General features: G+C 39.8%; 1 protein-coding gene across 1 annotated transcript; it reads right to left on the reverse strand.

Moving 5' to 3' along the window:
• Positions 1-4,850: 4,850 nt before the first annotated feature.
• On the reverse strand, positions 4,851-107,073 carry LOC124605170. The gene is made up of 10 exons (XM_047136681.1): positions 106,945-107,073; positions 105,618-105,838; positions 97,954-98,209; positions 78,619-78,843; positions 69,501-69,646; positions 64,496-64,581; positions 42,377-42,430; positions 36,765-36,964; positions 29,704-29,860; positions 4,851-5,626 (listed from the first exon to the last, which is right to left on the reverse strand). Exons 1-10 carry the CDS (start codon positions 107,071-107,073, stop codon positions 4,851-4,853), a joined length of 2,250 nt encoding a protein of 749 aa, XP_046992637.1.
• Between the last annotated feature and the right edge of the window lie 37,106 nt (positions 107,074-144,179).

Raw genomic sequence — 144,179 nt, forward strand, 5'->3', positions numbered from 1 at the left:
GCGGAAAGACTTACCTTAGGGGGAAAAAAGGACAGGTATACACTCGCACACACGCAGATATCCATCCACACATACAGACACAAGCAGACATATTTAAATATGTCTGCTTGTGTCTGTATGTGTGGATGGATATGTGCGTGTGTGCGAGTGTATACCTGTCCTTTTTTCCCCCTAAGGTAAGTCTTTCCGCTCCCGGGATTGGAATGACTCCTTACCCTCTCCCTTAAAACCCACTTCCTTTCGTCTTCCCCTCTCCTTCCCTCTTTCCTGATGAGGCAACAGTTTGTTGCGAAAGATTGAATTTTGTGTGTATGTTTGTGTTTGTTTGTGTGTCTATCGACCTGCCAGCGCTTTTGTTCGGTAAGGACTACATTGTATGATAGAGATGAAAAAGAAACCGTGATTAAATTCTTTCTGTGTTAGATTCCTGAACCTGTTGATCTTTGAGAGAGAGAGAGAGAGAGAGATAGTGAGAGAGAGAGAGAGAGGGGGGGGGGGGGGGGGGGGATGGGATTTAATTGTATCTCCCCATGCAGCCGTAGCATTTTGGCATGTCGTACATTGGTCAGATCATCAGTAGCTTGGAGGACTCGTATGTAGGGCATAAGCAACACACACACACACACACACTTAATAATAGTCAAGAAAATTTGCAACCGCAAAATATTGCCTCGGTACAGGTCATAGAATCTAATATACAACACAGATATTTCAATATGCATATCCAGTTACTGGAATAGTGTTATTCAGAAAGCTGTTGAGAGACAGAAGTTTTTGCTTAAATTCTTATAATTTACACCAGATGATGTACAAAATAAACTCCAAATTACTGTCACAACATAGTGCACAAAGCACACATTCATTTTCTAATTACAACAATCATACCCCAAACTATAAAAATTAAAATATTGAAGACCAGCATCTAAGTTTAGCTGCTACAAAATTATGTCACAGGTAACAATTATTTAATTCACTTCTTAAACATAACAATTTAATTTAAAAAAGACAACAAATAACATTTTTAAGTACAATATTCAAGTTTAGGTGCTGCAAAGATGCATAACAATCATCTATGTTTCAACATTCTTATAAAAAATACAACATAAAAAGGAAGACCTGATTGTAGATCATGGGTGGGCTATGTAAAATAAATGACAAAAAACAGCAGCTGTAAAAGGCAGATTTTTTTCCAACTACAACCAATTCCTCCATTTTACAACAGCATAAATGAATGCAGCTCTTTTTCCCCAAATTTGCTGCTTCAGAGTATTACCGTCATAATGAAGTCTTTTAAGAATTAGAGGCACAAACAGATTAATAAATACAAACAAAAGCAGGTATATTCAATTTGCTCGAGGCTACCAAATGAAAAAAGAAAGGGGGCTAGGGTGGAGAAAACAAGATCACGTAAGAAAGAAATAAACTGCTGATTGTTTGCATCATTCCTAGACTCAAAACCCTAAGCAAAAGAAACAGTGATGATAGCATTGATTTAAAATCATGTCAGAAAAGACGGCAGCTAATTCTAGGTGATCCTCCATAAAGCCATGGTCTCACGTTGTCAAACCCCTGCAGGATTGTTTGAGGGACAATGATTTGACATTGATTGTTAAGTCAAAAAGGCAATGCATCTTTGACTGAAGAAACAATCAAAAATATATTCTTTTAATGGAATATTTACATTGCAGTGTACTGATCTGAGAAACATACTGAAAAGAAACATGACGATGTTGAGAAATTTTCATTTTGTATTTTCTTATATTTGTAACCGCAGTACATGAAAAAAGTGACACTCGACATTTGAGTTAACTGAAAGATGAAAGATTAGGGTTTCATGCCCTGCCGATCCTTGTCCCCAAACGGGGACAGCCCGCAAACAGAATTCTACCAACCAGCTTGGACTGAAAACATAACACACAAGAATCGTGCCCGTGAGTGTAGATGACACTCGGAATATCACGCAACACGGATACCCGAGGATGATGTCTGTCAGAGCAGATTGCAGATGAAGCACGAAGGCAGAGGGAACAAATTACAGACCTGCTCCATCTGACGGTCAGTCTCAAGTAGCACTTTGTAAAAGCAACAACTAATGTCACCGAAATATGCGAGGAAGACAATGATGTCCAACTGTGCAAAGGACAACTCAGGAATTTCAGCAAACTTCTGGAAAAACCTGAAGAATTAAATTGACAGAAACCTGTTCTGGATTGGTAACTTACAAAATAAAACATTTTCAATCTCTGGACTAGTCACACACAAGAAAGATAATAGGCCTTTAAAAAAGAGGATACCATACAGTGTAAAGCTGAAACATGTAAATTAGTCTGGCCAATATGCTCTACACCTGAGCAAAAGTGTCAATGAAGTGGTGCACCTTTTAGGAACTGTTAAAAAAGTGGCATTTTACATCAATGAACACAGCAATGACAACCTGATCCTAGGAGAAAAGAGCTGATACACACTATTTATTTAAGAATGAACACTTCACCTCAACTTTTCACAGCACGGGACCATCAATAATTGAAACAATAGAGCAACACAGAGGACACTACCACACAGCTGGGGGAGGGCACAGAGAGAGAGAGAGAGTTTAATGACCTACTTTCTCACTTTTTACTGGCAACAAGATAAGAGTGCAGGTGGTGTCATATCAAAATTGTAGAGAACATGCACGAGAAAAAGTTTTAACAATAGCAAATTAACGTACTTGCTAGTGCTTATTTTTTTTTTTTTTTTTAAATATCTCTCTCAAACTGATCAGGTATTGGAAAAAGAAAGATAAATATTTTGAATTAAGACTTAAAACAGGATGGAAACGGGTACCATATTGGCCTGAATATAAGATACACCATTTCTACAAAAAATCTCCCATAAAAACTGGGACTTTTATGAATAATAGAAACCTCAACTGTAGTGCTTTTTCTTAAGTTTGAAATGAAACAAAAATATCACTACAGTTTGTAAATCAATTGTTGTGTATGAGGTAGCAATGCAAACATTCTCTTTGTTGCTATCCCATTTAGGTAGTGACTACAGAGGGATCCAGAAAAATGTAGACATTCTCTGATAGTTATTACCTTTGGAACAAAGTGTTATATGGCTGCAATTTTGAGTGGTAGCATAAACCACTGTTTTCCCAACAGATCTTGTCGTGTGGGTTTCCAGCAGATGACAATGCAGCACTGGATGAAGTACAACTATTGTTTGAGCAATGCAAGGCTGTACTGAAACAACAATTTATTGTATTTGGTATAAATTTTAAGCCGACAATGCTGTTTAAAATGTGCACAAGGAAAGGTCCTCTGAACAAGAACATCAACCTCCAGGTTCCAGCACTGCTGTATTGCAACATTTTTCTAGATCATCTCAAAAATCTATGAAGCATTGTGTATGGGGAAGTGGGATAAGCTGATCAAGTGCATGATAAATTCTGAAGACTGCAAAGTGGAAAGTGTACATTCCAAGATTGTTTCACACTATGAATGAGGACAACTCGAATCGAAGGATGGAGCACTACGAGTGGTCTGAAGGCATGCTTCACGAAGATGAATGGTTTGCAGGGAAGGTTATCTGGCCTAATGAGGCACAATTCAACCTGAATGGTAATGTAAACTGTCATAGCTGCGTGTATTGGGCTGCTGAAAATCCTCATGTTCACATGGACAAACATGTTACTTCACTTGGTGTTAATGTGTGGTGTGGTCCGTCATAGTATTGTTTCTCTGACCCATTCTTCTTTGAAGGTACATAACTGGTGAGGTGTATCATATACTGCAAACATTGATTTTATTAGCCATCCAAGTGGTGTTTGGAAACAAAAGATTTTTACCTACAAGACTGTACTCCGCCTCACCACCACAGAGATATCAGATTCTACTTAGATGAAAATATACCTGGACGACAGATAAGTCGAAGAGGAACTGTCAAGTGCCCACCAAGTTCATGGGACCTTACAATTCTCGACTTCTACCAATGGGGGACCTCGACAAACAAAGTTTACCAACAGAACCCAGCTACACTGAATGAGATATGAGAAACCATCAAGACATCCTGTGCAGCTACCACACTGGCAACATTGACAGCTGTACTTCAGTCAACAATTCAGCAACATTGATGTTGCTTGGCTGCTAACAGGTGTCACTTTGAACACACAAAATGATCTTCCTCCCATGCAAGAATTTTGACACTATGCCATTTTGTTCCATCAATATTGACTATCAAAGAGAGTCTACATTTTTCTGGACCCCTCTGTATTCCCATTCTCACAGTTTCACTATTTTAGACAATGGAACAGGCACAGTTTTTCTCTAACTAAAGAATATAATTTATTCTTCACCAATGAAGCACAACATTGAGAGAAAATTTTGGAATTCGGTACAGTTACGTTGCAAATTTCAAACTCACAGTTATTCATCTAACAGATGTGCTTTTTAAATGTATGGTTCAAGAAATGCTGCACATGCAATGCCCGGGATTGTAGCGACGGCACTGTACTTTGGGAGGAGAGTGACAAAAATACTGACAGTGACAAAACAATGAATGTTAGTGAAGTTAAGAGTGTCTTACATGAAAACTGCGACTGAAAGCTTTGTTTTTGTGTGTAATTTATCTATAGTGTACTACAAAAAAACTGGTTAAGGGTAAATCACATTTTGAAAAGCTTTTGTAAATGGGCAATTTGACAAATTATTTTTAATTAAGTTTCTCTCTTTTTCGAAATTAAAGGTGCAACTTATATTCAGGCCAATTCGATGTGTATATAATTTATGATAACTATGAACAGACTTTGAAATTTGCCTACATCACACCAGGTATACTTAACTTATTTCACTGCCCCACACAGACGCTCATGTCCGGTGGAAGTCTCCTCTAGTTCCCCCACTTTTGGCCAGAAGCATTATTTCAGATATCACAATGTCATGACTCACAGCTTTGCACATATCGTACACTGTTAAGGCAGACACCGATACAGCAGCGAGAGCTTCCATCTTTATGCCCGTCTGCCCTCTACACTTTGCCGTGCCAGTTATAATCACACAGTTGAGAGCAGAGTCCAGTTCAATGTCCACAGCCACAGAGGATAAAGAGATGTTATGACACAGAGGGATAAGGCTGGACGTCTGCTTGGACCCCACAATTCCCGCCAGGCGAGCAACGCTAAGTACCTTCAGGCCATTTTCTCGTATTTGTTTCATCAGTTCGGGTCCCACAAAAACCTTTGCTCGTGCTGTAGCAGTCCGTTCTGTCACCAGCTTCGAACCCACGTTGACCATTTTCGCCCTGCCAGACCGGTCAACATGAGTCCGACTTTCGGACTGTGCTCCCAAACTGCAGAAACGGCAAGAGAAGACAGAGGGCTGTGCTCTGTGTGTTTGTTTTGTTAGGAGTCCTGCATTGCACATAATGCTTGGGGCACAGGGAAGCAAAAGAAACTGTTTTCTAGATTCAGTCACTACACTCAAATTACGTGACAACAACTGAGACGTCTGTGTATCCGACACAAACAGGGGCGAAATATTGGTATCTGAGAAGAAGTACTTTTGAAAATCTTGTTTCTGAAGGTTTAACAACTTCCAACTTTGTGCCTTCACGACATCACTACAGCCATCAAGTTCAGGGCCACCTGGAACAAAAATACAAGCTGTAACAAACAACTCTTCATATTCTGAAAATAGGTTAACTACAAAAGAATTTTTAAGCATTCGTGTTGAAACACCCCCGATTAATTCCTTTACTGGATTTTGGGTAATTTACCGAAGCCACCAAACAGTTAATTATTATGATATATGACCGTGTGCTTAATGGATGAAAGGCTATTGGTTGTTCTGCTGTGGTTTCAGGAGTATTTCAACCGAATGCGGCTGTTCTGGGACGGAATAGCTAATGATTGAAAGTTTGTCCGTTGTTAAGAATCACTAAGGTTGTGATGTACAACTGATATATATTTCCTACTAACACACAAATTCTGAGGCAGTTGCTACCTTTGCCTTACACGTCTAATTGTGGTTATCTCTTTTTATTGATTGCTGATTTTCAGTACTTTGTCACACGCAATGCTGATGGTTAACATTCACAACAATCCTCACTGCAATCCATGGTTGTTGCTGGCCGACACGGTTGACGTGAAACACGTAATTCGGCACTTGTCACTTTCTGTTTCTTATCACTTGCGAATCGGCATTAGTGAGAGTCAACCCCACGACGATCAGGGGGACGTGCTCACTCGTCATACTCCAGTGAATTTTACCGTTTACAACTCACTCGACCACCATTCTTGCCCGTCTTTCCTGCTCTACTGCTCACTTGACACTCTACCATACTACTGCGCACTCAGCACTAGTCTCACTGCCTACTGCAGCGCTCGACAATCTACTCCTGTCCGCTATCGACCTGGGTGTCAGATACTAGCATCTTTGTTTGTGGGATCACGGATCCCTTACAGTGTTCAAGACAAGTTCTTTGAACCTTAATGATCTGTTATGATTCTTTTCTTTCCTAAGCTAAGGTCAAAAATCTGTTTTGTCTGCAGAAGTGTGCAATATGAATATTACACAAAGTTGATAGGAACATCTCACATAAATCTCCTCAGTGGCTGTAGATTTCACAATCTTGCAGGAGTGGATATAAGGGGAGGTCGTGGCAATGGTGAAAACTACCACCCACTTCCCAAACAACATATTATACTGGGGTGCACTTAAGAAGGCAGCAGTGTGGTGCATTCTGTGCAGAAAGAGATGGGGAATGCTCTATGGTGCTGTCTGTGTGTTCTCTCTCTCTCTCTTTCTCTTTGTCCCACGACTCACATTTCAGCCACTTCCAACCCTCGTATCTGGCACAGGCCACTGTGTCTGCTTCTGACTCTGCCTAGTAGAATTTATGCGGTCGGAAAGCTATCGCTGTTGCTTTCTAATGTAATACTTGTCATGTTTCCTTTATGCCAGACATTGTGAACATTAATGGCTAAGTAACCTCATCATACCTAAATGCCTTGTATCGTACACGCACCCCAAAATGCACACTACAGACAGATGTGGCAGAATGACACGATGTCTTTATATTTCATACTTCACCAATTTCCAAATGCACACATAACTTTTGGAGAAGGAGGTAGCATGGAAACAGAAGTGTGTCAAAAATGCCAAGTTCTTCCAGCGATGACAAGCTACATTTAATAAAGGACACTTTTCAGTTGCTCGTGCTAGGGTCTGCCCACAAGGACATGCTTTTGGTCTGATTGACAACATTCCAGCCGGGTAAAGCTGCACACCACTGGGTTGAACATACCAGGTGTCAACAACAGATCCGATACAACAACAACAGAAAGAATGACTTCCCGAACACAGTTGGAAATCACTGATAGAAACAGTATTCCCCTCATTCACATGTGTTTGCAGACCTCTGTTCAGTCATAATGTTTATTGAAATAATGATGGTGAGCACACACTCTGACAGAGTTCAACTTCGTTGTTACATGGTTGTTCAGCTTTTTCCTTCTTTCCTCCTCCCTTTTCTTTTCCCAAAATCTTTTCATTCTTTGACTGTGTTCCTGTTTCCTTTGATATGTACATATTTTCTCTGTTTTCTTCCTTCCCTTTACTTCAAGTTTTATGTTCATAATTTTGATTCTGAATTTGTCTCTTTCATTCATCATTTCCATTCTGATTCCTGCTCGTTTTGGCATTCTTCTATCTCTTTAAACCAACTGGTTTTTTTGATTAAGGCATTTACTACATCCTAAATCCCTTTGTGAATCTGTCGCTGTTCATTGTGTGTATGTGTCCACAGAATGTTAGTCGGTGTTTTCTGATTGTGACTGAATCTGCCTCTGTGTTCTTATAATTCTCTGGTTGATCTCTTCATCCATATGCCATCTCTGTGCACTGCTCCAAAAAATTTTCTGAGGATTTTGCATTGTATTCTTTCTGCTTTGTGGTGCCTGGTCCACAGATTGTGGTCATTTCTGATGCGAAGAGTGCTTCTGATACTATAACTGTATTATAGCGCATGTGTTTGCCTTGTACTGAAATGTTTCTTTTATTACAGTGTGTCCATGTCAGTTTGTACACTTTATGAAGTTCTTTTGTTAGTTCTATGTTTTCTTCCTTCTTTGATCCACCTATTTGTATTGTTACTATTATATTGAATAATTTAATATATTTTTGTGTGTTTATTATTGTTATTAAAATTGTAGATGTCTGTCGTATGCTAACAGCGAGGTTGCTAGCGAGTTGCATTTTTGAGGGAAGCTGGGTGAGGGGGGGCGGAAACAATAACAAACTGTCACTCCCCCCCCAAATAACCCAACCCTGGATGCCAATACATTTGCTCTGTATAGGTGTTTGTGTCCAGAAGTATGAGTCAATTTAGCAAAAAAAAGCAAAGGAAAGCTTCATGTTCTGGCCCACATCAAAACCAGATGACCAACCACAGTGTAATCCTCTGCAATGGCATCACTGAAAGCAGTATGGTGGGAGGGGGAGGGGGGGGAGTCAGCACACCCTGTTCTGGTCACTGCCAGCTTTCTTGACCTCAGAGTCACTACGTCTCACTCCAACAGTTCCTCAATGGGCATCACAAGGCTTGGTGCACCTCGTTCCAGTCCTCCCACCAAGGAAAACCTCGGGCAGTACTACGGGTGAGTCGCAGCTGAGCAGCTGCCTTCCCCCTGTACCTGCAGTAGCTGCGAGAGGATATTTGTGTTACACATACGCTAAAACTGGTGTAGATGCCACAGGACACTCTTTGGAGTGTCACCTACAAGCACACGCTGCTCCACACTTGACAGTGCTAGGTGGCCATGAGTTCTGGCTCAAAGTTCCTGCAACTGTGGTTGGAACTTCCCCAGTGTGACTCTCCCATTCTTCAATAGGGTATTTCAGTGTCCGGGGCACGTTCACATTGGACAACACTGTCCAGTACAGGCTGCTGTCTTCCACCCGTGCTCTCTTGCACTGAGCATTGCATCTTGCACAAGTGAGTCATAAGGACTCCCCTCTTCTGTATGTACACTAAAAAAGCAAAATTGTCTTTTAAGACGAAAAAGTAAAATTGTCTCATATCCACATTCTATCCTTAAAAGTATCCTTATGTCTGGGAGACGCAGATCCACCGAGCAGATCCCACCCGACGACCCGTAGCAAGACTGCAGCACAAGAGGCAGGAGTGCCATCTGTTCCCTTTGACGTTTCTGTCTTGCTTTGCCACCTATCAGTAAGTGATGAACCAGCTAAATCTGGACTTTGCTGCCACAAATCAAGAAGCAATGGCTCGGAGACAGCATGAGCTCATTGTCCAACTGACGGGTGGAAGCAACGCAACAGCAACAGCAACACCAACACCAGTCACACCACCAGTGAATATACTAGAGAGGCCCTCAATACCACCGCAGTAGTCCTCGAGCTGGAAGTGACAGCTCCGTGGAACAAAGATGGACCTTCGAAGCTGGTGGGTCCAAAATGCAATCAGCAGCAACATACACGAACAACTGAGCCTACTGACTCACACGGCAAATGCAGCGTGCTTTTACCAACACCAGTTCTGAGCATCGGTAATATGAGGGACCATACAAACAATTCTGCAGCACCTCAACTACACAACACTACCCCAGCCGCTACGCAGAACACTACACCGACTGGCTTCCCACTGGTCATAATACACAATTACACTTGCCCCGGCAAGCTAAAAAAGACATTTGTAGAATGTCACTCCCCACAATATACCAAACACAAAACTCACAAGGGACCATGTATCACTGTATGTATGCAACAAAACAGATTGCACAAATCTCCTGAAAATCGTCAAAGCTGGGGGAATTGAGTATCATAAATATAACACCCAAGGGGGGAAAACTCGAATGTACATCGTGAAAGGAGTTGACACCACAACCCTCAATGACATTCTTCATGGTATAATCACAGCTCTCAGCTGGGACTGTGAGAGCATGAGATGAATTCTTGGATTCGTGACACACAGATTGCAGCCAAACTATTTAGTGGAGTTCGATGACACAGCTTACTCCTGCAACTTTCTGACGCAGATGCTCCTGCTTCACATGGTCGTAGTAGAAATATACACACTTCCGTGTGTCCCCCAACAGTGCCACCACTGCCAGCAGTTTGGCCATGCGGCACCCGATGTGATCTGGCACACGGTGCCGCAAATGCACTGGTAACCGTGTAGCACGACACTTTAAACTTGGTACAACTATCAAATGTACCAAATGTGGAGGGGTCCATGTGCAAACTACAGATGGTGTGCAGCATACAAAGAAGCTCTAAGGTGCAAAAGTGCCAAAGACAGACAAGTGGTAACCAGAACAGCTCCAAGACACTCCCCACCCCCCAACCAGTAAGGTGTGGAATCTCTTTTACTGGCATTGTCAGTGGAAGTGGATGAACTGAGGATGCACAGAGCTCCAAAAACTCACGGCACACTCCCACAACTACAGAACCACAACCCACACCTGCAATGCTAGAAACTGCCCCTGTACTGATGACAACACTGCCGGTCCCAGACAACACCAAGTCAACTCTGTCTAGGCCAGATTGTGACACTTGTGATATCACAGAAGACACACCCAAACTAGGGCAACCACAAACACACGAAATAAAACAGAGGTACCCAAAAAACAAAAGAGGGGACACTATCACACCACAACAAATACACCAACAACAGACCAGACAAACATAGGAACACATTAAAAGGAACAATGTAACTGTAACTCACACTCTTGCCCCCCTCACCACAGCAATAACACAGGTGACCCCAGATGAAATACGAACCATGAATAACACACAAGCCAGCCCATCCAGTACACCAACATAAGGACCACCAGCCACCAACACCACCGCCAGCACCTTGGCTGACATAACAAACATTCTCACCACAATCAGAGGCATAGTGGAGACACTATACCCCACTCACATGGCTTAAGATCCTCTTGAGGCTCTTCATCGTAACACATGCACAAACTCATGACGGCTACACCCAGCCAGTGCATGGCTGCTATACAAACTGCTATCACCACACTGCCCACACACTTCCATAGATAATACACCACAAAACACAAACAACAGAACTTTGACCTAGATGCTATTCTGGAATGCAGATGGGATTGGCAACAAAAGGGCAGAGCTAGCTGCATTTATGGAGGAGAAGGGAATCTGGAATGCTCTCATGAACGAAGCTGAGCTCCAGTCACACAAACAACTACTCTTCTCAAGATATTACATCTACTGTACTGACCACCTGAAGGCACAACTGTGGGTGGAACAGCAATCTTCATATATTGAGACAAAGAATACACAAATATTAAGATCCCTGAACCTGAAAGACTAGAAGCCACAGCTGTTAGGGTCAAGTCAATTGAGTGAACACTACATTGATATCGATATACAATTGATCTGGTAATATCATAACAAGCGATATCAGCACAATACTCAACATAGCATAGTGACTAATAGCCACTGGTGATGTTAATGCTAAACACTCTGCTTGGAACTAACAAAGATCAAACACCAATAGCAAAAAAACTATGCGAACATGCACTGCGCCCAAACTACATTACACTAGTGCCAGCTGAGGTGACACTTAAAACAGGGAACAGAGACTAAATGTGATAGACATTAGATGTGATAGGCATTATAGTCACAATCAACATTGAAATTATACATGATTTGGCCTCATCAAACACCTGTAATACTTTACTCACAAGAAACACAGCAGTATGATGAATCTCACAGGATACTGAGCTACAAGCGTGTGAATTGGGCATTGTTCAAGGAAATACTTGAAAAGTCGTATCCCACAAATTCCCAAAATTACACAAAGCAGGAAACTTGTTGAAGCTGTCAAAGCCCTTACCACCGCAGTTCAGGATGCAATAGCAGGCACCATTACAGTACTTATACCACAAGAATGCTCAATGGCCCTGCTCCCAGAAATACAGGGGCCAATGTCAATGAGAGATCATCTCGGGAGATACTGGATGTACAAACAGCATATTAGCAGGCTCCAGGGGATCATACAGGCTAAATTAAAACTTTTAAAACCACAAACTGGGACAATAGACTCGCAGGGCTGCACACCACATGACCTGGAGTGTGGCAAATAGCTGTCCACTCCACCAAGAAGAAATACTACACACCAAGTTTACAAATACCTTACAGACCAGCATACTCCATGGAGGGGAAGCATGAGCTGATGACCAGAACACTAGCAACATCATTCACACTGAATCTGGCTCCTTCCAATCCAGCACTGCTACTTGAAATGGACCAGGAGGTAACATGGCCTGTAACCCAGCCCAAGTGCAATGTAACAATACATACTGCTACACATGAAATTACACAGGTTATTAAGCACAAAACAACTAGAAAAGCTCCTGGTCCCAATCACTTTCAAAACCATGTCACCCAGGAGTTCACGAATAAAGCTATAGAGCATCTCGCACATATGATGAATACCATTCTACAACATCAACACTTCCCTGTCCTGATGTTCAGGAAGCCAGGGAAATACCACTCCCTACCACAAAATTATGGAGCCATCAGCCTGCTGAGCTCCCTGAATAAGATTGTTGAGAAGATGATTCTCAAACATCTTACTATGCACTGCAACACCAATGACTCGCTGAGACTGGAGCAATTTGGATTCAGCAATCACCACTCCACAACACAACAACTCCTCCGTGTAGTAGAACATATTACACACACCCCCAACACCATAAAGCTACAGGAGCACTGTTCCTGGTCTTCAGTCATTTACGGAACAATCGTCTCATTCGCAAACTCTGCACTGCTAGTCTCTCCGACGAGCTCGTACACCTTACACACTCATATCTCACTCACAGAAGCTACAACACCGACATTCAGGGCAAACAGTCAACACAACACAGTATACAAGTGAGAGTACTCCAAGGCAGCATCCAAGGGCCCCTCTTGTTTAATCTCTACGTCAATGACTTTCCAACTGAACAAAACACAATGGCAACCATCTACGCAGATGACACTACCATCCTAGTGCAAGACTGGAAACCATCAGGCATAATTCGCAACTGCAAACAAAACTGCCTAGCTGGAACGACAGTGTGTTAAAGCAAATGCTGACAAGTGTGAAGCAGTTCTGTTCACTGACAAACCATAACAACTGCACAATCATTAAGTGTTCTGGCATACCCACAAGCACTGGAATGAAAATTAAGATCGCAAGAGCAAAGAAGGCAGTGAACACACCGTCAGCGAATAGCCCACTGGCAAGGACCACACCACAATGGGAGCAGGCCCTAGACAAAGAGAATATAAGTGCCACTCCTGCCAGCCTCGGCCACTCAGTATTTGGACAGGATTAGGACAGTATACGGACAGGCCTAGCGCAGAATGCTACAATAACAGTTACTAGTGATCCACAAGCTGTGTGTGAAACTTGCACGAACATTGTATATAGCAAAGGACTCGGATTTATACTGCATGTCGCCTATTGCTTGCGACACCATTGTAAATTCCAGGTCAAGCATTGTCAAGCTTCTTATTTGTAATAAAAACTATTAATGTTGTTTGCTTGAATTGTTGTATAGCATTTTGAGAATGCAGCATCCTTTAGGCACCCTATATGAGATGAGTGGGTAGGACCCCACATTAAGACTGCAGACAAATAACACTACACACACGCCCAATACGTTTCAGTGTGAAAGTCAAATACTTCAGTGACAGGCCAACTGAGCAAATGCAAGGCTCAAACAGTGTTACTCTAAGCTCAACAGGTAAAGCACACTGAATAGGAGGATATCGAGGTCCGTGTACATGATACTGATTAGACCCATGATGATACATGCAGCTGCAGTCTGGGGTTACGTGGCTCTGACCGCCTGTGCCGCCTACAGGTGATACACAACGAAGTGCACCACAGTCCACACACACTGTCGACCTTCACAGAGAATACTGCCTTGAGACTCACACACAGATATTCAAAAAACTCACCACACTACTGTACAGGAACTTGAGACACTCTGACAATCACTTCATTCTTAACCTGGGAAACTACGACCACAACCACGGGTGAAAACACAACTGCTGAAAAACACTTCTATCTAGGGACAATTAATCACCTGTGGACAGCACAAGCCCACAGACAAAATAAACACTGGTGAATCCCTGCATTACAGCAAAACTAAATGGCATTGCCAGCTGCAAATATCTAGCTGACCAAAGGGCAATACGGGAAAGCAGTATTGCACACTAAACATAAACATATCCAACCAAACCTCTTTATGGCCAATTGACCACTCGTATAATGACCTTGGCATGTTACAAGTACAGATGCTGCAGGTGGCCCAGGAGAAACTCAGGTGCACAGCCCAGGAGTACCCCTCCTCAATAGGACTGACACCCGTAAAGAGTTTAGGGTTAAGAAAACTGTTTTATATTCAGGTGCAACACCCTTTTAACATCTCCCAGCCGAAATTAGGAGCAATCTGGAAATCCCCAAATATTCAAATTTAAAGTAAAAAATGTTTTATTAGCCAGTCCACCAATAATTTACCTGGATATGTGAATTTACCTACCTGTCCCACCTCAGATACACAACGCACAAACACTTTCTAACAGAAAACCATATTTAGCCATGCAACATATTCTCTAGGAGCAGACAGGAATGGTAGATGGTTTACTCCACAGAGGGAAGCTGGCAGCAGCTTTGGAATGCCTTTTGAAGTGGTGATTCCATCATAATAATAGCCTATGTGCAGGTACGGTTGGTTCTCCACGGAACAGAAACTACTGTACTGGTCCCAACGTGGCATTGACAGCATAAAGGACATTGCACAGGAAGGAAGTATATGAATTTATCAGAATAAGTTTAGATGACAGTGTCCTGTGTAGAATTAAATGCCCATTTAGCATGAAGTATTAAATCAAAATAGTGGCAGAGCAGTTTAAGTAGCAGAGCATTGGCTTTTTTCAAGTAGTTGCTTCTCTGTATATTTATAAAAATAAAATGATGTAGAACTGATCCCCTTGAATAATGATTAATGTGAGCAGATTAGTAGTAGATGAAAATGGTTGTTAGTAGTTCAGTGGCACTTCTCACTTACTCGTTTTTCACCCCTGAAGGCTCTCATCGGTGATGGAGCTGTTGGAATATTACATGTGAATGAATGGCTGAACTCGATAATTTTCAAGGTATTCAATATTCTTGTACAGTGCATTCAGAACAAAGTTATATAGAAATGAAGAGGGATGTGTACTTCATAAACTGGCTTGACAACAAGCACACAATGAAGCAGTGTGATGTAGCTTACTCAAGCACCTCAGTTTCGCAGGAGACCCTGAGGCAACAAGTACACGCATCATGTTTGCTCACTGTTTTTTATTGCCTGTGCTCGAGCACAGTATGAAATGTATTAATTTCCTTCTCCAATCTGTGGCTGCTTCCCATCTCTAATTAATTTGTTGTTAACAGGATGTTAATTGTAATATTCCCTTTAATGAACTCATTTTCAGCAAATTGCTAAGCTGGTAATCTTCCTTTTTGTATTGAATAATAATAGTAACTCTGACATTTACATGAAGAGGCATACCAGCAGCAGCAGTTAGCTGTCTTTTAAACTTCATTTGATGCATCCAGAACATTGGAGATATACTGCAACATTAGTAGGACATATTTACTGAGAAAAATCATACACGACACACTTGCCACCACTGAACGCATCCACACCCATTAATGTACAGGCAAAAATCCACAAAACCTAACATTCTAGAAGTGGAACAAAATGAATAATATTTTTCAAATACAGTGCTTGAAAAAGTTTCACACTGCCCCCACAGCTTGCATACTTTGTTTATAACCCATTTGTAGGCACATTTTTTGTAGCAGCCCTGTGAAGTTAATTGTTTTGGTATCATTTTAGAAGTTTCAACTAAATTTAATTTTTGATTATTTTATTTTTGTGATTTAGGAGCAAAAAACTATAGTAGTAAGTATACTTCCCACTGTCTTTAGTAAGCTGTTATGAGTTACTACTACATGTGAAAAAAAGGAATTTTCTGTTTTTATTTGACTATCTATTTTACAATCCTAGAAACTTCATTTAACACTGCTTAAAGAAACGAGCTGAGACAAGTCACAATAGCATATATTGCAGAATGAAACAATGTGTTCTGTTGTAACAAGTGACAACAGCACTGATGTCATGACAAACAGACACCAGTTGTTTAGCATATTATCACAAAAGGTCAACCACATCCAGAGGAGGTACAACATTTTCCCAAGAGCATAGTAAAACAACTAAATTAGTGGTAAGTATGGTCAGTTGGCGGTAAGTATCTTTTCTGCAGTCCAAAAAAGAAATTAATTTTGTGGTAAGTATATTCCCCTTGTATCACGGAAAAATTACTTTGGTAGTAAGCATACTTCCCAGTGGCCTTCAAAACAACATTATTTGGTGGCACGTATATTTGCAACTGCTTCTGAAAGGAACAAGTGACATTTAATGACAATTAAAACCTACATTTCATAACAGACAGAAAGTTCAGCTGGTGCAGCAAACTAACATCAGGTGCCAGGTGCATATAGAGCTCGAATGATGTGTTCTCAGGAATACAGTAAAGAAATACAGTTAATGGGAAGTACACTTCCCACATCCTGTGAAATGGTTAAATCAGGAACTTCTCTCAAAATATATCGAGCGAGGTGGCACAGTGGTGAGCTCACTGGACTCACATTCAGGGCAACTAACAGTTAAAGTCCATGCATTACTCTCCTGTGGCAACCTGTTCATCTCAGAGTAGCCCTTTCAACCTGAGACAATGTAGGTCGAATGAATGACGATACAGCTACAGTAGTTTGGTGCGTGTGGTAAACTTAGCAGTTAAGCTTTACCACGTAGTCATTGCTATGCGTCAGGCTCTCCATCCATATTTATACTAGAGAGCCTTTTTCACGTGCGTCGTCTGGTTTGAATTGATTGCTTATTTTTCTTTGATCTGATAAGTGCCGTTCTCTTTGTTATAGGTGTTTCCGTCACTCTAAGCTCAAAACACATTATCATACTGTGCCATGCATTGTTTGTCGCATTCTGATTATGCGTGTTTACGGCCTGTCGCCGCTCGCGGGATGGCTTGCTTTTGCGCACGCTACTGCCGCTTACAATCAAAAAAAAAAAAAAAGAGAGAGGAATCATCTCATCAGTGAAACAATGGCAAGAGACTGCTATTTGTTGTTACTTACACTGCTGGTTTCTTTGATAATGATCAACAAGAACCATATAATAGACTGCATATGATAGATGTTCCAAACGAAAGTTAAGCGAAAAATTTTCTCCGTTTGAAAATTTTTGCAGACGCCTCTTTAGTGCATTACATTCTGCACAGAAATTAGAGCCATCTTAGGTTTAAAAATCTAGTCAGTTGCCGTGCTTCATTTCTGACTGTATCACTATTCAGCATAGGAATAATACGAATATAAACATGACATGATATATATATTCTTCCGCGTTTGCTGTTGTCTCACTCTAGTTTCATAGTTTATTAGGAAGACAGGATTTAAATGAGATAGCAGGAAACATGTAGGAATACATGGCAAAATGTTTACATTCGAATTATTCTTATGGTGAAGAGAATACTGGATGTGATTCACAATTCATAAAAGTTGCTATTAACAACCATCTCTTGTCACAGGTAGGACAAAAATTCAGAACGTAGACTTGGCCATATTGACAAACATCCCAAACAGTCTTCCAGTCGGATTTTCATAGTACATTGAAAGGCTGCAACATTCGGAGATGAAGAATACGGAATTTGTATTTACTTCGTTGGATAAAGTATGGAAATGCAGTGGTTGAACCTTGGGGCAGAGAAAAAAGCTCGTCTTCCACCCCCACCCCTGTTTTTTTTTAGTTTGTTTACTGACGCATAGGTTTTGGCGCCAGTATTTATCTTTGTGCCTGCAAAGCATGCCTGTGTAGTGCTACATATATTCGATGGCAGAAGTTAGTTGTGGCAGCACCTACCAACATTTTTCAGAACTTCCGCTTACTTTGCACTTGATTCTAAGCCGCAGGCAGTGTTTTGGATTACAAAAACCGGAAAAAAGTGCAGCTTAGATTCGAGTAAACACAATTATGTCTTTTGTGAATCTCGGGAAGCATACTTGCCAACCACTTAGTGGTTTTACAAAGCTTTTGGGAATATATATTACCATCTGTAGATGTACCTGGTATCTTGTGATAGTACACTGTACCAGATGCATAAAAATTGCTACAAAAAACAGTTTTTGTTTATTGTCAGATCACTACTATCGTCACTTGTGTAGTTGGAAAAAAAAATTGCCTCATTTTCACAGAGGAAAATAGCAGCTCACAAAAGGGCTCTAGGAGAAATACACTACCACTACAGTTTTTGTACTAAACCACAAAAATAAAATTACAAAAATAAATAAATAAACAAACTGATCACATGTCCAATATAACATCAAAAAATTTGACGTTGCAAAGGGATTAAAGCATTAATGCTTAAAGACTGCCCAGGCATTGTTACTTTACAGTAAGAATGCTTATCAGCATGGAAAGTTACCACACAATTGGCAAACGCTTCAGCGACATCAAATGAACATTCCACAGCCTTTGCAGTAACAAAATGTTAAAAGTCAGCACTACAGAGATTGCTCAGAGCCAACAACAACTGATGACTGCTACCTTCAAATTATAGCTGCCAGGTAATACCTCGGGAACTTACTGTAACTGCACTGTGACTTTTTTTGCAGATAATGGGGAGAGCTGTGTTGACTCACACGGTACACAACCATCTCGACACATTCAGTGGGGTCTCTAGGTGTCCATTATGTACTACAGTACAAACCCCCGAGGAATGTAGTGCACAAAGAATTGTGGTGTACATGGAAACCGGTGGATGGCAAGCGACAATCTTTTTAAGGAGCACTAGTGAGAAAATTTAGAGAAATGGCTGTTGACGCTGACTGCAGAACAATCTACTGCAACTAATAGGCATATAGACAAGTCATTTTGCCCTCACTCTGTTTGTGGTGCAACAGGAAAGGAAATTACTAGTGGTGATACAGGGTGTCCTCCAGCGGAACTTGGATCAGTGGTATTGTATTCCTTTCACAATAAGTGAAGCATTTCTTTGATACCTGATGATCCTTGTAGAAGGGTGTGGAAATGGCCAGGTACCAATGCATGTCTCAAGTGTGAAGACCCACAGATTCAGCACATAGTTGAGTCAGTCTGGTTTTGGTCTGGTGTCACCTATGGATATCAAATGCCTCTAACAACTAGTAAGTATAATTTGAGAGCTGTGCAGTATCAGAACTGAATCCTCCAACCTACTGTCTAGCCAACATAATGTCAAAATTTCAGCAATGGGTCTCTCGACTAATAGTGCACTATGGCATAGGTCCTGTTCTTAGCATGCATTTATTGTAATTTCCTGCTTAATACAAAGTCCTAAGCAATTGGAAAAAAGCACGGTAATTCCTGTATATAAGAAGAGTAAAAAAATGGACCCACAACATTACAATCCAATATCCTTAACAGTGGTTTGCTGCAGAATTCTTGAATGTATTTTCACTTTGATTTCCACGAGACAGAAAAGCTTCTGTTCACAAATCAGCACAGATTTAGAAATCATCGTTCGTGTGAAACTCGACTTGCTCCTTTCTCACAAGATATCCTGCAAATCAGCGATGAAGGGAACAGGCAGATTCCACATTGCTGTTTCCAGAAAGTGTTTGCCACAGTGCGCCACTGCAGACTGTTGATGAAGGTCTGAAATTACAGATTAGGTTTCAAGATATGTGAATGGCTCGAGATGACTTCTTGTGTAGTAGAAGCCAGAATGTCGTCCTTGATGGTGAGTGTTCATCAGAGGCAGGGGTATTGGGGTTATTCTCAGGAGTGCCCCGGGGAAGTATGATAGGATCACTTTCATTCTCTATACAGGGTGTTACAAAAAGGTACAGCCAAACTTTCAGGAAACATTCCTCACACACAAATAAAGAAAATACGTTATGTGGACATGTGTCCGGAAATGCTTAATTTCCATGTTAGAGCTCATTTTAGTTTCGTCAGTATGTACTGTACTTCCTCGATTCACCGCCAGTTGGCCCAATTGAAGGAAGGTAATGTTGACTTCGGTGCTTGTGTTGACATGCGACTCATTGCTCTACAGTAACAGCATCAAGCACATCAATACGTAGCATCAACAGGTTAGTGTTTGTCAGGAACGTGGTTTTGCAGTCAGTGCAATGTTTACAAATGCAGAGTTGGCAGATGCCCATTTGATGTATGGATTAGCACTGGGCAATAGCCATGGCGCGGTACGTTTGTATCGAGACAAATTTCCAGAACGAAGGTGTCCCGACAGGAAGACGTTCGAAGAAATTGATCGGCATCTTATGGAGCACGGAACATTCCAGCCTATGACTAAGCGACTGGGAAGACCTAGAACGACGAGGACACCTGAATGGACGAGGCAATTCTTCGTGCAGTTGACGATAACCCTAATGTCAGTGTCAGAGAAGTTACTGCTGTACAAGATAACATTGACCACGTCACTGTATGGAGAGTGCTACGGGAGAACCAGTTGTTTCCATACCATGTACAGCGTGTGCAGGCACTATCAGCAGCTGATTGGCCTCCACGGGTACACTTGTGCGAATGGTTCTCCAACATTGTGTCAATCCTCATTTCAGTGCAAATGTTCTCTTTATGGATGAGGTTTCATTCCAACGTGATCAAATTGTAAATTTTCACAGTCAACTTGAGTGGGCTGACGAGAATCTGCACGCAATTGTGCAATCACGTCATCGACACATATTTTCTGTGAACGTTTGGGCAGGCATTGTTGGTGATGTCTTGATTGGGCCCCATGTTCTTCCACCTACACTCTATGGAGCATGTTATCATGATTTCATACCTGTGCTGCTAGAACATGTGCCTTTACAAGTACAACACAACATGTGGTTCATGCACGATGGAGCTCCTGCACATTTCAGTCGAAGTGTTCGTACGCTTCTCAACAACAGATTCAGTGACCGATGGATTGGTAGAGGCCGACCAATAGCATGGCCTCCACACACTCCCAACCTCAACCCTGTTGACTTTCATTTATGGGGGCATTTGAATACTCTTGTCTACGCAACCCCGGTACCAAATGTAGAGACTCTTCATGCTCATATTGTGGACGGCTGTGATACAATACGCCATTCTCCAGGGCTGCATCAGCGCATCAGGGATTCCATGCGACGGAGGGTGGATGCATGTATCCTCACTAATGGAAGACATTTTGAACATTTCCTGTAACAAAGTGTTTGAAGTCATGCTGGTACATTCTGTTGCTGTGTGTTTCCATTCCATGATTAATGTGATTTGAAGAAAAGTAATAAAATAAGCTCTAACATGGAAAGTAAGCGTTTTCGGACACATGACCATATAACATATTTTCTTTCTTTGTGTGTGAGGAATGTTTCCTGAAAGTTTGGCTGTACCTTTTTGTAATATCCTGTTTAGACTGGTGGTCCAAAACATTATGACCTGCTTAATAGCTTGTTTGTCCATCTTTGGGACAAAATACATCACTGATTCTGCATATCAGGGATCAGACAGCTTGTTGTTAGGTTTGAGGAGGTATGAAACATTAGATGTCTACACACAGGTCTTGTAATTCACGTAAATAACATATCACTGATTTGCATACGTGGTAATGATGCTTGATAGCGATCCAGATGGGTTCTTTAGGTTTACATCAGGCAAATTTGGCCACCAAGACATCAACATGACGTCACTATAATGCTTTTCAAACCTCTGTAGCATGATTCTGGCTCTGAGACACAGACATTTACACTGCTGAAAGATTACATCGCTGTCGGGGAAGACATCAAGCATGAAGGGACATAGGTGATTCACAGCTGTCAGCATGTCTTCGATTACTACATGCAAGTGCAGGAGAATGTCTCCCAAGCATAATGCTGCTCCCACCAGCCAGCATCCGTGGTGTGCTGCACATTTGGAGCTGCCATTCACCTCAATGATGGTTTTTGTGGAGACACCTACCAACCTAGTGTAGCAAAAATGGGATTCACCCAAAGAGCCAACATTTCCATTGATTGATGGTTTAATCCGAATGGTCCTGTGCCCACTGCAATCACAACTGATGATGTTGTTGGGTAGACATGTGAACATGTAGGAGTGGTCTGCTGCGGAGCTCCGTGTTCCAGAATTTACAATGAACAGTGTGCTATGGAACACTTGTGCGTGCACCAGCATTGTGCTACAAATCACCATCTATCCACATTGCAGCCAGACATGCCTCCAAACCCCAAGTACTGTGAAGAGTCATGGATGTCTAACCATTTAGCACCTAGTGATAGATAGCTCATGAACATTTGACCAGCACTGCCGCTTTTGAGATGTGTGTCACAGGCTCAGCATAATAATAATCTGCCATTTATCAAAATCACTTATCTCAACTGATTTCCCCATTTGCAGCCCATATCTTCCCTAAAGTGAGCCCCCATCTGCGTCTGCTCTATTTACATATTTTTGTTACTGCATCACATGCCCCCAATGCCACAAGGCAGCATCCAACTCGCAGTGGGCAGTGGTCATAATGTTTTGGCTAATAAGTGTACATTAAGGATCTGACAGCCAACGTGGCCAGCACTATGAGGCTGTTTGCTGATGACGCTATTGTGTATGAGCAAATGTCGCCATTGAGTGACTATAGGAGGATATAAGATGACTTGGACAAAATTTGTGATTGGTGAGATGAATGGAAGCTTACTGTAAATATAAAAAAATGTATGTTAATGCAGATGAGAAGGAAAAAAAAATCCCATGATGTTAGAATACAGCATCAGTAGTATGCTGCTTGACAGTCATGTCAATTAAATACCTAGGCATAATGTTCCAAAGCAGTAAAACATGAAACAAGCAAAATTGGTTGTAGGGAAGGCAAATGGACAAATTGGTTTATTGCAAGAATTTTAGGAAAGTGTAGCTTATCTCTAAAGGACACAACACTAGTGTGACCCATTCTTTAGCATTGCTTGAGTGTTTGGAATCTGCACGACATTGGATTAAAGGAAGACATTGAAACAATTCAGAGATTTGTCACCAGTAAGTTTGACCAGCACATAAGTATTATAGAGATGCTTCATGAACTCAAATAGCAACCCCTGGAGGGAAGATGATATTCTTTTCACAAAACACTATTAAACTATTTAGGTACCTCGTACTTGAAGCTGACTTTAGGTCGATCCTACAGCGACCAATTTACAATTCATGTAAAGGCCACAAAGACAAGAGAAATTAGGGCTTGTACAGAGGTATATAGACTATCATTTTTCCTAGCACTATTTGTCAGTGGAACAGGGCAAGAAATTACTAAGGTGGCTTGTGGGGTACGTACGTAATTTTAATCAGCATGATAGATACATTTTTGTACATGTTTACTTTCAAGGAACTTTGTTGTGCTGTTCTTTTTTAATAAAAACAAATACAAAGCTCGTGTGGGGTATGTACCTAATTTTAATCAGCATGATGGGTACATTTTTGTACATGTTTACTTTCAAGGAACTTTGTTGTGCTGTTCTTTTTTAATAAAAACAAATACGAAGCTCGTGCTTATTCACTCCATTCCTGGCTGATGAAAGTATCTATTGTAATTATCATCTTTCTCATGTTCCCAGTACCTCGGAAACTCTCTGTCAATTGCATTTCTTTTTATTTGGCATTTATGGCGTGGACATCTTGGAATTCACGAGCATCTATTCTGTTATCAGAAACATTACATTCTCTTCAGACCATTCTGCTGCTCAAAGATCTTGAGTTGAAGACAAAAGTTCACTGATGAAACACCAAAATTTAGCTCTTTCTCTCCTGCTCTCACCAATGCAGAGATGATGGAGACTTCGTTTGACAGTTCATCGAAGGACTGATAATGGGCAGAACATGAGTGAACACCTGTGAATGCTAACCAAATGCAACAGAATGGTGTCTGCTTGTGCTCAGCTACTGTTCAGAGCCACAGAGAATTCTTGTTCATTTGTGTCCGCTCCAGTGAAAAATGAGTTTCAGACCTGCAGTCCAGTCTTTTAAGTTTAGCAGGCAGATGGATCAGTCATGTTTTGCGCCAGTATGGTATACAGATGTCTGACACATATCATTTCTAATGAGGCTATTTGAGGGCTGTGCAATTTGATGACAGGATCCTCGAAACTACTGACCTGTCATATAGTCGACATTTGGATGATCATTGGTTGTGTTTCAAGATGACAATGCACAAGTACACCATGGGATATGAATGATGGAGGAAATCAAAGTCAAAATGAGGGCAGCTCAGTCTGTATTATTGTAAAATATTAGGAGAGAGAGAGTCACGGACATGATATGCGAGTTGAGATGGTAATCACAAAAAGAAATACTTTTTTGCTGTGGCAAGATCTTTTCACAAAATTCCAGTCTCCAACTTCATCCTCCAAATGCAAAAACATTTTAATTTTCATAGCACTCACCTTCATAGGGAAAAATGATCGTTATAATAAAACACAACAAATCAGAGATCACACAAAGCAATTTAAGTGTTACTTTTCCCCACACATTGTTCAAGAGTGGAACGGTAGAGAAACAGTATGAAAGTGGTTTGATAAATCCTCTGTCAGGCACTGATTTGTGAAATGCAGAGTAGTCATATGGATGCAGACATTTCATATCCCATAAGCACGGTGGTTGTGGAGGTCTAGTGGGTAGCGCACTAGACTCCAATCACGAGGTCCTGGGCTCGATTCCCCACAAAACATAAAAGAGGGGATTTTTCCTTGTTCCAGTGACTGCAGGATCGCCCCAGGTGACACCAACCTGCTATCAGATGACTCCTGGGGATGTTTCCCAGGGGTAAAAGGAAGCTGGGGTGATAGGCCATAACCCTCTCCCTCCTAGTGCCACGGTGAACAAAGGCTGCAACCTACCTGCTGTCAGGACAACAGCCCAGTCACTGCCTGCCATCATAGACCTTACTTTAACTTTTATGTTGTATGCGTCTGAACAATTACTTTAACACAGAACAAATACAGAAATGAACAAGACCAGAATAATTAACATATTCTGTTGGATTTTCTGTTGCGGCTATATCATAAATTAAACAACAACAGAAAGACATCTTCAATCAATTTTCTAAAATTCATGACATAAAAGTATTGTATAAATCAATAAAACTCTACTGTACTCTATCGAAATTGTAATACTCCTGGGTAGATGCCAACGTTAGCATGCAGCTAGAGCCAGTGTTGACATGATTTTTAGGCTGTTGTCCACATCCAACTAGATGAATAGCAGACTGGTATGCACACCCCACATCAGTTACATGATCCTCAAACATTTTGAAAACATTCTCACACTTTCACACACGATAATATTAGATACATACAGATACAGGGTACATACCTTTCACCCTGGTGTGGGTTGGAAGGTTGGGGGGGAGGGGGGAGGTGGCATGGAAAGGGTATCTGGCCACAATTTACCACTAATACTGCCAAATCCACATTAACATGCTGAGACTGTGATAGCAGGGGATAAAGACTAAGAAAAAGAAAAAGTAAAATGTATCAAAGTTGTGAGGTAAAAGTTTGTGCCCACTGCCAGAAGAAAATTCACTCCAGATTTAATGTTGCAACAGTGCATATGGAGTACATGAAATGATCACATTTACAGATCAATACTGCAAATGCTTCTCAGCTAGCATGTATCGACCCATGCCAAAACACACACATTAGTATGTGGTGTAGCCCTCACTGGTGACAATGCAGGCACTGACTATAGCGTTCAGTCGATAGTACAGATGGCAAAAACTGTCCTGAGATAAATTATGTCACACATGCTCAATCTGTTCAGATAGTTATGTAAGAGTTGTTGGTTGACAAGTTGCACGAGTCACTTCTCATCCCATGTTCCCACATGTGCTCGGTTGGAGACAAACTCGTAGAACATGGTGGCCCGGGAAGTCACTGTTCATCTTTCTGAGAACACTGAGTTTTGTGGGCAGTGTGTGGGTCAACACTGTACTGTTGGAACAGTACATTACCTTCCAGTTGCAAGAATGCAAAAATAACGGGTGTAACATCATTCTGTATGTACCAAGTGCAGAAACACCACAGACGAATGAGAGTTGTAGTTTATCGCCTGGGGTGGGGCCACTGTATCTTGGACTAATGCACTCTACAAGAGAGTGCTCACCAGATTTATGTCATTTGCTGATACGACCATCACTTGTCTGCGAGCGGAATCTGCTTTCATCACTTACGACCATGGCGTGCCATGCCATCCTCAAAGAGATCCTCTGATGGCACCACTCGAACCATGCATGTCAGTGCTGAGGCACGATTGGAAGACGGGATAGATGTGTGCACGTCCGTAACGCAACTGGCAATAACTGCTTCACAACAGTTTGTGTTGACACATCTGGGCCTCACAAGACCTTTTATCTGTGCTGTGGTAGCCGTACGATCTGCAACTGCTGCCCTTTCAGTACAACAATCCTAGTGAGCATCTGTGCTGTGTGGATGTCCAGAACCTCGACTACGTGTGTGAGAATGTTCACGTGACTACTGATACTAGCAATGTTGCATAACTGACGCAGCACATCCAACTTGTGTGGCAATTCCCCCGAAAGGACCATCCTGCCACTCGGAAGCCCACAATTTTACCCCTTTTTAAACTCACTCGTTGGCTATAAGAATCACGAGTGTGCCTTCCTGGCATGGTTGCCTGCTTGCTTCACATGTCTGCATCACACTGGCTGTGAGCATTTCCTAATAAAGGGTAGACACATATAGCACTCTGATAGCTATGCCATTACACTATCTGTTGGCGGATGACACTGAAACCATTGCCAGTACATCTACTATTCCCAGGTGACATGTGTTGTCATCAGAACAAAATTGACATTGAGTTTCCAGGTGTACAATATAAGCTGTATCAGCAGAAACATGTGACTAAAAAGATGCTAGCCTTACATTATTCTTGCACATTATCATTATCTTTGATGTTAATATGACAAGAAACATGAAAAATGCAATATTGAAAGTGAAGTTCATGGGAGAGATCTATGAACCGTTCAAAGTAAAGACAGGAGTGAGGCATGAGGATGGCCATCACCCACTCTATTTAACTCAGTTTTGGAGAAAATAATCAGGACATGGGACAAAAGAGACAGATGGGTGAAGACTGAACTGTCGCCCTCCAAGTGCCGTGCCAAACAAAGACTGCACTCTACGTGTAGTCAGATCATGTCACACACCACACCATGACTTTCGAAATATATATGCACATGTAGATAAAATGTCTGGCCTTTGCTGATGATATAGCCATCATAACAAATAACAGAAAAGAAGACAAAAAAGCTCTACAAACTCTTTATCAAATCTCAATCAAAACGGGACTACAAATCTTACATGAAAAAAACTTGTACATTGACACAATGTAAAGAGACAGACATCCACTGGTAACAAAGTATGGGAAGATATCACATGAAGAAAGTTTCCAGTGCCTGGAAGAGATTACACAGAAAATAAGACTGAACTCAACATCCAATGAAAAAAGAATCACAAAACTACATAAGGTATTCAGACTTATATGGAACAATTATAACAAAAGAAGTTTTTCCATCAATGCCAAATTAAGACACTGTAGTACAGTAGTTACCACAGGCCTTGTACACCTCAGAACAACAGCCATGAAGGGAAGAACAAAAATCAAAGAGATGGAAAAACAGAAGGAAAGATCTACAGGCCAGTTCAGAGAGAGGGGATCTGGATAAACATATTGACAAAAGAACTGTACAAATACAAACAGAGGATTAAAACAGCACCAGGTAAAGAAGGACAAGGTTCTAGAGACACATACAAATTATGCACAAAAACAGACTTACCAAGAATATTTTTTATATAGTTATGACTAATAAAGTGAAAACCAACTGGGTATAGGAAACCATGGAGGACCTCAAGAAACAAAACATCTCCACAGAAGACATCACAGACAGGAAAAAATACAGAGTAAAAAACTGGAAAACAGAAATTTCAGCAGATATTGAAAGAGAAGAAAATGGGGAAGAACGGTACAGAAGAGAGGAAGAGGAATCACAATGAATATATGAGAAGTTTTTGAAAGACAAATGAAATAGACAGAAAAAAAGCCTTGAAAATTGATGGTGCTCTCCTTAAGGGGGTATTAATTAACAATAATTCAATATAATAATAATAATAATAATAATAACAATAACAATAATAAGAAGAACTAAAAGAAAAATATAGACAAAGACTAACAGAAATACTGAAAACAGAATTGACAGCAAGAAACAAGACAAAAGCTATAAATACTTATGCCATACCAATATTGACCTACTCATTTGGAGTAGTGAAATGGAGTAACACAGACCTAGAAGCACTCAATACACTTACACGATCACAATGCCACAAATATAGAATACATCACATACATTCAGCAACAGAAAGATTCACATTAAGCAGAAAGAAAGCAGGAAGGGGATTTATCGACAGAAAAAAACTACATTATGGACAGGTAGACAATTTAAGAAAATTCTTTCTAGAATGAGCAGAAACTAGCAAAATACACAAAGCAATCACTCATATAAATACATCGGCTACACCACTGCAACTTCATAACCACTTCTACAACCCTTTAGATCACATAACATCAACAGATACGAAGAAAGTAAATTGGAAAAAGAAAACACTTCATGGCAAGCACCCGTATCATCTAACACAGCCACACATCGATCAAGACGCATCCAACACATGGCTAAGAAAAGGCAATATATACAGTGAGACAGAAGGATTCATGATTGCAATACAGGATCAAACAATAAACACCAGGTATTACAGCAAGATATTATTAAAGATCCCAATACCACAACGGATAAATGCAGACTTTGTAAACAACAAATAGAAACAGTAGATCACATCACAAGCAGATGTACAATACTAGCAAATACAGAATACCCCAGAAGACATGACAATGTCGTAAAAATAATACATCAACAGCTTGCCTTACAACATAAACTTTTAAAACAACATGTTCCTACATACAAGTATACACCACAAAATGTACTGGAGAATGATGAATACAAATTATACTGGAACAGAACCATTATAACAGATAAAACAACGCCACATAACAAACCTGACATCATACTCACCAATAAAAAGAAGAAATTAACACAACTAATCGAAATATCCATACCCAATACAACAAATATACAAAAGAAAATAGGAGAAAAAATTGAAAAATACATCCAACTGGCTGAGGAAGTCAAAGACATGTGGCATCAGGATAAAGTTGACATTATACCAATTATACTATCAACTACAGGAGTCATACCACACAATATCCACCAGTACATCAATGCAATACAGCTACATCCAAACATATATATACAACTACAGAAATCAGTAATTATTGATACATGTTCAATTACCCGAAAGTTCCTAAATGCAATATAACACATACCATACAGTTGAAAGAAAGTGACGCTTTATCAAGGTCCACGTCACTTTCCATTTTTAACCAGACTTAACGTCTGAGGAAGTAAAGAATAACAATAATAATAATGACACTGTCTCTGTCTCAAGAAATTGATCTTCGAAGATCAGCTGAAGTTATCTCCCATGTCTTACTCTGCCTCTGTCCATGTGAATAACAGTAAAATTTAGGCTTATTTGGGAAAACAGCATCAAAGAAATTGTTTATTACAAATGGAACAACAGTATTATAGATTGCACATGACAAAGATTTACTGTCACAAATTGATGTTATCACCACTCTTGATAAATCCTGTTAATACAGTACAATAAAAATAACAACACCCGATAAATCTCTGTACACACGCCACACTACCACAAGCAAAAACTACATGGAGTGGAAACAGGGAGATACTACGATGCAAAATTGTTTCCATCTTATGACCTTTTTGTTGTTGCTGTGGTAGTCTGAAGATTGGATTGCTGCAGCTCTCAATACTAATCTATCCTGTGCAAGCCTCATCACCTCCACCTCTACATATCTATTACAACACCCACCCGTTTAAACCTGCTAGTTGTCGTGAAGTCTTGATCTATTTCTACAGTTTTTATACCCCTTCCCTTCCAACACACACACACACACACACACACACACACACACACACACACACACACACACTAGCCACCAAGGAAGAGCCTACAGCTTTGATTCAACCCCCTCCCCCCCCCCCCCCCCCCCCCCCAGTCGTACCCTCATACCTCCCTAACTATGCTTTGTTCGATACTCCATCTTCCACAATCGCAACGAATTCCTCCATCCTCCATGAGATATATACATCCTAAGCACCAATCCTGTAAAACTGTTGTCAACCTTTCTGCCACAACTCTTAGCCCTGCAGACGTCTTGGTACTTTCTAAAGGCCTCACCTTTAGCCCAAAACCTAAATTCAAGTGTGCTGGACTTGTAAAGGACCTTCTTTCCTTACCTAATCTCTGCAGCTGAAATTTCTTCAATGTGCGTTATGGAGGTATGAGGGTATGACTGGATGAGGCGGGGGGGGGGGGGGGTTGAATCAAAGCTGTAGGCTCTTCCTTGGTGGCTAGTGTGTGTGTGTTGGAAGGGAAGGGGTATAAAAACTGTTGAAATAGATCAAGACTATGCTCCAGACTGAATGCGGAAAGGCATAATCAGTCTTAAATGATGATGATGATGCATCCCACTAATAACAGCCAACAAAAACCTCACATAGAACCTTGCTTAAAACAGTTCCGGCCTCCCTCCCACCCTGAACCTCCCATTCCAGCCAGTCATCTCTTGATTATCTTTCAGGAATTCATCACTTCTAACCCGGCCTTACTTTCCTTTCCTAAATCCTCCCTAGTGAGACCAACATCACTCCTATCTAACACACAGCTACCCATATCCTTAAAATCAATCCGTGCCTTATCATCTTTCCTACAGATAAAAGCTTCATCACAGTGTTCATGAATCATAGTGACTATGTGGCTGAGAGTCTTCACCAACTTTCTAACACCTCTGCATACAAACCTTACAACCATGATCACATCCGTGAATTCCAACAAGACTCCAGCAGCTCTCCAAGACCTTAAGTCCATCCCATAACCTGACTCCTGGATCTATCTCCCTCCTCACACCACTCCTTCCTTTTTACCTATTCGCCAACCCAACTACACAGGTCTCTCCACTTGCCCAACTGTGGCTGGGTACAATCCTCCCACTGAAGATCACATGCAAACCATTGTCTGTAACCTCCCATCCTACAGTGAAGACAATGCTTACTTCCTTCACCGCCTTTCTGCAGTTCCTGTTTTGCTACCACATGACTCCTTGCTGGTTACTATGGATGCAACATCATTTTACAACATCCCCCATGCCCATGGCCTCACTTTCCAAACATCCTCCTGATACCAAACCCACCACCTCTTTCCAAATCCCCTTCCCCAAACACATCCTGACTCACAATTATTTCACTTTCGAAGACCAAGTCACAGGGTGAAATGCCTAAAGCTCGCACCACAAGTATGAAGTGCTATTGATTTGCGGATTTGACTGAATGGATTGGTAGACAGGGACTCATTACTGTTACCCAATCAACAGATTGTAAAAATCCTTTCTTGTGCAGATGTACACTTTTTAAATGAAACTGTGCTTACTGACATTAACAAACTAAAAATATGGTAAATCAGAATGTCAGTGGGGTTTGTTGCAGGATTCTAGTACAGGTTGTCAATGAGATACAGTATTTTTAAAAGTTTCCACACCAATACTAGTTTGTGCCACTCAATCTGGGTAGTTGCTAGGTATGATGTTGTTTGCTTACAGTGTGTTTGTGTGTGTGTGGGGGTAGTTGCTAGGTATGATGTTGTTTGCTTACAGTGTGTTTGTGTGTGTGGGTAGTTGCTAGGCAACCTCTTCAACCAGTTATGTGGAAGTCATAGCCTAACTCTTAGTAACATAACAGATGAAACAAGTAGTTGATCCACATGTTACCTCTTGCACAATCGCATGTGGAAATCGCATTAATCGGGCAAGTGTCCTATGCATTCTCCATTGATATAGGTGTATCCCTTTCTATAAAGAGCTGCATGGAATTGATCAAGAGAATTGTGTTAACTTCCATACATGGGCATTAAGACAGGATACTCCAGATGTATCATGTATCTTGTTTAGCGGTGAAGGAAATTTTAACAATCGTGGCCTCGTAAAGTGCTGAAATAAGCACAATTGGTCTGTTAACAATTGTCTTTGGCTGTGGCAGGTGGAATCTCAGCATCCTTGGAGTGTAAACGTGTGGTGTGAGGCAGTGAACCATCAGCTCATAGGCCCGTTTTTCTTAGAAAGAACACTGAATGCGCACAAGTATCACAGCCTCCTAACAAATCATCTTCCACGGATGCTAGAAGAGATTCCTCTGCAGACTAGGAGCAACTTGTGGTACCAATATGATGGCTGTACAACCCACAGTGCACGAAGTACAACATGGCTTCACAAACTGTTTACAAATCATTAGATTGGATGCAGAGGACCTGTATCTCGGTTGATCCATTCGCCAAATTTCATGCCTGGAGACTTTTTTTCTATGGGGAAAGCTGAAAGACTGTCTACAAGGTCATACCAACTACATCTGATGATATGCAATGATGTATTACTGCAGCCTGTCAGATTGTCCCTGCTGAAATACTGGTATGTGTGCAGTAGTCTTTCCATACCAGAATGGGAGCATATACTGGTGCTGCCAGTGGTCATTTTGAACACAGCCTGTGATGGTCAATTGTCTCATTACTGGTCACAATCCACATAACTAGTGTGTGGACTTGGACTGTTCTTTGGTTTGTGCTACCGCAGCTAATGTACAAGTGTTGGTGTGGGAACTTTACAGCTAATGTACAAGTGTTGGCGTGGGACCTTTTCAAAATATGATATCTCATGAATGGCTCACACTAGACTCCTGCAACAAACACCGCTGATAGACTAATTTACCCTACTTTTAGTTAATACCGATAGGCATAGTTTCATTTAAAAAAGTTTATGTTTGCACAAAAAATGCACTTTCTAATATCACTACAACCTGTTGGTTGGTTACTAGCATAAGCCCCCAACTACCAATCCATTCTGTGAAAACCACACATCAATAGCACTTTCCATTTCTGCAATGTTTGTGGTGCAGGTTTTAAGTGATTATCCCTGTATAAACAAATCTGTAGTACTGCCATGGGTACTCGCATGGTGCCATCCTATACCAGCTTTTATATTGGCCGTCAGGAGAAGTCCTTCCTATCCTGTCAACACCTAAAACCCATTGTCTGATTCAGAGTAATTGAGACATTTTCATGATCTGGACTCATGGTATAGACTGCTTCTTCCATAATTTAAAAACCTACTCCCAAATCATCTTAACCTGATTATTCTCAACTCAATGCGCCATATCACTAGACATCGATATCCATAAATACATGTCAAGTGGACCAACCACCAACAGTACCTCCCTCCACTTTGACAGCCGTCACCCATTCCATGTCAAAAAGGCTCTTCCATGCAGCCTTGTCACACGTGGACTCACTATCCCCAGTGGAAAGCAGGAGTTGTCTAAATATGGCAATAGCACTACCAGAGCCACAGTATCCTATCCGTCTCATTCATAAATAGATCTCCCGTGCCATCTCCTCATTTCACACCTGTAACCCTGCTAACCAGACAATGGTCAGCACTCATCTAATCACCCAGGCCTTGAAAAGCTCAACCACATCCTTCACTGGGGCTTTGGCTATCTCAGATGGGGTATACTGTACTCAAGATACTACCCTATTCCTGCAAAGTAATGTTCCACTGCCCACACAATCTAGAGAACATCCTTGTCCGCCCCTAATCCTGTGAGTGACCCAGGTGCAAGACCTGTCCCACAGATCCACCCACCACCTCCTACAGCAGTCCAGTCGCAGGAATCTCCCACCATATAAAAGGCACGATCATGTGCAAAAGCAACCTGTTAAAAATCAGCTATGCTGCAATTACCATACAATTTTCCATGTAGGGATGACAAGTAACCAACTGTTCACTCGCAGTAATGTCCAGCACCAAACTGTGGCAAACCACAGACTTGACATTGCAGTTGCCAAGAGGCTGTACACCACTTCAACAACTGCTTCACTAGACATACCATTTGGATATTCCCTTCCAGTGCAAGTTTCTCTGACCTACGCAGGTGGAAATTGTCTCTCCAGCACATCTAGTGCCATCCACCTGACCTAAACCTCTGCTAATTTGTTTCCCACTGTATCACTTCACCTTTTCCCTTCTCTCTTCTGTACCCACCAATCTTTTCCCATTCAGACAATGTACTGTCTTCTCCAATCACTCTGCCCCCCCCTCCCCCCCACCCCCCCCCAACCCCCCCACCCCACCCCGTGCAGCTACTGCGGGTGTGTACATTTGGGTTTTTGTGTGGTTTCCAAACTAAACCATGTGCATTTTAGATATGTTAGATCCATATACTTTACCTGAAACTAATTCTCTGAGGTACTGAGACTACTGCTTCCTGGCTCTATTTTCAGCTAACACAGAAGTATTGTCTACAAACAAAAGTGTATGGGACAGGATATTTACCAGTGAATCATTCACACGGGACACCAAAAAGACTGTTGTGTGGCATGTAGACAACCCCCGAGATGGTCCACCAAGGCAGTGTGACTGCAGGAGCATACAGCAAAAACTCTACACAAAAGATGGTCCAGTACTTCTCAGAGCTTACAGTCAAAAATTATCAGGCAAGGTGTCCATATTATGCAAATTAACGTAGGATTAACAAGTGACAAATGCAGTTACCAAAGCAAATTAGATGATGAGCATGCCGTCAGTATTATAGCTCTATAGGAAATGCATTTAGGTGATAATTCAGAAGCTACATGCAAGATTACGCAATATAAAGCAATATCAATACTCCTCTCAATTGTTAGGTGCTACCACAATAAATGAAAAAAGAAACAGCTCTTGGATTATGCTGGCTTAAGCTGTCAGAAAATTAGTGATGTAGAAGTAATTAGAATAAAACTCAAAGGCCTGGTTATTACATCAGTCCACAAATCACCTAACGGAAAGTGTCTGACACTAGTCTTACACACAGCAACTAGACAGCACGTATATGTTTAAGATTTTAATTCCAAAACACAACCCGGAGATACATGAATAGAGACAACACACAAGAAATTATCTAAGTTTGATGCCAAGGAATTTAAAACGTTTTGGGCAGGCAGATGGAAACTGATACAAAACCTTACCCATCCATCTTTTCCACTGATGAGAACAAATTACCACTGAATCACTCAATAGTAGTACTGAAACATTTTTCAAGGAGTGTACATTGGCTCACAAAAGTTATCATTGGTGCTGAAATATCAGTTACAAAATACATTGATAAACCCACATGGAAATTTGAAAAAGCTAACTCGATACAATACACCCAGGAAGTGGCGTCGAGTATGCAAGCAGTAGTAAATCGTGCCATAGAAAATCGTATTACATTTAGTTTAAAGTGCATAATCTGCCAAAACAGTATTCATAGCGGTATTTGTTTGTGCTCTTTTTCACATATATGGATCCATCTATCGTGTATGAACAACAGAAAAGTGATAAATCCGAATTGTGTATGTGGCTTTGTTAAGTGCAGTGGTCGAAAAAGTGCAGTAAAGATGTATAATGCTGGTACTGAAGAACTCATCTCTGATGTGCTGAAAGAAGAACTCGCAATAGCTAAAAAATATATGAATGACATCGAATCGTTAATTAATTCTTTGAATGTCGATTTTAATCCTTTTGTGAAAAATGTACAAAGTGAAAACTACAACACTCTCAAAGAAACCGTTACTGAAATTCAAAGTGCTCCAATATCTGCTATAGTTACGAAAAACTCGTTTGCGCCCATTGCACAAGAGAAACACCGACAAATGAAATTATTGAGAGAAGACGAGACAAAACCAAAAGTTTATATCTTTGCAGACAGCCATGGACGAGATTTAGCCACTATTCTTACGAATATGCAATCTAAATTTTCCGTTACTGCCACAGTAAAACCCGGGGCTCCTTTCCAGCAAATAATTAAAGATTTAAGCCCTCAACCAAACGATGTTTGTGTAATTATTGCTGGAGCTAACGATGTTTATAAAAATGAGTCGAAAAATGCAATCACAGCATTGCGAAATGCACTGGAAAGAATCTCGCCAAGAAAAACAATCATCGTTAGCATCCCATATAGACATGACCTAATAAACAGTTCATGTGTAAATAATGAAATCAAATTCACAAACAGAATGTTTCAAAAGGTATGCAAAGCATTCAAGGACGTGAAGTTTTTGGACAGTAATTCCGAAGAGAGAAACCATTTTACTCGGCATGGAATGCACAGGAACTGGCTAGGAAAACGTGTACTCGCTAAAGCATTATTAGCAGAAACATTCAAACTATTTGAAAACACCACTCCTCCAATCATTCTAAAAGCACCTGTGCCCATTGAAACTGTACCATTGGAAGAAATACATACAGTGTCGTCAAAATACTCCTTCAAACCTAATGGAACAGCTGAAGGGAAGACTTCATATGCAGCAGCACCTGTATGTGAATCAACACAAACAGGTCTTTTATACAAAAGCAAGACAGCACCAGCAGTTACAACTCAAGTGGGAAACGTTAGTCCACCGCCAACTTGTGAAGCAGCAGCATTTAAGGAGGAAGAACAGTCATCAATAGCAGAAACAGCAACACCAACCCCCACAGGATCAAGTGTACAAGCCGACAGTGTAGAAACCTCACCAACAGGAGATCCACCCTCTATGGCAAAAAGGAGCACAGTAGTGACTGCAGCTGCTCCACATAGGATGTGCCTGAGATCAAGAAAGTCCTCAGCTGCAAATGGGGATTTTTTATGGTACTGGGGCAGAAGGGGGAAGGTTCCAATCAGAATGTAAGTAATGTAGTTAATAACAACAAATGTGGGTGTTACCAGCACAACAGCTCCCTCTTCCCTGCAGAAAACTGTTCCTGTAATACTGGTATGTCAAAAGTAATAAAACTCAGTCCTAGCAATGGTAACACCACAACTAATCATGTAATTAAAAATGAGCTCAAAATTTTTCACCAAAATATTCAAAGCCTGCTCTGTAAGTTAGACCAATTTATTGTAAATATTGATGAACCAACAGGCGCAAATTGTGCTCATATTCTCTGTCTGACAGAACACCATATCACTTTTGGCATTGAAATGCTCAATATACCAAATTATGGTTTAGCTACCTCATTTTGTAGAAAGCATAAGTGCAAAGGTGGGGCAGTTATTTATGTGAAAAACAGCCTGTCCTTTGATACAATAGATGTAGAGAAAAATTGTGTAGAGAAAGACTTTGAGGCATGTGTCACAGAAATAGTAGAAGGTAACAAGAAACTGGTAATCGTAGCAGTATACAGGGCTCCATCTCGTAATTTTAAAGTATTCATGAAACAATTAGATTCTGTGCTATTGTATCTCACAAGAAAAAATAGGGACATTATAGTGACTGGAGATTTTAATATAGATTTCCTAGGAAGCTCATCTTCTAAGACAGAGTTTGCAAACTTAATGCATACCCACAACCTTGTCTCCACTGTCAGTTTTCCCACAAGAACTACTGCCACTTCCAGCACTCTAATAGACAATATCTTTGTAGATATGAGTAAAACTAATCACATCAAAGTTGAAAAAGTCATAAATGGACTCTCTGATCATGATGGGCAAATACTCACAATTGACAACGTTAATACAAATCAGAACAAAGCTAGTGCACAGTGGAAAACCATTAGAAACATGAATGAGGAAAATATCCAAAAATTCAAATTATGCATTCGGGAGACTGACTGGAGGTATGTTTATCTTGCAAATGATGTTAATACAAAATATAATTTATTTACTGATGAATTATCAGATATATTTGAAAATGTCTTTCCAAAAAAGGTCTGTAGACTACAGAACAGGCAATTAAGCAAAAAACCATGGCTCACCAAGGGCATAAAAATATCATGCCAGAGAAAAAGGGAACTGTATATAATATCTAGACAATCCAATAATCCCCTGCAGATGAAATATTATAGGACATACTGCAAAATCTTAACTAAAGTCATTAAAAAATCTAAAAGTATGTGCATGCAATCTAAAATTAACTGTTCAAACAATAAAATCAGAACAATTTGGAATGTAATAAAGAGGGAAACAGGTACTTCACCATCTGACAATGAAAAATCTGCTGTCCTAAAAATTAACGATTTGGAAATAACTGATAGTAAACAGATAGCAGACACATTTAACAACCACTTTCTAAGTTTCACCTCTCAAATAGGTTCAGTGGTGACCTAAGAGAAGCTTTAGATATTCTGAAACTTAACCTCCCACAATGTTTTAATGATATAAATGTAACACCCATAACTGTTAATGAAATAAAAAAAATAATTCACTCATTGAAAAGTAAAGGATCTTCAGGTATAGATAACATCTCTAATAAACTGTTGAAAGCCTGCAGTAATGATGTAAGTGTAGTACTTGCTCACATTTGCAACATGTCTCTTTATGAGGGAGTTGTTCCAGAGAGAATGAAATATGCCACTGTGAGACCTCTTTTCAAGTCTGGCGATGCTACAGATGTAAAAAATTATCGTCCTGTCTCTCTCTTAACAACATTCTCAAAGGTTCTTGAAAAGGCAGTGTATAACAGGATTGTGGCACATCTTGATAAACTTAATATTATTAACCACAGACAGTTTGGTTTTCAAAAAGGGGTTTCCACAGAGTGTGCCATATATTCACTCACAAATGATGTCTTGGAGTCTATTAATAGTAAGAAGTCACCAGTTAGTGTCTTCTGTGATATTTCCAAGGCCTTTGATTGTGTAAACCACAAGATACTCTTGGAGAAGGTCTATCATTACGGAATCAAAGGGCCTATAGGTAACTGGCTAAAATCATATCTTCAAGACAGGAAACAAAAGGTGGTTCTACATGGCTGCAACAAAGGATCTCCTAATCTAGTGGATTCTGAATGGGGCAAAATTCAGCATGGAGTTCCCCAGGGATCTGTCCTTGGACCCTTGCTGTTTTTAATATATGTTAATGATTTACCCCTGTCCATTAGTAAAAATTGTGAATTCACAATGTTTGCTGATGATACAAGCATTGTCGTTGATGGTCAGTCTACTGCTGATATGGAGACTGATGTTAATGATATACTCAGAGAAGTTACAGCTTGGTTTTCAATTAATTCTCTTTCAGTTAATATTAAAAAAAACTATTTTTATACAGTTCCACATAAAAATAAAACTCTAGAAAGTATAGTAATTGCTCATGACAACCAGGAACTAGAACAGGTGCAATCCACTAAATTCCTGAGGGTTCACATTGACAGTAGGCTCAACTGGGAACAGCATGTGTCCCTTACTCTAAAAAGGCTTTCATCAGCAACTTTTGCTCTAAGAATAATTACTCATTTTGGGGACATCAACATTTTAAAATCGTCTTACTTTGGGTACTTTCACTCATTAATGAGTTACGGAATAATATTCTGGGGTAATTCACCAGCCTCAAAAAAAATCTTAAATGCTCAGAAGAGAGCAGTCAGAATCATGTGTGGGGTTCCTCCACGAACCTCATGTAGAAAACTTTTTATACAGTTAGGTATTCTGACCACAACATGTCAGTACATATACTCTCTGATGAATGTAGTTAATAAAGACTATGCTCAGTATGAAACAAATTGTTCATACTATAACTACAATACTAGAGGTAAAGATGATCTACATGTTGAACTAAAAAATTTAACACTTGTACAGAATGGAGTAAAGTATGCGGCTATAAAGACTTTTAATGCATTGCCTAATTATATTAAATGTACAATAGAAAATGAAACGCTGTTCAAAGGTATGTTAAAAAAATACCTGCTCGACCATCCACTGTACTCGTTAGATGAATTCTTTTCCAGAAGTAATGCCCTCCCTTAATAATAGATGTATTTAGTCTCTTAGTTATTAGATGGATGATACAATATTATGTTAATGTTATAGTGTTAATGTTATAGTTATAATGTTATGTTGAGAATTGCTATACTAGTTTAATGACAGCTTGTAATATCTATATCATTGAATTATATTACTATTCTGTAGCATTAATTGTATTTGTACAATTGTATTGACATGTTCCACATCCAGGCGAATCACTCGCATGTACGGATCTATGGAATACGCATATCAAATAAAAAATAAAAACAACCCGCACTGGACACCTCAAAAGGCAGAACATTGGGAATTATTGTAGATGTAGCTAAATGGAATATCTGAAGGGAGGTAACAAAATAATGTGTACTAGGATGGGACAAACCTGCCCAAGTCCTCTACAAAGGATACCAAGGGTCTAAATAATGTTTTGATAACATTTTGTATTTAAAAATATTTGTGTGTATAAATTGTTCATGTTGATGTAAATTTGACAATTTAAGAAATGGTCATGCTTAGGAACAATGTAAGAAATAGGTGTTATGTAAAAGCCAGTGTGCTTTTGTTTGAAACTAAAATAGCTGTGGGGAGTGGAAAAGGTGCGAAAGGCGAATTGGCGTGCTACCTTGAGCAAGTGTGGGAAGTAAGTCACACAGTCTGTAGGCAGCAGTGATTGAGGTAACTCCTTTGTGGAGCAGAAGCTTTGCCTGCAAATTTTCATAAAAATGCCTTGGTTGAAGACTGCAAACAGCTTACAGCATAGCTGCGAGTTGTTGAGCTACTGTATGTAAAACTGAATGAAGCCAAGAAGAGAAATTGAGCCCATACAGCAAGAAACTTGCAGGCCATAGTGTGGGTAGTGTAGCCGTCATAACTGTTCGCCAAACCCAAGCCTATAGCCACCAGATAAGATTTTTTTCTATTTTTACCTTTGTACAGCATGAACCATTAATTTAAACTGTGATTTAATAATCATTCTTGAAATTTACGGAAACTGGCTCACCCTGTCATTTCATCCTAATCATACATCTGTATAGGGTTCCTTCCTGGTGTTTGATTGATCCGAGTGTCCTGTTTTACAGACTTATGAAGTGCCAAGTTAATATAAAGAGGAACCATTTAAATTGCTTTAGTGTAAATAATAAAAATGTTTTCTTAACTATTGCAAAGTGTTATAGTTTGCTTACATAAAATTCAATCAGAGTGAAGTGCCAAGTTAATATAAAGAGGCACCATTTAAATTGCTTTAGTGTAAATAATAAAAATGTTTTCTTAACTATTGCAAAGTGTTATAGTTTGCTTACATAAAATTCAATCAGAGTGAAGCCAAGTTACTAGAACCTGTTAGATGGCTATACAGAATTAGTTCAAAGAATAATAGCTTTTGAAAGTAAATTCCACCAAGAAAGAGGTTTTCTTTAAGTGAAATGTTCAGTTAAAAAGTGTGTGCTTTAGTGTCTAAGTATTTAAGTTTCTTGATTATGGAAAGTGCTTTTCTAAAGGTTGTTCCCCCCATCCCCGGCTAATTTTTTTTACCTTCCTTGAAGTTATCTACTGGGCTTTTTCTTTTTTTAAATCATAATGTATAAAGATGTAGCCCAAAATTGTTTAAGTGGGGTAATTTATTCGAAGAGCCAAACTAAACAGTAGCAAGAAAGTAGGCAAAATTCACATTTCTGCTTCTCCAATACTTCACTATTTCATTGCCAGGATAGGTTGGTGACCACTAAGTACATGTTTTAAACCACTAAATGAACTTGGAAATGAGTTGTTCTAGCTTCAGTATATTATTATTCATACTGTGTTTCTATCTAGCCACTGGGTAAGATCTTAGGAAAAGAAGTGAATAGTCCAATTTACTTATCCATTAGACGCAACACACGGTAAATCCTGTAAGAAGGATAACTCTATTGATTATCTTTTCCTATAAACAGGACTATCCGTCCACAGTGTATTTTATTTGGAAACTAAACTAAATTTTAGTAAGAGGGTTATACGTGGCAACATAGAGACAGGGTTTCTGTTATTTACATAAAAGCATACTAATATCATAATGGTAGTGTTACAAGGTCCTATTAATGTGTGGTCATTACATTTGTTAAATGTCTCACCACATTCCTATTGAAACTATTTACTCTTCTTGTAAATAACACCTATGACAAATTTATACAAATGTCCACTAAGACTTTGCTCGTCAACTTTCATTTAGGTAACAGCGATCTTTTAGATGTATTTAAATCAGTACTGTTAAGAAATACTGACTAGCTTTATTTTCAAGAATCTCAAGTTTAAGTTATACATACTGTTATCCTCCAATAAGAATCATTGGCCGATTCTTCATCTTTGACGGGTTCAGCATGCCTGCAATGCAAAACATTACCTTTTGTATTAACACATGAAATCCAATTTTTAAATTTAATAAATGCTTATACAAACATAAAGTTTCTTCAAAAAATGTATTTCTGACAACTTCCTGTCACAGATAATTTTCACTGAATGTTTCAACCCAGTTATATTGCTGATGAGAAGCAAATGTTGATCTTTTCCCTCTCTTCCTTCACCATCTCCTGTTTTGTTCACCTTGACATATTTCTACCAAAAAGACTACCCCAATGGATCCACTGCTTATATTTAACACACAGTAAATTCAGTGCAAATATTTCCTTAACACAGGATGTGCATTGACGAGCTTGAATTAATCAGAAAAATATAAACAGCTACTAACCATTCCACAGCTCTTACAAAATACTTGCATTAAGTAATCATCAAAGCTACTTTTTGTACAGCAAGAGGACTAACAGTCAAAATGGTGCTATATGCTACAGGCAGTGCAATACAATTTATTTTACTCATTGCTACAGCAATAAATGTACTTATAAAAATATTCAGACTTAGACTATAATCAAATACAAGAGAGAGAAAATATTCTAACTAAAGAGATATAGCAGCCATAGGCAGAAACAAATAAAAAAACTGATACTAATCTTAGCTTTGAAGACCAAAAGTTTCTTCATCTGGAAAATGTAAAAAGAGAAATGAGACTGTTCAAGAATTAAGGATGAAAATTCAGGATCTTGAGTCAAGGAAGATGGATGGTTAAATGAATGAAAAAACTAGACTGGACATGATGAAATTGAGTTCAAAAGAGCAGCAGATGATGTAATTTTAAATGCTGAGAAATAAGATCTCTTCAAGAGGAGCCACCAAAAGGTCAAATAAGTGAAAAACAAGCTGAAAATACCGGTAAATGGGCTAAAATGGCGGCAAATAGATAAACGAAACAGAAAGATAGTGCTGAAGAACAGGCAACCAAACAACAACAACAACAACAACAATAACAATAACAGCACATTGTAGCAATATATAATAGCAGTCCCACAACATCTGGAGGACGATTTTCCACTAACAGAACAATAAATTCATGAAGCCATCAAATCATTCCAAAACTTCAAAGCAACAAATGAAGACTCCACTACAGCAAAATTATTGAAATAGTCAGAACACACAAATGATCTACAACTGCTGTTTGAGAACATTTGGAAAGCTGAAGAGATTATTGAAAGCATTAATCCACAGCTATGAAAAAAAGGGGACACACAAAATGTCAACAATTGCAGAGATGCCTGACTTCTGCCAGTGGTATACAAAATATTATCAAAAATTCTCTGGACAGAGTTGTAGAAACTTTAGACAAATAACTGGGAGAATCTCAAGGAGCTCTAGAAAGGGAAGACCCTGCACAGAACAGATGTTTATTAGAAAATTGATAATTCTCCACAGACTGTTAATCACCAAACCATTAATAGTATCACATATTGGTTTCAAGAAAACATTTGATTTGGTAGGCAGAGAAATTATGGGTAAAAATCATCAAAGAATTTTGTGTTAAAGCAAACATAATCCTCAAAACACTAGCAAATAGGGTGACTGAAGCTAAATTTATGGGAGAAGTATCTCAACCATTTGAAATAAAAACTGGTGTTAGACAAGGGGACAGTTTATCACCTTTACTGTAACACTACATTCTAGAAAAAATAGAAAGTTATTGGAATTTGGAGAAAAAAAATCACAAAATTGAACCAATAGTTTTAGGACGAAAAACAAATGGAATTAAGGTAAACTGCCTGGCTTCTGCAGATGATTCTGATATACTTTCAAAAAATCTGACAGACAGTTATTAAAAGAAATCTTTTGGAAGAAATAGCAAAGAGAGCTGGTCCCAAAATTTCAGCCGAAAAAACAACATTGATGACAATTTCAAACAATGCATCAACATTCTTAGAAAAACAAAAATGTAAAATAGCATTAGTAAGTAAATTTAAATATATTGGACAAACTGTACAACAAAATGGACTAGAAGAATTAACAGTAGATGCAAGAGTCAGCAAACTGGAGAGAGCAAATCGTTTGACAAAGGATATTTACAACAAGAAATGTACAACTAAAAAAAACAAATTTAAACACTATCCCACAGTGGTATGACCAGGATGTTTACATGGATGAGGATGCCTAATGATGAACTATAAGCTGGACAGAACACAGGTTCCACAAAGGAGCATTATTAGAAAATAATGGTTGCAATACAAGCTACAGATGGCTGGAAAATGAGAAGTAATGAGGAGATCTACAAAAATTTTGAGAAAATATCAGAAGTAATGGCTAAAAGAAGATTAATCTTTTTTTAGAGACCTCTACTGAATGAGTAGTTCTGGAAGAAGGAATCAATGATAGCATGGATTACAGAAATAAGAAAGAAACAACATCAAACAATCAGAAATAATAGAAAGAAACCTTTTTACAGATAACATACTGAATGTAAAAGGATCATCACCTCTCCAAGATCAAAATTAATTTCATCCCTCTCAATAAGACTGTGAAAACCGGAAATAAATTTCATAAATATGATACTGCGAAGCTCAAAATCAATCAAAACGTAATGGAACAATGCCACCAGTAACTGACAGTTGAATCCCATAAATGGGCAGACATTGCCTCCATGATCCAACAAGCAGCTAATACTACAATCCTGACAGCTAAAAAGAGGAATCATACATGGTGGAATGAGGTTTGTGGTGAGGTGGTGGCCCAAACAGCAAGTGCATGGAAGTAGTGGAACTCTACCAGGAGACCTGATGATTTTGATGTATTCCATGAAGTTCAAAAATATGCAGCCAGAACTCTACTGCATGAGAAACAGCAGTTAGAACAGATCGATCAGCGTTTCCAGATAAACAATGTCAGAGACTTCTATCAGACGTTCAAATCGAATTTGAAAGGATACCAAGCCCCTAGTTTTTGTTTTAGAGACGAAAATGGAAAGCTCAGTGTTGTGTACATAGTTCCGCGTATTCAGCGCGTACACAAATTTCCCACTAGAGTGCGCCCCGCTAAGCACAACAGCGCAGGCGCAGCACTCGTCCATCTCCCCACTACGAGATGGCGCTGCCATAGAGACGGACCAAATTCTGCTTCCGCCGATCCGCGTATTAATATGTAACTCAGCCAATGAGATTGCTGCTAACATAGAACACTTTCTCCTCGCGCATCACACTCACGCAGTGATACACGAACGTGCGAGGTATTATAACGGGTGTAAAGACCTTCGATCAGTCAGTCTGCATTTGTCTGCACCAGTCTGCATTAGTCTGTACCAGTCTGCATTAGTCTGTACCAGTCTGTACGAGTTCTACAATTTTCTGTGCCAGTCCATAGTCAAGATCCAGTCTGCGCCTAATAAGATTACCATATTCCTGTACATAGCCATGAAGATAAATGTATAGACACTTTTGTCAAGTATCCGAGATATATGTAAGAATAAGATTAACGTACCAATACCAAAGGAACTTCAGATTGTCAATTGTAAATAGCATCCAGAACCAAGTTAAATAATTTTTATATTTGTTATTATTTTAATAAATGTGTGTGAAAATTAATCAAGTTCTATTTAAAGTTGGTCACCATCAATCTGCTACTCTAAGTGTGCAAGTGGCATTTCTATCGTCTGACCTAATGGCAGAAGATAAACATGCCATGATAAGACCACGAGACATATTGCTGACACTCGCTTACTTCGTTAGAGCAACAAGTCAAATAATCTGATGGTGTGTGTACTGAAGGTCTTACAGTACGCACACCACACTCGGCCTGACCAACAAAGAGAACTGCAAGATAATGTCTCGTTACTTTGAAAACCTACTTAATTGTGATGAACCGAAAGAAAGATTCCCTGTATGTGCCCCAATCCACAAACTACCCCTCATCTCCATCTAGTAAAGAGGAGACCAAAGAGATCATCAACAACTTTAAGAATAATAAGGCAGCTGGAGAGGATTCAATAGTGGTGGAACTACTGAAGCTGGCAAATAATGAAACTCTAGATATACTAGTCCAACTTTTTGAGGAGATCTGGAGAGCTGGGATGATACCAACTGAATGGCAGTCAGCTTTAATCCATTGTATACACAAAAAAGGTGATAAATAGAATGTCAATAACTATAAGGGTACCTCATTAGTATCTGTTCCATATAAGATTCTCTCCAAAGTGATACAGAATAGAATAGAAGATCATTGTAACCAACTGATTGGGGACTATCAAGCTGGTTTCCGAAAGGGCGATTCTTGCACAGAACAGATCTTTAACTTGAAGAACATGATCAGGTACAAAAAAAATTGGAAAAATAACTATGTGGTCATATTTGTTGATTTTCAGAAAGTATATGACTCCATCGACTGACAGGCAGTAATGAATATTTTGGAAAAGTTTGGGGTGGATAATACATCAAGAAAGCTGATCAAACAAACTCTTACTAACACAGTGTCAAAAATTAAATTTATGGGTGAGGTATCTGAACCTTTTCAATTGTGCCTTGGAAAAGGTCATTCAAGAGTGGAGAAAGTTATTAGCCCAAGGAGAAACAAATGAAGAGTGGTTCAGACTTGGTCCTAAGAACAAAGGGGTGTGCATTGGCTGCTTAGATTTTGCGGCTGACCTAGCCATTTTTGCTAACAACATAGAGTCAGCAGTCAACAAGATAAATAGGCTGTCAGAAATTGCTGAAAAAAGTTAGACTCCAGATCTCTATTCAAAAGACAAAACATATGACAAACATCTGTGATGGACCTGAATGGATGATAACCAACCTGGGAAAAAATTGGATGAGTTAAGAATTTCAGGTATCTCGGTGAAGTCATCCACCTGGAGAATGGATTAAAAGAAGAAGCAATTGTCGGGATGAGGAAGTTAGACCAAGCATACCAACTGACAAAGAATACTTATAACAAAAAGTCTATGAGTATATGGGCCAAGTTCCAACATTATAATACAGTTGTAAAATCTTTGAACACGAATAGACAAGGTAAGCTGAGCGGCTGGAAAAGCGTGAGTGTAGGATATTAAGGAAAATCCTAAGGTAATAGATGGGTCGATGGACAATGGCGAATGAGAGCAAATGAGGACTCGTGCAGCAAGACAGAACCTATCACAGCATCCATTACGAAGAAATGATTGTTATTTTATGGTATCTCATGAAAATGGACGGTGATCGACTAACAAAAAGAATATGGAGTTTTATCCCATCTAAGAAAACGAGGCCGAGATGGTTCAAAGAATGTGAAAAAGATCTTAAGCAGATTGGTATCTCAGAGAGAAATTCCTGAAAGGAACAAATTTAGAAGATTGGTGACCAACTACCAAGGTTTTAACATGGCATCAACATCCGAAAGACAGTGAGGACCATTATCTGAAGAGCATAAAAAGGCACTTCTTGCAGGGGCTCAGAAGATACTGGCAGGAAGTCAAAGCTGGAGCAAGAACAAGACCTGGACACTAGAGTGAAGTCGGTTGTTACCACGCAGTCCGTAGAGACTCACCTCAATAAAAAAAATAAGTAAATAAAAATAAAAGGCTTTCAATGCAGAAGAAATAGGGGATTGAGAACAACACGAATAGAATAAAGGGGGAAAAACATGTGGAGGAGATGGACGAGTACTGGAAAAACAGGAGACGACAAGGGAAGAAGAAGAAGTGAAGTTATTACATGATGAGAGATGGTGATTGGATTTGATTTGATTCAGTTTTCATTACATACACCGAAAAAATGAGATGATTCTCGAGAGTGTGGAACATGTCAGAATGTATAACACAAAACATTTTAATATAATGAATACTACCCTGATCATTTGTCATGAGATTGTCAAAATAGGTGAATACAATACAATAAACTGGAAAAGCTAATATTTACAGAATTAATATGCTGTCAGAATGAAACATTGTTATGCACTATTAATAAATTTATCATACACAAAATACCTAATTTTGACTGTTGCAACCAAGTGCTGTCAAAACTTATATCTAACATATTTTTACTTAAGCTGGCCTAACAGTCTCTGTTAGGATATTCATCTATAGAGTAGAAGGCATTGCCTATCAAAAAGTCATTCAAACTCTGTTTAAACTGTGCTTTATCTGAAACCAAGTTTTTAATGGTTGCTGGTAATTTATTGAAAATGTGTGTTCCTGAATATTGGACCCCCTTTTGGACCAACATAAGTGATTTTAGGTCTTTATGTAGATTTTTCTTATTCCTAGTATTGATAATATGTATTGAGCTACTTGTTGGAAATATAGATATATAACTTGCAACAAATTTCATTAAGGAGTAAGTATACTGAGAAGCAATGGTTGGAATTCAAAGTTCCTCGAATAGGTTCTACACGATGTTCTTCAAAGACTGGTCCCAGATACTCCATTGCACCATTCACCGAACCTGATAACCCCGAGCCGTCAGTAACAAAAATTAAGTCTTGCTTAAGAGATTTACAACACTACATGCACTTGTTACCAAAGTCTCATTTACTTTTAGAGCTATCTGTTCCACTTCCTTTTTGGCCCCACTTCTCTCTGTCTTCACTATATCTGAAACAGTTCTTATTTTGTTGCCCGATACAATTATCATTTTCTCTTAATAAAGCTACTTCGATTTCTGGATTACTTGATTCAATATTTTGCAGTATTCTTTGTAATGCATTACTATTCTAATATCAGAAACGTTCCTAGATAGTAGATACAGTCTCCTTTTTGCCCCACATGATATCTTTATTCCTTGTATAGTCCATGGTTTATCTTTTGACTTCTGTGTGATCTGAGTTACCTTTAGGGGAAAACAATTTTCAAAAGAGGAGGTAACTTTATTAATAAATGCTTTGCATTTTCCATTTGAGTCAGGTAAACATCTCTCCAGTTCATGTCTTTGAGCAATTTCCTGAATTCCTCAATTTCTGGCTTATTTATTATCCTCCTGTACTCAGATTTAATATTTTTTTTATTCTGACAAGTTTCAACATTTAACACAAGATGCTGCACGTCGTGATCAGATAGTCCATTTACTATTGGTTTTGTGATATGACGTCTTTCCCCTAGATTTGTTCATAAAGATATTATCAATAGCAGTCTCAGAGCATTTACATATCCTAGCTGCAAAGTTCACAATAGGAACTAAATTGAATGATAATGTTAAAAACACCAGCAACCTTCTTTTGTTTTTTACACAAGCTATTCCTTTCGCTTTGTGAAATGAAGCACTGCCTAGTTACAAAACACAGGACTACTATGACAAGGTGAAATGTTCTCAGAGTGCTACATGTATGATAGTAAATGTAATCAGCACTATAGTTGTTTTCTGAGTAGTTATGCTGTGTGTGTTTCATTCAATCAGATGAAATGGAATAAAATCATCAATTTATTTATTTGGGCTCTTTATCACCAAGATACATTCAATGTTGGTTGAGGTTTATCTCTTGAATTCACTCCAGTGTAGATTGTCAAAATTTTATCAGTTGTCAATGTACTTGTAACACAGTTTCCGAATTTACTGCCATCCAGGAAAGTATCGCACTCAAATTATTCTCAGAGACTGAGAGATGGCTGAAACCGAGAGCAGAAAGCTCTGACATATTTAGTGATTAATGGAATATATATCAGAAAGGCAGGTTAGACACTGTAGGAGAGGGAGTGTCCATTGTCTCTATTGAGGTCAAAGCTGATTGTGACAGTGAAGTTATCTGGTTGCGTATAACAAGTCTAGGTGAAATCACGTTAATTAATGGATAATCAGCCACCCAGTTCTGCTATGACAGTTTTGGAGCCATTCACAGAAAGTCTACAGACAGTAGCACGTAAATACCTAGATCATGCAATACTAGTTGGAGGTGAATTTAGCCTACTGAGTATAGATGGTAGCCTATGGCTTCATTGCAGGGGGTGCAGTCAATCTTGTGAAGCACTTTTGAATGTGGTTTTCAAAAATTGTCTTGAGCACCTAGTTTGCCATGCCACATGCAATGGAAATATCTTAGACCTTGTAGTTACAAACAGGCCAGATATCATCAATGACTTCAGCATAGAGATGGGGATTAATAATCATGATAACATCATAACAACTAAGGTTACAAAAATTAATAAATCAGTCAAGAAGGCTAGGAAAATGTTCATGCCAGAAAGAGCAGATAAGCAGATGTTAGCATCTCACTTAGACAGAACTGACGTCACTTAGTTCCATTAAGATGGACGTAGAGAGATTATGGTCAAAGCTTAAACAGATCGTGAATTGCACTCTCAACAAGTTTGTACCTAGTAAACGAATTAAGGATGCAAAAGAGCCACTGCGGTTTAACAATGAAATTTGGAAAATACTGAGGAAGGAAAAGCTATTGCACTCTTGGTTCAAAAGAGAATGCCAAATGGCAACAAGGAAAGGTTACTACCACTGTCATACCTCAGCAAAAGATCTGGCTGAGAAGCAGGGGAATTTATTGTCCTATGTAAAATCACTAAGTGAGTCAAAGAATTCCATCAAGTCACTTGACCAGTCTGGTGTGGCAGTAGGAGATAAATGTTTTAAATTTTGCATTTAAGAAATCATTCATGCAAGAGAATCATATAAACATACCGTCATTTGACAATAGCACAAAGACACCTAACAACAATCACCACAAGAGGCCAGCACTAGCACAAGTTGTTCACATGATATTCGTTGGACTGTTGCCTGTAAACCCGTCCCATGTCAGTGCTCTTGGAAGAGAGCTGTGGCAGTGACATGGCTCTGCTGTTGTTCCTGTGCAGTGATCTGCAAAGACGCGACGGTACGGGACGGGGGGTCGGGTCGAGATTCAAGCAGTGATTAAGTACTTCATAAAGAAAGGTATGAAAGTGAAGGACATTCATGCCGATTTCCAGAAAACACCAGGGGACTCTGCTCCTTTGTCTTCAACTGTTGCCAAGTGGATAAATGAATTTCAATTTGGTCAGGAGAGCTTAGATGATGATCGTCCATGAATAGGTCAGCCAAAACGTGTCACTACTCTAGAAATCATTGCAAAAGTCCGCATAATGATCAAGGAGGATCACCAATTTAGAGTGCATGAAATTGCTCACGCTTGCCAGATGTCATCTGAAAGGTATTCACAAGATGGGTGCCGCGACTCTTGACGCTGTGTCAAAAACGCATGAGAATGGACATATCACAACAATGTTTGGCCTGTTTTAGGAGAAACAAACAAGATCTTTTGTGCTGGTTTGTGACCACGAGGAAACTTTGGTTTACTACTATACCCCAGAGACAAAGCAACAATCAAGGCAGTGGAAACATGCTGAATCTCCGCCGCCAAACTCCTTCAGCGGGGAAGGACATGGCGTCAGTGTTCTGGGATGCGCCACCAAATTCCTTCAGCGGGGAAGGGCATGGCATCAGTGTTCTGGGATGAGAAGTGGATTCTGTTTGTACATTATCTCCCCACTGGGCAAACAATTACTGGAGAATACTATGCTAACCTTCTGGACAAATTGCAACAAATGATATGCGAAAAAGGCCAGGTTTAATAAGGAAGAAAGTCGTCTAGCATCAAGCAAATGCACGCTCGCATGCATGTACCATCGCCATGGTAAAATTACACAAACTAAGGTATGAATTGTTGCCACACGTGCCTCTTCCCTAAACTTAAAATTTTTCTTTGTGGATGAAGATTCACTTAAACGAAGAATTGATAGCCTGAGTTGACAACTATTTTATAGGCCTGGAGGAAAATCATTGTCGAGATGGGATCGAAGTATTGGAACACTGTTGGACCAAGTGAATTAATCTACAAGCAGGGTACATTGAAAAACAAAAAAGTTTCAGTGACATAAGTACATTTTTTCTATTCTGTTTCAAGAACTTTTCAAACCACCCTCGTAAGCATCCCCGACGCCTGAAATAATTAAAAACAAATAAGTCGCCAGTTGCAGATGGAATCTCAATTTGGTTTTACAAAGAGTGCTATATGGCACTGGACCCTTACTTAGCTTGTATTTATTGTGAATCTCTCACCCAGCAGAAAGACCTAGCAACTGGGGAAAAAAATACAGAGGCGTCTCCTGTATATACGAAGGGCGAAAGAACAGACCCGCGAAATTACAGACCAATACCCGTAACATCAGTTTGCTGCAGAATTCTTGAACATATTCTGGGTTTGAATCTAATCAGTTTCATAGAGACCAATAAGTTTATGTCCACAAATCAGTACAAAGCATCGCTCATGGCCAACTCAGCATGCCCTTTTGTCATACGACGTCTGTTCAAAAAATTCCAAAACTTTGTCCACAAAATTTTCTATGCTTATCTTTTAATTACTATGGATTGTCTCCTTCGAAATACTCTCCTCCACAATTGATACACTGCTCCCCATATCATTTCCACTTCCAGGAGCAGTCTTGACACACCTCTTGCTGGGTCGCATAAAGTGCCGTCTGCGAATTTTCTTTTATCTCATCTACCATTGCAGAACTTCATCCTTTTCAACTTTGGAAATAAAAAGAAGTCTGCAGGGGTCATACTATTCTCGCAAGGAACATCTCATTCTCATTTGTGAGATCCAAAAGTTTTTTTGGTCTTGACTCATGAGCCGTGGAATGAACTTGGCGGCAACACAATGCATTCCAAGATGCTGTGTCATTTCATAACATGATCCAATTGAAATGTTACATTCTTCTACAATCTCTCAGACAGTGTATCTTCGACTGCCACACACAATTTCTTTGACGTTCCTGACACAAGCGTCATCAGGGGACATCTAAGAGCGTCCTGAACAAGGATTATTTTTGACTTTTGTAAAGCCATTTTAAAACGTGTGAATAATACATAACACCAAGTATGGCTTAAGCACTCATCGCTATAGGCTCCCTGCATCATTTGGTGTGTCTGTGTAAAGGTTTTCTTGAGTTTCACGCAAAATTTAATGCAGATGCATTGCTCCTCTAACTTTGCCATCACAAAATTCACAAACCCAGATTCCATATTTCTTGATTTCCGAGAAGCATTTGACATAGTGCCTCACTGCAGACTTTTAACAAAGGTACAAGCACATGGAATAGGTTCCCAGACATGTGAGTGGCTCAAAGACTTCTGAAGTAATAGAACCCACTACATTATCCCGACGGTGAGTGTCCATCAGTGACTAGGGTATCATTAGGATCATTCCAGGGATGTGTGATAGGAGCGCTATTACTCATATTTTCTATGTGCATAACTGATCTGATGGACAAAGTGGACAGTAATCTGTGGTTGTTTGCTGATGATGTTGTGGTGTATGGAAGGTGTCATCGTTGAGTGATTTAGGAGGATAAAAGATGACTTGGGCAAAGTTCCCAGTTGGTGTGATAAATGACAGCTAACCCTAAATGTAGAAAAATATAAGTTACTGCAGATGAGTTGGAAAAACTAATCCATAATGCCAGAATCCAGCATTAGTAGTGTCATGAATGAAGTCACATTGTTTCAATATCTGGACATAACGTTGCAATGTGATATGAAATGGAACAAACTTGTGAGGGTCATGGTAGGGAGGGCGAATAATCATCTTTCGTTTGTTGGGTGGATTTTACTACAGTGTGGCTCAGCTGTGATGGACATCACATATAGGATACTAGTGTCTGGGATCCACAAGGGGTCAAATTAAAGCAGACATTGGGGTAATTCAGAGGCAGGATACTAGATTTGTTAACAGTAGGTCGAAACAACAACATACAAGTATTATGGAGATGTTTCTGGAACTCAAATGGGAATCCCTGGAGGGATTTTGAGGAACACTGTGCTGACTGCAGAACAATTCTGATTGCACCAACATACATTATGCGTGAGGACCACGAAGATAAGAGACGACAAATTAGGACTCATAGAGAGGCATATAGACATTCACTTTTTCCTCAATCGATTGGCAGATGGAACGGAAAAGGAACTGACTACAGTTGAAATAAAATTACTTGATAGTTGGCACTTCAAACGCCAATAAGAGTAGTCAGCGTCACACTTGAACTGTCTGCTGTTGCCAAACTCCACCAAAATTGGCCAGTCACTTCCAATTCCTGGTTCAGCATTCTTTCTTGATGTATTTGTATCCCGAATTACGAGCCCGACACTTTTATTATGTATTTCATGACACGCGATACCTACACCAAAAACAACACACATTAACAATGCTAATGAAAGACACACATTTCATTCATAGCACTAACCAAACACTACCGAATAACTCAGCACAAGGTGTAATTCAGTATCATACATATAGTTATCATATTCACAGAGATCATCTTACATTAGATAAGCTTTTCACTACATTGTGTGAAACTGAAATTTTTAAGGTTGCAGTTCATAGTTGCAACTGGGTCACTACATTCACATATATAAATACTTCATGCAGTGCTGTGGCATAGCACAATGGTTGGCAGATTAATCTAATGTGTAGCATGTCGTAGGTTTGAATCTCATCAATGTAGCAAAATTTTTATTTCTAAATCTAACCAAAAGAGTGTGATTATTATTTTCATTCAATTAATTGGTTTAAATGTATTTTTTTATTTTTAATACTTTGCTGCATCATTTTTCATCATTGTTTTGACTGTTCTATTTGGTCTTATTTTTCTTCCTGTCACTATTTCTTCATTTGGAATCTGCCTCAGTCATCTATAATCCACGAACAAGTGCCCACATGGACTGTTCACTGGTTTCTAACATGGCAGCATGTGCAGCTAGAGTAAGGATACTTACAGGTAACAAATGAAACGGAGAAATTTTAATTTGCTTTCAGCCCTGAAATTGAGTTTTTGTTGTCTTGAGTTTACCCTTAAGCGTTAGCTTTAATCGCCATGAACAAAGCGATCATGATATTAGTACTGCTGCAGACTGTTGACCACAATTTTCTCGGCTGGGTTAGGACACAAGTTTACAGTCAGGGATACAAAATGGGTCGTCTTCCCCAGTTCAGTCACTGGTCACTTTAAATCAATAGTCGACAGAGTATCCAACATTTCTGACATACCTTGCACCAGCCACTAGAAAAATTGCTCTGTGTTAAACGTTTAACATAATTTGTGAAGTGAGCCGCTTGTTTGTTGTCACCTGTAACCAAACGGTAGCTGGTAGCCAATGTGGCAACATTGTTGCGGCAAGTGATTGATGTCAACTATCAAGTAATTTTATTCAGACTATTGTAGTGAGACAGGGTACCTTCTGCCATGCACCATATGGTGGCTAGTGGAGTATGTATGTAGATGTGGAATCAGTCTTTCCTTCTCATCCCATCTGGAAAGTCTCCCCTGATCTGCAGTTCTGGGTAACTTTCTCAAAATCTACAATTTTTCCTAGACCTATACTTCACACCTCTTCCTTCCACTTCAACCCTTCTGCCTGAAGAATGAGCTACTGGCTCTGAAAGCTTGCCTAATTATAATCTTCTTTTATGTGTGTGTTCTGCCGCCACTTAGCAAGTAGATTGTTTATCTATCCAATTCAATTATCATGTAACCAAAAGCTGCATTTAACACACCAAGTCTCTTTTACCAATCACTTTTAATATGTCCTACAGAATGTACTGTCTAACCTGTCCTTTTTTGAGATTACTGTTTTGTTGTACTTTTCTACAGGCATCATCTTACTTATTAGGAGTCAGTTCCTTCATGTTGTTGTTGTTGTGGTCTTCAGTCCTGAGACTGGTTTGATGCAGCTCTCCATGCTACTCTATCCTGTGCAAGCTTCTTCATCTCCCAGTACCTACTGCAACCTACATCCTTCTGAATCTGCTTAGTGTATTCATCTCTTGGTCTCCCTCTACGATTTTTACCCTCCACGCTGCCCTCCAATGCTAAATTTGTGATCCCTTGATGCCTCAAAACATGTCCTACCAACCGATCTCTTCTTCTAGTCAAGTTGTAGAGCTGCATGTACTCGGGAAAAATTACGGCTGTAGTTTCCCCTTGCTTTCAGCCGTTCGCAGTACCAGCACAGCAAGGCCGTTTTGGTTAATGTTACAAGGCCAGATCAGTCAATCATCCAGACTGTTGCCCCTGCAACTACTGAAAAGGCTGCTGCCCCTCTTCAGGAACCACATGTTTGTCTGGCCTCTCAACAGATACCCCTCCGTTGTGGTTGCACCTACGGTACGGCCATCTGTCTCGCTGAGGCACGCAAGCCTCCCCACCAATGGCAAGGTCCATGGTTCATGGGGGGAGTTCCTTCATAGTCAACAGTTAAGGAATGGGTGGCTGAATTCATATGTAGCATATGTCTCTGTAAGATGACTCATGAACAACTTCCTAGAATTACAATCAAATATGAAAATGCTGAGAAAGAACACAGTGTGTTATTGCAAGATCAGTAATTAAAAAGATGTGCAAAACATTTGATGCCGTGGCCATACCAGAAAGTGAGTGGCATGTCTGTTGAAGCCTGACTACAACCTAATGTGAAAAACAATTTGGGACAATCTGACACACAACTGATTCTATGCACCAATCTGTTCCCGTGGATGAAATGAAACAGCAGTTGCACAAAAATAGCCAAGGTGACTTAATCGGAGAGAAAGAGTGGTCATTGTTTTCTAGGATGCAAAAGGGATTTCTATTTTAGATTAGCTTGCAAGACTGAAACAATACCTCACAAATACAATGCAAGTATTCTGACTCAAGTGGATGAAAAAATATGGAGCCAAGACCCAGGGGGAAAAAAAAAGTTTATTGTCAGTGAAATGCATACGGTCACAAAGGCACTTTCACAATAGGAAAACTGGGAGTTTCAAGTGTGAAGTCTTCAAATATCTATTCCATTCTCCAATTTTTTCACATTCTGACTTTAGCTTCTTCTTCTTTTCTTTTTGTATGAATGATTCACTTAAGACTACATGCGTCACAGCTCAAAACCGTTTTGTGAGTCAACAACTGGATATGTTTTCACTGGTCTGTCTCTTGTAACTCCGTTGGACATGGAGGTAGCAAATGAGGATGTAGGATGTCCATGACATACTGCTGTGCTGTCAGAGTGACCTGAAGTCATATCCGATGCTGCCCCACACGCCCTCTCCCTATGTCATTGTCATACTCACTGACAACTGTCATCGCGGGTCTTGCAGAATGTCTCACTGCTGGTCACATGACAGGTGCAGGTGTGAAAGGGTTACAATGTGCTCGGCGTACATTACAGCAATTCTCCCATGGGCTCGTCAGACACGGTAAACCGGAAGCTTGCTGACAAGCACACCACCCTTACGTTCCCAAGCAGTCCAACATGGGGCCACTACCACATCTGAATGACTCACAAATCTGCATATTGCATAATTCAATCAGCCTGGCAAATGGAGACACCCAATTAGGCCCCTTCAAATTTTGTTGCGTGCTGATAATGCTGACTCACAGAAGTACAGGGCATCTGTGTCCTTCACAGGGATCACTCAACATCTTACACTCTTCACATCTCTTATAGCTCCTACCATTCTTGGTAACAATCCGAGACACAAACAAAGCTAATGCAATCTGGTGGCCTTTGTATCCATTTCAGAGAGTTGCGACTCTCATAATTTACCACTGGTATGCACACTCGTGAAACTACGTTGCTTCAGGGAGCTTCCCTTTTTTTTCTTCAAGCTGTTTAGTTCTTTGAATCCATTTTTCTTGTAGCTCAGAATAATTATTTTATTGTGTAGCAAACTTACAGACTAGCATTCTGGTCTGAGCTGTCGGAGTTGGCGGTCATGTGTGTGTGAGGTGTGCTTGCTTGTGTGAATGAATGGTGTGTATTTCTATTTCTTTTTCTGATGAAGGTTGTGGCCAAAAGCTTATGTGTAAGTGTCTTAACTGTGCCTGTCTGCATTTTAACGTGCCATCTTTATGGTAATTAGCACTCTATCTTTTCCTACGCTGCTGATATTCCAACCTGGAGTTTCCATTGTTTGAACTTACGGTCTACTGTTTTATGTTGCAGTGCACTTCTACAAGTGTAATACACAAATGTTGCCTTAGGAAAGAGTCACAATAACATCCATGTCTGCCTTTTGCTATTTTTTACGAAATAGCACATCACACTCGAAATTTAACTTAGCCAATGAAATAAGTTTGAAGATTTATTGTGTGTAAGAGACACGAGGGCCCACTGTGTGGGAAATGTGGGAAGTTCTGTGCAGAGATGGAGTTATCCACAGACGCAGTAAGTCTTGGGAGCTATACGGGTGTTTAAACATCGACACCTGCTGGGATGAGGGGCCACTTACTCTGAGGTGGCGCTGTGCCAGCAACGAGCTCGACCCATTGATTAGCACCACAGATGACAATGAGCAACCAGCTGCTTCTCTGTGCAGAGATATAAAATTTATCGATTTTGGACATCGGGTGACAATCTGTCACATGGAGAACAATGTTTACTCTGGCAATTTTAACACTAATCTAGTGTTCTGCAACATATTAATGTGAAATGTTGTCTATGATGTTGAAGCGTGTAAGTTAAACTGATATCTGAGAATTTGTTGTTTTTGTGGCATTATCTGGAAAATGGCCTCTCTTGCAGCTCCAAGCATAAATGTCAAGTGAAGAAGAATAATTAGCACAGCACACTGGAACCGAGTAGGGATCCGGTTTACTGCTCGGCCACTAAATTACCATATCGTGAGTACACCAGAAGAGACGCTGTACACACTTGCATATACTACATACACAAGTACAAGCATCGATCAAGCTACTGCGAAACTGCACTCTGTGTGACTCATCACTACATCAGAATACTGTAAATGTGGTGATTCCAATTTCTTAAGGTCTCTTCCTGTTTGTTTTCATCAGTAGGATCTTATTTTTCAAGTATGTGGGAATCCAATGAGCTGCCTGTTTGGATACATTCTTTCTGTATGTCCCACAAGTTGGATTCCTTGGAGACACATTGTAACAAGAGCTTTTAGGAATTTGCCTGGAGATTTCACACTGGGTTCTGTGTGATGTATCCCATCCTTTATTCTTGGACCTAAGATTTTTACTACAATTTTACATTCTTCTAATTCAGTTTGCTGTTTTCATGTCTTGTGTTGGACAAAGAGTCTCTCTCATGCATAAAGAAATTCTAATTTGATCACTGTTGTACAATGTTAGATTTTAGAGTTCCAGGAAAAATACTTTTAGTTAACTGAGAGACAGTTTGTACTTTCTGAAGTCTGGATTCTATGGCCTTCTTTTCATTATGATGTTCAGTGGTCTTTTTCACCAAATTATTTAAACTATTTAACACCGAATACTATGTCATTGCCTATATATAAGTTCACCCAGTGCCATTTTGGTATCAGCCAAGAATTTTTTCTCCAGGTGAAATTAGTAGTCCAATTTTCCTAGCTTGCTCCCTTAATATTTCAAATTGCTTTAGCATATCAGTGATGTCTTTGTCAATTAGTATTATGTCATCGGTATAGGTTACACAATATAATTCTATCTTTAAGTTTACGTTCTAGTCAGTGTAATAGTGCACCTGCTCTTCTCCATTATCTTACAATTTTCTTAGGGGCATAGTTGAATAGCAATGTGATATGCCATCCCATTTTCATATTCTTATGTCTGTCTTAAATTACACTGCTTGAAAAAAAGTGAGACACTCAGAAGGTGGGGAGAAAACAAATTGAAACATAGCTAATTTAGAGGGTATGTGATGTTATTTCAGTGATAACAAAACAGAGTCAAATTTACACAGAACTTATCAGTTTGAGCCCACTTATCAATACAGCAATGCACCCTGTCTGGCCTGGACAGTGCGGGAGGATGTCGTAAAGCTGCTGCATACCCTCCTGAGAAAGGTGATCCACAACTGTTGTAACTGGACATTGCAATCATGGATACAGGCAGTGGGATGGAGTTGACGTCCATGTTGGTCCCATAATGTTATATCGGGGACAGATATGGGGATTTTGCTGGCCACAGGAGTATATCAACATCACACAGACAATTTAAAGAGACACATACTACATGTGGACAAGCACCGGCCTGTTGAAAAATAGCACCACAATACTATTAAACACTGCTGTACCATCAGAGTTCCCACGGCCATTACAAGCCGTGACCTGAAGTCATACCCAATGGCTCCCCACACCATGGGACTCCTTTGTGACCCACCCCCCCCCCCAAAATGTGGAAGAATGGGACCTCTCCCCATCTCCACGGGTCACTGTCAAACTTCTCCACGATAGTCATTTGGAGCAGTGCAGGACTGGGACTCATCAGTGAACATAATGTGACGCCATTCATTAGCAGTCCGTACTTCTTGATCATGGCACCACTTCACATGCAGTCATTTGCTTGGGTGTTAATGGCAGCCTATGCGCAGGACGGCAATTCCATAGTCTGGCTGCTCCTAGCTGTATGACACAGCACGTTGCAAGGAGACTATTACAGTGAACTCCTGTTTATCCGAAATGATCAGGACGGTGGTCAGTTCCGATAACGAAAATTCCAGATAAATCAAAGACCCCCTGTTTTCACATGTGAACACTCCAAATTGCGTCAATATTGCGAAATACGATCGTAAAACGTGCGTAGGGTATGTAAAACAGTACTGATGTGGTTGCAAATAACCCTACACTTTTTTACTGAAAAAATTGTGTTGACATGTTAAAAAGGCACCAAACTATGATTGAAAACTCAAAGTTTTTAAATGCTATATAACAAAGCTCGATTATTTTGCATTCTTACAGAAAAAATCTCCCTTATTTGGCAGCAGGAAAAAACAGGAGTTTTAATTTTATTACCTACTCTTTTGAATAAAAAATAAACTACTGAACAAAATTATGAAACAAATCTAGAGATTACTCAAAGGAACGAAAAGTCTGTCCAGAGGAACTTTCAAGAAAAGTAAAAAAAAAAAAAAAAAAAAAAAAAAAAAAAAAAAAAAAAAAAAAAAAAACTTTTTAAGTTATGGACATAGAAGTTCTAGGATGCTTCATTAGAGTTTATTTTTTGGTAACGAAGTCACGAATGCCTTTTTTTCTTTTTTTTTTTTGCTTGAGAAACTATTGCTGCAACAATACATCTCCAACGTTGAAATCAAACTATTTCAGGATAAATCGTCTCCTCCTGTTGGCTGATGTACTCCAGGGCAGTTTGGATCACTTCGTAACAGAATGTGTGAGGAATATTTTTCTCTGATTCATCATCAGAAACATAGTCTTCTAACGCTTTATGATCGGTCACAATTTGGACGATTTCATCCTCAGTCACATGAAAAAATGCCATTTTCCATCCACTCTTCAATGTCTTCGAAGTGTGTGTCTTTACAACCAGCTTCTCCAGTAAATTCACCAAAATTATGTCAGCTTGAGTTTCGGTTTGTCTCCTCCTTCCCACCACTTAGGTTGCCTTACGATCTAAGAGTTTTTTCCAAGACCTAACAAGAGGAACTGGAGGAATTAGATTCCAAGCTTCAGAAATCAATGAATGACACTTAAAACATCAATTTTTTTAAGAGCTTCCACAAAATCATCTGCAGCATCAATCACACCTATTAAGTATTCCAGCATCTTGTGTCTGTAATGTTTTTCCATCGCCTCAAGAATACCTTGGTCCATCGGTTGACATAGAGATGTGACATTTTGTGGAAGAAATACAACTTTGATATCCCCATCTTGCAGATCACCTGGGTGAGAAGGAGCATTGTCCACAAGAAGTAGCGCTTTTCAAGGAAGTCCTTTTCCTTCCATGTAATTTACTACAGCTGAAACAAACTCTGCCTGGAACCACTCTCTGAAGATGGCACGGCACTGTTCATACATGCCTTAAGACTGATTCGTGTACCTCAGTGGGAAAGCTGGTTGGTTGGTGTCTAAATGCTCTTGGTGTTTTGGATTTGCCAATTAAAGTAAGACACAGTTTATGATTGCCAGTGGCATTACTGCAAGCGAGGACAGTAAATCTTTCTTTGATTTTTTTGTATCTGGAAGCCATTTCTTCTTCTTTAGAGGCAAGGGTTTTCGTTGGCAGCATTTTGTAATTCAACCGAGTTTCATCACATTTGTAAAGTTGATTGTCAGTATAACCTCCTTTGTCAATGATTGTGTGCAGTTTCTTCTTAAAATCAGCATAGCAGCTTCATCCCCAGATAATGATTTGGCACTGATGGCAATTTCATGGATGCCATGCTGCTTCTTGAAATGATCCTGCCAGCCATTACTTCCGAGGAATTCTTGCTTCTTTCCTTCTATCAGCTCATTAGCTCATTTTGACAAATTAGAGGACCTGAAACTGACACACCTTTGGCTCTTATTTATTCGTGCCACAAAAATAATGCCTCTTCTAACTGAGGATGTGCACCTTTTCTCATTGTTTTTCAAGATTTCACTGCGCTGCCCAATGCTTGGCTGGAACAAAAATTTTTCAATTCCTGATCGATTTGTCTTCCGATCAGTAATTGTACTCCTACTCTGCAGCAACTTTTGTGGGTGGCTCACCAGCATCAATTCTCTGCAAAGTGTGATGCTCTTTTTCCAACAAGATCACATTCATTTTATGTTACGTGCCCGTAGTCACGTTCAGTGTTCTTTTTACAGACACTCGACTGAGTCCTTTATGGTTTTTGGCCCCTTTTATCTCTGGACACTTTAAGGCACATAGTGGGAGCACAAAACCTCAAATCAGAAACACACAAATGCACAACTTGACAACACTCGAGATGCACTAGACAAACTTTTGATTTTTGAAACCAGGCTGTGGCAGCCATCAAATGAAAGCATTCGATACATCTATGCCATTTCCTCTGTTCTACCCAAGCCCACGTGGCAACACAACAGGGTGTTGTACGTTCACTGTTAAACACTCAGCTTTGATGTACCGACAACAAGTGGAAAGAGTTAGGCGGCGCACTCTAATTGTCAGTTTCGACAGGCCTACGTTGCGCTCCATAGAACAATACTGTATGTACTGTACTTCCAAGGAGTTCCAATAGATGGCAGTGGCATGAAACCATGCAATACGAATAAGAAACGCACTAGAGCTTCAACCAACACACGCACGAATTGACGATACTTGGACTTTTGACACGCACCAGTGCACTGATTAGCAGTAGATTGCCAAAAAACACCAGCAAATGCTTGGCTCCAGGTGCACGGAAATTGAAACTTGTCAAGTGTCAATCTAGCTAGCCAAAAGTGTAGCTGCACGAGAGTTTACTGTACTTGTTCTCAGATGGCAGTCACAGACGTGAACAGGTTACAATGTACTCAGTACACTACACAGTGATGCTCCCTTGTAGTGGTCTGATGTAGTCAACTGGAACATTGATGATGAGTAAGCCCTTACTTTCCAACATCAGGCCACTGTCAGATCCAAATACTCCAAAAATACAGATGTTGCAAGGTTTAACCAGGGGACCAAATGGACATCCACAATGAGGTTTCTTTCAAACTCTCATCAGATAATGCTGTCTCACACCAATATGCAGCACCTTCATATCCTCCAGAGTGATGATTCAACATCTGACGCTATTCACATCCCTTATATACCACACGATGCTTGCTAAACAGCAATAAAAAAAAAAGAACACTAATGAATAATGAAGGAAAAGACAGACTGTTACTTACCATAAAGAAGATACCTTAGGCTGCAGATGGGAAGAATTAAAAGACACTTACATAAAGCTTTCAGCCACAGCCTTCATCAGTAAGTAGTAATCTGTCTTTTCCAACATTGTTGATATTCCTACTGGAGTTTCCATTGTTTCAAGGACACTGATGCTTTTCTGTGAGTGTTTGCTTTATGATGTTTTCTGCATTTTAGCTTTTTTTTAAAAAAGAAAAAAAAAGAAAGAAAGAAAGAAAAAAAAAAGATTTGTTGCTGGAAAACTTCTGAAGTCCAATAAAGGAGTTACAACAGCCATATATGGTTATCTGGTGGACCTTGCAGAACCAAATTCTAGGGCTGAAATATACTGTTGACCAATGGGCATTAATCAGAATGAATACTAAATAAAAAATTAAATCCAAGTTTACACAAAAAACACAGGTTCTATCACTGTTGCTTTTCATTCTATTTTGCTCTTATGTTTGCTATGACTTGTTAAGCAGAAATTTTCTTTCTATCTACAGAGTTACATTTGCTGTAATGTATCTTACCTCCATGTTGTTTCTTCTTTCTTCTCACTGCTGCCCCAATCATGGCAAGCAAGTCATCCTCACTGCATTTGCTTCGTATTGCATCTCTGAAACAACAGTTAAAACACCCGTTAAACAGTACCAGGCAATTACCACACAGTGAAATGTTGGTACACTAAAAAGGAAGAAAAACTTTGCAGAAATCTTCAACAGTAATCTTGTAGTCTGCAGTAGGCAACAGCAGGATAACAAACCCACTGGACAAGAATGGGAAAGTCATGATAGAAGTTACTTTTATTTTTATAAATAAACATGTGTCTTACACAAATGCTCAAGAGTATACATAGGATCTCGGGCTGAAGAGGTGGAGCAGAAACTGACATTAGTTTTGTTGAAGAGGGAGTACTGGAACACAGCACAATTTCTTGCAAAATGAAGCCAAATTTATTGATAAACTCTTAATTAATTGCCAAGCTCACTAATGTGACCATTTTATAACAGGTACTTACTGCTTGGAGTATATGTGACTTTTCAGGCTTGCCTAATAGATCTGTTGCAAAAACACTTTGGGTTCCCCACCAGATAACATTATGCAAGTCCCTCCCTCAATATTTCAGTGACACAACGTTTTGGCATCTTCAGGTGGTGGTGATTTCCACCATCACTGCTGCAAGATGCAACTGGCAATTTCCACGTGACAGCTTTGAAATTTATCATGTGGATGACTATGACCATCATATTTAGAATTCAGAGGATTTCATAGAATACCTGAAGATGCTTAAACTAGAACTTTCAGATCTTTTAGTTAGCTCAAATGTTATATCATTACTTACAAAAGTGCCCCTGCAGCCCTCATTAGAGGTTATTAGCAGCAAGTTTGAGAAAGAAATTGTGATGCTGTTTAAACATGTGCATACCTCATCCTATTTCTTATGTAACACCAACTACTTTAATCAAGTGGACAGTGTTCCCATGGGAGATCCTCTATTTCCCTTAGTAAATATCCAACATTCCTCCTTCTGGCAGAATGCTGAAGAGACATTTGTGGTGTGGCCCACATAATACAGACACTACCTATGTCCCTGCAGCATTTGCATTCGCTCCATCTGAATATTCAGTTCACTGTGGAAGTACAAAAAGATAGCAGCTTACCATTCCTGGATGTCACGGTTAGAAGAAAAGCTGACATAGCACTGGGGCTTAGTCTCTACTGCAAACTGATACACGCAGAGTTATATTTGAGGTCCAAAAGTTGCCGTCACCCTGCACAATGTGGTAGTGTCTTACACTCCCTGGCACATAGAGCACACGTGATTTCAGATACCGACAGTCTGCCTGGTGAACTGTAACATCTAAGAACAGTGTTCCAGCAGAATGTTTATTCTTGTAAACAGATTTGCAATGTGTTCTGAGCAAAGCAAGTTCAGTGTAGGGATGTAAATGAAGATACTTAGACAAGCACTGCAAATGGCTTTCTTGCCATATTTCAGTGGCATGTTTTCAAAATTAAAAGAATCACTAAGAGAAACAGAATCAAGTGTGTTTTTCGTCTACCAGCAAAACTAAGGAATTGTTTGTGTTCAGTTAAAGACAATCTTGACCTTAGAAAACACAGATCATATATAAGATCTGATGCCATTATGGGAAACCTTATATAGGGCAGACACCTCACATTGTGCAAGAACACTGTGTTCAACAGCGCTGACAAAAATGCCACCCAGTAAATTAATGGTAGCAGAGCACTGCCTGAATACAGGGCACCACACGTTTCCCAAGAGGACTGAAATTGTATCCTCAGCATCATCACTCTAGGACTGTGTTTTTAAGAATGAGGCATGTATCCATACGGTGGGCAATCTTACCAACAGGAATATGGAATTTTGACTAAGCACTGCCCAGAATCCAGCACTGACTGCCATGAAATTAAAACAGTAGAAACCAGATCCTCCGATGTATGACCTGATGCAGTACCTTGCAGAGAGTTAATTCAGCTCTTAACCACACGAGTGTCCAGAAGTGCAGTCATTGCCCACAACACATAAGCAGAAGGCTACTATGAATGGCATTTACATCCAACTGGGAGTGCCTGTCCACACATTCGTACTCCTGCTTCTAGCCTGACAAATTTCAATTCTGCTGTGCGAATATCACCAGCCACATCTTGCAGCAGTGATGACAGGACCCACCACTACCTGAAGATGACGAACAGTTGTGTTGGTGAAATATTGTGAGGCTTGGACAAAGTTATTCAGTGGCAAATCTGAGAAGATTTGTATACATTATTTTTCTGTGACGCAGGTAATGTGCAGCAAAATGTGATAACTTTCTTTATTTTCCTTTTTGTACATTTCAAAATACCCCAAAAATTGGTGAGAAACACTGAACATATGACATAACCAGATGACACACCCCACAGCATGTGCAGCAGTCGGGGTTGAGTGTAAATGAATGATTGAGCAGTGCAATACTTTCATTTGAGCAAACAGAGCAAATTTCGAAAACATTTTGTAAATATGATCTGTTGTAAATGTAGATGTTAAAAATTATTGTCCCTGCTGTAATCAAGCAAAAGCAGTTCTGCTTTTGTGTTTATTGCTTCTGTCCCTTCTCTTGTTAGTAAAGAAAACATAGGTCATTTAATGGCGATGATGCTATTCTGAAGTTTATACTCATCTACTTGTTATGCAATATGGTAGGTTTTCATTGTACTGTACTTTGCAAGAAATCAAGGAAACTGCAAGACCGGTAAATAAAATAATAAACTTCTATATATAAAAATAAAGATGAGGTGACTTACCGAACGAAAGCGCTGGCAGGTCGATAGACACACAAACAAACACAAACATACACACAAAATTCAAGCTTTCGCAACAAACTGTTGCCTCATCAGGAAAGAGGGAAGGAGAGGGGAAGACGAAAGGAAGTGGGTTTTAAGGGAGAGGGTAAGGAGTCATTCCAATCCCGGGAGTGGAAAGACTTACCTTAAGGGGAAAAAAGGACAGGTATACACTCGCACACACGCACATATCCATCCACACATAAAGACACAAGCAGACATATATATATCTGCTTGTGTCTGTATGTGTGGATGGATATGTGCGTGTGTGCGAGTGTATACCTGTCCTTTTTCCCCCTAAGGTAAGTCTTTCCGCTCCCGGGATTGGAATTTTACTATCATTACTTTTTTTTTTTTTTTTTTTTTTTTTTTTTTTTTTTTTTTTTTTTTTTTTTTTTTTTTTTTTTACTTGTACCACACATATTCCACACGGTTCATGCTCACTCCTTCAATGATACTGCCCATCCTTCTCTAGTGTGTGAGTTGTCCCTGCTTTCCTGCGTGTTTGTTGGTTTAAACACCCTTGTTTCAAAAGAGAGTGACAGCTTAGATACAGTCTTGTCAACATTTTGTATTTTTATTTAGCAATTATTGTTTGAGCCTTATAGGTGAATGTCACAAGATATTGTCAACCACTGCATTCACTAGATGGGAATGGGGTTCATGGGGTTCATTTTTTAAGTTGCTGTTATCTTTTTCATCCTATCTTGGACTAGCTTTTCCATACTCCCACTCTATTTTACGTAGCCAAACAGTTATCCGCCCTTGCAAACTTGCTCCTTTACTACCAAGTCAACTAATACTGGGCAGCATAACAGAAGTTCCAATATCCAGTCTTTCACCACAATTCACCTACACACACTTTTCACTCACTGATTTTCTTTTTTCAATGTCATAAATATTTTGCTTTCACAGGCTGCTGTGCTTTGAACATAAAATTGTAGGAACATCTGCCTCACATGTCTTTTTTTTTTTTTTTTTTTTTAATTAAAGAATATGTTCCTTGCTTATTCCTATTTGCTTCTGATACATTTCCATTCTCACTTTTATTTTGTTTTGATCCATTTCTTTTTTCTTTGATAGACAAGTCAAACAACAATGGCAATATGTTGCAGCCCCCTGTGTTTCACCCTACTTACTATGAACTTACTTTTCTTAGCTTCCAATTTTATTAGTCATTTGGTATTTAAGATACTTAAATTAATTGTTTGACCCTGTATTTTTATATCTTATGTTACCTTCGGTTGATAAAGGATTTCTGGTATGCTCACAAAGAGAGAGCTGATTCTTCCCACCCCTCACCCCCCTTACCATGTCCTGAAACAAACTTATCGCCAAGTCTTAGTCTAGTCATCAATTTAAAAGTGTCAGTTGTTGGTCCCATTGTCTAATAATTTGTACATTTATACACATGAAGTTCCAATTTTTATTTGGAACATATAGACTCTGATAATCATGAATCACAGTTGAAATGGCTCTGGGCACTATGGGACTTAACATCTGAGCCAAGGCAGGATTCAAACCTGCGACCGTAGCAGTCGCGCAGTTCTGGACTGAAGCACCTAGAACCGCTCGGCAACGGTGGCTGGCGAATCATAGTTACCATCACATGGACAGAAATACTGTGTTAACTTTAATACAACACAGGGACATAGCCAAAAATGTCTTTACATAATTTCCAGTTCTGATTACTTTCCTTTAATTTAATCTCACAAATAGGTTAGTGTAACATGATGTTGACAGAGGCAAATTATATATACTCACAAATTATTTAGCTAGAGGTATCTGGTTTGTATGTCTGGGAGGGAGGAGGGTGCAAGCTGAAAACTTCAAGAAAAGATTACTCATTTCATACCTGCTGGATTTAACTGCAGTTTATCTCTTCCATATACCAACCACATACCTAATGTGCATGGCAAACAGTTTGAAAGTATTATTCTATACTCAGCATTTGGAACTATCAGTTCCTTCATGAGAGAGGAAAGAGGGATAAGTTTCTGAAGGTCTCAAAGGTCACTCGGACTCCATGACTAATGTGAGGACAAGAGGAACGAATGTGTCTATAAGAAGTTTTGGAATTTCACCTCCTGAAGGTAAAATACTGATCACTCTGTCAGTCTTCTAGTAATTTTATGGTTTCCTCGCATGAATTTTCACTTGGACATGATTATTCTATGTTTCATCACTCACCTGAGAGATATCTCTGAATACCCAAAGAGACACACCTCCAAATTGCCATCAGCTGTTATCTGTAAACGGTTGCACGTGCCACAGAAGTGTTCACTCATTGAGGTAATAAATCCCACACGTCCCTTGAAGCCCGGGACATGGCATGCCTGCAAAAAGAAATTGTAAGAAAATAGCTACTGCTGTTGTGTAAATACTATAAATGTGTTGCTCACCAAGTGGAGGAAGGAGAAAATGTGCATTAAGGGGAGTTTGAACGCCCTATCCTGACAATGTTAAATTTGGTGACTTAACTTCCCCGTATTTCAGGAACAACTGTAGCCATTGACAAGAAACTTTTACAGGACATTAAACTATATGTTCTGAGTCTTACAATAATTGCATTTCAGCCACTGCTTTTGGAAATGCAATTTTTTAATTACACAGTTAAAATTTTGTGTACTTTTTTGTATGTTATTCTAAATAATTTTATTTATGCATAATATTATGTTCTTCTTTTAGTTCAGAAGACTCAGAATACGTATGTTATTACTCCCTGAAAATTTTAATTCGCTACTCGAAGTAGTTTCTGAGATTTAGGGAAAAATGCAAGAGAAAATCTAAATTTTCAAGAAGAGTTTTTAAAGTTTTAATAGACTGTAACTCAATATATGCTTAACATTTTATTTTTAGTCACTCAGAAGCACCCTGCACCATACTGCATATCATCCTCTTGACCTTTTTTAAGTTTTTTCTTGTTTTCTTCTTTCTGGACTCCGTAGTGGCCAACTGTGCTGCATACAGTGCTTTACCATTGCAAACCTTGTCCATCCATTCAAATTCTCTGATGCAGTTTGCTCCAGAATTAATTCCCATATGTTGTAGCACTTTCACGCTACCAATGTTGCCATCATTAAAAGCAATAACAGCATGACTGACCCCCACTTTAGTGTCTTCATTACAAGAAAAACATTTTTTGGTCTACATCTACATCTACATCCATACTCCTCAAGCCACCTGACGGTGTAGGCTACCTTGAGTACCTCTATTAGTTCTCCCTTCTATTCCAGTCTCATATTGTTCGTGGAAAGAAGGATTGTTGGTATGCCTATGTGCAGGCTCTAATCTCTCTCATTTTATTCTCATCGTCTCTTCGCGAGATATACGTAGGAGGGAGCAATATACTGCTTGACTCCTCGGTGAAGGTATGTTCTCGAAACTTCAACAAAAGCCCGTACAGAGCTACTGAGCGTCTCTCCCGCAGAGTCTTCCACTGGAGTTTATCTAACATCTCCGTAATGCTTTCATGATTACTAAATGATCCTATAACGAAGCATGCTGCTCTCTGTTGGATCTTCTCTATCTCTTCTATCAACCCTATCTGGTACGGATCCCACACTGCTGAGCAGTATTCAAACAGTGGGCGAACAAGTGTACTGTAACCTAATTCCTTTGTTTTCGGATTGCATTTCCTTAGGATTCTTCCAATGAACCTCAGTCTGGCATCTGATTTACCGACGATCAACTTTATATGATCATTCCATTTTAAATCACTCCTAATGCATACTCCCAGATAATTTATGGAATTAACTGCTTCCAATTGCTGACCTGTTATATTGTAGCTAAATGATATGGGATCTTTCTTTCTATGTATTCGCAGCACATTACACTTGTCTACATTGAGATTCAATTGCCATTCCCTAAACCATGCATCAATTCGCTGCAGATCATCCTGCATTTCAGTACAATTTACCATTGTTGCAACCTCTTGATATACCACAGCATCATCTGCAAAAAGCCTCAGTGAACTTCCGATTTCATTCACAATGTCATTTATGTATATTGTGAATAGCAACAGTCCTACGACACTCCCCTGCAGTACACCTGAAATTACTCTTACTTCGGAAGACTTCTCTCCATTGAGAATGACATGCTGCATTCTGTTATCTAGCAACTCTTCAATCCAATCACATAATTGGTCTGACAGTCCATATGCTCTTAAATTGTTCATTAAACGATTGTGGGGAACTGTATCGAACGCCTTGCAGAAGTCAAGAAACACAGCATCTACCTGGGAACCCGTGTCTAAGGCCCTCTGAGTCTCGTGGACGAATAGCGCGAGCTGGGTTTCACACGATCGTCTTTTTCGAAACCCATGCTGATTCCTACAGAGTAGATTTCTAGTTTACAGAAAAGTCATAATACTCGAACATAATACATGTTCTAAAATTCTACAACTGATCGACGTTAGAGATATAGGTCTATAGTTCTGCACATATGTTCGACATCCCTTCTTGAAAACGGGGATGACCTGTGCCCTTTTCCAATTCTTTGGAACGCTACGATCTTGTAGAGACCTACGGTACACTGCTGCAATAATGGGGGCAAGTTCCTTCGCATACTCTGTGTAATATTGAACTGGTATCCCATCAGGTCCAGCGGCCTTTCCTCTTTTGAGTGATTTTAATTGTTTCTCTATCCCTCTGTCATCTATTTCAATATCTACCATTTTGTCATCTGTGCGACAATCTAGAGAAGGAACTACTGTGCAGTCTTCCTCTGTGAAACAGCTTTGGAAAAAGACATTTAGTATTTCGGCCTTTAGTCCATCATCCTCTGTTTCAGTACCTTTTTGGTCACAGAGTGTCTGGACATTTTGTTCTGATTCACCTACCGCTTTGACATAGGAGCAAAATTTCTTAGGATTTTCTGCCAAGTCAGTACATAGAACTTTACTTTCGAATTCATTTAACGCCTCTCGCATGGCCCTCCTCACATTACATTTCGCTTCGCGTAATTTTTGTTTGTCTGCAAGGTGTTGGCTATGTTTATGTTTGGTGTGAAGTTCCCTTTGCTTCTGCAGCAGTTTTCTAACTCGGTTGTTGTACCACGCTGGCTCTTTTCCATCTCTTACGATCTTGCTTGGCACATACTCATCTGACGCATATTGTACGATGGTTTTGAACTTTGTCCACTGATCCTCAACACTATCTGTACTTAAAACAAAACTTTTGTGTTGAGCCGTCAGGTACTCTGAAATCTGATTTTTGTCACTTTTGCTAACCAGAAAAATCTTCGTACCTTTTTTAATATTTCTATTTACGGCTGAAATCATCGATGCAGTAACCGCTTTATGATCACTGATTCCCTGTTCTGCGTTAACTGTTTCAAATAGTTCAGCTCTGTTTGTCACTAGAAGGTCTAATATGTTATCGCCACGAGTCGGTTCTCTGTTTAACTGCTCAAGGTAGTTTTCAGATAAAGCTCTTAAAAAATTTCACTGGATTCTTTGTCCCTGCCACCCGTTATGAAAGTTTGAGTCTCCCAGTCTATATCCGGCAAATTAAAATCTCCACCCAGAACTATAACATGTTGGGCAAATCTACTCGAAATATTTTCCAAATTATCCTTCAGGTGCTCAGCCACAACAGCTGCTGAGCCAGGGGGCCTATAGAGACATCCCATTACCATGTCTGAGCCTGCTTTAACCGTGACCTTCACCCAAATTATTTCACATTTCGGATCTCTGTCAATTTCCTTCGATACTATTGCACTTCTTATTGCTTTAAACATGCCTCCCCCTTCACTGTCCAGCCTGTCTCTGCGGTATACACTCCAATCTGAGTTTAGAATTTCATTACTGTTTACATCTGGTTTCAGCCAACTTTCTGTCCCTAGTACTATGTGGGCATTGTGACCGCTTATTAATGAGAGCAGTTCTGGGACCTTTCTATAGACGCTCCTGCAGTTTACTATTAGCACATTAATATTGTTATTCCCTGTTGCATTTTGTCTACTCCTACCTTGCCGCATCTCAGGAGGTGTCTTGTCGGGCCTAGGGAGGGAATTCTCTAACCTAAAAAACCCACATGTGCACTCCACATATACTCCGCTACCCTTGTAGCCACTTCCTGCATGTAGTGCATGCGTGACCTATTCAGGGGGACCCTACATTTCTCCACCCGATAGCGGAGGTCGAGAAATTTGCACCCCAGATCTCCGTAGAATCGTCTGAGTCCCTGGTTTAAGCCTTCCACTCGGCTCCAAACCAGAGGATCACTATCGGTTCTGGGAACGATACTACAAATAGCTAGCTCAGATTCCACCCCGCGAGGCTTTCCGCCTTCACCAACTCCGCTAACCGCCTGAACGAACTGAGGATGACCTCTGAACCCAGACGGCAGGAGTCATTGGTGACGACATGAGCAACAATTTGCAGTCGGGTGCACCCAGTGCTCTCTATCACTGCCGGCGCGGTCTCCTCCACATCTCGGATGAGACCCCCGGCAAGCAGACAGAGTGAACACTGACCTTCTTCCCCGACCTTTCCGCTATTTCCCTAAGCGGCTCCATCACCCGCCTAACGTTGGAGCTCCCAATAACTAATAAACCCCTCCCCCCATGTGCCTGCTCGGACCTTGCTGAAGGAGTGGCCACATGTCCACTCACAGGCAGAACGGGCGATGCCACACGGCCAGCCTCCACACTGACCCTCCACCTTGTGCGCCGCGAATGCCGCTGAACCCGCCACTCCCCTTGGGAAGAGGGTGGCACAACCGCGCCCGGTATCCGCAAAGATGTGTCGACAGCAGGGTCAGTGGGTGAAGCATGTAACACCTGGGGTGTACCATGCAACGCACCAGACTCACCACTGCCTGAAGACGGCTAACCGCGGCCATCAACACGTTCAGCTGTTTGCGAACAGTGGCCAGCTCCTCCTGTGTCCGTACACAGCAGTCTCACATCCTATCCATCTTAAGAAATCAATTTACTGTAGAGAGTTAATCAACTTATAATTAGACTGCTAATTCACTAAAGGCGGCTGATAGTTGACTAAACTGTGGTTACTAGACACTTCCTGTAGAAAACAATGAAAATAGCACTACCTGTCTCTGGACTGTATTGAAAACAAACACTAGCACTACTGGCACTATGGCTGACTAAACGGACTTTCTCTGACTGTATTCAAAACAAACACAAAATCTATGGAACACTATTACTAGCACTCGACAATTAAAGCTTCCTAAAAGCAAAAACACACGGAAGAAGAAGTTACAAGTAAGAAAAATAGAGTTAATACTTAAATCAGCATAGCTCGCTGCACAGCAGACGTGACGCAGATGGCAGTTACGACGACACTGACGCTATAAGATTATTGAACGACTCATTGGGATTTTGAGTCTGACAATGCAGACACTTCTTCAATAATTCAGGATTGCCAGGTCTCTGTAAACAGGTTTTATGATATCCACAACTGCTGCTGGGATATAATGTTTATGGCTGTATGACCTGTTTGAGTACTGGGCATTGCGGTAATTGCACCATGAACCAGATCCAGGAGGGCATGACCAACACATTCCAGTTCTGTGATAAGCTTCTCACCATAAGGCTGAGTGGCTACTACACTGTTATATGCATTTGAGTCTGCACAACCTAAGAACTTAGTGTAACACACTCCCCTTTAGTTTACAGATCGATTATAAATTTCAACAGCTGCACAGGCCTCCGTACGACTAGTTGTCCTTCATAATTTCTGTCACAGATATGCCCATCTTCATTCCCTGATTTATACTTATAAGAATGTTTGGTTAAAATCTGGAAATCTATTAGCTTTCCAGTATCCACCACTGGTCACTGTAGCAACAGAATTCTTAGAACTTCAGCTGCGCTTCTACCAAGTGCCCCAAAAGCTACTGATATGTCAATCATACCATCGTTTATTTCAGCAGCTTCATTTGCAGCACCCTTAATTGACTCACATGCAGTGGATTTCACAGCAGCTCCAATAAATCCTGCATACTTGTCCATTTTACAAAGTGGGCGTGGCATATACATCATGACACACATTGTTTCTGCTGCAGTGTGTCCTTTGCCAATAGCTCTCAATCCATAAAACCACCTAACATTTATTTCAAAATAATTATCTTTACACTTATCAGAACTCCAAAATGAATGAGTATATTTACAACTGGCAGAATTAATGATAAGTTTCCTGGCTAGTCCATTTGATACCTCAATGTCTTCAAGTAAACTAACTGGCCCTCCACATACATACAGCACACACATTCACATAACACCCCTGTTACGATGTGTAGATGTATCAGAATATAACCTAACCTACCATTTACATGAGTTTTGTTTTGAGATAACTGTGTTATCACTATGTTTTATTTTAATCTTCGAAGCACTAATGGGTGTTTCTCTAGATACTCATGAGTTTGCGAGTATTTCATTGTCTGTAACTTCACACACCACATGCTGAACACAATGTTTCTCTTTATTCAAAAATTTATTACCATGAAACCCACATTTCTTAAAAACACTTCATTTTGGAGTCATACTTTTTGAGAGATTTACCAGTCTATTCGTCACTATTCCTCAGAAAAATGTTAGCACTTCGATATACAAAGCATGTTTATACTATGAAAAGATACGATACTATTTTTGACAGTGCTACCAATACAAACACATAATTTAACCTTTATAACACAGCAATCCACAGCTTTCTACAGGGTGGTCCATTGATAGTGACCGGGCCAAATATCTCACATAATAAGCATCAAATGAAAAAACTACAAAGAACGAAATTCGTCTAGCTTGAAGGGAGAAACCAGATGGCGCTATGGTTGGCCTGGTAGATGGCACTGCCATGGGTCAAACTCATATCAACTGCATTTTTTTAAAATAGGAACCCATATTTTTTATTACATATTCATGTAGTACATAAAGAAATATGAATGTTTTAGCTGGACCACTTTTTTCGCTTTGTGATAGATGGGGCTGTAATAGTAAAAAATGGTTCAAATGGCTCTGAGCACTATGGGACTTAACTTCTGAGGTCATCAGTCCCCTAGAACTTAGAACTACTTAAACCTAACTAACCTAAGGACATCACACACATCCATGCCCGAGGCAGGATTCGAACCTGCGACCGTAGCGGTCGCGCGTTTCCAGACTGTAGCGCCTAGCACTGCTCGGCCACTCCAGCCAGCTGCTGTAATAGTCACAAACATATAAGTATGTGGTATCACATAACATTCCGCCAGTGCGGACGGTATTTGCTTCGTGATACATTACCTGTGTTAAAAAGGACCGTTTACCAATTGCGGAAAAGGTCGATATCGTGTTGATGTATGGCTATTGTGATCAAAATGCCCAAGGGGCGTGTGCTATGTATGCTGCTTGGTATCCTGGACGATATCATTGAAGTGTCCAGACCATTCGCCGGATAGTTGCATTATTTAAGGAAACAGGAAGTGTCCAGCCACATGTGAAACATCAACCACGACCTGCAACAAATGATGATGCCCTAGTAGGTGTTTTAGCTGCTGGGGCAGCTAATCCACACATCAGTAGCAGACAAAAAGCGTGAGAATTGGGAATCTCAAAAACGTCGGTGTTTAGAATGCTACATCAACATCGATTGCACCCGTACCATATTTCTATGCACCAGGAATTGCATGGCGATGACTTTAAACGTCATGTACAGTTCTGCCACTGGGCACAAGAGAAATTACAGGACGATGAAAGATTTTTTGCATGCATTCTATTTAGCGATGAGGCATCATTCACCAACAGCGGTAACCTAAACCGCCATAATATGCACTATTGGGCAACGGAAAATCTATGATGGCAGCAACAAGTGGAACAGCAGCGACCTAGGCAGGTTAATGTATGGTGTGGCATTAAGGGAGGAAGGATAATTGGCCCCCATTTTATCGATGGCAATCTAAATGGTGCAATGTATGCTGATTTCCTGCATAATGTTCTACCAATGTTACTACTAGATGTTTCACTGCATGACAGAATGGCGATGTACTTCCAACATGATGGATGTCCGGCAAATAGTTTGCGTGCGGTTGAAGCAGTATTGAATAGCATATTTCATGACAGGTGGATTGGTTGTCAAAGCACCATACCATGGCCCGCACGTTCACCGGATCCGACGTCCCCGGATTTCTTTCTGTGGGGAAAGTTGAAGGATATTTGCTATCGTGATCCACCGACAATGCCTGACAACATGCGTCAGTGCATTGTCAATGCATGTGCGAACATTACGGAAGGCGAACTACTCACTGTTGAGAGGAATGTCGTTACACGTATTGCCAAAGGCATTGAGGTTGACAGACATCATTTTGAGCATTTATTGCATTAATGTGGTATTCACAGGTAATCACACCGTAACAGCATGCGTTCTCAGAAATGATAAGTTCACAAAGGTACATGTATCACATATGGAACAACCAAAATAAAATGTTCAAATGTACCTACGTTCTGTATTTTAATTTAAAAAACCTTCCTGTTACCAACTGTTCGTCAAAATTATGAGACATATGTTTGTGACTATTACAGCGCCATCTATCACAAAGCGAAAAAAGTGGTCCAACTAAAACATTCACATTTCTTTACGTATTACATGAATATGCAATAAAAAATGGGGTTCCTATTTAAAAAAACACAGTTGATATCAGTTTGAGCTATGGCAGCGCCTTATAGCAGGCCAACCATTGCGCCAGCTGGTTTCCCCCTTCGAGCTAGACAAATTTCGTTCTTTGTAGTTTTTTCGTTTGACACTTATTTCGTGAGATATATGGCCCGGTCACGATCAATGGACTACCCTGTATGTAAAAAATTACCGATTTTATTAAGTCTTGAAGTAATGCGTGTAAAAATTTTAACATTTTCAACTAGTGTAGATTATATTTTAGAAAATAAAATAAAATACTTCCCACGCAAGTTTATAAGTAATATACATATCATTTTATTTGGAAAATTGCAAATTTTATAATCAGGTAAAAACCCGAAAAAGTGAAAAAGAATGTTTTCCGCTTCTAACTCCCCTTAAAGTTATGGAAATGTGCAAGCTTTCGGAGCCAGTGGCTTCTTCTTCTGGCAGAAACAATAAGGGGACGGAAAAGGGAAGAAAGAAAAGGATTGTCAAGGTTTAGGAAATGGGGAGAGTTGTAGAAAAGCTGCAGAGAAACCCAGGCCAGGACAGACTTACTGAATGGGATGAGAAATATGTAACTAAACCAGTCCATCTCTCATACCACCAGCAGATGTGAAGTATTATTGTGATTGGTAGTAAGTCATAAACATTAAATTATTTTCAATGCATGTTCATATGTAATACTGCACGTACCTTTGAGGTATCATTGGGCCCATTGGGCAGAGGATCAAAATTAGGCCACTGCTTTCTAATTATTTGGACCATTTCACTAAATGAGACCATCTTCCCATCATTCCATTTGTTGCCGCTGAAAGGCATGTACTCGATAAATCTTACATCAACATTTTTCTCTTTTGTTAACTCCACAAAACTGCACACTTCATCTTCATTAAAACCTCGCATTAAAACACAATTTATCTGTGGAAGAAAGACACCATTAAAAACTTGGTATCAGATAAAGCATGGTTTAAACATAGTTTGAAAGACTTTTTGATAGGTAACTCATCCTACTCAATAGATGAATATCTTAACAGTGGCTGTTAGGCCAGCTTAAATAAGAATGTCTGTTAGATTTCAGTTCTGAGAGCACTTTGTCATAACAGTCAAGATTATGTACTTTTTGTTTGATAAATTTATTAATAGTGCATAACAATGTTTCAGTCTGACAGCGTATCAATTCTGAAAATATTAGCTGTTCCAGTTTGTACTGTATTCACCTAGTTTGACAATCTCCTGACAAATGATCAGGGTATTCAAATGTTTTATATTTTTTATGTTATACTTTCTGGCATGTTACTCACCCATGAGAATCGTCTAATGTTTTGGGTCTTGGAACAAAAGCTGAATCTAATCTAATCTAACCTACAAAATAATGGTTCTACAAGTCTGTTGTTATATTTGTATACCTCACTGATTCTGTTAAATTAATCTTTTTCTCTCTTTTTAGAGAATGTCTGAATTTATCTTAGCATGCCAAGCTGTTAACCTTCTTAACAATTTATGAAAATTAAACTACATACATCTCCAATCTTTTTCCCCACTCCAACGCACACATCTTTTGCTGAAAGTATTATTTTAACAATTACATGAAACTGTGCTGCCATTTGTGAAACAAAGTTGAAAGTGTTCTCAAGATAAAAGGTCTTCAGAAAAGGAGCATTTAGTATCTGTGCAGGTGGTAATACTGACAGCCATCATATAAACAAGCCCAAATGGTAGAACATCCTGCTTTACACATACACGCTATGGCAGAAAAAAGGAAAAGAGCACACCTTTCATTCAAGCATTGAATATATAAACTGATGAGACAAAACACTATGACCTCCTGTTTGATAATGTGTTTGTCCACTGTTGGAACACAATACAGCAGTGATTTTGTGTGGGACAAGTTCAACAAATTTCAGGTATGTTCCCAGCATTATGTGAGGTATGTTCCCAGCATTATGCAGCACCGCATGTCTAAGCACAGGTCATGTAATTCCCATAAATTGGAGATCAGTGGTTTCTGGGTGCAGAACTGGTATCTGATAGCATTGCAGATGTATTCCATCAGATTCAGAAGGGGTGAATTTGATTCTGGCCTCGTGACACTGAAAGTCATATTGTTGAAACATGTCACCTTCATTAGGGACAGGGTGCGGACAGTGCACAATAACGTTCACACAGAACAAAGCTGTTATGGAGCCTTCAGTTACTACCACAGGACCCATAGAAGACCAGGTGAATGTCCTCCATAGCATAATATTGCTCCCACTGGCCTAAGTCTGTAGCAAAGTGCACCTTGCAAGCACCAATTCACTCTGTTGACAGTGTATGTGCACAAAACCGTCAAGTAGGTGTAATGCGAAACTCAAATGATTCAACCAGATGACACATTTCTATTGATTCACTGCCCAATCTCAATGCTCCTGAGCCACAGAAATTGTAATTCAACTGTGTTGTCAACATGGGAACATACAGGGGTTGTCTGCAGCAGAGCCCTATGTTTAACAATGTGCAATGAATGGTGTGCTCTGAAATACTCATGCTTCCACCAGCACTGTGTCATCAGACATGCCACAGAAATTAGCTTCCTCAGCCGAATGTCATCTTTTTCAAAGGAACCATCCCAGCATTTGTCTTAAATCATTTACGGAAATCAAGGAAAACCCAAATTTTGATGGCCCGATGGGATTCGGGTCCATTGTCCTCTGGAAGTCAAGTCCACTGTCTGACCACTGTGGTGGCATGACCTAGTCTTAATTAAGCCAGAAAATCCTGGGAAATGCTGACATACTTATTGATTTAAGATATAACAATTTAAAACAATCCTCTCATGAATTTCACTACAATTTTCCGCTCTTTTGAAAAAAAATTTCTTTTGACTGTTTTGATGTTGTTTAGTATGTTTAAATAATGATGGCAGTCTCTATAAAAGGGCAGTTTGACTTTTAAGTTTAGTTATACTGTTTTAAACTACATCCTTCATCTATTTGTCCACCCAGAAGTGCTATAGGATATAACTTGAAAACTATGGTGAGGTGGTGGGGGACAGTCATGTGTTGAGAAGGAGGTGCTGCCAGAAATGAAGTGTGTGAGGTGACGTTATTGACACTGCATACAGGGAGAATAAAAATACTCTATTCCATATTCATTTACAATCTACGTCTGGCCCCCCATATGGTTTTACTTTTCTCCAATAAGAAAAAAGAAATTGTCAGTAACTGTCTTTATAAGGTCTTAAAAGGAAACAAACAATAGAAATCTAGGCTGGAGTAATGACCATATTATAAAAAAGATACATTGCTATTCACTGTATACAGGAGATGTTAGGTCACAGACAAGCACAACAAAAAGACTACTAAACACGTAAGCTTTCCATCAGAAAGTCTTCTTCCAAAGTGGACAAAAAACACACACACACACACACACACGACCGTTGTTTCTCCCATGATGCACAGTTCCTCCCAGTCTGGCCCTAGCAGCCGGAGACAGTGGTCATGTATGTGTGATCTGCATTTGCGCGCATGTGTGTGCGTGTGCGTGTGTGTGTGTGTGTGTGTGTGTGTGTGTGTGTGTGTGAGGGAAGGGGGGGGGGGGGGTTTGCACCAAAAGCTTACGTGTTTAATAATAGGTGGTGTTCCTTTCCCCCCCCCCCCCCCCCCCCCCCTGCGAGCAACACATCTACACTATACAGTGAGTGCCAATCTATCCTTTTCATAATACTGTCGTTACCACCTTGCCAAGAGGCATATTGTGGAGTAATCCGAAGGGCTCTACTAATTTGTACAAGAGGAAGGAGAGCACAATCTCAATGTAAGTTTTTAGAAAACTGGTATGTGCATTACTTCTGCAAACCTTTCAGAAAGGATACGGTATGCACTTCATTCAGCAAGATGGGTAATAAACAATATTAGCAATACTGCATCAAACTTGTTCACTTTCATCTTTGGATTAAACATTCGATTTCAGAGAGTACAGAATTTGGCAGAATCAAATTTTGGGGATATGTGGAACTGGGACAATGGCATATTTTTTACCCATTCAACAAACTAAGCACTGCTGATTGCTACTTTTATTGTGTCTGCTGCTGCAATGCATATATGAAACTATAAGTGCAGCATCTATGATGGAATAAAATGTTATACAAATGAAACATACAGGTACAGTGAAATAGAGTAGTATGGCTCATCATTTCGGTCTCACAGATTAGCAGGTGTTGACTTGAAATATAATACTTAAGAAGTTGAATCCAAAGGAGAGGATGTACCGTATTTACTCAAATCTAAGCCGCACTTTTTTTCTGGTTTTTGTAGTCCAAAAAACCGCATGCGGCTTGGAATCGAGTGCAAAGCAAGTGGAAGTTCTGAAAAATGTCAGTAGGTGCTGAAACAACTAATTTCTGCCGTCGAATATATGTAGCGCTACACAGGCATGCTTCGTAGGCACAAAGATAAATACTGGCGCCAAAACCTTTGCATCAGTAAATAAATTAAAAAAAAAAGGTGGAAGACAATTTTCATACATTATCCAACGAAGTAAATACAAATTCCGTATTGTTCATCTTCGAATGTAGCAGAACTTCAATGTATTACGAAAATCCGACCGGCAAGACTGTTTGGGATGTTTGTCAATATGGCCAACTCAATGTTCTGAATTTTTTCCTACCTGTGAGAAGAGACGGTTGCTAATAGGAACCTGATGAAATGTGAATCACATGCAGTATTCTCTTCATCATAAGAGTAATACGAATATAAACATTTTGCCACGTATTCCTTCGTGTTTGCTGCTATCTTATTTAAATCCTGTCTGCCTAATAAACTACGAAACTAGAGTGAGACAACAGCAAACGCGGAAGAATATACGTATCGTGTCATGTTTATATTCATATTATTCTTATGCCTAACAGTGATACAGTCAGAAATGAAGCACGGCAACTGACTAGATTTTTATATCCAAGATGACTCTAATTTCTGTGCAGAATTTGATGTACTAAAGAAGCGGCCGCAAAGATTTTCAAATGGAGAAAAATTTTCACCTAACTCTCGTTCAGAACATGTTCTATCATACGCAGTCTATTATTTGGTTCTTGTTGATCATTATCAAAGAAAGCAGCAGTGTAAGGAACAACAAATAGTAGTCTCTTGCCATTGTTTCGCTAATGAGATGATTTCTCTCTCTTCTTTTTTTTTTTTTTTTTTTTTTTTTTAATTGTAGGCAGCGGTAGCGTGCACAAAAGCAAGCCATGCCACGAGTGACGACAGGCCGCAAACACGCACTATCAGAATGCGACAAACAATGCATGACACAGTACAGTAATGCATTTTCAGCTTAGAGTGACATAAACGCCTATAACAAGGAAAACGGCACTTATCAGATCAAAGCAAAATAAGCAATTGATTCAAACCAGATGAAGCACATGAAAAAGGAAGGGTACCAGTATAAATACGGATGGAGCGCCTGACGCGTAGCAAAGGCTACCTGGAAAGCTTAACTGCTAAGCTTACGACTCGAACCAAACTACTGTAGCTGTATCGTCATTCATTCGACCTAAATTGTGTCTCATATTACAATGGACCGACTTTGTTTCGATTTGGAGGTGCGGCCTAAAACTTTTCTCTCCCCTTGAACTTCGAGTCTCAAATTTCAGGTGTGGCTTAGATTCGGGAAATTTTTTTTTTTATTTCCTTTATTTCGAGTCTCATTTTTCAGGTTTGAGTGCGGCTTAGATTTGGGTAAATACGGTAGGTGGTATTTCAACTAATTCTGACTATGAAATAAAACAAAGTACAGCAGGGAGCTCTGACGAATCAAAGAGCAGCGATGAAGATTCTGATGAATAGTAAAGTATGAGTTAAAAAATAAGATGCTACTGAGATCGTAAATTTTTGTTGTGTTGATGAATCTGTTAACAAACATATTCAAAAATGCACTGAAACATTGGCAGATGTAGTGCTGGGAGGTGATAAACTGTCATTACTGTTAGAGGAGCTACGTATTTCTTGCTGTTCTACTCCTAAATGACACTGTATCTGAAGGTATAGAATGAATCTTCACTGGCTAGAGAAATGGGTAACACAATTTTACAAGTCTCTGCTGTCATGTAATCTCTTCAGGGAAATCATGACTGTACTAAGATTCGGTTTGTGGTTGACAAGGTCAGATTCATTAAGAAATGCAACGCAGCTACCATGTCAGTCCTAGAAGAGAGAGACGTAGCAAACTGTCAAAGCATGTACAGTCCCAGTCCATATGTTTGTGGTGATGTACTAACCAAGTAATACTGTGTGTCAGGCAGCGCATTACTCAAGAACCATCATGGAAAAAGGTGGAGTGGTAATTTATGTAAAAAACAACATATTTTACAATGCATTAGATTTAAAGAGCCATTGTATAGAGCAACAAATTGAAGTATGTGGTGTTGAGATTACTGTAAATGACTTCACGGCTGTAGTGTTAGCACTGTATAGATCTCCCTCAGGGAATTTGAATGTATTTCTTAAGCACTTAGATTCTTTATTATCCATACTGTACTCAAAGTCCAAGAACTTGATAATTACTGGTGACTTTAATGTTGATTTCCTAAATGAGAGCAATAGTAAAGCTGATTTAGTACATTTAATGGAGTCTTATAATCTGATGACAATAGTAGATTTCCCAACTAGGGTTGCTGTTAACAGTAAAAGTCTGATAGATAATATATTTATAGATAAGTCTACATGGAATGAATTCACTGTACATCCAATCCTTGGCCTTTCTGATCATGGTGGTCACTTGCTTAGGCTCAATTACATCAGTGTGTGCAACAGTTCCGAGCATTCTTGGAAATCTTTTAGGATAATAAATGAACAGGGCCTTAAAAAATTCAGTGATAGCCTAAAAGAGATAGACTGGAGCCGAGTTGATAGGGAAACAGATGTAAACAAAAAGTACAATTCATTTTTAAATGAATTCATGTCTGTATTTGAGTCCATCTTTCCCAAAAAAAGTAGTTAGAAATAGTCATATAGGCAATGCCAAGAAGTCTTGGATCACTACAGGGATAACAACATCTTGTAGAACAAAAAGGATGTTATACAGTTCTCTCAGGACTTGTAATGATCCAAAGAAATGACAACACTACAAACTTTACTGTAGCATTCTCAAGAAGGTTATAAATAAATCTAAAAGTATGTGCATAAAATCAGAAATTGAAAGCTCAGAAAATAAAATTAAAACTATAAGGAATGTAATAAAGAGGGAAACTGGCAGGACAACAGGGAACATGTCTCAGGTAGAGATTAAAACAGGGGACAGTATCATAAAGAAACCTGAGTTGGTTGCAGAAATATTTAATAACCACTTTTTGAGAGCAGCAGAGAAGACAAGCTGTAATGGTTCTATGGAAGAATCATTGTCCCTCCTACAGAAAGCTATTAGCAACAGAATCCCACAGTTATCCTTATCTCCATTTACTGTAAGCGAAGTCATAAGAGTAATTAGATCATTAGAAAACAAAAATTCTGCTGGTGTGGACAATATTTCTAGTAAAATACTGAAACACTGTTATAAATTTGTTAGTCCCGCCTTATGCAACATATACAATGCATCCCTACAAGATGGGATTGTCCCTGACAGACTTAAGTTGGCTGTAGTGATTCCTCTCTTTAAAAAAGGGGATAAAAGCATTGTTACAAACTATTGCCCAATATCCCTATTAACTACCTTCTCGAAAATTCTAGAAAAACTCATGCACAGGAGGATTGTAGACCATCTCAAATTCCATAGTATCTTAAGCAAAAATCAGTTTGGTTTTCGTGCCAGTCTTTGTACTGAACAGGCAATATTCTCTTTCAGCAACCAAGTTTTGGAAGCCATTAACAAAAAAATGTCTCCAGTGGGTATTTTTTGCGATCTTACGAAAGCCTTTGACTGTGTAAACCACCAAATTCTTTGGAGAAAGGCAGAATACTATGGGTTAGGTGGTACTGTTGGCTTGTGGCTACAATCATATCTACAGGATCAGAAGCAGACTGTAATGCTAAATGGCTCTTCTGGAGAAATTGCCTCGTCTGAATGGGGCATGATAACGTGTGGTGTGCCTCAAGGCTCCGTTTTGGGCCCACTGATTTTCCTCATCTTTATTAATGATCTTCCTCTTTGTTCTGAGACAAACAGCAAATTTACCCTGTTTGCCGATGATACCACAATTCTAATTGACGATTTGACTGATCATGATCTTGAAAAAACTACAACTACTGTTTTTAATGACATCTTAAATTGTTTCTCCTCAAATGGTCTCTCACTCAATGCAGATAAAACTCATTATATGAGGTTCCATACATCACAAAGTAATCCCAATGAAATTGACATAAAATGTAGAGATCAACCAATACAGAAAGTTGAAGAAACAAAATTCCTGGGTGCTTACATAGACAGTAAATGTAATTGGTCAGTTCACATTCTTCATCTATGTAAAAAACTTAGCTCGGCAACATTTTCACTACGGGTAATTTCTTCAGTGGCTGAAGTTGACACTATTAAGGTTGCCTACTTTGGCTACTTCCACTCATTGATGTCATATGCTATCATATTCTGGGGGAACCAACCACTTGCAAAACAAGTTTTCACCATCCAAAAAAAAAAAGCAATCAGAATAACGTGTGGGGTTAATCAAAGACACTCTTGCAGGCACTTGTTTCGGAAGATAGGTATCCTAACAACTGCCTCACAGTATATTTTTTCCTTGCTGACCTTTGTGTGCAAAAATTATTCCATCTACCAAGACAACAGTAAATTCCATGGTTATAACACCAGAAACAAAAACAATCTACATTTAGAAATGAAACGTCTCACTCTGGTACAAAAAGGAGTTTACTACTCCAGCATTAAGCTGTTCAATGCTCTACCACTACATATCAAATGTGTTCATACAGAACTGCCAAAATTTAAACGAGTTCTCAAAGATTACCTGACAGAGAAATCTTATTATACTGTGGATGAATACCTGAAAGAAAATGTATACCATCACTAAACTTATTGTGTCTAGAAGTAGTTCAATGGATTTTATTGTGCATTTGGGAATTAGCTCACTTTTTGTAACAACAGATTGGCTGTACATGTATTTACTCTTGTAGGCCTAATATCTGATTTAACTTTGTGCTCTTGCCTTTAACCTTTATTTGAAACTCCTTTTTCTGTCAAATGGTTGTTATGTTATCTAGCTGATATTGTATCTGTTACTGTATTTATAGTATGTCTTACTTAAACTATGTACAATTTGCCATTGAATTGCCCTTGTATAGTTTAAATTGAAACCTGTACAATTTGACACGTTCCATATCCTTGTGATTGACTCACTAACTGGATCTATGGAACAAGAAATAAATAAATAAATAAATACTGAAGTGTGATCCAAGTCGCACAAATATGGCTTTAATAATAACCTCCGAACAATATGCCTCTAAGGACTCAACAAGACACAGAACACTGATGTGCACATTACAAACTAGAATCACACAGAGAGTCAGTCAGCACTGTTCCACACTAATATATGTGCGAGTCACCAGCAGATGGCACGGCAGGGACCGCACGGCACGCTTGGCTCCCAGAGACGGCCTCCAGCAGCCAGCCTGCAATGATCAGTCGGTGACCAATTTAAAGACACATGTACGGCAACACCACTCTCGGTGCACTCACACTGACATGTACTAGTAGCACGATACAGCAGTGATGAGTAGTAGTACCCCTCCTGTCTTGTGCGCCTTTTATCTGGCTCTACAATTTACTTTCCTAGACCCACACAAATGCCTGATCCTCCTAATTCAATTTGCTCTGCAGACTATTTAAAACTTTTGAAGAAAAAGGAGCCACAATTGCACTTTGTGTGCCAGTTACTTTCCAATACATTGGCACCAGCTGATCTTATTTAAGAATAGTCAACTTTCGTAGCCATACTTACAGCACATCCTTTGCTTCCTGGCCTAAATACAAGTTAACTTCCAGCCCCCCCCCCCCTCCCCCCACACACACACCCCTCTCTCCCCCCCTCGCAAATCAGCTAGTTGTGTGCTGTTACCTCACGTCACTACCTAGTCTATGAGTGCCCAGCTGTCTGGCACCTGACCCCTCTACCTGCACCCCTAGCTAGCCCACAGATGGCTCCCCACTCTCCCACGAGCCACTAAATGCTTCCCTCCAAACCCCTCCCATCTCTCTCCATCTCTCACATTGCCTCAACCCACCCCATCCTACCCCACTCTAAAGCCCCACCTCACTCCAGAACACTCACCATGGGCCAGTAAAGAGCTGGCAGTCGAGCGACCACAGCATAAGGAGACATGCATGCGCATGTGAGAGAGAGTGTGTGTGTGTGTGTGTGTGTGTGTGTGTGTGTGTGGGCGCGCGCACATGTTTTCCCTACAGCTAGAAAAAGAAAATGCATTCTGGAAGCTCACCAAGTAACGTACCTTTTAGTTTGGAAGGTAGAAGACGAGGTACTGGTGGAAGTAAAGCTGTGAGGACGGGTCGTGAGTCGTGCAAGGATAGCTCAGCACTTGCCCACGAAAGGCAAAGGTCCCAAGTTTGACTCTTGGTCCGGCACACAGTTTTAATCTGCCAGGAAGTTTCATATCAGTGCACACTCCACTGCACGGTGAAAATCTCATTCTACATACCTTTTGTTCGTGTGCCTATCGATGAGACAGTGCTTCTGCCTTTTGGTGAGCCATCTCCTTTATTCCTAAATAATTCATAATTTTCAACAGAAACTTTCTGTACCTTATTGTTGCATCCTACATTACAATATGCAATTTCCACAATATGTGGTCATCTGTGAATATAATGGGGGTAACAACTGTAGGAGACCAAAAACTGACTGCAGTAAGCAAGTTCAAGTTATTGTACGCTGCAGTAGTTACCCAGAGGTGAAGAGGGTCACAGAGGATAAGCTAGCATGGGCAATTCCATGAAACCAATCTTCAGATGGAAGATCACAACAATAAAAACATTTGATTCAGCATACAACAGGCTCCAAACAGCATACACAACCTGTATGCTCAGAAACACAGAAAATCATATTGGTTCCATCAGCAGGAAACTTCAGCCCGTAATTGTTATGGAACACTGCGGCGATTTTGTTCATTAATAAAACCCAAAACTGGGGAGTAATAAGAGAGTATTGTTGTAACTTCTTATCAACCTGGTTACCAAAATACATATTAAGAAGACTGGTAAAGTGTTATTTTGAAGGGGTCACTCCAAAGCGCCACGAAAGTATTTGAGCAATGTATAAAATTAGAGAATCAGTGCACAATATTGAAAGCCTATCTACATTATCTATATCTGCATGACTAGTCTGTAATTCACAATTAATTGCTGGCAGAGGGTTCAGAGAACCACCCTCAACCTATTTATCTACCATTCCACTCCCCTACAGCATTTGAGGAAAACCAAACACTTCAATATTTCCGTACAAGCTCTGATTTCTCTTATTTTATTACAATGATCATTTCTCCCTATGTAAGAGGGCTCTAACAAAATATTTTCACATTCGGAGGAGAAAATTGATGATTGAAATTTTAAGAACCTGCTCCAGCAAAATGCTTTTGCTTTAATGACTGCCACCCCAATTCACATGCGATATCTGTGGCATGCACTTTCCTGTTTCCCAATAATACAAAATGAGCTGCCCTTCTTTGAACTTTTAAATGATGTCCTTTGTCAGTCCTATCTGGTAAGGATCTCACACCATGCAGAATACTCCAATAGAGGACAGACAAGTATAGTTGTAGATAGTCTCTTTAGTAATCCTAACCTTCTAAATGTTTTACTATTAAATCACAGTCCTTTGTTTGCTTTCCCACCACGTTATCTATGTGAGCATTCCAATTTAAGTTATTTGTAAATATGATTCCTAAGTATTCAATAGACTTCACAGCCTTTAGATCTGCGTGAATTATCATGTAACCAAAATTTAGTAGATGCCTTCTACTACTCATGCGGATGACATAACAATTTTTATTATTTAAGGTCAGTTACCACTTTTTGCATCATATGGATAGGTAGCCTAAATCATTTTGCAGTTCGTTTTGATCATCTGATCACTTTACAAGACAGTAAATGATATGCAAGACTGTAAATGATAGCATCATCTAAGAGGACTGCTCAGATTCTTTCTTAAATTGTTAATGTAGATTGGCAACAGCAGGTGGTCTATAACACTTCCTTGAGGAATGTCAGATATCACTTTTGTTTTACTTGACGATTTTCCATCAATTACTATAAACTGTGACCTTTCTGACAGGAAACCACACATCCAGTTGCACAACTGAGACAATACACCATAGGCACACAATATGATTAGAAAATACTTGTGAGGAACTGTTTCAAAAAGTCTTCTGGAAATCTACAAATATGGAATAAATTTGAGAGCCCCAGTCGGCAGCACTTATTACTTTGCGTGACTAAAGAGCTAGCTGTGTTTTAAAAGGTCAATATTTCTGAATCTATCTTGGCTATTTATCAATGAATCATTATCTTTGAGATAATTCATAATATTCAAACACAATATATGTTCCAAAATCCTAATGCAAATCAACATTAGTGATATGAGTCTGTTATTTAGTAGATTACTCCTCTTTTCTTTCTTGAGCATTGGTGTGACCTGAGCAACTTTTCAGTCTCTAGGTATGGATCTTTATCAAATGAGTGGCTATATGTTGTTGTTGTGGTCTTCAGTCCTGAGACTGGTTTGATGCAGCTCTCCATGCTACTCTATCCAGTGCAAGCTTCTTCATCTCCCAGTACCTACTGCAACCTACATCCTTCTGAATCTGCTTAGTGTATTCATCTCTTGGTCTCCCCCTACTATTTTTACCCTCCACGCTGCCCTCCAATACTAAATTGGTGATCCCTTGATGCCTCAGAACATGTCCTACGAACCGATCCCTTCTTCTGGTCAAGTTGTGCCACAAACGTCTTTTCTCCCCAATCCTATTCAATACTTCCTCATTAGTTATGTGATCTACCCATCTAATCTTTAGCATTCTTCTGTAGCACCACATTTCGAAAGCTTCTATTCTCTTCTTGTCCAAACTATTTACCATCCATGTTTCACTTCCATACATGGCTACACTCCATACAAATACTTTCAGAAATGACTTCCTGACACTTACATCTATGCTCGATGTTAACAAATTTCTCTTCTTCAGAAACGCTTTCCTTGCCATTGCCAGTCTACATTTTATATCCTCTCTACTTCGACCAACATCAGTTATTTTGCTCCCCAAATAGCAAAACTCCTTTACTACTTTAAGTGTCTCATTTCCTAACCTAATTCCCTCAGCATCACCTTACTTCATTCGACTACATTCCATTACACTCGTTTTGCTTTTGTTGATGTTCATCTTATATCCTCCCTTCAAGACACCATCCGTTCCGTTCATCTGCTCTTCCAAGTCCTTTGCTGTCTCTGACAGAATTACAATGTCATCGGCGAACCTCAACGTTTTTATTTCTTCTCCATGGATTTTAATACCTACTCCGAATTTTTCTTTTATTTCTTTTACTGCTTGCTCAATATACAGATTGAATATCATCGGGGAGAGGCTATAACCCTGTCTTACTCCCTTCCCAACCACTGCTTCCCTTTCATGTCCCTCGACTCTTATAACTGCCATCTGGTTTCTGTACAAATTGTAAATAGCCTTTCGCTCCCTGTATTTTACCCCTGCCACCCTTAGAATTTGAAAGAGAGTATTCCAGTCAACATTGTTAAAAGATTTCCCTAAGTCTACAAATGCTAGAAACGTAGGTTTGCCTTTCCTTAATCTTTCTTCCAAGATAAGTCGTAAGGTCAGTAATGCCTCACATGTTCCAGTATTTCTACGGAATCCAAACTGATCTTCCCTGAGGTCGGCTTCTACTAGTTTTTCCATTCGTCTGTAAAGAATTCGTGTTAGTATTTTGCAGCTGTGGCTTATTAAACTGATTGTTCGGTAATTTTCACATCTGTCAACACCTGCTTTCTTTGGGATTGGAATTATTATATTCTTCTTGAAGTCTGATGGTATTTCGCCTGTTTCATACATCTTGCTCACCAGATGGTAGAGTTTTGTCTGGACTGGCTCTCCCAAGGCCGTCAGTAGTTCCAATGGAATGTTGTCTACTCCAGGGGCCTTGTTTCGACTCAGGTCTTTCAGTGCTCTGTCAAACTCTTCACGCAGTATTGTATCTCCCATTTCATCTTCATCTACATCCTCTTCCATTTCCATAATATTGTCCTCAAGTGTATCGCCCTTGTATAGACCCTCTATATACTCCTTCCACCTTTCTGCTTTCCCTTCTTTGCTTAGAACTGGGTTTCCATCTGAGCTCTTGATGTTCATGCAAGTGGTTCTCTTATCTCCAAAGGTCTCTCTAATTTTCCTGTAGGCAGTACCTATCTTACCCCTAGTGAGATAAGCCTCTACATCCCTACATTTGTCCTCTAGCCCTCCCTGCTTAGCCATTTTGCACTTCCTGTCGATCTCATTTTTGAGACATTTGTATTCCTTTTTGCCTGCTTCATTTACTGCATTTTTATATTTTCTCCTTTCATCAATTAAATTCAATATTTCTTCTGTTACCCAAGGATTTCTACTAGCCCTCGTCTTTTTACGTACTTGATCCTCTGCTGCCTTCACTACTTCATCCATCAAAGCTACCCATTATTCTTCTACTGCATTTCTTTCCCCCATTCCTGTCAATTGTTCCCTTATGCTCTCCCTGAAGCTCTGTACAACCTCTGATTCTTTCAGTTTATCCAGGTCCCATCTCCTTAAATTCCCACCTTTTTGCAGTTTCTTCAGTTTTAATCTTACAGGTCATAACCAATAGATTGTGGTCAGAGTCCACATCTGCCCCTGGAAATGTCTTACAATTTAAAACCTGGTTCCTAAATCTCTGTCTTACCATTATATAATCTATCTGATACCTTTTAGAATCTCCAGGGCTATATATGATTTCTAATGGAGCTATTGTATCAGCATTCTCTGAAAGAAACATAACTGCTTTATGACACTGAGGAGAGCTACTACTAAGTTACTCACAGTTGCAGTTGTTCTTGATTTGAATACTGCAATAATAACTTTGTTGTCTTTGGTGAAGAAATTTCAGAAATCCGTGTTTAGTAACCCTGCTTTAGTAGCACTGTCATCAGTAATATTACCACAGCTATTGCGCAGTGAAGGTATTGGTTGTGTCTTGCCATTGGTGTACTACACATGCAACCAGAACCTCTTTGGATTTTCTTCCAGATTTCAAAACGAAGTTTCACTATGGGAACTATTAAACACATCTTGCACTGAAACCCACCCTAATTTCGAGCTTCAGTAAAACATCGCTAATCTTGGAGATTTTGCATTCTTTTAAATTTTGACATGCTTTTTTTCATTGCTTCTGCAGCTGAGTTTTGACATATTTTGTGCACCACCCTTTTAATTTATTTGGTATCATTTCAATTTATTTGGTATATATCTCTTAATTGATGTCGATACTATTTCTCTGAATTTAAGCCATGTCTGGTCTACACTTACAAAGTCAGGCTTGAAGGAGTAGAGACTAAGTAGAGACCGTCTCCTTGGAAGGCATCAAGTTAATTTTTATATGCTTTCTCATTAAATGCCCCATTGTGTAGGGCTGAAAATTAATGGGGATAAGGTAAACAGAATGTGCAAAGTAAGTGGAAATTACTCGTCTCTTCCCCGATTACAGTGCAATAGAAGATAATACAAGATGTTGACAGATTGCCATATCTCGGTAGCTTTATATGTAATAATGAGGTCACAGATGCAGAAATCACCAGCAGAACTGGAAAATCAGTCCATATGGCAATTAGGTCTGTAATATGTCAACAAAGCTTTGCCTGTACTCCTTTATTGTTTATATTTGTGAGACTTGGAAAATGTCAGTAAAATCAGCACACAGTCTCCATATTTTTCACCAACAATGCTAGAGATGAATTCTGAAGATGTTAACCCGACCAAGTTACAAATGATGTAGTGCTGAGAATACGAGGTCTACACAGCCTGCACAAAATTATTGTTGAAAGAAGACTGAAGATTGCAGGTTATGTTCTACACATGTAAGGTGGAAGAATCCCAAAATCAACACTGTTGTGGAAATCAATGGACAGATACAGATGTACAGGAAGACCTTTTAACACCTGGAACTTTTGCAATGAATCTTCAATCCATGGACACAAACTTGGAGGAAGGTGAGAACTTGGCAGCTGATCAAGTGAACTAGTGGAAACCAGTTCCTTGTATGGTACACAGCAAATCTGAGTAAGTTAGTAAGTAAGTAAGTAAGTAAAGTACAACTGGGGATTTTGCAAAACTGTTGGATGATCGATATTATTGTCTAGATTTGACACTGTTGGACTTCTACCTTTTCCTTGATGTGTATTCTTCAAATTGTGAGTTTTACGAGAAAGCTGATAGATACTTACCAATCAACCTTCCCTGACACGAACTGACATTGTCTCTTTATAAATTCTACTGTGCTAACAATTATCTACTGAGAATCCTCGACTAGGTCTCCACAGCTCAAATGAGCCAGTTTCTTTTAAATTTCTGTCTTTGGCTATAATTGTCTTCCAAGTATGGTGACACAACATCCTGTCATGAAACTTTTGCCTTTACACTTGTTTACTTTTCTGGACACTGCCTTTTTCTGCACTGTGCACTAAATACACTATGTGAGTAATGTCCAATCTCCAACAACCAATCGTGAACTGTAAACAGCTGTAAACTCTACCAGGGCACATAGCAAACAATTAACATTTGTGTTTTAGTGTTCTAAGCTGTGAGGTCATCAGCGGACAAATAATTTAGTACCTATTCCTGGACAGCCAGAGTGGCTGTGTGGTTCTAGGCGCTACAGTCTGGAACCGAATGACCGCTACGTTCGCAGGTTCGAATCCTGCCTCGGGCATGGATGTGTGTTATGTCCTTAGGTTAGTTAGGTTTAATTAGTTCTAAGTTCTAGGCGACTGATGACCTCAGAAGTTAAGTCGCATAGTGCTCAGAGCCATTTGAACCTATTCCTGACGTGCTGTTGTTTGGAACAACAACTGACATGATCCAAAATATTACTTTCTTTTATTATAGCTTCACTTTTATTTTGTCTAATGATTACTAATTTCAGTATCAAATTCCATCATCAAGCCACTATATGATCAGAAAGCATAGTGTATCGTTAAAATATTGTTTAATAAACAGATTACCATTATATCATCATTCCTTAAAGTAATGTCCAAAGTGGAAGGACAGATGATTAATTTTGAGTATATACTAAAGTCAGAGTACTGAACCGGATATGAAAGAAGGAAAACCAGAAGGGCAGTGAGAGACGGGTGCCTTCTATCACCTTACTTCCTTAATATGTTCATCAAGGAAGTAATAACAACAACAAAGAAAAGATGACCAGAATCAAAAGGTAATTTCTGGAATATGCCATGGAAATGTGATAGGACCATTACATTTACAATGTATATAAATGATCCAGTAGAAAGTGTCAGAGGCTCCTTAATATTGTTCACAGGTACTACACTTGTCCATCAGAAAGTAGCAATGACAGAAGACAGTATCAATTTGCACAATGACCTGCAGAGGATTGGTGAATGATGTAGGCTCTGGCAGTTGACCCTGCACATAAATAAATGTAACACATCACACACACACACACACACACACACACACACACACACACACACACACACAGGAAAAGAAATCCAATACTGTACAACTACACTATTAATGACAAATTGCTGGAAACAGAATATACCATAAAATATCTAGAAGTAACTATCCAGAGCAACCTTAAAGTGGAATGACCACATAAAACAGCAATAGAAAAGCAGATGCCAGACTAAGATTCACAGGAAGAATCTTAAGTGAATGTAAATTACCCCTGTGTCCTTACCCAGTAAGACTGACAGAAGAGAGAAAGAAGATCCAATGAAGTGCGGAGTGTTTTGTCACAGGATCATTTAGTCGCTGTGAGATCATTACAGAGATGCTCAGCAACTCCAGTGGTAGATGCCATAAGAGAGCAGTTGTGCATCACGGAAAGATTTACTACCCAAATTTCGAGAGAGTAGTTTCCGAGAAGAGTCTGACAACATAATAGTTTCTCTCATATACAATTCACGAAATGATCACGAGAAGAAAATTTGAGAAGTTAGAGATAATACAGAAGTATACTGACAGTCATTCTTCCCAAGCACTGTTCACAAGTGGAACAAGGCAGAGGGGATCAGTTGGTGGCATGAGACGTACCCCCTGCCACACACAGTTAGGTGGTTTTTGGAGCATGATGTCGATATGGAAACTTAATTGCATGCATATAAACTGCAGATTGATGACATCACAATAGTAAATCAGAGTAGGAACTAAATAAAATGTTTCAGGCCTTAAATCAAGAAGTGGTAAAACTAAAGCTAAAAATGAATACAAAGAAGACAAAAGTTATGGCTACAGACAAGAAAGGAGGAGGAGGTAGGACTGACACAAGAACAGGCAATGAGCAACTCAAGAAAGGAACTGAAATTCAATATCTCAGTAGCATTTTGCAAGAAAACAATCAATATTTCAAGGCATTCAAGAAAAGAATAGCACAGGTGAAGAGTTCCTTCCAAAATAAGAAGAAGCTGCAACTGAATAAACATATCAGCTTCCACATTAAGAAAATATTTGTAAAGACCTTTGTGTGGAGTGTTCTGACACACAGATGCAAAATCTGTACATTAGAAAAGCCAAAGGAAGCTCGCCTCAGACCTTCTGAAATGTGGTTCTGGAGGAGAAGTACAAGAACTATCTGCATTGACAGAAAAATTAAAGGAAATAGGAGAGAAGAAAGAACCACTGAAAGTTATAGGCCAGGGCAAAGCAAAATACACTGGACACTTAACTGGAGATGATAATCTTTTAAAAAACATTTCTGAAGGCAAGATCGTAGGTAAGAAAACAAAGGGATGACTGAGAACATCCTACTTAAACAATATGATCAATGAATGGGATTTTCTTCACACATGGAGATGAAGACAACTGCTGAAGAGAGGAAGCTGTGGCTGCAGAGACAAGGTTTAACCTTTTGGAAGAGTAAGGACAAACTAATACAAAATATGAGTCTGCATGGTAGCTACATATGGAATAAATGACAACTTCTTGTGTGCAGTCATCAAGTCACTTACCTCAGTAGGTGTCTTATCTACTAAAAGTAAAGGTCACTGTTGTGCTTTCAATAGATGTGAACTGCACCCTGAAAATGGTATGTCTAGTTTGCAGTTGTACAGAAGCTTTTTATTTTGCAAAATGGTTCAAATGGCTCTAAGCACTATGGGACTTAACATCTGAGGTCATCAGTCCCCCAGACTTAGAACTACTTAAACCTAACTAACCTAAGGACATCCCTGCCTGAGGCAGGATTCGAACCCGCGACCATAGCAGCAGCACGGTTCTGGACTGAAGTGCCTAGAACCGCTCGGCCACAGTGGTCAGCTTTTATTTTGCACAGAAATGTTTGATAATAAGATGAACTGATGCTGGCACTTGCTACTGAAACCAGTAGTACTTAGACACAACAAAAATGTGACTACAGAATTAAGAATAATTTTTCCAAACAATCGAGTATTTTTACCAAAACAACACCACAATAGTGGAAACTTATTTTAAACTAAAGACACAAAAGAAAAAAAGAGAAACTGTAAAGATCTTGAGTCTCATAAGACTCTCTTGGGAGGAAAATATAAGATTTTTAATTGGTAAACTTGCAAGGCATCCTTTTTATGTTGTATAAACTACGAAACTGTTAGCATCGTCAGCTAAAATTTACTTCTTCTGTCTTAATATACCTTCCTTCACTTACAGCTGCAGTGTGGAGACAGCGGTGAGGGTGGGAGCGGGGATGGGGGCGAGGGTGTGGGCATACTGCTTTAAAATGGTGATTCTTGTATTGATATTCTTAACAACAGATTTATATCTTTTGTTTATGAAAGTCTGCATGCGATGACAGCTGCACTAGTAATACCTTCACAGGGTCGTATTCAAGTTGCAAGGCTAGATCTATGCCAACCATGACACGCTCCCAGCCTTTCCTCCTCGTGATCTGGTTGTAGCGTTGGGACTGCAGGGTGTCTAAGCTGATGTTCAGACCGTCAAGCCCTGCCCTCTGCAAGGCAACCAGCTGTCTTGCCAACATGAGGCCATCGGTTGTCATTAAGACACTTTCGAGATCTTTTATTTCCTTCAAAGCACCCGTGAAACAGCAAATTATTCTAAAGAAACTGAAACAAATAATTTGTAACATTGCTGCTGCATATGAAACAAAACTCCAGTTGATAAATTGAAAATACAAATTCCTCAAAAGTTAACTGTACATTTGCCCTAATACAAAGAGATAAGAAGGGTTAATAAACTGAATTGAAGAATGCAAGTTAAGATAGCAATGGAAAAATAATTAGAGGCATAAGATCACCTACTGCAACAGGGAAATGGGAATCAATATGAACCATTACCCAGCTACTGTCAACTGATTCCATGTCTCCATGCACACTGTATAAACCACTGTGGGTTTGTCCGACAAAGTACATTGTTGTACCACACATTATGGTTTTTCCCCATTCAATGCTCATGTGGAGTGTGGGAAGAATGATTCTTTAAATGGTTCTGTGCATGCTGTAATTAATCTTGCCTTCATTGTCCCTATAGGAGTGATACATATGCGGTTATTGTATAATCCCTAAATACCTCACTTAATACAGGTTCCTGAAATTTCATAAGTTAGGTTTTGTCATATATTTGGCGTCTATCTTCACTTGTCTGGCATTTCCAATTTTTAGTAGCTTCTTGATGCTCTCCCATGCATCAAATAAATCTATGATCAATCATGCTACACTATTTTGTATACATTCAATGTCTGCCATTAGCCTTATTTGTTATGGGTCATACTTAAGCAATATTCTAGAATGGGCCACACAAGTATTTTGTAAGCAATGTCCTCTATAGACTGATTGCATTTTCCAGTATCTTACCAATGAATTGAAGTCTGCATTCTGCTTTGCCTACAAGTGAGTCTATGTCACCATTTCATTTCATCCAGATATTTGTATGAGTTGACCAATTAAAACTGTGATTATTTGATAATGTAGTCATACAATACTGTCTTTTTTTGTTTTGTGATGTGCTCCAATTTACATTTCTGAAAACTTAAACTCAGTTGCCTATCTTTGGACCAAATTGAAATGTTATGATCTGACTCAAATTTGTGCAGATTTTTTTCAGGCAATAATTCATTATAGACAACTCTATCATCCAGGAAAAGTATGAGGTTCCTTATAATATCGTCTTCCAGAACATTAAGGTACAACATAAATGTAATGGTATAAATTACTATAACTGTATAAATAAGTTTATAAGTGTGTAAAATACATTGAACTATTTGTTACAACAAAATATTGTACCGGTATACCCAGCAAGATGTTAAATCAGCAGATAGCTACATTTTATGTTCAACATTTTGTGTACAGCATATATGCTGGAAAGGATTTATACCCAAATTAAATAAATCTGAAGAAATGGTAGTGTGTATCTGGAAAAAAAATCCGTAAAAACTCATACAGTCCAATTTGCTATTATGTCACTGTTACTGAAATATAATACAAAGTAACTGAATTCGATGAACATTCTCAGAGTGCAATATGCCTCAGAGTGAAATGCACAGTAATGTCAACATTATTTTTTAGGCTATGTTTGTGAAAATGGATGAAAGCAAACCACACATTTTGTTCACAATCTGCGGAAGCATTATGCACTGTGAAACACTGTACTGCTGTTATACATAAAAGCTGTCTCATTGCCAACATCTTTCCCCTGCTGGCTGTTCTACACTTCTCATAACTAATTCAACACATTGTAAGATATTTTATGCTGTATGACACCACAGTCCAATCTGGTTAGGATAGCATAAAAATAATATATGAATTTCAGTATTGAAACTGGAAAAGCAGAACAGCTCTCATCACACTGGATATCAAATCGAGGTTGGATTACAGCCATGGGTACATCATTTCATGCTACTCAACTGAATGTCATATGTCAGAGTTCTTCAACTGTAGTGGCTGGCGACTGGTGGCTGGCGGCTGGTGGCATACCCATCTCTTGGCATCCTGTGAACAGACGTTCTCCACAGGTGACAGATTTGAAGAAAATGCTGGATACGGCAACAGTGGAACACTCTCTGTATCGAGGTAGCTCAGTACAGCTCAGGTGATGTGTAGTCTTGCATTATCTTGTTAAAAGATAACATCAAAGAAAGACTTGTAAGGGATAGAACAATTTATCAGCTTCCTGAACATCCTTCCAACAGCGAGGAAAACAAAATAAACAAGAAAGAAGAACAAAAATACAACGCTGCTGACATTCCTAATTTAAACTAGAGGTATGTGATGCTGTAAATATGATTCCCAATTACCAAATTGTGAATACGCCCGATTTAAAAATTTATCACCATAATGTGCAATCCCTGCGTAATAAGATCGATGAAATTAACGTTCTATTAACACATGAACTTAATGATATCTCAGTGTTATGCATTTCTGAGCACTGGCTTAGCCCAGAATTAATCCAGAATACTAAAATAAACAAATTTGTCTTGGCTGCTTACTACTGCAGGAAAAACAGCAAACAGTGTGGGGTAGCAATTTACACAAAGGATAATGTAGATTTTATTACACTACCTGACTTAACTAGGGCAAATGTCGAAAAGGATTATGAAATTGCAGCTATAAAAATTACTCAGTTCAACCTGGTTATTGCTACAGTTTACCGATCACCGTCTGGGAATTTTGAACTTTTCTTAAACAAAGTGGAGTCATTGCTAAATAAAGTAAATAAAATGGATTGTGAATTTATAATCTGTGGTGACTTCAATATTGACTTCCTCATGAATAGTGGAAATAGGGAGACCATTTTGAACCTTGCAACGTCCTTCAATTTAAAGGCTGAAGTAAAAGCAGCTACCCGAGTATCAGAAACTTGTCAAACAGCTCTTGATCAGTTTCTAGTAAATAAGAGTTTACACAACACCTCACTAAAAATTTTCAATGCAGGTTTTAGTGATCATCTTGCTCAAATATTAAGCATAAAAGTACAAAGCAGTATTATTAACAACATGTCTTTTAGAACAGCATATCGAAGCTATAATCAGCATAATGTGAACTACTTCAACAACTTATTACACAAAGAAAAATGGCTAGGAGTGTACAAAATGAATGATATTAATGAAAAATTCGACACTTTCATTGATACATTAACCCATTTCTTTGAACTTGCATTCCCACTGAAAACATTAACCATACGGGGAAACTCTAGAACAAACAGCTGGATCACAAAGGGAATAAGGGTTTCATGCCAGAAGAGAAGACTACTTCATGAAATATGTAACTCGAAAAATTCCTCACCTGTAGTACGCGCATACTATAAAAAATACTCCAAAATATTAAGAAAAGTAATAAAAGCAGCAAAAATAATGCATAATGATTAAATCATTTATAATGCAGCTAATAAATCAAAGTCTATGTGGAGTGTTATAAAAAAAGAATGTGGAGAATACAGACAACCTTGGAAAAATATAACACTATCACATAAAAATAAAAAAGTAACAAACCCCTTAGAAGTAGCTAACACATTTAACAACTTTTTCACAGGTGTTGCTGAAAATATGTTACAATCAAACTTTAAGAGCATCCAGGCAAATGAATATAAAATAAGTACATGTAGAGGATCAATGTACATCAGTTCTGTTTCACAAGATGAAGTAGCTAAAGCAATAAAAGGACTAAAAAATTCCAAATCGGCAGGTATTGATGGTATACCTGCAACAGTGTTAAAGAAGAGCGCATCAAACCTAACTGAAGTACTCACACATTTATGCGACTGCTCACTTCAGGCAGGCACTTTCCCTGATGTGTTAAAAACATCAAAAGTTATTCCTGTATATAAAAAAGGGGATAAAGACAATGTAAATAACTACAGACCCATCACAATTTCCTCCTGCATCTCTAAAGTACTGGAAAAAGTTATGTATGAGAAACTTATGAAATTTATAAATAAAAACAGCATCCTATGTAATGAACAACATGGATTCAGAAATAAGAGGTCAACGACAACTGCTGTCTATGAGTGCATCAATTTCATCCTAAACCTGATGGACAAAAAACAGGAAACAATAGGAGTCTTTATTGACTTGTCAAAAGCTTTTGACATGGTGGACCATAAAATTCCGCTATCAAAGCTAGAAAGATATGGTATTCGAGGTCTGTCCAACAAGTGGATCAGTTCCTTCCTGACAAATCGTATGCAGGCAGTGTGCGTCAAGCACACAAATATTGAACTAAAAACTGTATCTAATCACTTATCTGACTATAAACAAATAAAATGTGGTGTACCCCAAGGATCCGTATTGGGACCCCTTCTGTTTCTTCTGTACATAAATGATCTAAGCTTAAATATTGATGCACACAAATCAATCATATTTGCAGATGACACCACGATTCTACTAAAAGGAGATGACGATGAACAGTTACAGCAGACAGTAAACACAGTCACGAAACAACTTAGCAGCTGGGCACAGAGTAATCGGCTTGTAATAAACAGTAAGAAAACCGTTGCTCTAAAATTCCACAATGTTCCTAACAAGGACATGTTTATCCCATCAGTCTCTATCAATGACGAACCAGTTGGTAACAGTACTGAAACCAAATTCTTAGGACTTTGGCTGCAGAGTGACATCAGATGGAACAAGCATATTGAATGTCTCAATGCAGAACTGACCAAAACACGTTATCTTCTTTGTTCATTAAAATCATGCTGTAGTGAGAAAACAGTATTGAATGCATATCATGCGTACTTTCATTCTCGTCTTAGATATGGGGTCACCTTCTGGGGAAACTCTAAAATAGCTAATAGCACTTTTAAACTACAAAAAAAGGGCCATTAGAATCTTGTTTGGGTGCAAGCCTAGAGACTCTTGTAAACCCCTGTTTAAGAAATCTGGTATTCTCCCATTACCGTGTGTATACATTATGGAAACCCTTTTGTTCTTTAAATTAAATGTAATAGGCAAGGACCAGAGGCTAAAAAAAACTGTGATATACGTGAGCACTTTACCAGACAAAACAGGAACTTACATATGACTCAAATCAGCATAGCACTGTGCCAAAAAGGTACTTTTCACATGGGAGTTAAGCTTTATAACAAACTTCCTGAAAACATAAAAGCTATCACTGAGGTCAATACATTTGGAAAATCTCTAAAGTCATATTTACAGCATCACTGCTTTTATTCCATTGAAGAATATTTAAATTTATGAAATGTGTTATATAAATACTTGTGTGTAAAGTGTATTATTGTAAGCTTAAATATGTATGCTTTGAAATTACTTTCAGCCTGTATATTCATAACTTGACTTGTCCAATGTCTTATGCATAAGCTGCTATGTAGACAACAGGACCAATAAAATACAATCTACAATCACGGAGCCCTTGAAAATAGAGCACAGCGATAGGCCTTAACAAAACACAAATGCAATGACTGCTGTCCAAATTACTGGATATGTGAACCAGAAGTTGTGACACGTATCCAGTTGCACCACATACCATCACATCACATGCTGGACCCGCATGAGAATGACAGGTACAATCTGGCCAGGTCTGTTGGCATCAGAGCCTCCAAACACAAGTACATCAATTGTGACGATGTTGCAGAACCGAGACTCGTCTGACATGATGACACAGTGCCATTCCTGTGTCTGGCATTGTTGTCAGTTGCACCGCTGTCAGTTCACCTCTCTCTAGAGCTGCATTAAGGGCTTGACAGTCTGTGCTGCTCCAGATGCCATCACATTGTCTGTGTGGATATCTGTCTCACTGTATACAAGCCCACTTCCTGACTAAATGTACACAACTTCACTGCAGGATCACGTACGCATGAGCGAACACTTGTCTGCCCTCTCAGGTGCTAGTTGGGTGGCACTACTGAGGCCCTGCAAGGCATTTAGCATGGCCCTCCTGAACCTACCAATTCTATGTTGTCACAAAATGAGATTCTGAGCAATGCAAGCAGCAATATAGTGAAACAATAAACCAGAGTCTCAGCAGACCATGAGCCTGCCACTGCCAAATCTGGAATGCTGATAAACATTTCTCCTTCTTCCATTATGCTTAACACGGTCTTCGTGTAAACAACCAACACTGAAATAGAATTTCTGAATGAGAAACCCGCTCCATAAGCTTTTCTTGCATGCAGAATATGCATGGGAGTGCTGAAAAGTAATGCCTCTGAATTTTTTATTCTGTTCTCAATATCGGTCGAGGTTTGACACGTCACACATATTACTTGGTCAACTTTCCCACTTCACTGACTCATGGCACACCCACCTCCCGCAAACAGATGGAGTCGGCATAGGCAGCCCACTCTGACCAGAGATTGTGAATATGTTTACGGTGCACTTCGAGGAAGAGGCCCTGATGTCAACCAAATGGAAATCCATCTTCTTCTTTTCTTCTTCTTCTTCTTCTTCTTCTGTTATGTGGATAACACACTTGTCATCTGGCCTCATGGAAGAGACAAACTTCTTGACTTCTTTGTACATCTGAACTCCACACGCCACAAAATCAAATTCACTATGGAGACCAAAGAAGAAGGAAGACTACCATAGCTGGACATCATAGTCAGGAGAATAATGGACAGCACCCTGTGCCACAGCGTGTATCTGACTCTATAAAACACATAAACTCAGTTCTCCCTATGGCACTGTGAATAATTTCAATAACAAAAAGTGAGATGAATGTTGCAGCTTACAATTAATTTCCACTTTGGCTTTGTATTCAAGATCAGTCTTACCTGAGAGTGCAACATTACATCTTTAGTTAATTTAATTATATGTTCATTAGATTTTGGTTATAAGGCATGTTTTGCTGCCTAATGTTTCATCTCCAAACACTGGAAACAATCCATGGAGGAAGAGGAGTATGTAAGACATTGTTGGACCAGGTTGGAGGAATCTGTGAATTTCAATACTCTGTAGAAGAGCTCAATCATTTGAAAATAACTTTCAGACCTTGTGGCTATTCTAACAGATGTACATAGGGCACTACATTCTAAAATATTTGCATCTTTCAGTGAAAAACAAGCAACTAGAGGAAAAGTTCTCTTGCCACTTGTAAAAACAGTCGCAGATCGCGACCTCTGAGTGCTATAAAGAGAAGGTATTGACGCAGTGCTTAAACCAAACAGAAGACCACAACTGCAGCCATACTCAAGCAAATTGCTATGCAGTAGTTTCAGTGAATTTGACAATGATGTGGCTGCTTTCATAGTGGCCCAGTCATATTGTGGGGTACGGAATGCCAGTGACAGGGCTGGAATTGTAGGTGACAGATGGGTTTTTGGCAAAGCCTTGTATCAATACCTCCTTAATTATTGAGCTGAAAAACTGTAAAAAACATTCATGCAGTAAAATCACACAAAAAAATTTCCTATTTCTGCAGGTATTGTGCCTTCTGTTTCTTTTTCATTACAAAAACATATTGATTCAAGTTTATTAAGTCACAACTATGTCACTGTGATTTGTGTAACACACATTCTGGAACATGTTCCAGGAATGTCATGAAACAGACAGCTTTAAATAATTACTCTAGCTCATCTTTCAAGACTTGCATGCCAACAACAACACCATCTATCCAATCTCTTTTTATTTCATTTTCATGAAAAGATTTCTCCACAAAGGATATCATCTGCCATGTAGGTAGTGCAAGAGGAAATTCCACACTAACATTTGGGTAATCAAGTGGATTCTGTGTCTTGTCAGAACCAAGTACAATCAACCCAATTTCATCTTTACCACTGGTAAATATCTGGAAACATATTAAATGGTAAAAATAAATTTTGTTTATAACAAGTTGTATACCAATAAAAACATCACACACAGATACTCTTTATAAAATTATTTAATTGGATAGATAAAAAATCTACTCACCAAGCAGTGGCAGAACACACACATAAAAGACTGTTGTGATAGGCAAGCGTTTGGAGCCAGTGACTCCTTCTTCAGGCTGAAGGATTGCAGGGGAAGCAAGAAGGATGAAGGAAAAGGACTGGAGAGGTCTAAGAAAAGGGGTAGATTTTGGGAAAGTCACCCAGAACCATGGGTCATGGGTGACTTACGGTACAGGATGAGAAGGAAAGACTAATTGTTGGGGACTGCATCGGGCAAGATTCGGAAACCTGAGAGCTTAAAGGTGGAAGACAGGGTAATATGCAAGACAGAGATTACTACTAAAACTGTATATGGTTAATAAGAGTGAGAAGGTAAGTGTATTGTATGCAACAGTTGTGGGAGGGGGCAGTGAAAATAGACGGGAAAGACAATGAAAGATGTAGAAAGCTAAAACGGAGTGAAGCAAAGAGTAATTACAGTGAAGAAAAGCTGAGACAGGAGAAATTAACGTAAATTAAGGCGAGGTGGGTGGTGAGAACCAAGGACACGTTGTAGTGCTAGTTCCCACCTGCGGAGTTCTGAGAAACTGGTGTCTGGCGGAAGAATCCAGGTGGCATGTGTGGTGAAACAAGTGCCGAGGTCACGTATCCCATGTTGTAGAGCATGCTCTGCAACAGGATATTGTGAGTTTCCAGTATATACACTATGCCTATGCCCACTTATCCTAACTGATAATTTGGTGGTAGTCATGCAGATGTAGAAAGCTGAACAGTGTTTACATAATAGCTGGTATATGACATGTGTCGTTTCTATTTTTCGCCTAATCCGAAGTTCTGGGTGACTTTTCCAAAATCTACACCTTTTCCTGGAACTCTCCAGGCCTTTTCCTTTACCCTTCTTCCTTCCCCTTCAACGCTTCTGTCTGGAGGAGCCATTGGCTCCGAATGCTTGTCAATCACAAATAATTTATTGTTTTTGTTGTTATAGTTACTCTTTATAACCTACTTAAAATACATCACATACCCTCCTCTCCACAATTCTTCGAACACATAGTTTTGCCTTTTGCAAAAAATCACTGCGTTTCTGTATAACATATTTGGAGTCAAAGTGTCCAACATCTATTACAATTATAAACAGAAGAAAGAAAGTCATTGTATTTATTGGCAGTATTACGCAATCAAATATTTTGAAAGAGTTCCAGTGGTATAAATTTACAAAATCTTACAAATAAATATATACGTTTATTCTTTAAATCAATTCTTAGCAATAACATAATAGTATAAATTGCAGAATCAATATAGCCAATTTTAATGTAATGACTGCAATACAAATACAATATAACAGCGGTAAGTTATAACAAATGAGAGAGAGAGAGAGAGAGAGAGAGAGAGAGAGAAAGAGAGGCATTTAGACAATGTTTCATTACAGTGTGAAACTTATTAGAATTAAAATGAAGCCATAGTGAATTATTACATTCCAAAACTAACAATTATTGTGTTCTTTCACCCCAAAATAATACATTCATTAGGCAATGTATACTTTTAATTTCAGAAATTTTTACAGCTCTGAACTTCACTGCTTCGATGAATTTATTACATGTGTCAATGAATGAGGGTTGATAACACTGCTTTAGTCATTCAATTGTTCGTCATGTGATATTTGCAATGTTCTTAATAACTTCTTATGTAAAGTTCTATCATCAAAAAGATAATCTACGTAAGTTTTAAAAGTCGCGAATCTTTAAACAACAACTTGAAAATGGGTATATCAGTATTTTGTATACATTCTAGCATTGCTAGATTTACTTTTAAATTTTAAAGTATATGAGCAGATTGAGCGACTTTCCATCCAGAAAATTTGCTGTTGGCAAGACCTCACTACAAAGAAAAATGGTCTTTCCAGAGTCAAATGCTAAAAAATTCATAAATACCAGCATTGTAAGTGATACAAACAGGTATTAAGCACCGGGCATAAATATCATTCTGCTTGACGAGAAAAAAAGTAGGTAGATGAAAGAGTAAATTGGGTGCAAGGATTGAACAAAAAAAAAACATGAGGGTCACTGCTCAAGAATTGAGAACTGCCCCCCCCCCTCCCCCACCCTTCCTTTTACAGGCTTACTTTCACTTTTCAGATGAGACCATATGTGAAGAAAATAGCCAATATGTAAAGAGAATTACAGATAAAGAGTTTTCTAGAGTGAGATTTTCACTCTGCAGCATAGTGTGCACTGATATGAAACTTCCTGGCAGATTAAAACTGTGTGCTTGACCAAGACTCAAACTTGGTGATCGTAGCCCCAGACCTGTGTTGCCATTTTGGGAGGTAGATCTCATATCTGGAAAGAGGAGATGACTGTTAGGGTACTATGGGTGAGCAGCTGCCATCAATTTTTGATGGTGCAGAACCCACAATAGTGGAACTGCTGCCTAGTCCAAAGGCACCTGTTACCAGTCTTACCCCACAATAGTGTATCGAATCCAGACGTAATGTCGAAGCTGATAAAAAGTCATATGAGAGATTCCTGTAATCTAGGTGTGACTGCACCAATGCTGCATACAGCCATATCAAAGTAGAGTGGACCACACCGCTGAGGCATAGAAGAGCATTCAGGTGCGACCTACATGTCTGCTTTAGTTGGCAAAGACGGGGAAGCCATGTCAACTAGGCATCAAAGACCGGACCTAAAAAACACGATGACAGAAATGCATAACGTATGTCATGGCAGCCAAAAAATGGATGCTATGAGTGAAAGCCCATGATTGTGCTTGGTGTATTGCTCCCTGCATTCTGCCTCCAGCAATAGCCGTCGCGGACGAACAAAAATGATGGGGACAAAATATGTCATGCAGCTGCCGCCAGATCATTGATAGCCACAAAAAGGAGAGTGACACTCAAAACAGAACCTTGTGCAAGCCCCTTCTCCTGCAGGGGGGGGATGCTACAGGAGGCACCAACCTGTACCCAAAAAGTGTGACATGGAAGAAAGTTCTGGATAAAAATCAGGAGTGGGCCATGGAGGCCCCACTCCTTTAAGGTGGCAAGGACGTTATGGCACCATGTGGTATCATAAGATATACACGCAGATCAATGAAAACTGCAACAAGGAACTGATGCTGAGCAAAAGCTGTTCAGATAGCACACTTCAAGTGGACTAAATTATCTTCAGTAGAGCGCCCTTGGCGAAAAGCACCCTGGATCGAAGCCAAAAGATCCGGGGATTCAAGGACACAATACAGCCTTCAACTAACCATATGTTCAAGTAACTTGCAGGACACTGAGTAAACAATCTGGACGACAGCTGTCCGTTTGAAGAGGCAATTTATGTGATTTCAAAATTGGAATAACGGCATTTTCTCGCTACTGGGAAGAGAATTCTGCATTGCCCCAGGGATGGTTAAAGAAAGGCCAGGTACACTGACGGAAAAATTTGCAACACCAAAAAATAATTAATGTAGAGTAATGAAATACCAGGAATATATTTGTTGAGACAACGTATGTAAAGTGATTAACGTTGCAGGATCAATGGGAGTGTGAGACAAGCCACTGCAAATGTAAATGCAAATGCTGGTACGCTATTGTACACGTGTCATGTGTCAGTTTGTGGGATGGAGTTCCATGCCTGTTGCACTTGGTTGGCCAATATAAGGACAGTTAATGATGTTTGTGGATGGGTTGAAGCTGTCATCAGATGATGTCCAATACGTGCTCGATGGGAGGTAGAGCTGGTTATCGAGCAAGCCAAGGCAATATGTTGACACACTATAGCATGTTGGCTTACAACAGCAGTATGTGAGTAAGTGTTATCCTGTAGGAAAACACCTCCTGGAATGCTGTTTGTGAATGGCAGCACAACAGGTCAAATAACCAGACAGACATACAAATTTGCAGTCAGCGTTCGTGGGATTCATACAGACAGTTTTGTCAGTGGAAAAGCGAAAGCCATTGTTGATGCTCCACGAGTAAAGACAATCAAGACATTGCTGAAGATGCCACTAAGTGAGATAGGTTCATAGAGAATTGCAATAGAAGGCAAAATCGTCAAAAAAAAGGAGAGCCGGAGATGCCCAGTGGGAGACAGGCCATTATAGGGTTTATGGTGATAGCAAAGAGAATGACACTCAGAATGGAACCCTGAGACACACCATTTTCCTGGATAAAGGTGTCCGACAAGGCAGACCCTTCATGCACCTCGAAAACTCGGTCTTTTAAAAATGTCTGAAGGAAACAGGGTAGGTGGCCACGGAAGCCCCACATGTGAAGAGTATGGACGTTACTAGCTCTCTAGCAGGTGTCATAGGCCTTTTCCAAATCAAAAAACACAGCGACAATCTGGGATTTCTGCAGAAAACCATTCATGACATGGGTGGGTAAAATAATGAGATGGTCCACTGCAGAATGCCGTGTTGAAAGCCACACTGTGCATTCATAAAAAGTTGTGAGACTCGAGCCACCATATCATCCGGGCATGAATCATATGTCCCATCACCTTGAGAACACACTGGTAAGAGAGATGGAGTGGTAGCTAGAAGGAAGAGTGTGTGTGTGTGTGTGTGTGTGTGTGTGTGTGTGTGTGTGTGTCAGAGAGAGAGAGAGAGAGAGAGAGAGAGAGCTAATTTCGGCAAGAGCTAGATTTCCATCAATAAACTGAGTTGAAGCTGCTGTTGTGGTCTTCATCCAACTACTGCTTTGGTGCAACTCACCAGCCTATTCCTGCCTTTGTAAGCCTCTTCATCTCTGCATAGTATTTCAACCTAAATCCACTTAGAATGGTGAACCACCATTCAGAGAATAACTTTTTAACAACACAGTTTGACTTCTGTAAAGGCTTCTATACTGAGAAGCCAACATAATATCTCACAAATTCAATTCCAGTAGAATTAAATAGTGGAAATTATCCCCTCTGTCATCTTACCAAAGCCTTTGACTGTTTAGATTAAAAAATTCTGAGAGGGGAAGCTAAAATAGTATGGCATTAAAAGTCTTCCCCTTGCATGGATTGAGTTGTACTTTAACTACAGAAAATGGAAGGTCACATTAACAAATGATAAGACAGGAATAAGATTAAACTCAAAAAGGGAGAACATAAAATATGGTGTGGCACACAGTATTTGCTGCCAAGTCCACAAAAATGATTTACTTGGGGCACTGGAGGGCTTTGGAAAAACTCTAATGTTTGCAGTGTCACAAACTTATTGATGCAAGATCTAAACTCATCCATACCAGAAACATCCAGGATAATAACAGAACAGGCTTGTATAGATCCACAGGTACCAGCTTAATGCCTAAAAACTTGTATTGCGCAGTTCTAAAGAAATAAAAGCAACTTACAGATACGAATATCAAAAGTAGGGATAAATGGGCAATTAGGCTCCCGTGTTCTAAGTTCCTGGGAATGCAGATACCAATCACGTGTGAGACCAGCATGTGGGTCAGTTAACCGAGAAGCTCAGTTCCGCCCATTTTGTGCTTAGAAATCTCTTACTGTATCAAACTAGACAAAGGATTGCTAACACACTTTCACTCAGTTTACTCATATGGCTTAATCTTCTGAGGTACTTCAGCTAAGCGGAAAAAATTATTTATTCTACATCTTGAAAAAGCTTCTTCAGGGACCCATGGATTCTCACACTTACATGCCTATAGAAGTTATATTTCCTAATGGTATATGTGATTAATAACAAGATTTAGTTTAAGATGAACGCAGCAATTCAGAACTGCAATACTAGAAGCAAAAATAATTTCCATATATAAAAACCTAAAATCAGGTTTGCCACAAGTTTCTCCAAGTGAAATTTCCTGATATTTCTCTGATTCCACAGACACGTTTTAGAATTTTTCCCCGACAAATTTTGAGGTCTCAAGGGGAGGTAAAGACATAAGTCGACAAAAGAATGTAAGGGCTTTGTATTTCTACCCCATTTTGTTTTAGGGTGCAAAAACAACTAGGGTCATATGTGTCCATGCCAAAACTGTGAAACACAAAGATGAAGAGAGGAGTTAAAAATGATTACATGTCAATGTTTAATGACGGAAGATAGGACAGCTAGAAACAGGGACGTGGAGAAAGGTCTATGAAGTACGCAATAGTGAAATGGAGGCCCAGAACTAAAAATTAAATGGCCTTCACTATATTGCTACAACTGATAAAAAGTAAAACAGAGTCGACAGCCCACGCATTGTTCACTAAAATGGCCAATAACTCAGATGGCAAACCCAAAAGGGAATGTAAACTCTAAAAAAAAAAAGGGCATCCCCTCAGGAAACGGCAGACAGTTAAAAGTTGGGTGCAATGTGCACAAAGTAGTAGGGGAGCACCACTTAACAAATGGTGATGGCTAAAAAGGCAGTGCCCAATATGCAACCTAGTTAAAATGACCTCCTCGCCACAGGAGGACTGAGAGGAGGTTGTCCAAGCCACTGGGAGAGGCTTAATAACCCAGAGCTTATTCCTATGAATGGAGGACCAGTGGCGATGCCAAAGTGACACCACCTCCTGACAGAGAGTAACAAGAGATCATCAGAGGGAGTGCAAGAATTATTGGGCTGAAGTACGAGGAATGCAGCTTTGGCAGCAGTGTCAGCAACCTCTTGGACCGATATGACCTGGAACACACATAAACATCACAGTGGCTCCATAAAAAGTGAGCAAGTGGAAGCTTTCCTGGAACCGGTGCACTAAGGGATGGACAGTCTACACTGCACAGAGGCTTTGAAGGGTGCCAAGAGAGTCTGAGCAGTGACACAGTGAAAAGAGTATGTCAGCAGATGTACTCGATGATCTGATACAGGGTGAAGAGCTCTGCTGTAAATACTGAGCAATGTGCCGGACGTCAGTACCAAAAAATGTTGGTTGACGTTGAAGGCACACCCGACACCATGGTCAGTCCAAGAGCCATCAGTGTACACAAAGATACTACTGCAAAATTCCATGCATAGGTCGTGAAACTGAAGGCAATAGACCGAGCCTGGTGCAGTGTCTTTAGAAAGTGAATGAAGGTCAAGGTGAAGATGGGCTGCCGCACGAAGCCAAGATGGTGAAGGGTTCACACCCATCGAAAAAGCTGCAGGGAGCATGAAGTGGGAGGACCAAGATAGTTTTGTATAAAGCAGGAGCCTCAGGAATTTTGTAGTTTCAATGAATGGAAGAGCAACAGGCCCAAGATGTAAAAATGGTGGGAGAAACCAGCTGTGCTGCCAGAAATTCATACAAATGTTTTTGTCAGTAGAAAAACTTAAGCCACTGTCCATGCTCCATAAGTAAAGACGATCAAGACATTGCTGAAGACACCACTCAATGAGACAGGTTCATGAAGAGCAGCAGTAGATGGCAAAATTATCAACAAAAAGAGAGCCGGAGATGCCCGGCAGGAGACAGGCCATTGTAGGGTTAATGGCGACAGCAAAGACGACGACACTCAGGACAGAACCCTGAGGTGCACCATTTTCCTGGATAAAGGTGTCCGAGGAGGCAGACCCCATACGTACATCAAAACTCGTCTTTTAAAAATTCCTCAAGGAGATGGCGCAGTTGGCCACATGTGTAGAGAGTACAAACGATACCAGTCCTCCAACAAATGTTGTAGGCTTTCTCCAAATTGAAAAACAAAGCCAGTCTGGGATTTCCACAGAAAACCATTCATGACATGGGTAAACAAAGTGGGTGATAGCCAGAAGGAAGTTGTTTGTCCTTACCGGGCTTAGGTGTGGGTATGACAGTGCCTTCACAACAGTGGCTGGAAAACATGCCCTCTGCCCAGGTCCGGTTGTATGTATTAAGCAAAAAGTGCTTGTCCACAAGAGAAAGGTGCTGCAACACTTGAAAGTTAACAGTGTCTGGTCCAGGGCGGAGGATTGAGATGAAGTGAGAGCGTGGTCTAGCATCCTCATAGTAAAGGCAGCACAGTAACACTCAGGATTCTGAGAAGAGATGTTATTGCCCGAGTCTTCTCTGCTCATCTCCTATAGAGGTAGGCAGGATGATAGTGGGAGGAGCTCAAAATTTCTGCAAAATGGCGACCCAAGGTGTTGGAGATAGCAATAGGGTACACGATGATAGTGTCTGCTACTGTCAGTGTGAAAATTGGGGAATGGATCTTGCTCCCAGAGAACCGTCGGAGGTTGGTGCACACGATGGAAGAGGGGGGTGAAACTGTTAAAAGAACTAGTGAATGAAGTTCAGCTGCCTGCTTGGTTATCCCAAAGAATGCGAATTACATCACAGCAGGCTTCAGTCCACCAAAGGACTGGGACACAGCATGGTAAAGAGGAAGTGTGAGGAATGGAATGTTCTGCGATGGTAAGGATAATGTTTGTAAATAATTCCACCTGGTCATGACAACTGCGGAAATCGTGTTCGTTGAAGGTCGCCAGGGAGGAGTAAAGTCTCCAGTCAGCCTTAGTCAGCTGCCATTTCGATGTGCACGGAGGTGGGGTAGGAGTTAGCAAATGGATAGCACACAGGAAATGGTCGCTCGAGTAGGTGTCAGAAAGAACGGACCGTTCAAGATGATGTGCAGGACAGGCAGTGAAGAAGGAAAGGTCCAAATGGGAATAGGTGTGTGATGAGTCTGAAAGCAACATGGGTGCTTCTGTGCTAAAGAAGAAAAGGTTAAGTTGATTAAGAATGGGAGCGAAGAGGGCACCTCTCAGATAGGTTCTGGAAGAGCCCCAAATGGGACGGTGTGCATTAAAGTCCCCAAGCAGCAGAAATCAGCAAGGAAGCTGTCCAATAAGCTGGAGGAAGTCGAACCTGGTGACATTGAATGACGGAGGGATGTAAATGGTAGAAAGGGAAAAGCTCAAGTGAGGAAGGAATAGACAAACTGCAACAGCTTGATGACAGGTAGTCAGGGAGATGGATGGGTTGACTATGAATGTCATCCCATAAGAGCAGCATGACTCCCCCATGAGACAGAATGCCAACCTCGAGCGGAAGGTCAAAACAGACCAGGAAGAAATGTGAAAGCTCAAAGCAGTCGTGAGGATGAATTTTGTTTCCTGAAGGCAGAGTACAAGTAGAAGCTGCAATTCTAAAAGCAGTCATAAATCCTCTTTGTTGGATCAAAGGCTGCAAAAGTTCCATTGGAGGACAGTCACGATGAGGACAATAGGAAGGGGTGTCACCTCGGCAGCTGCCGAGTGCCAGTCTGCGAAAACTCACTGCTACAGGGCACAGAGGCAAGAGGATCCTGCTCCATGTGGTCCTACAGAAGTGTCGGCTTTCTTCTGCTGTCGACATGAGGAATCCAGGGCACAAGAAAGGTTGGTGGGGCACACTGGCGAAATGGTGGCCGGCCAGGAGAAGGTATCACATGGCGACACCATCAAAGAGGATCTTTGGGTCAGCGAAACAGAAGACCATTTGCCTTTGGTGGACTTTTTTGAGCCTTTCCAGTTGGCAGAGGGAGACTCATGTGTTGATTGGCTGGAGGGATGTAGCAAGTCTTCAAGGGAGTCTTCCTTCTGTCCTTTCCGGCCTGCCGGTTGTGTAGCTGGTGAGTTGCACAAATACTCTGAGAATCAACGCTAATGAGGATAGTAGCAACTCACGGTAAAGATGATTGCTGAGCCACATCCAGGCATGTAAAAAAGACAATAACATTCTCACAACTAAACTTCCGCCATACCCTTTGTCAGAAAACAAGAGCACACAGATATTCAGACAGTCACCCAGACACAACTCATGTATACGTGATCACCACCTCTGGCTGCTGCGTCAACAATCTCTGAGAATCAGATTCAAATAACCACTCCTCCTGCCTCCCTGTCTCTTGTCGATAGCTGCTAGGCTAGTGGCAAGAAGTGGTGGTGGTACTGATTGCAATTCGAGGGGAGTGGTATAAAGGGGAGAAGCAGTAAGAATAAGGGAGTACGGAAGTTACGCACGTACTCAGCTGCACCCAGCCTGTGATGACACATGACATCTCAGTAAACAAACCATTTCATCTACTGAGACAAAAACAAGATTTTTCCAGTGCTCTTTTCAAAATTCCCTGATACATTTGAAATTCCCTGATTTCCAGAACATGTGGCAACCCTGGAAATACACATGATTGATGTGCCATAATAATATTTATTTCATATTAATAACCATCTAAGCTGTATTATTACACATTTATTGTGTTATGACCAGATTTGTTCACTAAACATATTCAGGTGGCCTACATGTGTAAAGTCATGACACAAATGGGCAATTTGAAGATGTTCAATCAGTGAAACCAACTGCAACATGATAAATATGTAATAACACATATAATCATTAATATTGGTCTCAGCTGTGGTGCTCAGCATGATCAAAGTCATTTATTTTATAGTTCGTTATGAATCAGATTTTGGCTTTTTTGGACATCATCAGAAATTGTCTGAGGATGACACAGAATGCCAAAAGCTGGTTTATAACTGACTATAAGACAAATACTATTGTGGAAAATCAATGATGTGAATTTAAGCATTAATATATCTATGTTCCCTCAAGTACCAATGGCATATTTCCATGTAGACTGTGCACCTCTCCGTACGGTTCAGATTACAGCTTTATATTCTGCTAGAAAAGTGTAACAGTATGACAAGAGACGGACAGGCAAACAAAAATCCCCAAATCCTTAAAAATGAAGTAAAGAAATACCCCATGAGACAAGGTGTCCATAATTTATAAGAATACCTGGGCTCCAGAACGTAAATTCTGCATACTAATACTATTATATAGATCCTGACTTTACCCATATATAGAGAGCTGACAGTAGTCTGCGTCGCATTACATGAATGTTTTGTTTGAAGTATTATATAAAAATAGCAGCTAAATAGTATAGGACGAGCAGTGGATATTTTCAAAATCGCTGTTTTACCCCAGACATAACAAATCTACAAGTAATTTCATAATTATCAATTCGAGCAGAGTAGCACTAGCCATAATTTGTTGTTAGCATATTTTACAGACATAGGCAGCAGGGAATTACCAAAAGTTCTTGTTCTCTTATTTGCTTTAACCCGTGGCATCTTCAAGATGGTGACACTCCTATTTCAAGCGTTTTCAATATGGAGACCACGACATCTATCACTACACCCATGAACAAACATAAACAGGCCCTAACAAGTGGAATATTTAACACCAGAAATAAAGTGAAACTAATGGGGGAACCGCTCGAAGTAGGGGTTTTGGGCAGTGTCAATCACCACACACAACAATAAGGATGATGACACCATTCCAAAATAAATATCAAACCAAAAATTATGCACACAAAATCCTCAACAAACCCTCAACAATCATCCCACCCCAAAACTGCGAATAACAGCTATTGGTATCATACATTTTGCCTGAACTAAACAGCTCCAATGAAGACAGTGATACTAGAAACCCACACATACACTGAAACTTTCACTTGGTCTATACGGCTCAAACATAGCCAGAGATACCATGAAACCAGACACAAAAACCTGGTACTGCAAATTTCACTTGACCTATATAGCTCAACCAAGGTGCACAATACTACCAACTGCCACAAATCAACAACACCAGACCACACTCCATAAAACCCACCGATATAAGCAAATAAATACCCCCAAAAAATAATACCAAATTAATCAAACATAAATTACCTCAATGAACCGTAAACAAATCCACTACATTACAAAAAGGAAAAAGGTCTTACCAACCACAGTTTCCCCCCCTCCACTCTCTCTCTCTCTCTCTCTCTCTCTCTCTCTCTCTCTCTCTCTCTCTCACACACACACACACACACACACACACACACACACACACACCTAACCACCACTTACCAAACAACTGATGCCCATCCCATACATACATACATACATACACACACACATCAAAAAACGTTTTGCATCCCCTCGGTTCCTGAACCTGTGCAGAAATTTGCAATAGAGATCAACATCGTTTCCGCCCTTTCTATTGATCATGAAAACCACACAGTGCATGTTGTACCACCACACAGCGAGACTCTCAGAGGTGTTGGTCCAGACTGCTGTACACACGGGTACCTCTGATACCCAGTAGCACGTCCTCTTGGATTGATGCATGCCTGTGTTCGTCGTGCCATACTATCCACAAGTTCATCAAGGCACTGTCACTCCTGATTGTCCCACTCCTCAACGGCGATTCGGCGTAGATCCCTCAGAGTGGTTGGCAAGTCACATGCCCATAAACAGCCCTTTTCAATCTATCCCAGGCATGGTCGATAGGGTTCATGTTTGGAGAACATGCTGGCCACTCTAGTCGAGTGATGTAATTATCTTGAAGGAAGTCATTCACAAGATGTGCACAATGGGGATGCGAAATGTCATCCACAAAGACGAATGCCTCGCCAATATGTTGCCAATATGACTGCACTATTGGTCGGAGGATGGCATTCATAAAACTTTGAACATAGCTGCTAAGGTTCAGTGCCCGTGTCAGAATTATATTAGAACAAATAAGCCCTCGGTCACAAATATTAAGTCAAAATTGACCAGGTTTCGATGCTACTATGAGCGTCGTCTTCAGAATTAGCCTGACTGTTCTAAAACATATTAGGTATATAATACATTCATAAAATTAAAGTTTGTACTTCATCTTTTCCAGTCAGTACAAAACTTTAATTTTATTAATGTATTATATACATAATATGTTCTAGAACAGTTAGTGTAATTCTGAAGACGACGCTCATAGTAGCATCGAAACCTGGTCAATTTTGACTTAATATTTGTGACCGAGGGCTTATTTGTTCTAATATAAGGATGGTATTCACTTATAGCACAGCTGTCATGGTGCCTACCATGACCACCAACAGTGCGCATCAGCCCCCCATAATCCCATCCAAAACAGCAGGGAACCTCCACCTTGCTTCACTCATTTGACAGTGTGTCTAAGAGTTCAACGTGACCGGGTTGCCTCCAAACACATCTCTGACAATCGTCGGAAGGCATATGTGACACTCATTGGTGCAGAGAACGTGATGCCAATCCTGAGCAGTCCAATTCAGCTTGTTATTGGGTTCATCTGTACCGTGCTGCACGGTGTTGCAGTTGCAAAGATGGACCTCGCCATGGATGTGTGGAGTGAAACTGCACATAATGCAGCCCATTGCACACAGTTTGAGTCGTAATGTGATGTAAGGTGGCTGCACGAAAAGCATTATTCGACACAGCGGCATTGCCGTCAGGATTCCTCAGAGCCATAATCCGTTGGTAGCGTCACCCACTGCAGTAGTAGCCCTCGGGTGGCCTGAGCAAGGTATGTCACTGACAGTTCCTGTCTCTCTGTTTCTCCTCCATGTCTGAACAACATTGCCATGGTTCACTCCACGATGCCTGGACACTACCCTTGTTGAGAGCCCTTCTTGGCACAGTGTAATAATGCAGATGTAATCGAACTACAGTATTGATCATCTAGGCATTGTTGAACTACAGACAACATGCCCTGGATTCCTCATGTCGACAGCAGAAGAAAGCCGACACTTCTGTAGGACCACATGGAGCAGGATCCTCTTGCCTCTGTGCCCTGTAGCAGCGAGTTTTCGCAGACTGGCACTCGGCAGCTGCCGAGGTGACACCCCTTCCTATTGTCCTCATCGTGACTGTCCTCCAATGGAACTTTTGCAGCCTTTGATCCAACAAAGAGGATTTATGACTGCTTTTAGAATCGCAGCTTCTATTTGTACTCTGTCTTCAGGAAACAAAATTCATCCTCACGACTGCTTTGAGCTTTCACATTTCTTCCTGGTCTGTTTTGACCTTCCGCTCGAGGTTGGCATTCTGTCTCATGGGGGAGTCATGCTGCTCTTATGGGATGACATTCATAGTCAACCCATCCATCTCCCTGACTACCTGTCATCAAGCTGTTGCAGTTTGTCTTTTCCTTCCTCACTTGAGCTTTTCCCCTTCTACCATTTACATCCCTCCGTCATTCGATGTCACCAGGTTCGACTTCCTCCAGCTTATTGGACAGCTTCCTCGCCGATTTCTGCTGCTTGGGGACTTTAATGCACACCATCACATTTGGGGCGCTTCCAGAACCTATCCGAGAGGTGCCCTCTTCGCTGCCATTCTTAATCAACTTAACTTTTTCTTCTTTAGCACAGAAGCACCCATGTTGCTTTCAGACTCGTCACACACCTATTCCCATTTGGACCTTTCCTTCTTCACTGCCTGTCCTGCACATCATCTTGAACGGTCCGTTCTTTCTGACACCTACTCGAGCGACCATTTCCTGTGTGCTATCCATTTGCTAACTCCTACCCCACCTCCGTGCACATCGAAATGGCAGCTCACTAAGGCTGACTGGAGACTTTACTCCTCCCTGGTGACCTTCAACAAACACGATTTCCGCAGTTGTCATGACCAGGTGGAATTTCTTACAAACATTATCCTTACCATCGCAGAACATTCCATTCCTCACATTCCTCTTTACCATGCTGTGTCCCAGTCCTTTGGTGGACTGAAGCCAGCTGCAATGCAATTCGCATTCTTTGGGATAACCAAAAAGGAAGCTGAACTTCATTCACTAGTTCTTTTAACAGTTTCACCCCCCTCTTCCATCGTGTGCACCAACCTCCGACGGTTCTCTGGGTGCAAGATACATTCCCCAATTTTCGACCTGACAGTAGCAGACACTATCATCGTGTACCCTATTGCTATCTCCAACACCTTGGGTCGCCATTTTGCAGAAATTTTGAGCTCCTCCCACTATCGTCCTGCCTACCTCTATTGGAAATGAGCAGAGAAGACTCGAACAATGCCTTTCTCTTCTCAGAATCGTGAGTGTTACTGTGCTGCCTTTACTATGAGGAAGCTAGATCATGCTCTCACTTCATCTCAATCCTCCGCCCTGGACCAGACACTGTTAACTTTCAAAAGTTGCAGCACCTTTCTCTTGTGGGCAAACAGTTTTTGCTTAATACGTACAACCGGATCTGGGCAGAGGGCATGTTTCCCAGCCACTGTCGTGAAGCCACTGTCATACCCACACCTAAGCCCGGTAAGGACAAACAACTTCCTTCTGGCTATCACCCACTTTGTTTACCCATATCATGAATGGTTTTCTGTGGAAATCCCAGACTGGCTGTGTTTTTCAATTTGGAGAAAGCCTATGACATGTCCATCCCTTAGTGCACCCGTTCCAGGAAAGCTTCCACTTGCTCACTTTTTATGGAGCCACTGTGATGTTTATGTGGGTTCCAGGTCATATCGGTCCAAGAGGTTGCTGACACTGCTGCCAAAGCTGCATTCCTCGTACTTCAGCCCAATAATTCTTGCACTCCCTCTGATGATCTCTTGTTGCTTTCTGTCAGGAGGTGGTGTCACTTTGGCATCACCACTGGTCCTCCATTCATAGGAATAAACTCTGGGTTATTATGCCTCTCCCAGTGGCTTGGACAACCTCCTCTCAGTCCTCCTGCGGCAAGGAGGTCATTTTAACTAGGTTGCATATTGGGCACTGCTTTTTTAGCCATCACCATTTGTTAAGTGGTGCTCCCCTACTACTTTGTGCACATTGCACCCAACTTTTAACTGTCTGCCGTTTCCTGAAGGGATGCCCTTTTTTTTTACCGTTTACATTCCCGTTTGGGTTTGCCATCTGAGTTATTGGCCATTTTAGTGAACAATCCGTGGGCTGTCGACCGTGTTTTACTTTTTATCAGTTGTAGCAATATAGTGAAGGCCATTTAATTTTTAGTTCTGGGCCTCCATTTCCCTATTGCGTACTTCATAGAGCTTTCTCCTCCACGTCCCTGTTTGTAGCTGTCCTATCTTCTGTCATTAAACGGTGACATGTAATCATTTTTAACTCCTCATTTCATCTTTGTGTTTCACAGTTTTGGCATGGGCACATATGACCCTAGTTGTTTTTGCGCCCTAAAACAAAATGGGGGAGAAATACAAAGCCCTTACATTCTTTTGTCGACTTATGTCTTTACCTCCCTTTGAGACCTCAAAATTTGTCGGGGAAAAATTCTAAAACGTGTCTGTGGAATCAGAGAAATATCAGGGAATTTCACTTGGAGAAACTTGTGGCAACCCTGATTTTAGGTTTTTATATATGGAAATTATTTTTGCTTCTAGTATTGCAGTTCTGAATTGCTGAGTTCATCTAAAAATAACTCTTGTTATTAATCACAAATACATTCTTTTGTCGACTTATGTCTTTACCTCCCCTTGAGACCTCAAAATTTGTCGGGGAAAAATTCTAAAACGTGTCTGTGGAATCAGAGAAATATCAGGGAATTTCACTTGGAGAAACTTGTGGCAAACCTGATTTTAGGTTTTTATATATGGAAATTATTTTTGCTTCTAGTATTGCAGTTCTGAATTGCTGAGTTCATCTTAAACTAAATCTTGTTATTAATCACATATACCATTAGGGAATATAACTTCTATAGGCATGTAAGTGTGAGAATCCATGGGTCCCTGAAGAAGCTTTTTCAAGATGTAGAATAAATATTTTTTTCCGCTTAGCTGAAGTACCTCAGAAGATTATGCCATATGAGTAAACTGAGTGGAAGTGTGTTAGCAATCCTTTGTCCAGTTTGATACAGTAAGAGATTTCTAAGCACAAAATGGGCAGAACTGAGCTTCTCGGTTAACTGACTCACATGCTGGTCTCACATGTGAGTGGTATCTGCATTTCCAGGAACTCAGAACACGGGAGCCTAGTTACCCATTTATCCCTACTTTTGATATTCGTATCTGTAAGTCACTTTTATTTCTTTAGAACTGCACAATACAAGTTTTTAGGCATTAAGCTGGTATCTGTTGATCAGTACAAGCCTGTTCTGTTATTCTCCTGGATGTTTCTGGTATGGATGAGTTTAGATCTTGCATCAATAAGTTTGTGACACTGCAAAACATTAGAGTTTTTCCAAAGCCCTCCAGTGCCCCAAGTAAATCATTTTTGTGGACTTGGCAGCAAACACTGTGTGCCACACCATATTTTATGTTCTCCCTTTTTGAGTTTAATCTTATTCCTGTCTTATCATTTGTTAATGTGACCTTCCATTTTCTGTAGTTAAAGTACAACTCAATCCATGCAAGGGGAAGACTTTTAATGCCATACTTTTTTTGCTCCCCCTCACAGAATTTTTTAATCTAAACAGTCAAAGGCTTTGGCAAGATGACAGAGGGGATAATTTCCACTATTTAATTCTACTGGAATTGAATTTGTGAGACATTATGTTGGATTCTCAGTATAGAAGCCTTTACAGAAGTCAAACTGTGTTGTTAAAAAGTTATTCTCTGAATGGTGGTTCACCATTCTAAGTGGATTTAGGTTGAAATACTATGCAGAGGTGAAGAGGCTTACAAAGGCTGGAATAGGCTGGTGATATGCACCAAAGCAGTAGTTGGATGAAGACCACAACAGCAGACTTCAACTCAGTTTATTGATGGAAATCCCGCTCTTGCTGAAATTAGCTCTCTCTCTCTCTCTGACACACACACACACACACACACACACACACACACACACACAAAAACACACACACACACACACTCTTCCTACTAGCTACCACTCCATCTCTCTTACCAGTGTGTTCGCAAGGTGATGGGACATATGATTCATGCCCGGATGATATGGTGGCTCGAGTCTCACAATTTTTGATGAATGCACAGTGTGGCTTTCAACAGGGCATTCTGCAGTGGACCGTCTCATTATTTTGCCCACCCATGTCATGAATGGTTTTCTGCAGAAATCCCAGATTGTCGCTGTGTTTTTCGATTTGGAAAAGGCCTATGACACCTGCTAGAGAGCTAGTACCCTCCATACTCTTCACATGTGGAGCTTCCGTGGCCACCTACCCTGTTTCCTTCAGACATTTTTAAAAGACCGAGTTTTCCAGGTGCATGAAGGGTCTGCCTTGTCGGACACCTTTATCCAGGAAAATGGTGTGTCTCAGGGTTCCATTCTGAGTGTCATTCTCTTTGCTATCACCATAAACCCTATAATGGCCTGTCTCCCACTGGGCATCTCCGGCTCCCTTTTTTTTGACGATTTTGCCTTCTATTGCAATTCTCTATGAACTTGTCTCACTTAGTGGCATCTTCAGCAATGTCTTGCAGTGGCTTATCTCACACTCACATTGATCCTGCAACATTAATCACTTTACATACGTTGTCTCAACAAATATATTCCTGGTATTTCATTACTCTACATTAATTACTTTTTGGTGTTGCAAATTTTTTCATCAGTGTACCTGGCCTTTCTTTAACCATCCCTGGTGCAATGCAGAATTCTCTTCCCAGTAGCGAGAAAATGCTGTTATTCCATTTTTGAAATCAGATAAATTGCCTCTTCAAACGGACAGCTGTCGTCCAGCTTGTTTACTCAGTGTCCTGCAAGTTACTTGAACATATGGTTAGTCGAAGGCTGTATTGTGTCCTTGAATCCCCGGATCTTTTGGCTTCGATCCAGGGTGCTTTTCGCCAAGGGCGCTCTACTGAAGATAATTTAGTCCACTTGAAGTGTGCTATCTGAACAGCTTTTGCTCAGCATCAGTTCCTTGTTGCAGTTTTCATTGATCTGCATGTATATCTTATGATACCACATGGTGCCATAACGTCCTTGCCACCTTAAAGGAGTGGGGCCTCCATGGCCCACTCCCGATTTTTATCCAGAACTTTCTTCCATGTCACACTTTTTGGGTACAGGTTGGTGCCTCCTGTAGCATCTCCCCCTGCAGGAGAAGGGGCTTGCACAAGGTTCTGTTTTGAGTGTCACTCTCCTTTTTGTGGCTATCAATGATCTGGCGGCAGCTGCATGACATATGGTGTCCCCATCGTTTTTGTTCATCCGTGACGGCTATTGCTGGAGGCAGAATGCAGGGAGCAATACACCAAGCACAATCCTGGGCTTTCACTCATAGCATCCATTTTTTGGCTGCCATGACCTACGTTATGCATTTCTGTCATTGTGTTTTTTAGGACTGGTCTTTGATGCCTAGTTGACATGGCTTCCCCGTCTTTGTCAACTAAAGCAGACATGTAGGTCGCACCTGAATGCTCTTCTATGCCTCAGCGGTGTGGTCCACTCTACTTTGATATGCCTGTATGCAGCATTGGTGCAGTCACACCTAGATTACAGGAATCTCTCATACGACTTTTTATCAGCTTCGACATTACTTCTGGATTCGATACACTATTGTGGGGTAAGACTGGTAATAGGTGCCTTTGGACTAGGCAGCAGTTCCACTATTGTGGGTTCTGCACCATCAAAAATTGATGGCAGCTGCTCGCCCATAGTATCCTAACTGTCATCTCCTCTTTCCAGATACAAGATCTACCTCCCAAAACGGCAACACAGGTCTGGGGTTACGATCACCAAGTTTGAGTCTTGGTCCAGCACACAGTTTTAATCTGACAGGAAGTTTCATATCAGTGCACACTATGCTGCAGAGGGAAAATCTCATTCTAGAGAACTCTTTATCTGTAATTCTCTTTACATATTGGCTATTTTCTTCACATATTGGGGACATGGTCTCATCTGAAAAGTGAAAGTAAGCCTGTAAAAGGAAGGGGTGGGGGAGGGGGGGGGGGGCAGTTCTCAATTCTTGAGCAGTGACCCTCTTTTTTTTTTTTTTAACCTTTGCAGTTTATGTTCAATCCTTGCACCCAATTTACTCTTTCATGTACCTACTTTTTTTCTCATCAAGCAGAACGATATTTATGCCTGTTGCTTAATACCTGTTTGTATCACTTACAATGCTGGTATTTATGAATTTTTTAGCATTTGACTCCGGAAAGACCATTTTTCTTTGTAGTGAGGTCTTGCCAACAGTAAATTTTCTGGATGGAAAGTCGCTCAATCTGCTCATATACTTTAAAATTTAAAAGTAAATCTAGCAATGCTAGAATGTATACAAAATACTGATACACCCATTTTCAAGTTGTTGTTTAAAGATTCGCAACTTTTAAAATTTATGTAGATTATCTTTTTGATGATAGAACTTTACATAAGAAGTTATTAAGAACATTGCGAATATCACATGACGAACAATTGAATGACTAAAGCAGTGTTATCAACCCTCATTCATTGACACGTGTAATAAATTCATCGAAGCAGTGAAGTTCAGAGCTGTAAAAATTTCTGAAATTAAAAGTATATATTACCTAATGAATGTATTATTTTGGGGTGAAAGAACACAATAATTATTATTTTTGGAATGTAATAATTCACTATGGCTTCATTTTAATTCTAATAAGTTTCACACTGTAATGAAACATTGTCTAAATGCCCCTCTCTCTCTCTCTCTCTCTCTCTCTCTCTCTCTCTCTCTCTCTCATTTGTTATAACTTACCACTGTTATATTGTATATGTATTGCAGTCATTACATTAAAATTGGCTATATTGATTCTGCAATTTATACTATTATGTTATTGCTAAGAATTGATTTAAAGAATAAACGTATATATTTATTTGTAAGATTTTGTAAATTTATACCACTGGAACTCTTTCAAAATATTTGATTGCGCAATACTGCCAATAAATACAATGACTTTCTTTCTTCTGTTTATAATTGTAATAGATGTTGGACACTTTGACTCCAAATATGTTATACAGAAACGCAGTGATTTTTTGCAAAAGGCAAAACTATGTGTTCGAAGAATTGTGGAGAGGAGGGTACGTGATGTACTTTAAGTAGGTTATAATGAGTAACTATAACAACAAAAACAATAAATATAATGGAAGGAAACATTCCACGTGGGAAAAATTATATGTAAAAAACAAAGATGAGGTGACTTACCGAACAAAAGCGCTGGCAGGTCGATAGACACACAAACAAACACAAACATACACACAAAATTCAAGCTTTCGCGACAAACTGTTGCCTCGTCAGGAAAGAGGGAAGGAGAGGGGAAGACGAAAGGAAGTGGGTTTTAAGGGAGAGGATAAGGAGTCATTCCAATCCCGGGAGCGGAAAGACTTACCTTAGGGGGAAAAAAGGACAGGTATACACTCGCACACACGCACATATCCATCCACACATACAGACACAAGCAGACATCCTTAAATATGTCTGCTTGTGTCTGTATGTGTGGATGGATATGTGCGTGTGTGCGAGTGTATACCTGTCCTTTTTTCCCCCTAAGGTAAGTCTTTCCGCTCCCGGGATTGGAATGACTCCTTACCCTCTCCCTTAAAACCCACTTCCTTTCGTCTTTCCCTCTCCTTCCCTCTTTCCTGACGAGGCAACAGTTTGTTGCGAAAGCTTGAATTTTGTGTGTATGTTTGTGTTTGTTTGTGTGTCTATCGACCTGCCAGCGCTTTTGTTCGGTAAGTCACCTCATCTTTGTTTTTTACAAAAACAATAAATTATTGATAAAATTATTTAATTGAATAGATAAAAAATCTACTGACCAAGCGGCAGCAGAACATACACATAAAAGACTGTTGTGATTGGCAAGCTTTCGGAGCCAATGGCTCCTCCAGACAGAAGCGTTGAAGGGGAAGGAAGAAGGGTAAAGGAAAAGGCCTGGAGAGTTCCAGGAAAAGGTGTAGATTTTGGAAAAGTCACCCAGAACTGCGGATCAGGCGAAAAATAGAAATGACACATGTCATATACCAGCTATTATGTAAACACTGTTCAGCTTTCTACATCTGCATGACTACCACCAAATTATCAGTTAGGATAAACGGGCATAGGCATAGTGTATATACTGGAAACTCGCAATATCCTGTTGCAGAGCATGCTCTACAACATGGCATACGTGACCTCGGCACTTGTTTCACCACACATGCCACCTGTATTCTTCCGCCAGACACCAGTTTCTCAGAACTCCGCATCTGGGAACTAGCACTACAACGTGTCCTTGGTTCTCACCACCCACCTCGCCTTAATTTACGTTAATTTCTCCTGTCTCAGCTTTTCTTCACTGTAATTACTCTTTGCTTCACTCCGTTTTAGCTTTTTACATATGTCATTGTCTTTATCGTCTATTTTCACTGCCCCCTCCCACAGCTATTGCATACAATACACTTAGCTTCTCACTCTTATGAACTCATGTACAGTTTTAGTAGTAATCTCTGTCTTGCATATTACCCTGTCTTCCACCTTTAAGCTCTCAGGTTTCCGAATCTTGCCCGATGCAGTCCCTAACAATTAGTCTTTCCTTCTCATCCTGTACGGTAAGTCACCCATGACCCACGGTCCTGGGTAACTTTCTCAAAATCTACCCCTTTTCTTAGACCTCTCCAGTCCTTTTCCTTCACCCTTCTTGCTTCCCCTGCAACCCTTCAGCCAGAAGAAGGAGTCACTGGCTCCAAACGCATGCCTATCGCAACAGTCTTTTATGTGTGTATTCTGCCACTGCTTGGTGAGTAGATTTTTTATCTATCCAATTAAATAATTTTATAAAGAGTATCTGTGTGTGATGTTTTTATTGGTATACAACTTGTTATAAACAAAACTTATTTTTACCATTTAATATGTTTCCAGATATTTACCAGTGGTAAAGATGAAATTGGGTTGATTGTACTTGGTTCTGACAAGACACAGAATCCACTTGATTACCCAAATGTTAGTGTGGAATTTCCTCTTGCACTGCCTACATGGCAGATGATATCCTTTGTGGAGAAATCTTTACATGAAAGTACAATAAAAACAGATTGGATAGATGGTGTTGTTGTTGGCATGCAAGTCTTGAAAGATAAGCTAGAGTAAGTATTTAAAGCTGTCTGTTTCATGACATTCCTGGAACATGTTCTAGAATGTGTGTTACACAAATCACAGTGACATAGTTGTGACTTTATAAACATGAATCAATATGTTTTTGTAATGAAAAAGAACCAGAAGGCACAATACCTGCAGAAATAGGAAATTTTTTTGTGTGAATTTACTGTATGAATGTTTTTTACAGTTTTTCAGCTCAATAATTAAGGAGGTATTGATACAAGGCTTTGCCAAAAATCCATCTGTCACCTACAATTCCAGCCCTGTCACTGGCATTCCCTACCCCACAATATGACTGGGCCACCATGAAAGCAGCCACATCATTGTCAAATTCACTGAAACTACTGCACAGCAATTTACTTGAGTATGGCTGCTGTTGTGGTCTTCAGTTTGGTTTAAGCACTGCGTCAATACCTTCTCTTCATAGCACTCGGAGGTCATGATCTGCGACAGTTTTTACAAATGGCAAGAGAACTTTTCCTCTAGTTGCTTGTTTTTCAGTGACAGATGCAAATATTTTAGAATGTAGTGCCTTATGTATATCTGTTAGAACAGCCACAAGGTCTGAAAGTTATTTTCAAATGATTGAGCTCTTCTACAGAGTATTGAAATTCACAGATTCTTCCAACCTGGTCCACCAATGTCTTACATACTCCTCTTCCTCCATGGATTGTTTCCAGCATTTGGAGATGAAACATTAGGCACCAAAACGTGCCTTATAACCAAAATCTAATGAACATATAATTAAATTAACCAAAGATGTAATGTTGCACTCTCAGGTAAGACTGATCTTGAATGCAAAGCCACAGAGGAAATTAAATATCCGCTGCAACATTCATCTCACTTTTTGTTATTGAAATTATTCGCAGTGCCATAGGGAGAACTGAGTTTATGTGTTTTATAGAGTCAGATACACGCTGTGGCACAGGGTGCTGTCCGTTATTCTCCTGACTATGATGTCCAGGAATGGTAGTCTTCCTTCTTCTTTGGTCTCCATAGTGAATTTGATTTTGTGGCGTGTGGAGTTCAGATGTACAAAGAAGTCAAGAAGTTTGTCTCTTCCATGAGGCCAGATGACAAGTGTGTTATCCACATAACAGAAGAAGAAGAAGAAGAAGAAGAAGAAGAAGATGGATTTCCATTTGGATGACATCAGGGCCTCTTCCTCGAAGTGCACCGTAAACATATTCACAATCTCTGGTCAGAGTGGGCTGCCTATTGCGACTCCATCTGTTTGCGGGAGGGGGGTGTGCCACGAGTCAGTGAAGTGGAAAAGCTGACCAAGTAATATGTGTGACGTGTCATACCTCGACTGATATTGAGAACAGAATAAAAAATTCAGAGGCATTACTTTTCAGCACTCCCATGCATATTCTGTATGCAAGAAAAGCATATGGAGCAGGTTTCTCATTCAGAAATTCTATTTCAGTGTTGGTTGTTTACACGAAGACCGTGTTAAGCATAATGGAAGAAGGAGAAATGTTTATCAGCATTCCAGATTTGGCAGTGGCAGGCTCATGGTCTGCTGAGAATCTGGTTTATTGTTTCACTATATTGCTGCTTGCATTGCTCAGAATCTCATTTTGTGCGAACATAGAATTGGTAGGTTCAGGAGGGCCATGCTAAATGCCTTGCAGGGCCTCAGTAGTGCCACCCAACTAGCACCTGAGAGGGCAGACAAGTGTTCGCTCATGCGTACGTGATCCTGCAGTGAAGTTGTGTACATTTAGTCAGGAAGTGGGCTTGTATACAGTGAGACAAGTATCCACACAGACAATGTGATGGCATCTGGAGCAGCACAGACTGTCAAGCCCTTAATGCAGCTCTAGAGAGAGGTGAACTGACAGCGGTGCAACTGACAACAATGCCAGGCACAGGAATGGCACTGTGTCATCGTATCGGATGAGTCTCGGTTCTGCAACATCGTCACAATTGATGTACATGTGTGTGGAGGCTCTGATGCCAACAGACCTGGCCAGATTGTATCTGTCATTCTCATGTGAGTCCAGCACGTGATGTGATGGTATGGGGTGCAACTGGATTCATGTCACAACCTCTGGTTCACATAGCCAGTAATTTGGACAGCAGCCATTGCATTTGTGTTTTGTTAAGGCCTATCGCTGTGCCCTATTTTCAAGGGCTCCGTGATGTTATCTTTTAACAAGATAATGCAAGACTACACATCACCTGAGCTACCTTGATACAGAGAGTGTTCCACTGTTGCCGTATCCAGCATTTCCTTCAAATCTGTCACCTATGGAGAACGTCTGTTCACAGGATGCCAAGAGATGGGTATGCCACCAGTCGCCAGCCACTACAGTTGATGAACTCTGACATATGACATAACAGTTGAGTAGCATGAAATGATGTACCCATGGCTGTAATCCAACCTCGATTTGATATCCAGTGTGATGAGAGCTGTTCTGCTGTTCCAGTTTCAATACTGAAATTCATATATTATTTTTATGCTATCCTAACCAGATTGGACTGTGGTGTCATACAGCATAAAATATCTTACAATGTGTTGAATCAGTGACGAGAAGTGTAGAACAGCCAGCAGGGAAAAGATGTTGGCAATGAGACAGCTTTTATGTATAACAGCAGTACAGTGTTTCACAGTGCATAATGCTTCCGCAGATTGAGAACAAAATGTGTGGGTTGCTTTCATCCATTTTCACAAACATAGCCTTGAAAAATAATGTTGACATTACTGTGCATTTCATTCTGAGGCATATTGCACTCTGAGAATGTTCATCGAATTCAGTTACTTTGTATTATATTTCAGTAACAGTGACATAATAGCAAATTGGACTGTATGAGTTTTTACGGATTTTTTTTTTCCAGATACACACTACCATTTCTTCAGATTTATTTAATTTGGGTATAAATCCTTTCCAGCATATATGCTGTACACAAAATGTTGAACATAAAATGTAGCTATCTGCTGATTTAACATCTTGCTGAGTATACCGGTACAATATTTTGTTGTAACAAATAGTTCAATGTATTTTACACACTTATAAACTTATTTATACAGTTATAGTAATTTATACCATTACATTAATGTTGTACCTTAATGTTCTGGAAGACGATATTATAAGGAACCTCATACTTTTCCTGGATGATAGAGTTGTCTATAATGAATTATTACCCGAAAAATATCTGCACAAATTTGAGTCAGGTCATAACATCCAAAGATATGTAAATTGGAGCACATCACAAAACAAATAAAAGACAGTATTGTATGACTACATTATCAAATAATCACAGTTTTAATTGGTCAACTCATTCAAATATCAGGATGAAATGAAATGGTGACATAGACTCACTTGTAGGCAAAGCAGAATGCAGACTTCAATTCATTGGTAAGATACTGGAAAATGCAATCAGTCTATAGAGGACATTGCTTACAAAATACTTGTGTGGCCCATTCTATAATATTGCTTAAGTATGACCCATAACAAATAAGGCTAATGGCAGACATTGAATGTATACAAAATAGTGTAGCATGATTGATCATAGATTTATTTGATGCATGGGAGAGCATCAAGAAGCTACTAAAAATTGGAAATGCCAGACAAGTGAAGATAGACGCCAAATATATGACAAAACCTAACTTATGAAATTTCAGGAACCTGTATTAAGTGAGGTATTTAGGGATTATACAATAACCGCATATGTATCACTCCTATAGGGACCATGAAGGCAAGATTAATTACAGCATGCACAGAACCATTTAAAGAATCATCCTTCCCACACTCCACATGAGCATTGAATGGGGAAAAACCGTAATGTGTGGTACAACAATGTACTGCGGTAGCACACACCAAAGAACAGTCCAAGTCCATACACTAGTTATGTGGATTGTGACCAGTAATGAGACAATTGACCATCACAGGCTGTGTTCAAAACGACCACTGGCAGCACCAGTATATGCTCCCATTCTGGTATGGAAAGACTGCTGCACACAAACCAGTATTTCAGCAGGGACAATCCGACAGGCTGCAGTAATACATCATTGCATATCATCAGATGTAGTTGGTATGCCCTTGTAGACAGTCTTTCAGCTTTCCCCATAGAAAAAAAGTCTGCAGGCATGAAATTTGGCGAATGGATCAATCGAGATACAGGTCCTCTACATCCAATCTAATGATTTGTAAACAGTTTGTGAAGCCATGTTGTACTTCGTGCACTGTGGGTTGTACAGCCATCGTATTGGTACCACAAGTTGCTCCTAGTCTGCAGAGGAATCTCTTCTAGCATCCGTGGAAGATGATTTGTTAGGAGGCTGTGATACTTGTGCGCATCCAGTGTTCTTTCTAAGAAAAACGGGCCTATGAGCTGATGGTTCACTGCCCCACACCACACGTTTACACTCCAAGGATGCTGACATTCCACCTGTCACAGCCAAAGAGAATTTTTAACAGACCAATTGTGCTTATTTCAGCACTTTACCAGGCCACGATTGTTAAAATTTCCTTCACCACTAAACAAGATACATGATACATCTGGAGTATCCTGTCTTAATGGCCATGTATGGAAGTTAACACAATTCTTTTGATCAATTCCATGCAGCTCTTTATAGAAAGGGATAAACCTATATCAATGGAGAATGCATAGGACACTTGCCCGATTAATGCCATTTCCACATGCGATTGTGCAAGAGGTAACATGTGGATCAACTACTTGTTTCATCTGTTATGTTGCTAAGAGTTAGGCTATGACTTCCACATAACTGGTTGAAGAGGTTGATAACATCATACCTAGCAACTACCCAGATTGAGTGGCACAAACTAGTATTGGTGTGGAAACTTTTAAAAATATTGTATCTCATTGACAACTTGTACTAGAATCCTGCAACAAACCCCACTGACATTCTGATTTACCATATTTTTAGTTTGTTAATGTCAGTAAGCACAGTTTCATTTAAAAAGTGTACATCTGCACAAGAAAGGATTTTTACAATCTGTTGATTGGGTAACAATAATGAGTCCCTGACAACCAATCCATTCTGTCAAAGCCGCAAATCAATAGCACTTCATACTTGTGGTGCGAGCTTTAGGCATTTCACCCTGTGACTTGGTCTTCAAAAGTGAAATAATTGTGGGTCAGGATGAGATTGGGTAGGGGGATTAGGAAAGAGGTGGTGGGTTTGGTATCAGGAGGATGTTTGGAAAGTGAGGCCACGGGCATGGGGGATGTTGTAAAATGATGTTGCATCCATAGTAACCAGCAAGGAGTCATGTGGTAGCAAAACGGGAAATGCAGAAAGGCGGTGAAGGAAGTGAGCATTGTCTTCACTGTAGGATGGGAGGTTACAGACAATGGTTTGCATGTGATGTTCAATGGGAGGATTGTACCCAGCCACAGTTGGACAACTGGAGAGACCTGTGTAGTTGGGTTTGTGTAGTTTGGCGAATAGGTAAAAAGGAAGGAGTGGTGTGAGGAGGGAGATAGATCCAGGAGTCAGGTTATGGGATGGACTTAAGGTCTTGGAGAGCTGCTGGAGTCTTGTTGGAATTCAAGGATGTGATCATGGTTGTAAGGTTTGTATGCAGAGGTGTTAGAAAGTTGGTGAAGACTCTCAGCCACATAGTCACTATGATTCATGAACACTGTGATGAAGCTTTTATCTGTAGGGAAGATGATAAGGCACGGATTGATTTTCAGGATATGGGTAGGTGTGTGTTACATAGGAGTGATGTTGGTCTCACTAGGGAGAATTTAGGAAAGGAAAGTAAGGCCGGGTTAGAAGTGACGAATTCCTGAAAGATAACCAAGAGATGACTGGCTGGAATGGGAGGTTCAGGGTCGGAGGGAGGCTGGAACTGTTTTAAGCAAGGTTCTATGTGAGGTTTTTGTTGGCTGTTATTAGTGGGATGCATCATCATCATCATTTAAGACTGATTATGCCTTTCCGCGTTCAGTCTGGAGCATAGTCTTGATCTATTTCAACAGTTTTTATACCCCTTCCCTTCCAACACACACACACTAGCCACCAAGGAAGAGCCTACAGCTTTGATTCACCCCCCCCCCCCCCTCTTCCAGTCATACCCTCATACCTCTCTAATGCACATTGAAGAAATTTCAGCTGCAGAGATTAGGTAAGGAAAGAAGGTCCTTTACAAGTCCAGCACACTTGAATTTAGGTTTTGGGCTAAAGGTGAGGCCTTTAGAAAGTACCAAGACTTCTGCAGGGCTAAGAGTTGTGGCAGAAAGGTTGACAACAGTTTTACAGGATTGGTGCTTAGGATGTATATATCTCGTGGAGGATGGAGGAATTCGTAGTGATTGTGGAAGATGGAGTAATGAACAAAGCATAGTTAGGGAGGTATGAGGGTATGACTGGGGGGAGGTTGAATCAAAGCTGTAGGCTCTTCCTTGGTGGCTTGTGTGTGTGTGTGTGTGTGTGTCTGTGTGTTGGAAGGGAAGTATAAAAACTGTAGAAATAGATCAAGACTTCACGACAACTAGCAGGTTTAAATGGGTGGGTGTTGTAATAGATATGTAGAGGTGGAGGTGATGAGGCTTGCACAGGATAGATTAGTATTGAGAGCTGCAGCAAACCAATCTTCAGACTACCACAGCAACAACAAGAAGGTCATAAGATGGAAACAATTTTGCGTCGTAGTATCTCCCTCTGTTTCCACTCCATGTAGTTTTCACTTGTGGTAATGTGGCGTGTGTACAGAGATTTATCGGGTGTTGTTATTTTTTATTGGACTGTATTAACAGGATTTATCAAGAGTGGTGATAACATCAATTTGTGACAATAAATCTTTGTCATGTGCAATCTATAATACTGTTGTTCCATTTGTAATAAACAATTTCTTTGATGCTGTTTTCCCAAATAAGCCTAAATTTTACTGTTATTCACATGGACAGAGGCAGAGTAAGACATGGGAGATAACTTCAGCTGATCTTCGAAGATCAATTTCTTGAGACAGAGACAGTGTCATTATTATTATTGTTATTCTTTACTTCCTCAGACGTTAAGTCTGGTTAAAAATGGAAAGTGACGTGGACCTTGATAAAGCGTCACTTCCTTTCAACTGTATGGTATGTGTTATATTGCATTTAGGAACTTTCGGGTAATTGAACATGTATCAATAATTACTGATTTCTGTAGTTGTATATATATGTTTGGATGTAGCTGTATTGCATTGATGTACTGGTGGATATTGTGTGGTATGACTCCTGTAGTTGATAGTATAATTGGTATAATGTCAACTTTATCCTGATGCCACATATCCTTGACTTCCTCAGCCAGTTGGATGTATTTTTCAATTTTTCTCCTGTTTTCTTCTGTATATTTGTTGTATTGGATATGGATATTTCGATTAGTTGTGTTAATTTCTTCTTTTTATTGGTGAGTATGATGTCAGGTTTGTTATGTGGTGTTGTTTTATCTGTTATAATGGTTCTGTTCCAGTATAATTTGTATTCATCATTCTCCAGTACATTTTGTGGTGCATACTTGTATGTGGGACTGTGTTGTTTTATAACTTTATGTTGTAAGGCAAGCTGTTGATGTATTATTTTTGCTACAATGTCATGTCTTCTGGGGTATTCTGTATTTGCTAGTATTGTACATCCGCTTGAGATGTGATCTACTGTTTCTATTTGTTGTTTGCAAAGTCTGCATTTATCTCTTGTGGTATTGGGATCTTTAATAATATGCTTGCTGTAATATCTGGTGTTTTTTGTTTGATCCTGTATTGCAATCTCGAATCCTTCCATCTCACTGTATATATTGCCTTTTCTTAGCCATGTGTTGGATGCGTCTTGATCGATGTGTGGCTGTGTTAAATGATACGGGTGCTTGCCATGTAGTGTTTTCTTTTTCCAATTTATTTTCTTCGTGTCTGTTGATGTTATGTGATCTAAGGGGTTGTAGAAGTGGTTGTGAAATTGCAATGGTGTAGCCGATGTATTTATATGAGTGATTGCTTTGTGTATTTTGCTACTTTCTGCTCGTTCTATAAAGAATTTTCTTAAATTGTCTACCTGTCCATAATGCAGGTTTTTTATGTCGATAAATCCCCTTCCTCCTTCCTTTCTGCTTAATGTGAATCTTTCTGTTGCTGAATGTATGTGATGTATTCTATATTTGTGGCATTGTGATCGTGTAAGTGTATTGAGTGCTTCTAGGTCTGTGTTACTCCATTTCACTACTCCAAATGAGTAGGTCAATATTGGTATAGCATAAGTATTTATATCTTTTGTCTTGTTTCTTGCTGTCAATTCTGTTTTCAGTATTTATGTTAGTCTTTGTCTATATTTTTCTTTTAGTTCTTCTTTAATATTTGTATTATCTATTCCTATTTTTTGTCTGTATCCTAGATATTTATAGGCATCTGTTTTTTCCATCGCTTCTATGCAGTCGCTGTGGTTATGCAGTATGTAATCTTCTTGTTTAGTGTGTTTTCCCTTGACTATGCTATTTTTCTTACATTTGTCTGTTCCAAAAGCCATATTTATATCATTGCTGAATACTTCTGTAATCTTTAGTAATTGGTTGAGTTCTTGATTTGTTGCTGCCAGTAGTTTTAGATCATCCATGTATAGCAAATGTGTGATTTTGTGTGGGTATGTTCCAGTAATATTGTATCCACAATTTGTATTATTTAGGATGTTGGATAGTGGGTTCAGGGCAAGGCAGAACCAGATAGGACTTAATGAGTCTCCTTGGTATATTCCACGCTTAATCTGTATTGGCTGTGATGTGATATTATTTGAATTTGTTTGGATATTAAGTGTGGTTTTCCAATTTTCCATTACTATGTTCAGGAACTGTATCAATTTAGGATCTACTTTGTATATTTCCAATATTTGTAGTAACCATGAGTGGGGTACACTATCAAAAGCTTTTTGGTAATCAATGTATGCGTAGTGTAGCGACCTTTGTTTAGTTTTAGCTTGATATGTCACCTCTGCATCTATTATCAGTTGCTCTTTACATCCTCGTGCTCCTTTGCAACAGCCTTTTTGTTCTTCATTTATAATTTTGTTCTGTGTTGTATGTGTCATTAATTTCTGTGTAATGACTGAAGTTAATATTTTGTATATTGTTGGTAGGCATGTTATGGGGCGATATTTTGCTGTGTTTGCTTGATCTTTAGGTTTCAGACAAGTTATTCCACGTGTAAGTGTATCAGGGAATGTGTATGGGTCTGCAATGTCACTGTTAAATAATTTAGTTAGATGTGAATGTGTTGAGGTGAACTTCTTTAGCCAGAAATTTGCTATTTTATCTTTTCCAGGGGCTTTCCAATTGTGAGTAGAATTAATTGCTTGGGTGACTTCATGTTGCAAAATTACCACTTCAGGCATTTGTGGTATCATCTTGTATGTGTCTGTTTCTGCTTGTATCCACCGTGCATGCCTGTTATGTTGTACCGGGTTTGACCATATGTTGCTCCAGAAGTGTTCCATGTCTGTTATGTTTGGTGGATTGTCTATTTTAATGTGTTTGTTATCTATTGTCTGGTAAAAATTCTTTTGGTTTGTGTTGAATGTTTGGTTTTGTTTCCTCCTATTTTCACTTTTTTTGTATCTTCTGAGTCATTTGGCTAATGCTTGTAATTTCTGCTTCTTTTCATCTAATTGCTCTGTCACTTCTTGTTGTGAGATTTTACCCAACCTTTTTCGTTTTCTTTCCGAGATTTCATTTCTTATAAATTGTGTTAGCTGTCCGATGTCTTTTCTCAGTTTTTCTATTTTGATCTGTAGCCTGTGTTGCCATGCTGGTTTTGTGGGTTTCTTGTGTGTGTTTGTTGGTTCTGATCTCTGCCTAGTGTGTATATTTAGTGTAGTGAGTGCTCCTGTATAAACCAGTAGTTGTAACTCTTCCATAGTTGTGTTTTCATTTATTTTGTTGTGTATGATTGTGTTGATAGTTTTTAACGTTGTTTCGACTTGTGGGTTATTTGGCGGTCTTTGCAAGAATGGTCTAATGTCTGTATTTGTGTCTTTGTATTCTATATATGTCAGCTGAAATTTTTCTTCTATATCTAACATGTGTGTCACTTCATGTTCTATTTGTGCTTGTTCTGGTGGCTGTCTTAAGATTTCGTTTTCCTCTGATTGTTTAATCGATGCGTGTTGTTCTTTGTTTGTTTGCTCTGGGATGTTTGAGTCCATTACTGTATTTTCTTCTTCTTCTGATTGCACATTATTTTGTTCCAGTATTTTTTGTACTTGTTGTTTGATGTTTTCTAAAGTACAACAAATATTATTATTATTATATTGAATTATTGTTAATTAATACCCCCTTTAGGAGAGCAGTAAAGCACCATCAATTTTCAAGGTTTTTTTCTGTCTCTTTCATTTGTCTTTCAAAAACTTCTCATATATTCATTGTGATTCTTCTTCCTCTCTTCTGTACCGTTCTTCCCCGTTTCCTTCTTTCAATATCTGCTGAAATTTCTGTTTTCCAGTTATTTACTCTGTATTTTTTCCTGTCTGTGATGTCTTCTGCGGAGATGTTTAGTTTCTTGAGGTCCTCCACGGTTTCCTATACCCAGTTGGTTTTCACTTTATTAGTCATAACTATATTAAAAATATTCTTGGTAAGTCTGTTTTTGTGCATAATTTGTATGTGTCTCTAGAACCTTGTCCTTCTTTACCTGGTGCTGTTTTTAATCCTCTGTTTGTATTTGTACAGTTCTTTTGTCAATATGTTTATCCAGATCCCCTCTCTCTGAACTGGCCTGTAGATCTTTCCTTCTGTTTTTCCATCTCTTTGATTTTTGTTCTTCCCTTCATGGCTGTTGTTCTGAGGTGTACAAGGCCTGTGGTAACTACTGTACTACAGTGTCTTAATTTGGCATTGATGGAAAAACTTCTTTTGTTATAATTGTTCCATATAAGTCTGAATACCTTATGTAGTTTTGTGATTCTTTTTTCATTGGATGTTGAGTTCAGTCCCATTTTCTGTGTAATCTCTTCCAGGCACTGGAAACTTTCTTCATGTGATATCGTTCCATACTTTGTTACTAGTGGGTGTCTGTCTCTTCACATTGTGTCAATGTACAAGTTTTTTTCATGTAAGATTTGTAGTCCCGTTTTGACTGAGATTTGATAAATAGTTTGTAGAGCTTTTTTGTCTTCTTTTCTGTTATTTGTTATGATGGCTATATCATCAGCAAAGGCCAGACATTTTATCTACATGTGCATATATATTCCGCAAGCCATGGTGTGGTGTGTGACATGATCTGACTACACGTAGAGTGCAGTCTTTGTTTGGCACGGCACTTGGAGGGCGACGGTTCAGTCTTCACCCATCTGTCTCTTTTGTCCCATGTCCTGATTATTTTCTCCTCATGCCTCACTCCTGTCTTTACTTTGAACGGTTCATAGATCTCTCCCATGAACTTCACTTTCGATATTGCATTTTTCATGTTTCTTGTCATATTAACATCAAAGATAATGATAATGTGCAAGAATAATGTAAGGCTAGCATCTTTTTAGTCACATGTTTCTGCTGATACAGCTTATATTGTACACCTGGCAATACAATGTCAATTTTGTTCTGATGACAACACATGTCACCTGGGAATAGTAGATGTACTGGCAATGGTTTCAGTGTCATCCGCCAACAGATAGTGTAATGGCATAGCTATCAGAGTGCTATATGTGTCTACCCTTTAATAGGAAATGCTCACAGCCAGTGTGATGCAGACATGTGAAGCAAGCAGGCAACCATGCCAGGAAGGCACACTTGTGATTCTTATAGCCAACGAGTGAGTTTAAAAAGGGGTCAAATTGTGGGCTTCCGAGTGACAGGATGGTCCTTTCGGGGGAATTGCCACACAAGTTGGATGTGCTGCGTCAGTTATGCAACATTGCTAGTATCAGTAGTCACGTGAACATTCTCACACACGTAGTCGAGGTTCTGGACATCCACACAGCACAGATGCTCACTAGGATTGTTGTACTGAAAGGGCAGCAGTTGCAGATCGTACGGCTACCACAGCACAGATAAAAGGTCTTGTGAGCCCCAGATGTGTCAACACAAACTGTTGCGAAGCAGTTATTGCCAGTTGCGTTACGGACGTGCACACATCTATCCCGTCTTCCAATCGTGCCTCAGCACTGACATGCATGGCTCGAGTGGTGCCATCAGAGGATCTCTTTGAGGATGGCATGGCACGCCATGGTCGTAAGTGATGAAAGCAGATTCTGCTCCCACACAAGTGATGGTCGTATCAGCAAATGACATAAATCTGGTGAGCACTCTCTTGTAGAGTGCATTCGTCCAAGATACAGTGGCCCCACCCCAGGCCTTATGGTCTGGGGTGCGATAAACTACAACTCTCATTCGTCTGTTGTGTTTCTGCACTTGGTACATGCAGAATGATGTTACACACGTTATTTTTGCATTCTTGCAACTGGAAGGTAATGTACTGTTCCAACAGTACAGTGCTGACCCACACGCTGATCACGAATCTCAGTGTTCTCCGAAAGATGAGCAGTGACTTCCTGGGCCAGCATGTTCTACGAGTTTGTCTCCAACCGAGCACATGTGGGAACATGGGATGAGAAGTGACTCATGCAACTTGTCAACCAACAACTCTTACATAACTATCTGAACAGATTGAGCATGTGTGACATAATTTATCTCAGGACAGTATTTGCCATCTGTACTATCGACTGCATGCCACAGTCAGTGCCTGCATTGTCACCAGTGAGGGCTACACCACATACTAATGTGTGTGTTTTAGCACGGGTCGATACATGATAGCTGAGAAGCATTTGCAGTATTGATCTGTAAATGTGATCATTTCATGTACTCCATATGCACTGTTACAACATTAAATCTGGAGTGAATTTTCTTCTGGCAGTGGGCACAGACTTTTACCTCACAACTTTGATACATTTTACTTTTTCTTAGTCTTTATCCCCTGCTATCACAGTCTCAGCATGTTAATGTGGATTTGGTAGTATTAGTGGTAAATTGTGGCCAGATGCCCTTTCCGTGCCACCTCCCCCCCCCCCCCCCCCCTTCCAACCCACACCAGGATGAAAGTTATGTACCCTGTATCTGTATGTATCTAATATTATCGTGTGTGAAAGTGTGAGAATGTTTTCAAAATGTTTGAGGATCATGTAACTGATGTGGGGTGTGCATACCAGTCTGCTATTCATCTAGTCGGATGTGGACAACAGCCTAAAAACTATGTCCACACTGGCTCTAGCTGCATGCTAACGTTGGCATCTACCCAGGAGTATTACAATTTCGATAGAGTACAGTAGAATTTTAATGATTTATACAATACTTTTATGTCATGAATTTTAGAAAATTGATTGAAGATGTCTTTCTGTTGTTGTTTAATTTATGATATAGCCGCAACAGAAAATCCAACAGAATATGTGAATTATTCTGGTCTTGTTCATTCCGTATTTGTTCTGTGTTAAAGTAATTGTTCAGATGCATACAACATAGAAGTTAAAGTAAGGTCTATGATGGCAGGCAGTGACTGGGCTGTTGTCCTGACAGCAGGTAGGGTGCAGCCTTTGTTCACCGTGGCACTAGGAGGGAGAGGGTTATGGCCTATCACCCCAGCTTCCTTTTACCCCTGGGAAATATCCCCAGGAGTCATCTGATAACAGGTTGGCGTCACCTGGGGCCACCCTGCAGTCACTGGAACAAGGAAAAATCCCCACCTTTTATGTTTTATTGGGAATTGAGCCCAGGACCCCCTGATTGGAGTCTAGTGCGCTACCCACTAGACCACCACAACCACCGTGCTTATGGGATATGAAATGTCTGCATCTATATGACTATTCTGCATTTCACAGCTCAGTGCCTGACAGAGGATTTATCAAACCACTTTCATACTTTTTCTCCACCGTTCCACTCTTGAACAATGTGTGGGGAAAAGTAACACTTAAATTGCTTTGTGTGATCTCTGATTTGTTGTGTTTTATTATAACAATCATATTTCCCTATGAAGGTGAGTGCTATGAAAATGAAAATGTTTTTGCATTTGGAGGATGAAGTTGGAGACTGGAATTTTGTGAAAAGATCTTGCCACAGCAAAAAAGTATTTCTTATTGTGATTACCATCTCAACTTGCATATCATGTCCGTGACTCTCTCTCTCCTAATATTTTACAATAATACAGACTGAGCTGCCCTCATTTTGACTTTGATTTCCTCCATCATTCGTATCCCATGGTGTACTTGTGCATTGTCATCTTGTAACACAACCAATGATCATCCAAACGTCGACTATATGACAGGACAGTAGGTTCGAGGATCCTATCATCACATTGCACAGCCCTCAAATAGCCTCATTCGAAATGAGATGTGTCAGACATCTGTATACCATACTGGCCCAAAATATGACCGATCCATCTGCCTGCTAAACTTAAAAGACTGGACTGCAGGTCTGAAACTCATTTTTCACTGGAGCGGACACAAATGAACAAGAATTCTCTGTGGCTCTGAACAGTAGCTGAGCACAAGCAGACACCATTCTGTTGCATTTGGTTAGCATTCACAGGTGTTCACTCGTGTTCTGCCCATTATCAGTCTTTCGATGAACTGTCAAATGAAGTCTCCATTATCTCTGCATTGGTGAGAGCAGGAGAGAAAGAGCTAAATTCTGGTGTTTCATCAGTGAACTTTTGTCTTCAACTCAAGATCTTTGAGCAGCATAATGGTCTGAAGAGAATGTAATGTTTCTGATAACAGAATAGATGCTCGTGAATTCCAAGATGTCTACACCATAAATGCCAAATAAAAAGAAATACAATTGACAGAGAGCTTCCGAGGTACTGGGAACATGAGAAAGATGATAATTACAATAGACACTTTCATCAGCCAGGAATGGAGTGAATAAGCACGAGCTTCGTATTTGTTTTTATTAAAAAAGAACAGCACAACAAAGTTCCTTGAAAGTAAACATGTACAAAAATGTATCTATCATGCTGATTAAAATTATGTACATACCCCACACGAGCTTTGTATTTGTTTTTATTAAAAAAGAACAGCACAACAAAGTTCCTTGAAAGTAAACATGTACAAAAATGTATCTATCGTGCTGATTAAAATTACGTACATACCCCACAAGCCACCTTAGTAATTTCTTGTCCTGTTCCACTGACAAATAGTGCTAGGAAAAACGACAGTCTATATGCCTCTGTACAAGCCCTAATTTCTCTTGTCTTTGTGGCCTTTAAATGAATTGTAAATTGGTGGCTATAGGATCGTCCTGCAGTCAGCTTCAAGTACGAGGTACCTAAATAGTTTAATAGTGTTTTGTGAAAAGAATATCATCTTCCCTCCAGGGGTTACTATTTGAGTTCATGAAGCATCTCTATAATACTTATGTGCTGGTCAAACTTACTGGTGATAAATCTCTGAATTGGTTCAATGTCTTCCTTTAATCCAATGTCATGCAGATCCCAAACACTCAAGCAATGGTAAAGAATGGGTCACACTAGTGTTGTGTGCTTTACAGATAAGCTACACTTTCCTAAAATTCTTGCAATAAACCAGTTTGGCCATTTGCCTTCCCTACAACCAAATTTGCTTGTTTCATGTCTTACTGCTTTGCAACATTATGCCTAGGTATTTAATTGACATGACTGT

This window comes from Schistocerca americana, chromosome 3, assembly GCF_021461395.2.
Source record: "Schistocerca americana isolate TAMUIC-IGC-003095 chromosome 3, iqSchAmer2.1, whole genome shotgun sequence".
Taxonomy (NCBI): Eukaryota; Metazoa; Arthropoda; class Insecta; order Orthoptera; family Acrididae; genus Schistocerca; species Schistocerca americana.

Coding starts and splice junctions, on each gene's coding strand:
- LOC124605170 (XM_047136681.1), bottom strand. CDS start 107,073: ATGACTTTCTTTCTTCTGTTTATAATTGTAATAGATGTTGGACACTTT. Junction 69,647..78,618: donor GGCCCAATGATACCTCAAAG/GTACGTGCAGTA, acceptor TTCTTTTTGCAG/GCATGCCATGTCCCGGGCTT. Junction 36,965..42,376: donor AATGATTCTTATTGGAGGAT/AACAGTATGTAT, acceptor CCCCATTTGCAG/CTGAGGACTTTCTTGATCTC.